The following is a 144,179-nucleotide window of genomic DNA, read 5'->3' as shown; positions in this document are numbered from 1 at the left end:
TTGCTGCAGTACAGTAATAAACATGAGAAAGGTGTGCTACTTTACAGGCATACTAAGGACACCCCCCCCCCCCCCCCAGGCATGATATTTAAAGGAATTTTAAATGTTTATTGTTTCACTTTAAGCATTATTAAAATCACTGCTCCTGAAAAAACATCAGTTTTAAAGAAACAATTCCAATTGATACATGTCCCCTGGGACAGGACCCAGGTCCCCATAAACTTTTTTTATGACAAAGAACTTGTATATAAGCCTTCAGTGAGAACTTTGGATTTTTCTGGTTCATGCCCCATTGACTTCCACTATTCCCACATACATGATTTGACAAGCATTTTTGCCTGCAATAGCAATGCTTTCCATTTGCATTAATGTCCAATTTCTGAGAGTTGATGTCTTAATTGGCCTTAATTGGGCGCTATTTTCTGGGACTGCAGAATCATTTTTCGGTGCTATTGTAAATGACCCCCTTTAACTATCAAACAATAGAATCTACTATGAATACAGATTTCCATAATACCTACTGTAATTCTTTGTTTTCTTTGTCAGTTAACGAATATTAATCATTGCTATCTCAAATTAAAGTAACAGTGAAGCTTCATTTAAATTAAAATAATTACAAACATGTTATACTTACCTGATCTGTGCAGTGGCTTTGCACTAAGCAGCCCTGATTCTGCTCTTTTCAGGTCCCCCATCGGTGCTCCTGGCTCCCCCACTTCAGCCAGTGCCCTCAATAGCAAGCCACTCTATCTGGGGGCACTGGTCGCTCACAAGCCCTGCTCTAGGCTTCCATAAGACACACAGAGCCATGCCCTGCTGTTGTCTCAGCCAATGAGGAATGAGACACGGGAGAAGCTCAGCTCTCCTGCACATTATTGGATTGAGAGGGAGCTCAGGGGAGTATTAGAAGGGACGCTGCACACAGATTTTTTTTTTCTTCATGCATATAATGCATGAAGGTAAAATACCTTACATAGTTACATAGTAGGTGAGGTTGAAAAAAAGAAGTCCATCAAGTCCAACCTGTGTGTGATTAAATGTCAGCACCTTGAGCCTTTAAAACTAATTTAACCTTGATGGGGTTATGTAAATAAATGGAGAATGCAGAAAATAATTGTAAAAACATAAAACACACATGTTTGTAATGTTTTTGGCTTCTCTTTAAAATGAACATTATGGTAAAGTGCACCTGTTGAAAGCTAAAGGATCAAAAGGACAACACACCAATTCACAAAGGAGAGGATAGCATGTTATCTGCCCCAAAAATTGCACATAAGTCTATATCTACAATCTTCATTACTTCAGAGCACTGAAGGTTCTCTGGTACTTTGAAAGGGGAGCTATAATTTCATGGAACTACTACATTTGAAGAAGCCCACAAAGGCATGCTTGCCACCTCTTTTGCCATAGAGCCACCAACAGGATGGATAAAATGTTTCCTTAAATATTACATTCGCAGAGTATTTGAACTTTATTAGGACCCCTGGTGGTGAGTAATGTAGCTTGTGGTAAATGGTGCGTGTGGTCTTTGTGATGGTCTCACTATTGGCAACCAGTAGCTAGACGGTCCAAGGCAGAGTAACAGTCATTAGTAGGGATGGCCGAACAGTTCGCCCGTCGGTAGTTCAGGACAGCCAATTGAGACATTACAGGACATGGACACTTGGACATTCCCCCTAACTTATAAATAGACCCGATCCGGCGGCCATTTTACATTCTTTCATATGTCACTATAGGGAGAGGTTGCTGTGTGGAGCAGGGAGAGACTGCAGTGACCCAAATCGCTAGCTATTAGGTCCACAAAAGTTCTTTTAAGGACTGGTATGGTATAGGTGTAGTTCAGGATATAGGTTTGAGGCACTGCTATTCAAGTCATTGTTGCAGCTGTCTTTTGTCAGTGCTGAGAGAGGGACAGGATGCTGTGTGCAGCAGGGACAGTCAGTTTCATCATTAGTTGTTACTATTAGGTCCACAAAAGTCCTTTTCAGGACTGGTATGGTAAAGTAGTACAGGATATAGTTTTGAGTGCTATTCAAGTTATTGTTGCAGCAGCCTGTGTTTTGTCAGTTTAAATAGGGACAGACAGGAAGCTGCGTGTGGCAGTGAGGGACAGTCAGTTTAATCAGTAGCTGTTACTATTAGGTCCACAAAGGTTCTTTTCAGGACTGGTATGGGAATAGGCTTGAACACGTATAACATTCTTTCTTCCAAATATAGAAAGAATATTATACTTGACTGCTGCCCTTCTGCTGCAGTAGTCCTTTATGAGTATAGGGACTGAGGTACAGTCTGCTAATCACAACCTACTAGTTGCACAAAGGTCCTTCTAAGGACTGGTAAGGTATAGCGTATTCGAGTATATAGGGTTGAGTGAGGTACAGTCTGCTAATCCTTGAGGACTGGTATAGGTCCACAATATATAGGGTTGAGGTGCACTACTGCTGACTGCTGCCCTATTCTTCAGCAGTCCTTTATCAGTGTAGGGACTGAGGTACAGTCTGCTAATCACAACCTACTAGTTCCAGAAAGGTCCTTCTAAGGACTGGTAAGGTATAGCGTAGTAGAGTATATAGGGTTGAGTGAGGTACAGTCTGCTAATCACAACCTACTAGTTCCACAAAGGTCCTTCTAAGGACTGGTAAGGTATAGCGTACTAGAGTATATAGGGTTGACTGAGGTACAGTCTGCTAATCCTTAAGGACTGGTATAGGTCCACAATATATAGGTATGCTATGCTCATTATGAGGGGCTCCCATCATCCCTGTGCTATGCTGACTTCCTCCTGGGTCTGCTTATTATGAGGGGCTCCCACCATCCCTGAGCTATGCTGACTTCCTCCTGGGGATGCTTATTATGAGGGGCTTCCACCATCCCTATGCTATGCTCATTATGAGGTGCGCCCACCATCCCTGTGCTATGCACATTATGAGGGGCTCCCACCATCCCTGTGCTATGCTGACTTCCTCCTGGGGCTGCTTATTATGAGGGGCTCCCACCATCCCTGTGCTGTGCTGACTTCCTCCTGGGGCTGCTTATTATGAGGGGCTCCCACCATCCATGTGCTATGCTGACTTACTCCTGGAGCTGTACCTCTGCTGTGCATATTATGAGGGGCTCTCACCATCCCTGTGCTATGCTCATTATGAGGGGCTCCCACCATCCCTGTGCTATGCTCATTATGAGGGGCTCCCACCATCCCTGTGCTATGCTCATTATGAGGGGCTCCCACCATCCCTGTGCTATGCTGACTTACTCCTGGGGCTGCTTATTATGAGGGGCTCCCACCATCCCTGTGCTATGCACATTATGAGGGGCTCCCACCATCCCTGTGCTATGCTGAATTCCTCCTGGGGCTGCTTACTATGAGGGGCTCCCACCATCCCCGTGCTGTGCTGACTTCCTCCTGGGGCTGCTTATTATGAGGGGCTCCCACCATCCCTGTGCTATGCTGACTTACTCCTGGGGCTGTACCTCTGCTGTGCATATTATGAGGGGCTCCCACCATCCCTGTGCTATGCTCATTATGAGGGGCTCCCACCATCCTTGTGCTATGCTGACTTCCTCCTGGGGCTGCTTATTATGAGGGGCTCCCACCATCCCTGTGCTATGCTGACTTACTCCTGGGGCTGTACCTCTGCTGTGCATATTATGAAGGGCCCCCACCATCCCTGTGCTATGCTCATTATGAGGCGCTCCCACCATCCCTGTGCTATTCTGACTTCCTCCTGGGGCTGCTTATTATGAGGGGCTCCCACCATCCCTGTGCTATGCACATTATGAGGGGCTCCCACCATCCCTGTGCTATGCTGACTTCCTCCTGGGGCTGCTTATTATGAGGGGCTCCCACCATCCCTGTGCTGTGCTGACTTCCTCCTGGGGCTGCTTGTTATGAGGGGCTCCCACCATCCATGTGCTATGCTGACTTACTCCTGGGGCTGTACCTCTGCTGTGCATATTATGAGGGGCTCCCACCATCCCTGTGCTAAGCTCATTATGAGGGGCTCCCACCATCCCTGTGCTATGCTCATTATGAGGGGCTCCCACCATCCCTGTGCTATGCTCATTATGAGGGGCTCCCACCATCCCTGTGCTATGCTCATTATGAGGGGCAACCACAATCCCTGTGCTGTGCTGACTTACTTCTGGGGCTGCTTATTATGAGGGGCTCCCACCATCCCTTTGCTATGCTCATTATGAGGGGCTCCCACCATCCCTGTGCTATGCACATTATGAGGGGCTCCCACCATCCCTGTGCTATGCTGAATTCCTCCTGGGGCTGCTTTTTATGAGGGGCTCCCACCATCCCTGCGTTGTGCTGACTTCCTCCTGGGGCTGCTTATTATGAGGGGCTCCCACCATGCCTGTGCTATGCTGACTTACTCCTGGGGCTGTACCTCTGCTGTGCATATGATGATGGGCTCCCACCATCCCTGTGCTATGCTCATTATGAGGGGCTCCCACCATCCCTGTGCTATGCTGACTTCCTCCTGGGGCTGCTTATTATGAGGGGCTCCCACCATCCCTGTGCTATGCTGACTTACTCCTGGGGCTGTACCTCTGCTGTGCATATTATGAGGTGCTCCCGCCATCCCTGTGCTATGCTCATTATGAGGGGCTCCCACCATCCCTGTGCTATGCTGACTTACTCCTGGGGCTGCTTATTATGAGGGGCTCCCACCATCCCTTTGCTATGCTCATTATGAAGGGCTCCAACCATCCCTGTGCTATGCACATTATGAGGGGCTCCCACCATCCCTGTGCTATGCTGAATTCCTCCTGGGGCTGCTCATTATGAGGGGCTCCCACCATCCCTGTGCTGTGCTGACTTCCTCCTGGGGCTGCTTATTATGAGGGGCTCCCACCATCCATGTGCTATGCTGACTTACTCCTGGGGCTGTACCTCTGCTGTGCATATTATGAGGGGCTCCCACCATCCCTGTGCTATGCTCATTATGAGGGGCTCCCACCATCCCTGTGCTATGCTCATTATGAGGGGCTCCCACCATACCTGTGCTATGCTTACTTACTCCTGGGGCTGCTTATTATGAGGGGGTCCCACCATCCCTTTGCTATGCTCATTATGAGGGGCTCCCACCATCCCTGTGCTATGCTGAATTCCTCCTGGGGCTGCCTATTATGAGGGGCTCCCACCATCCCTGTGCTGTGCTGACTTCCTCCTGGGGCTGCTTATTATGAGGGGCTCCCACCATCCCTGTGCTATGCTGACTTACTCCTGGGGCTGTACCTCTGCTGTGCATATTATGAGGAGCTCCCACCATCCCTGTGCTATGCTCATTATGAGGGGCTCCCACCATCCCTGTGCTATGCTGTCTTCCTCCTGGGGCTGCTTATTATGAGGGGCTCCCACCATCCCTGTGCTATGCTGACTTACTCCTGGGGCTGTACCTCTGCTGTGCATATTATGAGGTGCTCCCACCATCCCTGTGCTATGCTCACTATGAGGGGCTCCCACCATCCCTGTGCTATGCTCATTATGAGGGGCTCCCACAATCCCTATGCTATGCTCATTATGAGGGGCTCCCACCATCCCTGTGCTATGCTGACTTACTCCTGGGGCTGCTTATTATGAGGGGCTCCCACCATCCCTGTGCTATGCTGACTTACTCCTGGGGCTGTACCTCTGCCGTGCATATTATGAGGGGCTCCCACCATCCCTGTGCTATGCTGACTTCCTCCTCGGGCTGTACCTCTGATGTGCATATTATGAGGGGCTTCCACCATCCCTCTGCTATGCTCATTATGAGGGGCTCCCACCATTCCTCTGCTATGCTCATTATGAGGGGCTCCCACCATCCCTGTGCTATGCTCATTATGAGTGGCTCCCACCATCCCTGCGCTATGCTGATTTACTCCTGGGGCTGCTTATTATGAGGGGCTCCCACCATCCCTTTGCTATGCTCATTATGAGGGGCTCCCACCATCCCTGTGCTATGCACATTATGAGGGGCTCCCACCATCCCTGTGCTATGCTGAATTCCTCCTGGGGCTGCTTATTATGAGGGGCTCCCACCATCCCTGTGCTGTGCTGACTTCCTCCTGGGGCTGCTTATTATGAGGGGCTCCCACCATCCCTGTGCTATGCTGACTTACTCCTGGGGCTGTACCTCTGCTGTGCATATTATGAGGGGCTCCCACCATCCCTTTGCTATGCTCATTATGTGGGGCTCCCACCATCCCTGTGCTATGCTCATTATGAGGGGCTCCCACCATCCCTGTGCTATGCTGACTTACTCCTGGGGCTGCTTATTATGAGGGGCTCCCACCATCCCTGTGCTATGCTGACTTACTCCTGGGGCTGTACCTCGGCCGTGCATATTATGAGGGGCTCCCACCATCCCTGTGCTATGCTCATTATGAGGGGCTCCCACCATCCCTGTGCTATGCTCATTATGAGGGGCTCCCACCATCCCTGTGCTATGCTCATTATGAGGGGCTCCCACCATCCCTGTGCTATGCTGACTTACTCCTGGGGCTTCTTATTATTAGGGGCTCCCACCATCCCTTTGCTATGCTCATTATGAGGGGCTCCCACCATCCCTGTGCTATGCATATTATGAGGGGCTCCCACCATCCCTGTGCTATGCTGAATTCCTCCTGGGGCTGCTTATTATGAGGGGCTCCCACCATCCCTGTGCTGTGCTGACTTCCTCCTGGGGCTGCTTATTATGAGGGGCTCCCACCATCCCTGTGCTATGCTGACTTACTCCTGGGGCTGTACCTCTGCTGTGCATATTATGAGGTGCTCCCACCATCCCTGTGCTATGCTCACTATGAGGGGCTCCCACCATCCCTGTGCTATGCTCATTATGAGGGGCTCCCACAATCCCTATGCTATGCTCATTATGAGGGGCTCCCACCATCCCTGTGCTATGCTGACTTACTCCTGGGGCTGCTTATTATGAGGGGCTCCCACCATCCCTGTGCTATGCTGACTTACTCCTGGGGCTGTACCTCTGCCGTGCATATTATGAGGGGCTCCCACCATCCCTGTGCTATGCTGACTTCCTCCTCGGGCTGTACCTCTGATGTGCATATTATGAGGGGCTTCCACCATCCCTCTGCTATGCTCATTATGAGGGGCTCCCACCATTCCTCTGCTATGCTCATTATGAGGGGCTCCCACCATCCCTGTGCTATGCTCATTATGAGTGGCTCCCACCATCCCTGCGCTATGCTGATTTACTCCTGGGGCTGCTTATTATGAGGGGCTCCCACCATCCCTTTGCTATGCTCATTATGAGGGGCTCCCACCATCCCTGTGCTATGCACATTATGAGGGGCTCCCACCATCCCTGTGCTATGCTGAATTCCTCCTGGGGCTGCTTATTATGAGGGGCTCCCACCATCCCTGTGCTGTGCTGACTTCCTCCTGGGGCTGCTTATTATGAGGGGCTCCCACCATCCCTGTGCTATGCTGACTTACTCCTGGGGCTGTACCTCTGCTGTGCATATTATGAGGGGCTCCCACCATCCCTTTGCTATGCTCATTATGTGGGGCTCCCACCATCCCTGTGCTATGCTCATTATGAGGGGCTCCCACCATCCCTGTGCTATGCTGACTTACTCCTGGGGCTGCTTATTATGAGGGGCTCCCACCATCCCTGTGCTATGCTGACTTACTCCTGGGGCTGTACCTCGGCCGTGCATATTATGAGGGGCTCCCACCATCCCTGTGCTATGCTCATTATGAGGGGCTCCCACCATCCCTGTGCTATGCTCATTATGAGGGGCTCCCACCATCCCTGTGCTATGCTCATTATGAGGGGCTCCCACCATCCCTGTGCTATGCTGACTTACTCCTGGGGCTTCTTATTATTAGGGGCTCCCACCATCCCTTTGCTATGCTCATTATGAGGGGCTCCCACCATCCCTGTGCTATGCATATTATGAGGGGCTCCCACCATCCCTGTGCTATGCTGAATTCCTCCTGGGGCTGCTTATTATGAGGGGCTCCCACCATCCCTGTGCTGTGCTGACTTCCTCCTGGGGCTGCTTATTATGAGGGGCTCCCACCATCCCTGTGCTATGCTGACTTACTCCTGGGGCTTTACCTCTGCTGTGCATATTATGAGGGGCTCCCACCATCCCTGTGCTATGCTCATTATGAGGGGCTCCCACCATCCCTGTGCTATGCTGACTTCCTCCTGGGGCTGCTTATTATGAGGGGCTCCCACCATCCCTGTGCTATGCTGACTTACTCCAGGGGCTGTACCTCTGCTGTGCATAGTATGAGGTGCTCCCACCATCCCTGTGCTATGCTCATTATGAGGGGCTCCCACCATCCCTGTGCTATGCTCATTATGAGGGGCTCCCACCATCCCTGTGCTATGCTCATTATGAGGGGCTCCCACCATCCCTGTGCTATGCTGACTTACTCCTGGGGCTGCTTATTATGAGGGGCTCCCACCATCCCTGTGCTATGCTGACTTACTCCTGGGGCTGTACCTCTGCCGTGCATATTATGAGGGGCTCCCACCATCCCTGTGCTATGCTGACTTCCTCCTGGGGCTGTACCTCTGCTGTGCATATTAAGAGGGGCTCCCACCATCCCTGTGCTATGCTCATTATGAGGGGCTCCCACCATCCCTGTGCTATGCTCATTATGAGGGGCTCCCACCATCCCTGTGCTATGCTCATTATGAGGGGCTCCCACCATCCCTGTGCTATGCTGACTTACTCCTGGGGCTGCTTATTATGAGGGGCTCCCACCATCCCTGTGCTATGCTGACTTACTCCTGGGGCTGTACCTCTGCCGTGCATATTATGAGGGGCTCCCACCATCCCTGTGCTATGCTGACTTCCTCCTGGGGCTGTACCTCTGCTGTGCATATTAAGAGGGGCTCCCACCATCCCTGTGCTATGCTCATTATGAGGGGCTCCCACCATCCCTGTGCTATGCTCATTATGAGGGGCTTCCACCATCCCTGTGCTATGCTCATTATGAGGGGCTCCCTCCGTCCCTGTGCTATGCTGACTTACTCCTGGGGCTGTTTATTATGAGGGGCTCCCACCATCCCTTTGCTATGCTCATTATGAGGGGCTCCCACCATCCCTGTGCTATGCTGAATTCGTCCTGGGGCTGCTTATTATGAGGGGCTCCCACCATCCCTGTGCTGTGCTGACTTACTCCTGGGGCTGCTTATTATGAGGGGCTCCCACCATCCCTGTGCTATGCTGACTTACTCCTGGGGCTGTACCTCTGCTGTGCATATTATGAGGGTCTCCCACCATCCCTGTGCTATGCTCATTATGAGGGGCTCCCACCATCCCTGTGCTATGCTCATTATGAGGGGCTCCCACCATCCCTGTGCTATGCTCATTATGAGGGGCTCCCACCATTCCTGTGCTATGCTCATTATGAGGGGCTCCCACCATCCCTGTGCTATGCTGACTTGCTCCTGGGGCTGCTTACGGTGCAGGTGTCAGTGCTGTATATCACGGTGCAGGTGTCAGTGCTGTATATCACAGTGCTGGTGTCAGTGATTTATGTCACGGTGCTGATGTCAGTGCTCTCTATCATGGTGCTGGTGTCAGATCACTCTATCACGGTGCAGGTGTCATTGCTGTATGTCACGCTGCTGATGTCAGTGCTCTCTATCACGGTGCTGGTGTCAGATCACTCTATCACGGTGCAGGTGTCATTGCTGTATGTCACACTGCTGATGTCAGTGCTCTCTATCACGGTGCTGGTGTCAGATCACTCTATCACGGTGCAGGTGTCATTGCTGTATGTCACGCTGCTGATGTCAGTGCTCTCTATCACGGTGCTGGTGTCAGATCACTCTATCACGGTGCAGGTGTCATTGCTGTATGTCACGCTGCTGGTGATAATCTCCTGCACCCTCTTCTTTGCCTACCCTGACCTTCCCAATCCTCCATTGCCTTTATGCGCTCCACAGTCCTGAATTGTCACAATTTTACATATAAAAAAAGAATGCTTGTAGTTGTCGATCCCAGATTCACCTCATACATGTGTTATGTTATTGGCCATAACACATGGGACTATGTTTGCACAGCTAGTAATTATTTTGTGGCTGCAAATATGACCTGTAGGTTTGCAAAGTTCGCTTCCCATTGAAGTCAATGGGGCCTGACGCAAACGTTACGGTTCGCGATACGTTCGCGGTCCGCGTTCACGAAACGTCCCGTCGAAAGTTCGTCCGTCACTAGTCATTAGGCGATTTTGAGATGGAGAACAGCCAATGGGTCATATTCACCTAGCTGTCATGCAGTTGGACAGAACATGAATCTAAAAAAAAAAAAAAAAAAAAAAAAAAAAAAAAAAAAAAAAAAGAACATGAATCTGTAAAAGGGGCCATTCATTTATAATTGGGGACTCTGCATATGACCTTTCAGGAGAGGATCCAGCAGAGAAAAACAATTGGAGTAGTGCCCAGAAAGTGAACCAGAGAGATTCTGAGCAGAAGGAGCTGAGGATGAAGACTGACAGCCTGACTGGAATTGAGACCTTAACAAACAAATTAGATATTTGCCTGGGGTGCTTCATAGATAATTTGTTTTATTATAGTAAATTGTTATATATGTATAGTAAAAATTTTACAAAAGGATAAACAAAAGCAGAATCTGCACTGGACTGCTTTAAAATTTTAACGCTAATCATTAATTTTAATGATAAACTATTATGCAGGTAAACTAGCACTAATAATTATAGCTCAATGTGGCATGTGAATTTTCCTTTACCAAATCTGACATTTTAATGAATCAGGTGTTAATTAGCATGCAATGATAAGTGATAACTATTGCAAAAATGTTGCTCAGCTTACCGGCATTTAATGTACCAAGCACATTGTTTGATGTTATGCATTCAATTTATAAAAAAAAAGAAAAGAAAAAAAAACATAATAACAAGATTAAGTGTATCATACATTTTGTTGTATTTTGAGATCATCATTATCGGAAATCTTTCCAACTGGACGTAACCTATTGTACAGCTGTTAACTAACTGAAAATCTGTACTGTAAAAATGTTCAAGTTGCTATTACTAATCTCTCCCGCTAAACATGCTAGATACTAAATTGTCAAGCTGGTCCAGTGTCTTCTAAATTACTGACCTATGACACATGAGCAAATAAGAAAGTACTTCTCACTGACTTTGTTTGTTGCTTGCTTTCTGCAATATTAAAGCCATAGACAGTGATCTCAAAAAGGTGGTCAGGAGATTTTTCTCCATACGGCTTTCCTTTAAAGCTAGTACAGATCATAGGCATGCGCACAGGATGTGCCAGGTGTGCCTTGGCACACCCTAATCACCCCATGCAGTGCAGATTCCCCCTACTGCCCTGGCTCCCCCCTCAACGTTGCCAGCTTGCCTCCTCTTCTCTCCCATATGCTGCTGCTACACGCACACACAGAGAGATGTTTTAGGATGAGTGACGGAAGCGGCCTGTAAATATGTAATTTACCAGCCCCTTCCCTTTCCGAATGAATACAGTGAGTGATCGGTAGTGTATGTTTGAGCTTTGGAGTGCACACCCTAATGCAATAGACTGAACACACCTATGGTACAGATTATATTTAGTCAAATTTAAAAATGTATATCCAGTTTAACCAATAAACATATAAATAAATAAATAAAATCGTTCATCCACAGGTTCATAAATCCACAGGTGATCGAGAGAAAGGTTACAACCCATTATAAAACCTTGGTTAATTTGCCAAGACAATTGTATATGACCTAAACATATAATAAAGACTAAAAGCAGTGGATATTTATATAATATAAACTATATATCAAAGTTATATTTATAGTTATAGTTATATATATCAAAGAAAATTTACAAATAAAGGTTTTTTATTAAAGGAAATAGGATGCCTGTAAACATTGTAAAAAAATATATACATATTTTGCTGTAATACTCACTTTTAATCTAGAGCTGCCCAACTCACAATGAACAATTTCCAAATTGCCACCACTATATGTCACTAGGGTTCTGTGATGTCATCAAACTCACCTCCTTTGAGCATCATCACACCAGTCTGTACTCACCTTACAACAGCACAGAATGTCAATTGCATGTCATTTTATCCGTGGCATTCTATGCTGCAGTAAGGAATGTGGGGATCTTCCAAATCAAATGTTGACAGTGACAAACATTGAACATATACAAAAGGTTCATTGGGTAGTTTGAAATCATATGAAGGTTGACATTTTTCTCTTTGCTTAATTAGCGAGCAAGAGAGAGAGTGAGCAAGCCAAAAGTGAGAAATAGAGGGAGAAAGCAAGAGGTAGATAGGGCTTGAGCAAGAGAACAAAAAGTAGGCTAGAGAAAGATAGAGAGAATGAGAGACAGAGTGAGCAAGAGGTATCTTATTTCAGATCTGAAATCAGGGCTTGACTAGGAAGCCTTAGGGATGGGGGTGTGGTCAGCCGGTGAGAAAGATGGTCAGGTGATCATACTGGTCTGCCTGCCTAGGACCTGCGGGAGTGATCCCCCTCAACAGCCAGCTGCCAAAATCGAGGTGCACACCGCTACAGCTTTGGGACCCAGATGGCTACCACTAGGAAATGAAGGGACTGTGTATGGCCAGGAAAGCTAAATGATTTCTTCACCTTACAGTCTCAGTAGTATCTCCAACATGGATAAGGCAGAAGTTCTTCTTCCTCACTCTGGCATAAAACATTTCAATTAATCTCAGAAGTTACTGGTGATATTACTCCTACAAACTCTGCCTTAGCCCTACTTAACATAGGCATTGACCAATTTCCATCTCAGTTCTGGGGCCTAATCGCCAATATACTGCTCTCAGCCAAACTAATTCTCATGAGGCACTGGAAGCAAAATTTGGCTCCTAATCCATCAGGGGTTGAGAATGTTACCCAACAACGCTATCTGTACGAAAAAACTCCACACCTAAACTCCTTCTGTGCCTTTAATCACATTTGGGAACCATGGGCCTCCTGGTATCCACTTTAGGACCCAGAATATCCATGGTCCAGGTTTTTTTTTTTTGTTATTCCTTTTTGGTAAAATGTCTCCTCCATCCCTTCCTACCTCCCTGTTTAAGTCGCCATAATACTGCTGATGTAGTTGTTGTTTTACTGGTAAGTCCAGCATCAGAAAAAAATGACCATTTATCCTACACACCTTTACCAAACAAAAATTGTATAATCCACAGAACATAGTGAATGCTTTTAGCATGTACTATAGAGCTCTTTACAATCTAGCAGAGGATTATATAATTCCCAAACCATTCCCCACCATCCTAGCACATATTCTAGAGTCTATAACTCTCCCTAGTCTGAATCAGGAACACTGCACTCTACTAAAATAGTGCCTTGAAAAAGTATTCATACCCCTTGAAATTGTCCACATTTTGTCATGTTACAACCAAAAACATAATTTTTTGTGGTAGACCAACACAAAATGGCGCATAATTGTGAAGTGAAAGGAAAATGAAAATGCTTTTCAAAATGTTTTACAAATACAGTGCCATGAAAAGTATTCATACTTCTTGAAATTTTCCATATTTTTATTTTATTGGGATTTTATGTGATAGACCAGCACAAAGTGGCACATAAATGTGAAGTAGAAGGAAAATGGTAAATGATTTTCAATTTTTTTTTACAAATAAATATGTGAAAAGTGTGGCATTTGAATTCTGCCCCCTTTTCTCTGATACCCCTAACTAAAATCTAGTGGAACTAATTGCCTTCAGAAAATCACCTTATTAGTAAATAGAGTCCACCTGTGTGTAATTTAATCTCAGTATAAATACAACTGTTCTGTGGAGCCCTTAGTGGTTTATTGGAGAACCTTAGTGAACAAACAGCATCACGAAGGCCGAGGAACACACCAGACAGGTCAGGGATAAAGTTGTGGAGAAGTTTAAAGCAGAGTTAGGTTATAACAAAAAAAAAATCCCAAGCTTTGAATCTATCATGGAGCGCTGTTCAATGAATCTGAACACCTGAACACACCATTCCCACTGTGAAAAATGGTGGTGGCAGCAGCATCATATTGTGGGGATTATTTTCTTCAGCAGGGGCAGGGAAGCTGGTCAGAGTTGATGGGAAGATGGATGGAGCCAAATACAGGGCAATCTTAGAAGAAAACCTGTTAGTGTCTGCAAAAGACTTGAGACGGGTGGAGATTCGCCTTCCAGCAGGACAACCACCCTAAATATACAGCCAAAGCTACAATAGAATGGTTTAGATCCAAGCATAATTATGTGATTGAATGGCTCTCTCAAAGTCTAGACCTAAATCCAATTGAGAATTTGTGGCAATACTTTAAATTTTATGCAATGGGGAGCTGCGCTAAATGAAATAAAAAAAAAAGTTTTTCTATGACCTCAAAACTTAAAAACCAAAACAAATACACTGAATATTAAATAGTATTATCCACATGCGTTCATATAAGAGAATATGTGAAACAATATCAAGTGACTGGTAATATTAATTAAATAAATTGCATAAATAAATTAATTGGTTATGTGAGTAAATAAATCAATTACTGTAAACTAAAAATAAAATAAAAAACACAATTCAGACTATAAGAAATGAGAAATTTGAGAAAAAGCTGAACCACTTATGACAAATGCTGCAAACTAACGCCACGAAGTGTGCCACCTCAAAAATCAATAAATTAATAAATGTGAATAATTGTAATGAGTAATAAATACCTAAAAATAAATATAAACACATAAGTGAGAAGTGAGTTAAGTGAGATCAAAAAATGTATATAAAGATGGTCTAGGTGAACCGTCCTGGGAAACCACACCAGACCTCTCTCTCCAAGCATTCCAAACGGTTAAACGCTAATGCCCCAATCCATGTGAAAAGACAAGGGGACACACGCATAGCATAAAACCCTTTTAATTAATTCATACAAAGTAAAAAGCGAATAAACTCACATGTTCAGTGAACGTAAAAGCAATTTACAAAATCGAGCCAGCCTGCTCTCAGCTACCGCCCGCACTTCCAGGTATTGCGTAGAAATTGGTGACGTCAGCACGCCGTTCCTCCCTACGTGTTTCATCACTAGACGGACGTGATCATGGGACACGGGATTTCTTTTGTACAATTTGTAATACTTTGAATGTGCTGTTCACAGATGCTCTTCATCCAATCTGACAGAGCTTGAGCTATTTTGCAAAGATAGATGGGCAGAAATGTCACCCTCTACATGTGCAAATCTGGTAGAGACTAGGGATGAGCTTGATGTTCAGGTCAAACATAAGTTAGACTCGAACATGGAATGTTCTCCCGTTCAACGAAGAGCAAACGTTAAGGGGCGTTCGCAGCAAATTTGAGTGCTGCGGAACGCCCCATAATACACTGCGAGATCGCAGTGCATTGCTGTATGATGGTTGGCCAAAGCATGCACCCGACCTTCGTGCTTTGGCCAATCACAGTGTCCTCTGCTAAGAGAGCCATAATTGGCCAAATGCAAGGTGCCTTTGGCCAATCATGGCTCAGGGAGACTAAGTTCACCCCCCACACTATATAAGGCTGCTTAAATGGCAGCCGTGTGTAGTGTTGTTGGTGTGGACAGAGAGATTGCTTCATTTAGATTAATCAGGCAGGTTATTCAGTTAGTGGCAGTTTATTTGATATATATGTATATGTATACAGTCAGTCTAGGGTATATATATAGATATATATATATATATATATATATATATATATATATATATATATAATTATTATTATTATTATAATACACGACTTAAATTGCACCAACAGTTTACACAGTACTTTACAATGTATAGGGAGGACAACACAATTACAGTACAGTTCAATACAAAAGGTACAGGAGGGCCCTGCTCGTAAAGCTTACATTCTAAAGGGAGGGGGTGGTACAAAAGGTAATATCTGCAGAGAATGATTTGATGGGTGGATTGGGTACAGTTAGGTGGGTGTGGGATAGGCTTCCCTGAATAAATGAGTTTTCAGGGATCTACTAAAGGTGGACGTGGTAGGGGTTGATAGGATATACTGGGGCAGGGCGTTCGAGAGGATGGGAGAGGCTCTGGAGAAGTCTTGAAGGCAAGCATTGGATGAGGTAACAAGGGAGCTAGAGAGCATGAGATCCTGGGAGGAGCTGAGGGGACAATTTGGGCGACACTTGCAGATGAGGTTGGTGATGTAGATGGGGGCGATGTTGTGAATGGTCTTGTATGTTATGGTTAGCATTTTGAATTTTATACGGTGGGGTAGGGGGAGCCAGTGAAGGGATTGGCAGAGAGTAGCAGCAGTCATGGATCAGCTAGTTAGGTGTATTAGTCTAGCAGCAGAATTCATAATAGACTGAAGGGGGATAGCCTGCTTAAGGGTAGGCCATTAAAGAGGGAGTTGCAGTAGTCAAGGCAGGAAATAATCAAGGAGTGAATAAGTTGCTTTGTGGTGTCATTAGTCAGGAAGGGTCGAATTCTGGAGATGTTGAAGAGGTTCAGGCATCAGGATTATGCCAGTGATTGGATATGGGGGCTGAAGGAGAGGCCAGAGTCAAGGATTACACCCAGGACCCTGGCATATGTGGAGGGACCAATGGTTGTGTTGTTGATATTAATGGTGAATTCACGTGGAGGAGGAAATATAACAAGCTCAGTTTTAGAAAGATTGAGTTTGAGGAAGTGGTGTGCCATCCATATTGATATGTCATTCAGTAAGTTTGAGATCTGTGAGGAGATTGAGGGGGTGAGTTGAGGAATGGAGAGATAGATCTGGGTGTCGTCGGCATAGGGGTGGTATTGGAAGCCATGGGAGGTTATCAGCTGGCCCAGGGAAGAGGTATAAAGTAAGAATAGGAGAGGCCCAAGGACGGAGCCTTGGGGTACCCCAACAGAAAGAGGAAGGGGAGTGGAGGAGATGGATTTGTAAGTGACGCTGGGATAGGTAGGAGGAGAACCAGGATAAAGCAGAATCACGGAGGCCAAGGGAGTGTAATTTGCTGAGGAGGAGCAGGTGGTCAACTGTGTCAAAGGCAGCAGAGAGGTCTAAAAGTATGAGTATGAGGTAGTGCCCATTGGTTTTGGCACTAAGTAGGTCATTGGTGAGTTTTAGTAGGGCAGTTTCAGTAGAATGTTGTGGGCGGAATCCAGACTGTAGGGTGTCAAGAAAGTTGTTGTCCGTGAGGTAGCAACTCATTCGGTCATGGACAAGGCGTTCGATGAGCTTGGAGGCAAACGGGAGCAGGGAGATCGGCCTTAAGTTATTCAAACAAGTGAGGTCTAGTGAGGGTTTTTTGAGTATGGGGATAACCAGTGCATGTTTGAGCAGGGAAGGAAAGGTGCCGGAGGAGAGGGATAGGTTGAAGATGTGGGTTAGGGAGTTTAGGATAGAGTGGAAAGGTGGTCGCAGTAATTGAGAGTAATATATATATATACTCTGCATTTAGCATAGGCTATATATTCAGTGTTTACTCTACATTCAGTCAGTGCAGGTGGTGTGTTAATATATATACTTATATATATACAGTATCTCACAAAAGTGAGTGCACCCCTCACATTTCATTTTTGTAAATATTTTATTATATCTTTTCATGTGACAGCACTGCAGAACACATTGCTACATTGTAAAGCATTGAGTGTACAGCTTGTATAACAGTGTACATGTGCTGTCCCCTCAAAATAACTTAACACACAGCCATTAATGTCTAAACTGCTGGCAACAAAAATGAGCACACCCCTAAGTGAAAATGTCCAAGTTGGGACCAATTAGCCATTTTCCCTCCTCTGTGTCATGTGACGCGGGACAAGGTATCAGGTGTGAATGGGGAGCAGGTGTGTTAAATTTGGTGTTATTGCTCTCACTCTCTCATACTTGTCACTTGAAGTTCAACAAGGCACCTTGTGACAAAGAACTCTCTGAGGATCTGAGAAAAAAAAATTCTTGCTCTACATAAAGATGGCCTAGGCCATAAGAAGTTTGGCAAGACCCTGAAACTGAGCTGCAGCACAGTGGCCAAGACCATACAGCAGTTTAACAGGACAGGTTCCACTCAGAACAGGCCTTGCCATGCTCAACCAAAGAACTTGAGTGCACATGTTCAGCATCAAATCCAGAGGTTGTCTTTGGGAAATAGACAAATGAGCGCTGCCAGCATTGCTACAGAGGTTGAAGGGGTGGGGTGTCAGCCTGTCAGTGTTCAGACCATACGCACGCTGCATCAAATTGGTCTGCATGACTGTCATCCCAAAAGGAAGCCTCTTCTAAAGATGATGCACAAGAAATCCTGCAAACAGTTTGCTGAAGACAAGCAAACTAAGGACATGGATTACTGGAGACATGTCCCGTGGTCTGATGAGACCCAGATTAACTTAGTTGGTTCAGATGGTGTCAAGCGTGTGTGGCAGCAACCAAGTTAAGAGTACAAAGACAAGTGTGTCTTGCCTACAGTCAAGCATGGTGGTGGGATTGTCATAGTCTAGAGCTGCATGAGTGCTGCCGGCATTAGGGAGCTACAGTTCACCGAGGGAACCATGAATGCCAACATGTACTGTGACATACTGAAGCAGAGCATGATCCCCTCCCTTCGGAGACTGGGCTGCAGGGCAGTTTTCCAACATGATAAAGACCCCAAACACACCTCCAAGCCTTGCAAAAGAAGCTGAGGGTAAAAGTGATGGACTAGCCAAGCATGTCTCCAGACCTAAACCCTATTGAGCATCTGTAGAGCATCCTCAAACGGAAGATGGAGGATCGCAAGGTCTCTAGCTTCCACCAGCTCCGTGATGTTGTCATGGAGTAGTGGGAGAGGACTCCCGCAGCAACTAGTGAAGCTCTAGTGAACCCCATGCCCAAGAGGGTTAAGGCAGTGCTGGGAAATAATGGTGGCCACACAAAATATTGACACGTTGGGCCCAATTTGGACATTTTCACTTAACTTTCGTTGCCAGCGGTTTAGACTTTAATGGCTATACTGTATGTGGCATTATTTTTCGGGGGGCAGCAAATTTACACTGTTATACAAGCTGTACACTCACTACTTTACATTGTAGCAAAGTGTAATTTCCTCAGTGTTGTCACATGAAAAGATATAATAAAATATTTACAAAAATATGAGTGGTGTACTCACTTTTGTGAGATACTGTATATATATATATATATATATATATATATATATATATATATATATATATATATATATATATATATATATATATATATATATATATATTTATACTCTCTGCATCCAGCCTATATCTACAGTGCATTCCGTGGTGTGCTGTTTCTAATACACTTCAGGCGGTGTATATAGTATCTAATACAGTGTGTACAGTTTCTACTACAATTCTGGTGGTGTACACGTTATCTAATCTAGTGTAGTGTGGTGCAAAACAAAATATAAATCATGACCAGAAGACCACCAAGAAGAAGCAAATGCTCACAGGCCACTAAAAGAGGGTAAGCAGCCTCTGTGTCTACAGTCAACAATGCTGGTCATGGACATGGTGCATCCTCTGCAGGTGGCCGTGGGGCATGTTTGTCCTTTTTTTCTGCTGCTGGCCGTGTTATTGAGCCAGAACATGCAGAAGAGTGGGTGGAGTGGATTACAAAACCATCCTCATCCTTCTCAACCTCTGTCACCCAGGGTAGTTTGCCTTTCAACACAGCTGCCAAAGCAGCTTATGCCACCAGATCCTTGTCCACAGTCACTCTTTCTGTAGCCCCAACATCATGCATGGAGGAGTCCCCAGAATTATTCAACCGCAGTGTCGGGTATGAAATAGATATTTTATAGATAGGCAACTCCTATCCTCATATTGATTAGTGGTTTCAAATTAATAATAACTACTGCAGTAGGGAACAGACACAAAAGATACGCTCAGCATCTTTCCAAGTATCTGTTCTCCTTTATTATGATACATTTGAAGGTTTTTATACACATGATTATGAATGTATCACATTAATATTACAATTGTACATTTATGATAACAAGGGGCGTTACATAGGCAGGCTAATTCTAATCAGGATGAATACAGGAAATATAAAGAATACAAAACATGTACTGAAAACATTATTAGTGCCGTGTGCACAGAGAGGGCATTGTGCAATACATATAAAATAGAATACAATTATATACAAAATTTACAAATTTACATTACAGGTATATGCTGCTGGAGGATGTGCAGCTCTGATGTTGGTTCCCAGGTTGAGGAAGGGAGTAACAGGAACCTAGAAAAAGGGGGTGCCCAAGAAGGACAAGAAACTGGCAGTCATGTTCCCCCAGCTGAAGCATACTGCCAAGTTTGCTCCAGTGACGAGGAGGGATGGGGATAATAAGGACACTGACTGTACATGGGTCCCTGAGAGAAGAGAGGAGGAAGAGGAGGCACAACTCCAATGAGGCAAGAAGTCCTCTAGGGGCAGCTTAAGGCAGCCATCCTATTGCATCACACCACAGAGCTCTGCAGATGCAGGGCACTGCTGACTCCCCGCTGACTTTTAAAAATTCCCTTGTTGTGGCCCTTTTTTGACACGTGTGCAGCAGATCACACAGTTGCTGTTTGCAACCTATTTCTGAAGCAGATCAAGTGTTGCCAGAACAGCAGCCGCTTAGACACCACATGCTTGACTGGACATATGACGACCTGCCATGCAGTCCATTGGCAACAGCACTTGAAAGACCCACATCAAAGAAAAAGGCGGACTTCTCCTTGCTCCTCATCTGGGATCCCCAACCCTTCTATACCTCCAGTTCTCTCAAAAACCTGCATTGAGGGTAATGAAGGTATAGCAATAGGTGTCACAAGTATTTGCAGGCAATCTTCTAGCAGTACATCACCATCTGATTTTAGCAGGCAAATTTCCCTACCCCAGTTGCTGAACTGTAAAAAGAAATTCAGTCCCAGTTATTCACATGCTCAGAGTCTAAATGCTAGCACGGCCAAATTGCTAGCACTGCAATTGCTGCCTTTTCAGCTGGTAGGCTGAGGCTCTGCCCCCTTTTGTGAATTTGTAGAATGTGCTGTACCTCACTGGCAGGTTCCAAAATGCCATTTATTTTCACAGAAGGCCATTCTGGCTCTCTACCGGCATGCGGAAGGCAATGTTTTGGCCTCATTGGACAGGACGGTCAGCAGTAAGGTGCATATTACCACTGACTCATGGTTTAGCAGGCATGGGCAGGGACATTACCTTTCCTTCATGGTGCACTGGGTAACTCTGTTGGCAGCTGGGAAAGATGCAGGACAGGGTAAAGTGTTGTTGGAGCTTGTTCTGCCACCATGCCTCCAAAATGCTAGTGGTGATTCTGCCACAGCTCTCTCCTCCACCCTTCCTTTTCCTCTTCCTCTATGGCTTCTTTTTGCAGATTTGTCCTCGGAACCAGCGGTGCTCCGTAAGTGTTCAAGGGGCTACACAAGCAGTAAGGCTAAAAGTTGCCATGCGGTGCTTGAGTTGGTCTGCCTAGGGAACAAAAGCCACTCTGGGGCAGAGATTCTGTCAGCTCTGCAGGGGCAGGCTCAGAGGTGGTTGATGCCACACTAGCTTCAGCCAGGAGTAGTTGTATGTGACAATGGAACCAACCTTCTCTCTGCCCTCTGACAGGGACACTTGACCCATGTTCCATGTCTGGCACATGTCCTGAATTTGGTGGTGCAGTGGTTCTTGAGCAGGTACCCAGGCTTACAGGATCTCCTGAGGCAGGCCAGAAAAGTCTGTGGTCATTTCCGACAGTCATACAATGCCAGTGCTCCTGCCCACCAACCGCCTCATTTGTGACATGCCCACCAGGTGAAACTCAACGTCAGCAATGCTGCCCACACAGCAGAGAGCCAACAATGAGTACTGGTGTGAGTATGGCACCAGGACAGGGTCTTAGGAGCTTGGCTTCTTTTCACCAAACCAGTGGCTACTGATCAAGGATACATGCACTGTGCTGTCACCATTTTGAGGCCACACGGATGTGAGCAGCAACAATACATGCATCAGTCACACTGTCCCTCTAGTCTTTTGTGGAATCATAAACAGGGCACTTGAGGCAGGAACAGCAGGAGAAAGAGGAGGATTTCCTTATCTCTCAGGAAGAACAGGAGGAGGAGCAGGATTGTGTCAGCATGGATGTAGAGGATAACACTCAGCAGCAGTCTTCATGGGATGATTTTCGGTCCCCAGAATCCCAAGGAGTTGTACGTGGCTGGGAGGAGGTAGTTACAGATCATGTGATCCTTAGTGACCCAGAGGACTCAGAATCAAATGCCTCTGCAAACTTACGCTGCATGGCCTCCCTGATTCTGCAAAGCCTGTGAAAGGACCCTAGGATTCGTGGTATCAAGGAGAGTGATCAGTTATTGGATGACAACCCTTCTTGATCCACGTTACCCTTCTGCCTCCGGAAAGATTCCAATGACCGTTGACTCTTTTAGAACAATTATGTGAGGAGACGGGTCGCCCCCTCAATGAGTATATTCCCCCTTCATACAGAAGTGGGAAATGACATTGGACAGGACTTTTTACCCAGCACAACATAGACAGATTATATGCTCTACTTTAAAATCATCTATCTATACTTGTGCCCAGGAAACTAATTTTAAACTTTTGATGAGATGGTATCATACACCTTCAATACTTCATAAATATTCCCCCTCGATCCCCGACGAATGCTGGAGATGTTGGACTTTACTTCATATTTTTTGGTCCTGTCCGAAGTTGGAGCACTTCAGGAAGAGGTACATTGTATATCTCAGAAATGTATTGATTGCATCCTCCCTGAAGACCCTGCTCTATTTCTATTACACGTCTTGAACATACCTGAAAAAAACATATAATAAATACATTTTGCATCATTTTTTTAATGCTGCCAGATCATGCATTGCCCTGCATTGGAGAGACTTAAGGCCCCCTTCTATCTTGCTTTGGCTCTCAAGAGTTGAAGAGGTAAACAAGATGGAATATCTGTTATGCCTTGTACACACGGTCGGACATTCCGACCACAAAATCCATCAGATGTTTTCTGACGGATTTTGTCCGAATCCATCGTTCGGAACGAGGTGATGTATGTTGTGTATGACGGGACTACGTAGAGGCTAGTAGCCAATAGCTTTGGTCTTGTAATTTAATCTGAGCATGCGTGGCACTCCATCTGTCGGAATTCTCTACAAACGACCCGAAAAGTCTGATCGGATTTTGTTGTCGGAAAATTTTAGATCCATCTCTCAAAGTTTTTTCGTCGTAATTTCCGATGGAAAAAGTCCGATAGAGCCCACACACGATTCAATTTTCTGACAACATAATCCAGACCTTTTCCATCGGAATTTCAGACTGTGTATACAGGGCATTACTCCCGATTCAAAATTTGCATGAGACTTACTCTAAAACTTGGGTCCATTGGAATATATTCAAATTCTCGGAGGAAGGAAAGGCCCTTTTCATATCCTGAGGTTATCAAACATAGTATTAGAACATTGTCAAGGTCTTCCAACCCCCTGCCGGTGGCTACACCCCACTCCTCTTTCTCCTCCCCCCTCCCTCATTGTACCCTCTTTCTTTCCTACACTTTCTAGTTTTTACCTTTTCACTTTACTGGTGTTAAAGAAAACTACTTCATCCCTGCATTCATGACGACAATGATTAATTGAACCTAGAGTGTTAATTTCTAGCTTAACAGTTTAAGCCTTGTAGATTTCCATGATTATTGTGCATTCTGATATGGCCACCCATACATATATACTAACTATAACAGATTTTTGTACAGGCTTTGCTTTATGTTCACCCTATTCATGTATCTGATTAAATGGGTGTGCCATTTTGTGTATGCTGGATAATTTAAATAAATAATTTGAAAAATAAAGTCTATGGGACACGAAACATGAATATTCAAAAGTGCTCATTTTAAAGGCTTATATAAGTTTGGATGGTTTGGATTTTTTTTCACCTTTAATAATAAACACCTTCATTTACAAATTGCATTTTGTGTTTACTTGTGTTGTCCTTGACTATTGTTTAAATTGGTTTGATGTTCCGAAACACTTAAATGTGACAAACATGCAAAGGAACAGGAAATGAGGAAGGGGGCAAACACTTTTTCACACCACTGTAGGGTTGAGTGAACTGCTGTGCTGGTGATTGCAGCAGCCTGTCTTTTGTCAGTGCAGGGAGGGACAGTCAGTTTAATCACTAGCTAATACTATTAGGTCCACAAAGGTCCTTTTAAGGACTGGTATAGGTGTACAGTATATAGGGTTGTACACGTATAGTACACTTTCTTCCAAATATAGAAAGAATATTATATTGACTGCTGCCTTATTCTGCAGCAGTCCTTTAACAGTGTAGGGACTGAGGTACAGTCTGCAAATCACTAGCTACATGGTCCACAAAGGTCCTTGTAAGGACTGGTATAGGTGTACTATTTGGAGGGTTGTGGTGCACTGCTGCAGATTACTGTCCTATTCTGCAGCAGTCCTTTATCAGTGTAGGGACTGAGGTACAGTCTGCAAATCACTAGCTACTTGGTCCACAAAGGTCCTTGTAAGGACTGGTATAAATGTACTATTTGGAGGTTTGTGGTGCACTGCTGTAGATTGCTGCCCTATTCTGCAGCAGTCCTTTATCAGTGTAGGGACTGAGGTACAGTCTGCAAATCACTAGCTACTTGGTCCACAAAGGTCCTTGTAAGGACTGGTCTAGGTGTACTATTTGGAGGGTTGTGGTGCACTGCTGCAGATTACTGTCCTATTCTGCAGCAGTCCTTTATCAGTGTAGGGACTGAGGTACAGTCTGCAAATCACTAGCTACTTGGTCCACAAAGGTCCTTGTAAGGACTGGTATAGGTGTACAATATATAGGGTTGTGGTGCACTGCTGCAGATTACTGCCCTATTCTGCAGCAGTCCTTTATCAGTGTAAAGACTAAGGTACAGTCTGCAAATCACTAGCTACTTGGTCCACAAAGGTCCTTGTAAGGACTGGTATAAGTGTACAATATATAGGGTTGTGGTACACTGCTGCAGATTGCTGCCCTATTCTGCAGCCGTCCTTTATCAGTGTAGGGACTGAGGTACAGTCTTCAAATCACTAGCTACTTGTTCCACAAAGTTCCTTGTAAGGACTGGTATAGGTGTACAATATATAGGGTTGTGGTGCACTGCTGCAGATTGCTGCCCTATTCTGCAGCAGTCGTTTATGAGTGTAGGGACTAAGGTCTGATGTCAGTGCTCTATATCACAGTGCTGGTGTCAGTGCTCTATATCACGGTGCTGGTGTCAGTGCTCTCTATCACGGTGCTGGTGTGGTGTCAGTGCACTCTATCACGGTGCTGGTGTCAATGCTCTATATCACAGTACTGTTGTCAGTGCTCTATATCACGGTGCTGGTGTCAGTGCACTCTATCACGGTGTTGGTGTCAGTGCTCTATATCACGTTGCTGGTGTCAGTGCACTCTATCATGGTGCTGGTGTCAGTGCTCTATATCACGGTGCTGGTGATCATCTCCTGCACCCTCGTCATAGCCTACCCTGACCTTTCCTCTCCTCCACTGCCTTCATGCACCCCTGAGTCCTGAATTGTCAAAATGTCACATATAAAAAAAGAATGCTTGTAGTTGTTGATCCCAGATTCACTTCATACATGTGTTATGTCAGTGGCCATGTGGTGGGACTATGTGTGCACAGCTAGTAATTATTTTGTGGCTGGAAATATGACCTGTAGGTTTTTAAAGTTTGCCTGCCATTGAAGTCAATGGGGCCCACCGCAAACTTTGCGGTTCGTGATCTTTCGGCTGTGTTCGCGGTTCGTGTTCGCGAAACGTCTCGTCGGAAGTTCGTCCATCTCTAGTGATTGACAAGAGAGCCATGTGGTCCTTTCTAATGCATTTCGTAATCACGTCTTCATCAGAGGGCATGGCCACGTGGGACAGCGCATCCATTAAATACCCAAACAGGGTGGGCAGATCACCCAGCCCCCAAATATGGCACGCCATGAGCATTACCGCTACCATTGAGGAACAAAACAGATCAGAGAGCATTTGTAAATATACATGCTGAGTGGCCTTTATACCTAACCAGCAATAATGACCTAGAAGGCACCGCGTATGCCACAGGTATCTTAGACATGACATGACTATGCATTGAATATGAAAAATTCAAAATAAAAAACAAATACAATAATGTGAATGTTTAAAATAAAACACCTAATCGGCGCAACCAAAGGAAACAGACATTGACATTGCATACAAATATTAAATTCCTATAAACTCATGATTAAAAATACATATGCAAATCCAAATATGAAAATACAGAAGTACCTGAAAGAATTCTAAAATATGATTATAATGAGCGGCAGTTCCTTGCAGTTTTGTTGTGCCACATGCGATAATTGAAAACTAACCAAAGAGAACCCCTAGTGGTGGACTTTAAAGGCACGTACAAAAAATGAAAATTAAACAAGAACCAAATTAATATATTAATTGAACTATCATAAAAACTATCATAAAAAAACATTACATAGAAAAACCACTTGAACAACATGGTTATCGATGGTGTACAGTGCAATACACTATAAAATGTGTCACCCTATGCGTTTCGGAGCACCAAAAGTCTCCTTCCTCTGGGGTGTATATATAGCAAAAGCATATTTCTATTCAAAAGACATAAAAGCAAGATATTAGAAAAAAAATATTTTTGTATATATTAGTAATCATTAAACAAATCTCTGTAAAATATACTTACACATAAAAAATAAATGTTACATATATATTTCATGCTGTTATAATTAAAAACAACAAGTCAGATCAAGCATTGCAGGTGATCTCCTAATCTCCAAGGTTCCCAATTAAATATATGATAGCAAGAAAAACTCGTAGATGTAATTTACTGCAAATCGGCGGCTAAGCGCTTAGTATCCCAAACCTGCTGAGTAGGCTGGGAGAAACACTGGGGCAGGGTAGTACTCTGCCCTGTAAAAGACAGGAGTATAGGTGATCCTATAGGTCCTATAGATCCTATAGACAACAGACCAATGTCTAAACCCCCATATAATGACCTGATATAATTCATAATTACTAATAAAACAGTTTAGGTCTAGATCAATATGCATGCCCCTCGGACTAAGTGTGTAGGTCAAGAAGATCCATTGAGTTTTCCATTTGGAAAGCTCACAGACCAAATTGGCCCCTCTCCATACAGGATGTAACTTGTCTATGCCCCAGAACTTTAGACCAGCTGGATGCATGTTTTTGCCTGAAATGGAGGCAGACACTATGATCTTTGTACAGTACCCTATCAAAATGTTGCATATGTGTTCCGAGACACACTTGCCCAGTGCATGTTTGGTCCTACCAATGTACATTAGGCTGCAAGGGCACTCCAAGGCATAGACAACATGAGAAGAAGCACAGGAAATAAATTCCTTGAAAAATTCTATGCTGTTAGATGTGGATGTGAATTTACTCAAACCCCTAAGATGGGTATTGACTTGTTGACAGGCCTTTTACTTCCTACAGACAAACAACCCAGACCTGTCCCAAAACATCTGGGGTCTAGTTGGGGGATTCAACACTTTTTTAACTACCCTATCACCAAATGAGACAGTCCTTCTATAACTGAAGGGAGGGACTTCTGGCAGAACTTTGCCCAAAATCTTAGCCATTCTGAGGATGTCCCATTGTCTTTTAATGATTATTATTATCGATTTATATAGCGCCAACAGTTTACGCAGTGCTTTACAATGTATAGGGGGGACAACACAATTTCATAGTTTCATAGTTTCATAGTTTGTAAGGTTGAATAAAGACACCAGTCCATCCAGTACAACCTGAGTGAGTGTCTACAATTGTCCCTATCCCTGTACATTGCACACTCACATTGGTCCCTACCCTCAAGGAGCCCACAATCCAAGGTCCACATTCATATACTTGGGTCAATTTTGGACAGAAGCCAATTAACCTACCTGCATGTCTTTGGATTGTAGGAGGAAACCGGAGCACCGGGAGGAAACCCACGCAGGCACAGGGAGAACATGCAAACTCCAGGCAGGTATTGTCCTGGTTAGGATTTGAACCAGTGACCCTTCTTACTGCTAGGTGAGAGTGCTACCAACTACACCACTGTGCCGCCCATAATTACAGTACAATTACAGTACAATTACAGTACAATACAAAAGGTACAGGAGGGCCCTGTTCGTAAAGGGAACTCTTAATGATGGCTTCAATATCCTTATATTGGCCATGAAAATTGCCATGAAAATTGCTTATAAAGCCCCATTCATGTTTATCAAACTTCATCATACAGCACTTCATAACCATGACATCTAGATAGTTGATGTGCTGTCCATTCCAGTTAAATTCCAACCTAATGTTATTAGTGTTTGTATTTAACCACTGAGAAAACTCAATCAATGAGGACTCTGGTACCTGCTAGATAAAAAACAAGTCAACTATGTACCAGTGGTTAAAGATGAGTTCCCTACGCCTATTGCCAAAAATCCACTTTTCTTCCCACTCACTCATGAATAGGTTGGCGAGACTGGGTGCAAATAACTCTCTTTTGACTATAAAATTTACCGTCATACCAAAAATAATTGTCCATCAGACAAAAGTTTACCACCATCCTAAGAAACTTTTTTTGGATAAATGCCAAATCATCTCTTTTACAGAAGGCCCAATTAAGGGCTAATAGTGCGTCATCGTGTTGAACGATAGTATATAGCGATGAAACATCAGCCGTTGCCAAAAATACCTTGGTGTTAGAAGGGATAGCCACCTCTCTTAATAACTTTAAAAAATGCGTGGTGTCTTTAAGGTCTTTTGTATTTACTACACTCATCTGTAGGAAGTGATCAAGGTATTGACCAATTCTGGCTGTAACTGAATCAATCCCATTTACTATGGGTCTTGCTGGTGGGTTCACTGGATCCTTGTGGATTTTTGGCAGAGTGTATATCGTAGGGATCCAACTGAAGCTAGGATAGAGGTAGATCTTTTCTTTTTTAGTTAGGACTCTCATATAAAACCCATGATCAACTAAATTAAAAAGTTCCATCCTTTACTGTAGTTGTTGGTAGAATCTTTATCCAAAAGTGAATATGTGTTCACATCAGTGAGCATGGATACTAGTTGGGAGTGAAAAATTTTGTATCTAATATTAACACCCCCCCCCCCCCCCTTTATCAGCCAGCAGGGTTGATGGTAATTAGGGATGACCCGAACACCCCCTGGTGTGGTTCACAACAGAACTTTCGAACGGACCGAAAATTCATATGAACTTTAGAACCCCATTAAAGTCTATGGGACTCGAACGTTCGAAAATTAAAAGTGCTAATTTTAAAGACTAATATGCAAGATATGGTCCTAAAAAGGGTTTGGGGACATGGATTAATGCGGTTTTTCGGGAGCACTAATTTTAATGAAGATTATAGTGAAAAAAAAGGAAATATTCCTTTAAATATAATGCCTGGGGGTGTCTATAGTATGTTTGTGAAGTGGCACATGTTTCCAGTGTTTAGAACAGTCCCTGCACAAAATTACATTTAACGGAAAAAAAGTCATTTAAAACTGCTTGCGGTTTTATTGTAATGTCTGGTTCCGGCAATACGGATGAAAATCATGGGTAGCCCCCCTGCCCATTACCAGCCCCTTTGGGACTTGTACGGATATTAAGGGGAACCCCGTACCCAAATTTAAAAAAGTAAAGGCGTGGGGCCCCCAGGCCCTGTATACTCAGAACAGCAGTATACAGGCGGTGCAAACAAGACAGGGACTGTGTAGGTTTGTTGTGTTAAGTAGAATCTGTTTCTAATTTTGAAGTGGTACATTTTTAAAGTGTAGCTCCAGTCAAAAAAATTATTTTTAAGCTTTTTGGAAAACATAGGGAAGGGTTATCACCCCTGTATAATTTTTTTGTCCGTCTGTCTTTTTTCATCTCATTTCCTGTTGTCTCCTTTCGTTTGCAAATAGGAGACGTTTGTAAGTTGGATGTTTGAAAGTAGGGGCCTGCCCTATATGCTCTGCAGAAATGTGGCCCTAAGGTGTTGGTGTTGCCACAAGTTAACACTGTAAGCCCTCAAAGTGACTCTTGGTGGGTGCTAGAGCGCCCTGCTGTGAACTATTATATCAAGAATTGTAACTACATGGCATTGTTGAACAGTGGTAGAAAAATTGGTCCTTTGGTAGTTGTGGTGGTGGCGGTAGTGCCACAACACTGTAAGTCCTCACAGTTACTCTCGGTAGGCACAGGAACGGGCCCTGCTGTGAAATATTATATCAAGAATTGTAAATACATGCACCTGTTATTGGGCCTTAGGCACTGGTGCTGGTGCCACGACACTGCAACCTCTCCCAGATACTCTAGTTGGAGTGCAGGAATGAGCCCTGCTGCAAAACATTGCATCAAAAATTGTAATTACATGCCCCTGTTAAACAGGTGCTGAAAAATTGGGCCTTAGGCACTGGTGCTGGTGCCCCGACACTGCAACCTCTCCCATATATTCTATTTGAAGCGCAGGAAGGAGCCCTGCTGCAAAGCATTGAATCAACAATTGTAATTGCATGTCTCTATTTAACAGGGGCTGAAAAATGGGCCTTAGCCACTGGTGGTGTCACCCAGAACCAAAAATGTTCTTCCAAGCTATCAGCAGGATCATTGAGGAGGAAGAGGATAGCCAGGCAACATAACAGGACCATCACTCAGCATCAGCATACGCAGTCTTGAAGGGATGTGACATTTCAAAAACAATTATTTGGTTACATCACCTTCAGGTGCTTGGTAGCTGGTGGTGATCCAAGACTGATTCATCTTTATGAAGGTCAGTCGATCAACTGAGTCGGTGGACAGGTGCACCCTGTGATTGGTTACAAAGCCACCAGCAGCACTGAAGGTGCGTTCCGAAAGAACGCTGGATGCAGGACAGGCCAGTAGCTCAATTGCATACTGTGCAAGCTCTGGCCAGTGATCCACCCTCAAGACCCAGTAAGCCAGAGGATTTTCAGTGGGAAAGCTGTCCAAGTCTGACCTTGCCCCTAGGGATTCCTGCACCATGTAAATCAGACACTGGCAATGGTTGCTGGAACCAATCATACCTTGAGGCTGCGGACTAATAAATAAAAAACACATCGGTTAGATGACCACCTTCTCCACCTCTCCTTCTGTGACTGACCGAAGCCTCAGCAACACGTTGTCCAGGACCAGGAGCTTCTAACCTCCCAGTCTCTGGGAACGCATTGCACAGACCTTTCTGCAAGGCCTCCCGTAGAGGTCTCATCCTCTGCTCCCTCTGCGACGGAAAGATAAGGTCTGCAACCTTACGCTTGTACTGTGGATCAAGGAGAGTGGCCAGCCAGTAATGGTCCCTCTCCTTGATGCAAAGAATACGAGGATCCTTCCACAGGTTTTTGCAGTATCAGGGAGGCCAAACAGTGTAGGTTAGCTGAGGAATTCGTTCCGGAGTCCTCTGGGTCACTAAGAACAACATGATCCGCAGCCACCTCCTCCCAGCCATGTATAAGTCCACGGGTTTCTTGGAACTAGAAATCATCCCTAAAAGACTGCTGCTGCTGATGCTGATGCTGAGTGCCAGGCTCCACCTTCATACTGACACAATCCTCCTCCTCCTCATCATCCTCCTCCTCTTCCTGTGTGATGGGTGGGACAGCAGGAACAATGTCTGGATAAAGGGGGCTTTGAGAGGCAAGTCCTCCTCTTCCTGCCTCTGTTCTGCCTCAAGTGTCCTGTCCATTATTTCAGGCAGCGTATGCTCCAACAGGTGGACAAGAGGTACAGTGTCACTGATACATGCACTGTCACTGCTCACCATCCTTGTGGCCTCCTCAAATGGTGGCAGGACAGTGTATGCATCTCAGATTATGCCCCACTGGTGTGGTGAAAAAAAAACAAGCTCCCCTGACCCTGTCCTGGTGCCGTAGTCGCACAGGTACTCATTTATGGCCCTCTGCTGTGTGTGCAGCCGCTGCAGCATGGCCAACGTTGAGTTCCATCTGGTGGGCATGTCACATATAAGGCGGATCTTGGGCAGGATCAACTCCTTTTGGAGCTCAGCCAGCCGAGCACTGCCATTAAATGATCGGCGGGAAATGCACACAGACTTTCCTGACCTGCCTCAGGACATTCTGAAAGCCTGGGTACCTGCCAAAAAACCGCTGCACCACCAGGTTAAGGACTTGAGCCACAAAGGACACATGGGTCAGTTGTCCCTGTCAGAGGGAGGGGGGGAAGTTGGCACCATTATCACAAACCACCATTCCTGGCTTAAGCTGGCGTGGCATCAACCACCTCTCGGCCTGCTCCTGCAGAGCTGACAAAATATCTGCCCCAGAGTGGCTCCTGTCCCCAAAACAAACCAGCGCAAGCACGGCATGGCATATTTTTGTCTGCGTACTTGCGTAGCCCCTTGTACGCCTACAGAGTACCGCTGGTTCCAAGGACAAACCACTGGAAGAGGCCATGGAGGAAGAAGAAGAGGAGGGGGTGGAGGAGAGAGGTGTGCCACAACCAGTAGTAACATTTTGGAGGCATGGTGGCGGAACAACCTCCAACACTACTGCACCTTGTCCTGCATCCTTCCCAGCTGCCAGAAGAGTGACCCAATGGGCCGTGAACGATAGGTAACGTCCCTGTCCATGCCTGCTGGACCATGAGTCAGCGGTAATATAAACCTTACCTCTGACCGCCCTGTCCAGCGAGGCATGAACATTGCCTTCCACATGCCGGTAGAGAGCCGAAATCGCCTTCCGTGAGAAAAAGTGACGTTTCGGGACTCGCAGTCCGGCGGACAATACGGCCGTGTGTGTGCTAGTCCGACGGAATTTTGAAATTAATGGACTTTTCCGGTCCAGAGAAAACAGCGTAGGGGTCCCCCTCTAAGTCCATATCAGACCCTTATCCGAGCACGCTACCCGGCCGGTCAGGAAAGGGGGTGGGGATGAGCGAGCGCCCTCCCTCCTGAACCATACCAGTCAGCGTGCCCTCAACATGGGGGGATGCTTTGGGGAAGGGGGGCCACACGGCCCCCCACCCCAAAGCACCTTGTTCCCATGTTGATGAGGACAAGGGCCTCTTCCCGACAACCCTGGCCATTGGTTGTCGGGGTCTGCGGGCAGGGGTCTTATCGGAATCTGAGAGCCCCCTTTAATAAGGAGGCCCCCGGATCCCGCCCCCCACCCTATGTGAATGAGTATGGGGTACAATGTACCACTACCCATTCACCTGTGAAAAAAAATGTCAAAAAAACACAACACACAAGGTTTAAAAATAATTTATTGCACAGCTCCGGGGTTCTTCCATCTTGGGAGGTCTTCTCGCTGGACTCCTCCGCTATCTTCTGCTAGCTCTTTTACTAGCGGAGGAGCCCAGCTTTCTTCTTCGTCGCTGCCCGGTGGTCTTCTTCCGACTTCGGGGGTCTTGGTCCCCTCTTCGGGGGTCTTGTCCCCCTCTTCGGTTCTTCTTGTCGGGCCTCCGCGCCTTCTTCTAGCTCTTTTACAAGCAGTGGCCCGGTCTTCTCTTGCCGCTGCCGCTATTTCTGTCGCCGTCTTCTCTTCTTCTCTTCTTCTCTTCTTGAGCTGTTGCCTCGTCGCTGCATCCTCTGGGACTGTGACATCATAATGGGCGGGGACATCATCCGGCGATGTCCCTATATAAGTCACTGCACACCGCGTGCCTGCCATTGTGGCTAGTGACAGTGGCGAGGCAACAGTTCAAGAAGAGAAGAAGAGAAGACGGTGACAGCAACAGCAGCAGCGGCGACAGAAGACCGGGCCACCACTTGTAAAAGAGCTAGAAGAAAGCGCGGAGGCCCGGCAAGAAGAACTGAAGAGGGGGACAAGACCCCTGAAGTCAGAAGAAGACCCCCGGGTGGCGACAAAGAAGAAAGTCGGAAAAAAGCCGGTCTCCTCTGCTAGTAAAAGAGCTAGCAGAAGATAGCGGAGGAGTCCGGCGAGAAGACCCCCCAAGACGAAAGACCCACGGAGCTGTGCAATAAATTATTTTTAAACCTTGTGTGTTGTGTTTTTTTGACATTTTTTTCACAGGTGAATGGGTAGCGGTACATTGTACCCCATACTCATTCACATAGGGTGGGGGGCCGGGATCCGGGGGCCCCCTTATTAAAGGGGGCTCCCGGATTCCGATAAGCCCCCCGCCCACAGACCCCGACAACCAGCGGCTAGGGTTGTCGGGAAGAGGCCCTTGTCCTCATCAACATGGGGACAAGGTGCTTTGGGGTGGGTGGGCCGCGTGGCGCTCGCTCGTCCCCACGCCCTTTCCTGACCGGCCGGGTAGTGTGCTCGGATAAGGGTCTGATATGGACCTAGAGGGGGACCCCCACACCGTAGGGCTTCCCCTTTAACTCCAAACCAGGTGATGGGGCCAGCGACGCTTCCTTCGCTAGTCCCAGCTACATGGAGCTGCGTTCAAAATGAACAGACTTTCCTCCATGTGTGTGGGCGAATCCGTTCATTTCAAAAGTACGGCAGAAAGTACCGTGTGTGGGCAGGTAGCTTGTTCAGAAAGTCCGGCGCACAGTCCGGCGGTTTTTCTGCCAGACTAAGTCCGCCGGATAGTCTGATACGTGTGTACGCGGCATTACAGAAACAGAACAACACAAGCAATAAGGGGTAGCTTCAGGTGTATACTGTGCAGGAGCACACTACACCCACTGTAACTGCTCCAGATGCCTGTATTACAGAAAAAGAACAACGCCAGCAATAAGGGGTAGCTTTAGGTGTATACTGTGCAAGAGGCACACAACAACCACGGTAATGCTGCAGATGCATGTATTACAGAAACAGAACAACACCAGCAATAAGGGGTAGCTTCAGGTGTATACTGTGCAGGAGGCACACAACACCCACTTTAACTGCTGCAGATGCCTGTATTACAGAAACAGAACAACAGCAGCAATAAGGGGTATTTTCAGGTGTATACTGTGCAGGAGGAAAACAAAACTCACTGTAAATGCTGCAGATGCCTGTGTTACAGAAACAGAACAATGCCAGCAATAAGGGGTATCTTCAGGTGTATACTGTGCTGGAGGCACACAACACACACTTTAACTGCTGCAGATGCATGTATTACAGAAACAGAACAACACCAGCAATACGGGGTAGGTTCAGGTGTATACTGTGCAGGAGGTACCCAACACCCACTTTAACTGCTGCAGATGCCTGTATTACAGAAACAGAACACCAGCAATAAGGGGTATCTTCAGGTGTATACTGTGCAGGAGGCACACAATACCCACTCTAACTTCTGCAGATGCCCGTATTACAGAAACATAATGCCAGTAATAATTGACCATCCTGCCTGTGGCCAGTTATGGCTCTCCTCACTGCTGGCGCTGTGATTGGCCAATCATCCGGGGTCATGCTTGGCCAATCATGAGCCAGCAATGCACTGTGATGGCGCAGTGCATTGTGGGCTGTGAGCACCACATGAATATGGCGTCAACGGCCCACAAAGTTCTGGATCCGCTGAACAGGCGAACAGCCAATGTTCAAGTCGAACATGCATTCGACTCGAACACAGAGCTCATCCCTAATGATAATATTCTTTCTATTTTCCAATGCTTTGATACCCTCTTGGATAAGCTTAGGATCTAAACTTTTTTTAGGGGCCAAGCCATCAAGCTCTTTCAGCATCAACTGCTTGAAGACCTCGACTTGATGATTGGAGGGTTGAGATGGATTGAATAGAGATGTATTCTTTAAACCGCTATCAACACCCACTGTATCTACTCCTTTCTTATTTCTAAGGTTAGAATTATTTGACAAAAAAAAATTCTTTATGTTCAGCTTCCTGACATATTTGTGTATGTAAATGTAGACATTAAACTTGTTAATAGTTTTTTGGAAGTACATTTCAATCCACATTTAAAATATTGTCTCTTTCAGGGTAATTTTGACCCAACCTCCTCCTGAATCATACACTGACACATCAACTCAACATAGATGGCTGCCTTTGGGGCATGTTAGGCTCAGCACAATACCAACCACATATAGCCAAGTATTATTTTCCACAATTTTTTTATTGTGCCGTCCAAAAAAGAAAACAAATAAAATTAGACATGCTATCTGCCAATAAAACTTAACTAAAAAGTGCATTCTATGCATCCAAAAATATAGAAAATATATCAAATCAAATCATTATTCAACCAAAAAATAAAATAAAAGCCTCATGCATGTGTCCTGTTTCTTAATATAGGGGTCAACAATGCCAAGATTTGGTGAAAGCAGGGGTTCATCATTTGGAGATAATTTTTAAAATCATCTGGATTATTCTCCTGGAGCTCCTGCAGTAATGACATAATTGGTCACGATTAGTAAAGAAAACCAATTTTTGGTCCAAGAAATCCTCCTCCTCCTCCTGTTCCTCGACTGAACTTGGGTCATAGCAATGACTCCAAGGCCAATAATAACTAACACATTATCTCCTCAGATTCTGCAACATGTCTGGCTGATGAATGGCTGTTCAGAAACAAACTGAAAAGCATGAAATGAAAAGTTCTTAAATGAAAAGCGCAAAATGAAAAGAGCAAAATGAAAAGCACAAATCAACACTCACCGAACTTCTACTAAAATAAAATTAGCAGAAGGAGCTCAAAGGGTGGCACTAAAGAGCTTAAAAACCACATAGTACATCAGTATGTTTGTGTCTGTTGACCAACAATTTGTTGCCGTTTGTATCCAAGACAAAATCCAGGAACACGCCTTCGGACAAAAATCAGAGGTTTTGTCTGCAGAAAAATCCGATCATGTGTATGAGGCTTAAGGGTTTGGGCACTATTTGTTTTCAGGGAACTGTAGTAAAATCAATTTTGGGAGTATTTTTTTACCAGGGCTATAGTGAATACCGCTTTAGCACTAATTAGCGCGATTAGTGCTAATTAGCTCTGCAGCGCTATAGTAAATGACCCCCCATAGTGGGATTTTCTCAATGGGACTGAAAACTTTATACTCTGCCATTTCCCTTCTTTAATTTCCAACATTCCTAACTCTGTTTCTGTTCATCTGGAGGTGTTGTTTGTTGGCACCTACCTTTGTTTTACTAACCCATGTTGTATTCAACATAATATAAAATATGTAAAATATCTAAAGAGAGATTAATGCAGTAGATATAATAAATTATTATGCAGTTTATCTCTCCAGCATCTACTTGCTTTGACCAGACTAACTATTTAACAATATATTGTTATGAGGATAATAGAAGACAAGTGACCATACTGTAGATCCCCAAAATTATATACTTTAGCTACACTAATTACTATGAGTAAGCGCTAGTCTTAGCGTGAAAGGAGTCAATATTTTGTTTTATATTTTTCCCTTTGCTGCTGTTATTTGTGTGATGTGATGTTTTTCATTTTGAAGAAATAAAGGCACTTTTTTTTTCTAATTTGATCCGGAGTGCGGCTGTCCAGAGTTTGTTCATCCTTCATTTATATTAATTATTATGCTTTTGTTTCCAGCAATGACAATTTACATTTGTCATTAGTACAGATAAAAACACTATAGGGAGAGCTGTGGTGCTATATTATTGTTGTTTATTTATTTAACAAGTGCATTAAAACTTTTTTTTATGCGGTTATGTAAAAAGACATTGCTTTCATTTAATAATTATTGTTACAGTATCTGATTACTATAATATATTAGTCTTCCAGTCTGTTTGTCCTAGATATACATTGTAGTTTGGATAAAGCATGTACTCAGCTGTCTGACGGAAACACTAACTTTTTTTACTTTCTCTATCATATGTGATGTACATGCCTTATTTGAAAGAGATTACTTGTCGCTGAAAATGATTTGTGTCATCATCCTGGCTGTCACACTTTCTTATGATATCCAGATACTGGGAGAACATCAGGCTATCAAATAGATTCTTTGGATGAAAGGTGTCTCTCATACAAAGTGTAATATGGCCTGTCAGTATTTTGTAAAAACTTTCCTCAAAAGTTCAAGAAAATAAACTAAAAACCATACAGACTCCTTTATTATACTGCAAATATTATTTTACATTGTTTAACTTGGTAGTAAAGAATTATACCTAACTGAATAATTGTTTTCCATAATTTCCATAATTGATTAGATTTTAATCAACCTTACTTTTAGGGCTATTCAATACAAATCAGAAAAGCACAGGTCAGATTGTGTGAAGGTTCAGGTTTGTTAGCCCGCGTACACACGGGCGGACTGTCTGCCCAACTTAGTCCGCTGAACAGTGTTTCAGCGGACAATCCGCTCGTGTGTGGGCTTCAGCGGACTTTTTCAGCGGACAGTCTGACGAACAAAGTCTTACGGAATTTCCGTAAGACAGTCCGTTCAAACTTGGTTTTGTCCGTCCAAACTTGGTTTCAGCGGACAGTCCGCTCGTGTGTAGGCAAGTTGGACGGACTAAGTATGGCGCATGCTCAGAAAGGGTTTACACGGCCGAAGGTTGCATTGCAGTGTATAGGACGTCGTTTTTCTAGTCCCGTCGTACGTGCTGTACACGTCATCACGCACGCTTTCAGCGGACTGTCTGCTCATCGTGTGTGGTCAAGTCCGTTCATGCTAATTTTGAACGGACTGTCTGTCGGATTGTCTGCCGAACTTAGTTGGGCAGACAATTCGCCCGTGTGTACGCGGCCTTACTCTTGATAATTGAAATTGTGATGAAGCTATTTTGCAACCACATGTGTAGCATTTGCTTTTGTTGAGATAATGGTGGCACTGTCTAAAATCCCAAGGAATTCTCTAAAAAGCTAAAAAGTTTTTCTGCCAGCAGCAGTGCAGCAGTACATTTGCACTCCTTATAATACCTAATATACAAGCATTGGTTGCCTTTTGTAGACTGATGAGAAGGTTTAAAAAACATATTGCAAGGTAGAATGACTACTTATAAGGCCTCATGCACACTGGATGTTTAGCCTTGATTCATAATGCTCTGGCATTTAGGTAGGGGGTGAAAAGTAAAGATGCTCAATCCAGCCCCACTGCTGGCAGTCTGTAAAATCTATGAAAGTTTGACATCATTAGCAGCTGCTTGGGACTGAATGATGCACTGTTCAGTATTAACGTTGTTGCTGTATGCTCCCAGGGATAAATGAGTGAAACTCAAGCAACCTGTATTCCAGCCCCTTCCAGCCATAGAAGCAGTCAGGCTCTCATATACTTTTACAGGCTACTGGCAGTGAGGCTGGATGGTAAGCCCATATCTTCTTTGTGCACCTAAACCCTGGAGCCTCAAGCACCCACTGTCAATGTGTGAATTGGAAAATTAGTAGGCAAAATTAGCAATTGATAATTGGTAGAGAAGCTAAAAAGTTATTGCGTATTTGAGGAAAAGATTAATACCCCACTATGGTCTTCTAAAATTATTTCTGACTATTTTAGTTTCACTTTTACTCTTCTTAACATGTTTGTTACCCATCTTAATCAGAATCATTTCAACCTTAAATTTACAGTCGCCAGTGACTTGCAAAGAATCACATTTTAGGATTTAACCATTTTTAAGGATCATGATAACTGTCTTGCTTCCACACTTTTCAGGAAAGAAACAGCAGGGAACACTTTATTACATGCTGATAGTGCCCATCCAATGGCGCTTATCCGCAGTATTCCTTATGCACAGTATCTAAGGATACAACGTAATTGTACTCATCTGGAGGAATTTAAAATAAAAGCGAATCTATTACGTGATCATCTTAGAGCAAGGGGCTATAGCAAATCGTTATTGCGCAGTGCTTACAACACTGCCCTGAATCAATCACAAAATTCATTACTATATAAAACCAAAACAGTTAACAATAGATCTACTATATTACTACATATTCTTCCCATCATCAAGAATTGTGCAGTATTCTGGCAGCACACTGGCCACTTCTACATGCTGATCCTGTTTTCACTAAGTATGTCAGTCCCCAACCTACTATCACCTTCAGAAGGTCGAGATCCCTGAGAGACAAACTCATATCCAGCTAACATCTGGGCACTCCACTCTCCGGATGTCCCCAGAATGGCATTACCAGGTGTAGCAAATGTGCATTCTGCCCCTGGATTACTACAAGCACGAGATTTATGCTCCCCAAAATTGAGATATTTACCCCCACTTTCCATGCAAACTGTGAAACACAGGGCATTGTATATCTGATGTCTTGCAGGTGTAACGCCTTTTATGTTGGCAAAACTGCCCGACAATTTTGTTGTAGGATTAAAGATCACATTTACTATTCTAAGAATGGCAGAATGGTCACTGCAGTTAGTAGATATCTTGATTTATATCACAAATTTGATGTGTCCCTGGTTTCCTTTATCGCCTTAGCTGTAGTTCCTCAAAACCCATGAGGCGGACATTGGGACAAACAAATTCTCCGCAAGGAAACAATCAGGATGGAGCGCTTAAATGCAATCTATGCCCCTAGGATTAATGAGGATCAGACTTATAAACCCTTTCTATGATATAGGATATTGTTATCAATGGGATGCACTGATTAGCTCACCCACCCCATAGGATTGTCATGCGTTTTAGGTCTGGTTATGTACATTCATCCTTCCTTTAGGGCCTCCCCTCCTTTCCCTTTTTTTCCCCTTCCCCTTCCCCCCTTTCCCCCTTCCCCTCCCTTCTCCCATTTTTTCTTTCCTCTACCCTCCCTGTTTTTTCCAAATATTTGTTTGATGTTACGATTGGATGGATGATTTTTCTATAATGTTGAATACCAACACTATTCATGTTAATTTTGTTTATTTATGTTTTTTTTTTGTGACTGTTAGCTATTCATAGTGACTGTTATGGGCTGTGTTTCTGGGTCTGACCTCTGTCTTTTCATCCTATTGAGGCGACTTTTCCAGTGCTATGGGGCCACCCAGCATCACGCCCTCACAATCCTTGTGTGGCTTGACGCAGCAAGGATCAGCTGGAGCATCCCCTCCTCACAGTTTTTGTTTAGTCCTGCATCAGCGTCCACCACCCCCTCGCCAAGCGCCGGTTTCCACTCTATTGCACAGGTGCGGCCCAGGTGTGTTGCACATGCGCAGTGATTTTAGTGGCCGGCTTGGATGACGTCATGTCGGCACTCTTAGCCACTTGATACAAGCGGGACATGCAAATATAAGCACTACATCTAGTGCTTCTCTCAACTAACTGTCATTCTGGTACTAGCTCCACGGAGGCTGCACACTGTATGGTTTCTTATCTATGGTAGGTAGGTAGATTCTACAAAACTATATTGGGGGTATGCAGTTACTAGCATTGCTGTACTATCTCTTTTTTTCTATTTTGAATTTTGGTACTCTTTTAAGCAATCTTATATGTATTGGATTGTAGATCCTACCTCTCTATGCCAGTACCATTATCTGGCATAGATCTTTGGGCAAATCATTGGTTTCCTTTTGGGTGCGGCACTGGACGGTTGAGTTTACCATTTGATCTGGCAATCTCTATATTATTCAGTGATACCTGCCATCAGCATTTAGCTGTGCCACTTTTGACCAATTTGGTGAGCATTATTATTATTACTGGTGATACTTATTCAGTATTATTTATCTGTCAAAGTTTATGGGACTCGCTATACTTATACTTATATGACATTCTACTACAGATACTTATGGATTTGCTTTATTTCATTTATTTATATATATGTTTTTTATGTAATATCTGTTTGTGGTCAGGACCCACCAGCTTTGCTAGTTTTCTACCGTCTGGCATTTTGCACCCCCGTGGTTGCCATACCATGCTGTTTTTTACATACTATCCTTTTTATTATTCCACATCATTAAGTACGTTTTCGTTTGATTCTTTTGTCACTATTTTGCCTTGTTAAATTGGTTTCGTTACAGGACCTCACAGGATAAGCTTTGCACTATTTCATATTAGCTTATTGGCTGCCTTGTGGTTTTTGTTTTTTTATATATACATAGTTTGTCTGTTACATTTATTATTTTATTATGCATGCCCCCATAGCATTTTGGTTTGCTGCATCTCTCTCCGAATTAGAGTTGTTTGGTTGGTGGCCGCCCTGGATACAAGTATTACAGCTCATGTTTATGATATGTGTTTGATGTTTTAATGCATTTGTACTGTTATACTTACATATATTCTTCTTTTTTCCATCTACTTTATAGTTACTAAGCGGCGGCGTGATGTGGGACAGACGTGCCTGAACACAGCTCCGTCTGACCCGGTTTGCCAAGCTGGATTTCCCAGGGCTATACCACTCAATTTTGCCTCAAATTACTCCAGCACCCCTGCAGAATACCCTAGCATATGCTGACCTGGAGATGGAGAGGAAAAATCCACTCTAAACAAGCCCGGACGAATGGCCGTCTCAGCATGGAGAATACCCAGGCTAAAAAGTCCCAAGATGGCGCCGGCTCTTCAGAAGCCTCCCCGCCTTCACATGCCACAGCCTTAAACAACAGTGAGTACACTTCACCACTCTCTAAAGCGGACTTGGATGAGAGTGTTACTGCCATCTATGAGAAACTGGCTAATAAAATACAGCTAGAACTTCATAAATCCACTAATGCATTGTCTCAGGAGATTGCAAGCATAGGCATTCGCACTGACATTCTGGAAAAACAAAACACAATGAACTTTCTCTTGCCCACAATGATCTCAGGAAAGATTATGAGTCTCTTGCTGACAGCTTTGCTTTCATGCAAGCTCAACTGGAAGATTTGGACAACAGAAATTGCCGCACCAATATAAGAGTGTGTGGCATTCCAGAATCGATTACTGAGCTTACACCCGCCATCTCCAAACTTTTCCACAGTCTACTACCAGACAAACCTCTATCTGCATTTGCCTGTGACAGGATGCACTGGGATCTACATCCCAAACCAACACCGGACAGACCTCCACGTGATGTTATTATGTGTATGAAGGATTTCCTCAGTAAAGAGGACATCATGCGGGCCTCCAGAAACACCCCAAATATTGCATTTGAAGGGCTCAGGATACAAATTTACCCATATATCGCTCCAGCTACACTGGATAGAATGAAAGAGGTTGCTACCATCCTACAAACAGCAGGAATTAGATATTGCTGGGGCTTTCCTTTTAAACTGTCAGTGATGCACAATGGTTCTACCATCATTGAGGGTAAGGAGCTTCTTGTGAAACTGGGTTTGCTGGGTCCTGTCCATCCTCCCACAACTCCAAAATCCTCACCTATCAGGTCAACTCCCTTTAACAACGTAACCAAAGAGACTAAAGGAGATGGCGCCAATCGTCCCATGAATGAATTTCTTTATATGGAAGGGATCTTCCAAAGATATTTTCTCCCTCGCTGGACCACAGATTACCACATGACTAAACTAAAGTTTTCTCCCGATTGTTTCAGTTCACAAGGCATGAAGAGGAGGAAGAGTAGAGAGGGGGGAAGATTTTTTTCCTTTTGACATCCTTTTTTTCTTCTTCTCTGTTTTGGAGCTAATATTGATAATTATCACTGGACGCTACCTAGTTTTCATAACAAGTTTTATGATTTATAACAGATAAACATCTAAGTTTGAACCCCCTCATATACCAAATTTACACCTCTGTTCTGAACTACCTCTGACACTCCCCGTTGGGCGTGAAACATTGTCCGCACATATTTTTGACACCTTGCCCTCCCTCCCCCCCTTTTTTTTCTTTCTCCTCCTCGGACGTTAATTGGACTCTTATATTGCTGAGATGGGAAGACCTTATATTCACAACTATTAACATTTTTTAGGTCATTTTCCTATGCATATGAAAAATGTTATGTTTCTACAGGCTCTGCATATCTGCCGTCATTGGTTTGACCCCACAACCTACAGCGGTGGCTGACTGCTGCACCCTCCCTTTGGAGATGCGACGTCGGTCCCCGCTGGTGGGTTCAGGACAGGTATGTCCTCTAAGTTCTTTTGCATGGTCATACGACATTTTGCCCTATGACCTCCCTTTTTTTAATGTTTTGATCTTCTTATATTTTTCCTAGCCCTTATGGCACTGATTATTTGCTACTCAGTCTATGGAAGCTTCACTGTACTACTTTATCCTCCCTACTGTTCAAATTAATATGGTATATTTAAGTAGATTACACTATACCATCACTCTACAGGCATGTACGTGTTATTATGGCACAGGAACAAAACTACTCAGGTATCAGAGGTGTTCTATATGTGTTTTATTTTATAAATCTTCAATATACTTTCCAGTCCTAGAGAATATATTTTTCTGAATTACTAATGGGTCTCAAAATCCTCTCACATAATGTTCAGGGTTTCAACTCCCCACACAAATGCAAAAAAGCCTTCCAAAATTATAAAAGACTAGGAGCCGACATAATACTGCTACAAGAAACCCATTTCTCAAATACAAACGACCCTGAATTCTTTCATAAATCCTACAATCAATCATACTTCACCACATTTCATTACAAAACCCGAGGTGTAGCTATTTTTGTCCGTAACTCCATCATATTTGACATACAAAACGTTTACAAAGATGAGGACAGCAGATTTATTATTATCAAAGGCTCAATTAACAACCGATCATTGTCAATTGCATCAGTATATGCCCCCAATGAATCTCAACACTCCTTTTTAAAAAATGTTGATACCCTTGACCGTTATAGCTCCCCACACATGATACTAGGAGGTGACTTTAATATGGCGGCCCACCCTGCTCTTGATAGAAGCAAAATAGTCCCCTCCTCCAAAACGTTTTCTAAAAACATGAACTGCACCCTCAATAGACTCCAACTAATAGATTCCTGGAGAGCCCACAACATTGGCATTAAATCATACACCCATTTCTCTCACCCTCACAACTGCTACGCTAGGTTAAATTATGTCTTCTGCATACCTATACTACTTGCTAACTCGTCTTAAGCATATATCCATCCATGCCCATGGTCTGACCATGATATAGTCTCTTTTGTCACATCTCATATAGGAGTGTCCCCAACACCATTCAACTGGCGCTTGAATGACTCTCTGCTATCTGACCCTTCAAACATTCAACACATTTCTACCCACATAGAGAACTATTTTAAAGAAAACTCTACTGAAGAGACTCCTCCTACCTCACTTTGGTCAGCCCACAAAGCTGGGCTAAGAGGTCATTTGATTAGTATAGCAGCAGCCAAAAACAGAGAGAGACTCACAGAAATCAAGTGCCTGACTAGAGATCTTGACCAGATATATAAAAAGTTTTATAGTTACAGTGGTGTGAAAAGGTGTTTGCCCCCTTCCTCATTTCCTGTTCCTTTGCATGTTTGTCACACTTAAGTGTTTCGGAACATCAAACCAATTTAAACAATAGTCAAGGACAACACAAGTAAACACAAAATGCAATTTGTAAATGAAGGTGTTTATTATTAAAGGTGAAAAAAAATCCAAACCATCATGGCCCTGTGTGAAAAAGTGATTGCCCCCTAAACCTAATAACTGGTTGGGCCACCCTTAGCAGCAACAACTGCAACCAAGCGTTTGCGATAACGTGCAATGAGGCTTTTACAGCGTCCTGGAGGAATTTTGGCCCACTCATCTTTGCAGAATTGTCCTAATTCAGTTACATTAGAGGGTTTTCGAGCATGAACGGCCTTTTTAAGGTCATACCACAACATCTCAATAGGATTCAGGTCAGGACTTTGGCTAGGCCACTCCAAAGTCTTCATTTTGTTTTTCTTCAGCCATTTGGTGGTGGACTTGCTGGTGTGTTTAGGATCATTGTCCTGCTGCAGAACCCAAGTTCGTTTCAGCTTGAGTACACGAACAGATGGTCGGACATTCTCCTTCAGGATCTCTTGGTAGACAGCAGAATTCATAGTTCCTTTTATCACGGCAAGTCTTCCAGGTCCTGAAGCAGCAAAACAGCCCCAGACCATCACACTACCACCACCATATTTTACTGTTGGTATAATGTTCTTTTTCTGAAATGCAGTGTTCCTTCTACGCCAGATATACTTGGACACACACCTTCCAAAGAGTTCCACTTTTGTCTCATCGGTCCACAGAATGTTGTCCCAAAAGTCTTGGGGATCATCAAGATGTGTTGTGGAGAAATTGAGACGAGCTTTGATGTTCTTTTTGGTCAGCAGTGGTTTTCTCCTTGGAACTCTGCCATGCAGGCCATTTTTGCCCAGTCTTTTCCTGATGGTGGAGGCATGAACGTTGACCTTAACTGAGGCAAGTGAGGCCTGCAGTTCCTTGGACATTGTTGTGGGGTCTTTTGTGACCTCTTGGATGAGTCGTCGCTGCGCTCTTGGGGTAATTTTGGGCGGCCGGACACTCCTGGGAAGGTTCACCACTGTTCCATGTCTTCGCCATTTGTGGATAATGGCTCTCACTGTGGTTCGCTGGATTCCCAAAGCTTTGGAAATGGCTTTATAACCCTTTCCAGACTGATAGATCTCAATTACTTTCTTTCTCAATTGTTCCTGAATTTCTTTGGGTCTCGGCATGATGTGTAGCTTTTAAGGATCTTCTGGTGGACCTTACTGTGTCAAGCAGCTCCTATTTAAGTGATGCCTTGATTGTGAACAGGTGTGGCAATAATCAGGCCTGGGTGTGGCTAGAGAAATTGAACTCAGGTGTGGACAACCACAGTTATAGTATGTTTTAACAAGGGGGGCAATCACTTTTTCACACAGGGCCATGATGGTTTGGATTTTTTTTCACCTTTAATAATAAACACCTTCATTTATAAATTGCATTTTGTGTTTACTTGTGTTGTCCTAGACTATTGTTTAAATTGGTTTGATGTTCCGAAACACTTAAGTGTGACAAACATGCAAAGGAACAGGAAATGAGGAAGGGGGCAAACACTTTTTTACACCACTGTATATAGTTATAGTTATATAGTTATATAGTTAGTAAGGTTGAATAAAGACATCATTCCATCCAGTTCAACATGAGTGAGTGTCTACAATTGTCCGTATCCCTGTACATTGTACACTCACATCGGTCCCTACCCTCAAGGAGCCCACAATCCAAGGTCCCCATTCATATACTAGGGCCAATTTTGGACAGAAGCCAATTAACCTACCTGCATGTCTTTGAAGTTAAGCTATTCACCCTCCAATGAACTGAATCAACAGATACAAACCAAACATCAAGCCTTAGACACAATCCTATCGGCCAACGCAGAAAAGGCTCTTAAATTTTCTAAAGCCAAATTTATGCTATATGGAAATTCCCCTTCCACCATGTTTGCAAGAAAACTCAATCAGGACCATAAACCTCCTCATGTTTATAAACTACCAGACCTGAAAGGTAATATGGTGACCCACCCCCAAGAGGCCCTCAAAATATTTACCTCATTTTACAAAGACCTTCTATCTGACCCTCATCCTCAAAACCAAAGCCCCTCTACCATTTAGCTTGACAACCTCCATCTACCAAAATTTACTAATGAACAAACTAACTCTCTGAATGACCCATGCTCTGACCTAGAGATACTAAATGTAATCAAATCCTTTAAAACTTCCACTGCTCCAGGGCCCGATGGTTTTACCACATCTTACTATAAAAAATGTGCTCCTCTTTTAGCTTCCAAGCTCACTAAATTATCTAACCATACACTACAAGGCAACCAATTCCCCGAAGAAATGCTGTTAGCTAATCATTCATTAATCCCAAAACCACTCAAAGATCATTCCTTACCACAAAATTTCCACCCCATCTTGCCCCATCAATGATCTTAAAATCTTTGGAAGAGTATTGGCGGATAGACTTGTAATGGTTATTACTAACCTCATCCATATAGATCAATCCGGCTTTATTCCTGGCCATCTAATTGTTGACAACATTAGACTTGTCACAAATATCATTCAAGATGCAAATCTCCACTCGCGACCATTCTGCCTATTTAGTCTCAACATCCACAAGGTATTTGATAGTGTTACTTGGCCCTACCTCTTCTCCCTAAATATGGAATATCAGATAACTTCCTACATGGCTGTAACGCCCTGTATCACTGCCCACAAACTAGAATTAAAATCCCAGGTAACAATTCAGAATTCTTCCCCCTGAGTAGAGGAACAAGACAGGGCTGTCCCCTATCCCCTCTATTGTTTGCTCTAGCAATAGAGCCCCTGGCTGTAGCATTGAGGGAAAATAATAACATAAAAGGATACAAGATAGGCCACAATGCATATAAACTAAGTCTATATGCTGACGATGCCCTTATATTTCTATCTAATCCACTAATATCCCTACCCAATCTTCTCATAGAACTTAAAGCCTTTCACATCCTGTCAGGTTTAGGTATCAACATAAATAAATGTTCGGCCCTTCCCATCAACCTTCCTCCAAATACACAATCCCTTTTTCAACAAAATTTTCCCTTCACATGGTGTTCCCAATCCTTTAGATATCTAGGTATCCAAGTCACTCCTTCATTTAAATCCTTGTACAAAGATAATTATCCCTCACTTTTCTCCCATATTAGCTCACTACTTAAGAGATGGTCCACCTATCATATTTCCTTCCTGGGAAGAATCTGTGCAATTAAAATGTTAATCATCCCAAAACTTCTCTATTACTTTAGAGCCCTCCCTAACAATGTCCCCAAAACCAGCATAGAATCTCTCCAAAGAGAAATTAATACATTTATCTGGGCAAACAAGAAACCCAGATGCAGTTATGCCCTTATGCATAGACCACAAACTAATGGGGGCTTGGGCCTCCCAAACTTATGACACTATTTCCTTGCCGCTAGACTCACAATTATCACAATGGTTCACCTCTACCAACAATGTCCCCTGGAAAACATTGGAATATTTTTCAATTTCCCCACTATATCTTCAAGACATTCTATGGACCACTATGTACCATCACCGTACAGTAACTAAACACAACATGATCGTTGCCCAATTTCTCCAATTGTGGTTTGAAATCAAGGATATATACTCTTTAGGTTCAAAAGTTCCACCCCTAGCCTCCTACTTAGGAGACATTAGATTCACACGGAAATTACAATGAATATAATACATTCTCATTATGGATTAAAAACAATCTTACTACATTAGATTCCCTTACCATCAAAACAGGATTCCTCCCCTTTTCCACTCTTCAAGAGAAGTATAACTTTTCCCATGCTTAACTTATCCACTATACCCAAATTAAAGAATTTTACTCAAAATACTATGCACCAGAAAACCATACTCCATACACCATTTTTGAGCAAATTTGCTTAACCACTTCAAGAGTCAAAGGATACGTTGGGAAGCTTATCTAGATTGCTCTTTTACCACCAAGGAATTGGACGTGATGATTGACAACCTTCGTAAAAGTAATAGAGCAATCTCATTTAGAGAGTCCCCTACCAAACTTTTCTCCAGATGGTATCTTACTCCAACCAAACTACATTTTTTCTACCCTGAAACTTCCCCTAACTGTTTTAGGGGATGTTCAGAACCCGGCACATACTTACATATTTTTCGAGCTGTGAATACCTCAAACCAATCTGGAATGCAGCTATAGTTTGATTTGATGAATCATCCAGGCATAAAATCCTACAAACATGCCTATTATATGCCAACGTACCAAATGTACCTACTCCTTGTAACAGACTCTTTCACTCATTAACCGCCGGTTCGATCCAGTGGATGGTGGCATTCAACTGGAGAACAAATAACCTACCGCAGGTCCTCTCTACGATGGAGATGCTTAGACTGTCTGAAATAATTTATCACACCCTACATGATAGCATGCATCTTTTCAGTGAGAAATGGAACTTCTGGATATTACCATAACACACAAAACTTAATCTGATCAGCCTTCAATTGGTGTAAAGGCTGGCCTGAGAGGGCTATCTAATCCTCCTCCTCTGTCGGGGCCAGTGTTATTGGCGTTTCTGGGTTATGCTGAAACTGCTGGGTCCTTGCTGAGCAACAATGACGTGTCACTGTGGGGTGGGGAGTGTGAGGCACTACCAGGGATACCGTCCACCCGCCACCCACCCCCTCATCACTCTGATCCCCGCCTGCTTCTCCTGGGGTTCCCGCCGGGGGGGTTGGGGATCGGCGTGCCCGCCAACAATTTTCTCCTGGGCTGATCTAGCTCCACGTGGGGCCGCCCTCCTGATTTCTCCCGGTGTTTCCGCCGGGGGGGGGGGTGAATCGGCCGCCCACCAGCTCCTTTCTTCTGGGCTGATCTGGCTCCCTGGATTCGGCCGCTGCCGGCTCCTCTCGCCAGTACAGATCTGGAGGCCGCCCACCTGCTTCTCCCGGTGTTTCCACCAGGGGGAGGGGGTGATCGGCCGTCCTTCTGTCCTCCACCTACACTCTCCCCTCAGCTCTCCAGCATGCAGCCCATCCACTTCTCCTGGTATTCCCGCCGGGGGAGAGGGGTGATCAGTCGTCCTCAAACTTACACTCTCCCCTCATCTCCAGCTGGCCAGCATACAGCCGTCCGCTTTTCCCTGCACTCATGTGGGGGCATCCATTCATCCATCTCCTCTCACCTACTTCCCCAGGGCTCAGTCTGGCCAGGGTGCCGCCCGTTTCACCACGATGTTCACGTGGGGGTAGGGGTGTTGTCTGTCCACCCACCATCTTCGCTGGGCTCAATGCCATTGGGGGGCCGCCACCCACTTCTCCCTTTCATCCCTGTGATTCCTGCCTGTGCTGGGGGGGCACCCGCTTCTCCCGGCACTCATGCAGGAGGGGGGCGTCCATTCGTCCATCCTACACCCACCACTTGCCACTCACCCGCCAGTTCACCTCCCTGGAACCCACGCCATGCACCATGGAGGGGATGCCCATGCGCTTCCCATTTCTCATGGGGGGGGGGGCAATCACCGTCATAGCGTTCGGTCCAGCATTTCTGTCATAGCGTTCTGTCCAGCATTTTCCATCATTGCGTTCTGTCCAGCCCAGGGTGCGGCACAAGTATGTTTCCTCTCTCGTCCAGAGCGGTGAAGCTTGTTTACATTACTGCATGCTAAACTCTACTAAATGTGAGTACAACTTTTTATGCAATAAAGTTGGAAGTTCAAAACATACTACACTATGGATACTCCTCTTTTTTACATGAAATAACTGGTGACATTAGTTGCTGAAGTAAGAAGGTCCCAGGAAAAGCACCAAATAGCGACACAGGGGCTTACACTCTGAAGGCGCAACTACCCTTAAAGGGGCAGGACATCTGGTGAGTGCAAAACTATCACCTGCACGGAAAAGCGCACTGGCACCTTCCTTCAACATAGCAAGAACTGACTACGGCACTAGTCACCTTCACTGAAATAATAGCAATTTGTGCACAAGTCACTTTTGCACGTTTTAATATTTTTTTAAATTCCTTGGAATTTATACATTTATGCTTCAATTTCAAGTCACCTGTATAGAGAAAATGTATTTATTTATTTTTTCCTCCAGAGGGTCTAACACGTTTAATAGATTCATAGAATTTATGAAAAATCTTTTATGGCACTTTACACTTTAGGATGGATTGCACCATTTGCTAATTTACTAAAATTGGTTACAAGAAGGTTAATTTGTAGGTATATATAATTTTTACTAATTTTACCACTTGATCACCACTATCACCGAAATAGATGCTATTTATTAAGGGGTCCTTTTAACCCTTATTCACTATAATTTGCTTGGATAATTCAAAAATAGTGTTTTGCACAGCAACTTTTTTACTTCATTTCATCTAATTTATTTATCTCTAGTACAGAGGGTCTAACACACATGGTATTCTGTACATATGAGAAACATATATTTAAATAAGTAGTAGATAATTCTTTGAAGTCCACTTATATTGCAAAAGGGGTGGTGGACAGCCCAGTCCACTTGCACCCGCCAGAGGGTCTAACAGAGCACCTTGGTGTAAGATAAATCAATTGGTTAGATTTATTTATACATTATTTAAATAAGTAGTAGATAATTCTTCGAAGTCCACTTGTATTGCAAAAGGGGTTGTGGATGGCCCAGTACACTTGCACCTGCCAGAGGGTCTAACACAGCACCTTGGTGTAAGATAAATCAATTATATTTATTTATACATTATTTATTTATTTTACCATTTTTTATATTTCATATTTCATCTCACTACTAACATAAAGCATCTCGATAAGATAATCTGTCCTAACAAACCAGAGGCCAGCGCCATCCCTACTTCTTTTTCTTATCTTTTACAGTCTTACTCTACCTTAGGGTGGAAGTAATTTGTAGGGGCAGCTGCCATTTCTCTTTTTAAGATTTTTTTTTTATATATATCCATTTTTTCCTTTTTTTCTATCACACAGGAGACTCTGCTACGCTTGGATTGATCATTTGTAGTGGAGCTTTTTTTAGACACAATACAGCTTTCTCTGGTGTGATTCGGAATGATGTGAGCATACAATTTGGGGTTTTATATTAATCTTAACCAATTCCCACCCAGCTGTCAATTGACAATTTGTCATTATGGATGGATGTCATATGACGTCCTCCGAAAATGCACCTTGCACACGGCCGTAGGGCCATGCAGCGGCATGATCTGCCACTGCCTGTGTCCATCTGACATAGCCAATTACTGATCAATGTACCGGGTCACTGCCAGTACCATGTTATCACTGTAACCTATCACAGCAGATCACATGACAAGTGTAAACAATGGATGACTTTCTTTGCCAACCATTGTGTACAATTGTGTTGCTAGCTGTGATTGGTCACAGTGATCACATGGTACAGACAGAGCCAGGGATCTGCATACTGTGAGTTAGCTGTGGTCAATCACAGCTAATCACAATACACACTAAATTAATCAATTTAATTCCGTAAAAAATGTTGCTTATACCAATTAAATCGTCTGGTATAAGCAATCATAATGTGTAACAAAAAAAAATCCTGATCACTTTCCCAGAGTAGTACAGTATCACTACGGTAACACTGTATTGCACTGGTCACAGTGTGTTCAAAAAAAGTAATAAAATGAAAAATAAATAAAAAAATTAAAAACAAATTGTAACTTATTTTACATACTGTGACAAGTCAGTGTCCCTGAACACCGCCACACCAGTTATATGATGATGCTGTACTGCACTGGTACAGTCTTCAACAACTCACTATGCCTCTTATTAAATATTGTACATTGGACTGTCTACTTTCCAAAAAGGCACCATTTGAAGGATGTTTGTACTGTTCTGGCATTTTCAGGCCTCAAGAAATTAGATAGGCCATCAGTACATCAGGATTGATCAATTTTCAGATATATAGACCATTGTTTGTGGACTTAATAATAAACACTGATTTGGGTTTTCACCAAAGAAATGTAGAAGCAGAATACATTTTGGCCAAAATTTATGAAGAAAATTTAAAAACAGAAATGAAGAAAAAAAATTTTTGGTTTATTTAGCAAAAAATAAAAATAAAAAAGTGGTGATTAAACACCACCAAAAGAAAAAAAGAAAAAGAAAAAAAATATATAACAAATTCCATAAGGATACAGTGCTGCATGACCGCACAATTGTGATTCAAAGTGTGAAAGCTGAAAATTTGCCTGGGCAGGAAAGGAGTGAAAGTGCCCTGTATTGAAGTGGTTAAAAGTTGTATCGTGTTAGGTTACACTTCCCTCTCTTGTGTTTTTTAATTCTTCTCCCTCTAGCTGCTTGTAATGTGAAGTAATTTAATTCGCTAAAGTTGAGTTTCAAACGGTTTATAGAAATAGGTATGGGAAATGCTTGTGGAGAAAATTGAAGATTAAAGTGATTGTAAACCTTCCTGTTTTATTGTTTTAAAATAAAGAACATGTCTTACTTACCTCCGCTGTGCAGCTCGTTTTGCACAGAGTGGCCTGATTATCCTCTTCTGGGGTCCCTTGGCAGCTCTTGCAGCTCCTCCTCGCTTCAGATAACCCCCTAGGAGAAGCGTTCTCCCGAGGTGTTGGGAGAACGCCATTGACAAATGCCATGCCATTGACAAAAAGAGGCAGGACTCGGCCCCGCCCCCCCCCCCGGTGCCTGCGTCATTGGATTTGATTGACAGCAGCGGGAGCCAATGGCTGCACTGCTATCAATCTATCCAATCAAGAGTCGGGACCCAGAGAATTACGGGGCTCAGGTGGGGGGGGGCTGGGGTCACCTCCAGAAGTTTTTCACCTTAATGCATAGGATGCATTAAAGTGAAAAAAACACAAGGGTTTACAACTCCTTTAATTTCTCCACAATGCCACCTGCAAAATTAATATACCAGAGGCGTGGCCCGGACGGAGACCAAGATGGCAGCCTAATTCGCAAGCTCCTGCGACCCAGGGACCGAGATTAGCTGAGTGGGGAACCCACATTGCCAAACCTACCTCAAAAACCATGAGAAGGTCCATTTAAAGCTCCTCCACCTTCCGAGCTGCCCCGGACTTTGGTACGCAACTCAGCAGGAATATACCGGAGCTTTTCTGGACACAGAGCATGTCTGCACACACAGCCATGCAAGCCCAGACACCGAACTCGCCTAGCACTGACTCAGGCGCTTTGAGGGTGGGGCGAGCTATACCCTGCGTGGATTGTGCTCTCCCTCCTAGTCTACTCGATCTGGAGAAGGTAGCCTTAGATATAAAGGACACATTTACTGCAGCCATCAGATCTGATATACAAGCGGCAGTACATCGCATTGGAGATGTGGAGCAGATAACCCAAATCCATGCTGCAGCCATTCGCCAGGTACAACACTCTCATGACTCCCAGCTACCCCACCTTCTTGACCTTCACAGACATATCAAGGATCTCGAAAATCGAGGTAGAAGGCACAACATTAGAGTGCAGGGAGTCCCTGAGAATGGTGACCCTGGAAATCTTCAGCAAACTCTTTGTAGACTCTCCTATGGAGATGGAAAGGGTTCATCGTGCTTTACGCCGTCCACCCTGGGATAATGAACCACCCAGAGATGTGATTTTCTGCATTGTTAATTTTCATCTGAAAGAGGAAATTCTCTGCAAAGCAAGAGAAAGAGGATGCATCCTCCACAATGGAGTGGAGATCAAACTTGAGTGGAGATCAAACTCTTTCAGGATCTATAGCAGATCACACTGCAAAACAGAAGAGCTCTACGCCACCTGTTGGAAACATTGCACTCTCGAAACATACAGTATCGCTAGAAATTCCCCTTCACCTTGTCAGCATCTGCCAGAGGACCCATATGCAATCCTCAGCACACCAGAGGACCTTCATATGTTCTGTGAACAACTTGATCTCCCACAAGTAGAACTTCTGATGCTGTGATGAGAGATTTCACCACCTTCGAATCCCTATGTCATAAGAGCGAACCAGTGGCGAAAACCACGTCCGTTTTGTACGCATTCTTACACAGTCTCGGGGATCAGGACACACCCAAATTTAAGGCTCAGTGGGAATCGGCCCTCCAAACCAGGTTTACGGACATGCAATGGCAGAATGCTTGTACACTAGCACATAAGTGCTCCATTAGCACTAGATTGCAGGAGAATTCATATAAACTCCTCTCACATTGGTATGCCACTCCGGACAAAGTGGAGAGATGGTACCCGCTGTCCTCAGACCTGTGTTGGAGATGTGGCGAGGCTAAGGGCGATATGCTACATATATGGTGGGATTGCCCCAAGATAGGTAGCTTCTGGGACCAAGTTCTGGGACTGATTAGGAAGATTACAGACACTAAGATGACTCTCTCACCAGCCTGTTGCCTACTTCACATTTCTGACTTCCCGCTGGGGAGATATAAGAGATCCCTAACCAAACACCTTTTGATGGCAGCGAAATCGTTGATCCCCAAATACTGGAAATCTCAACTGACACCGTCGGTGAAAGAATGGTTGAGTGTGGTTAATTTTATTTACTCGATGGAGGAGACGCTCGCTATTGCAGATGAAACAGCTGACAGATTTCACACCACATGGGCCCCATGGGTACTTTTTAAGTATTCGGACGCCTTTTCTAGATCCACTGGGGGCTGATTGTGATACTTTTTCACTGGACGGATTGTGGTTCTCTGGTTCTCACCCCCCCCCCTCCGGGCTCGGAGGGGTGGCGCTGACAGATACCCTCTGTGGCCAGGGGGGCTGCTCCCCGGGGCCGCTTGGCCCTCTCTCACTTTTCTCTAACATGGCTCACACCTGCACTCTCTCCTTTTTTCTCCTTTTTCTTTTTCTTATCGCTCCCTTCTTCTCTCCTTTTCTACTCCCTTCTTTGTATTTTATGGTCAAGACCTCAGATACCCGGTTACTGATCTCTAAGCATAAGTTTGATTAATAGACATGTTCTCAACCTGCTTATGTATAAACTATGCATTGCAATTGTTTCCCTCCGAAGATGTTATCCTGGTGCAAGTTCACATTTTCTTTTCTCTGGAGGATATGTTCAGATTCACTGTTTATCTGTTGATATATAACTGTACATGGCGAGATGATGTAATCTTTGTTTGTGATTGTGTCTGCTTCTTGACTCAATAAACTCTTTTAAATTGTAAAAAAAAAAAAAAAAAAAAAAAAAAAAAGAACTTCTGGAGTGGTACGCTTTCTATTTTCCTCCGGAACCATGGCTCCCAGTCTCACTCAACCTATCACCGAAAGCTCAGTCCCAGAAATCCCGCAAACAAAGGGCAGACCAACACTCACAGAATGCCCGCTCATCTCAACTCCAAAGACATGCAGGTAGGTTAATTGGCTTCTGTCCCAAATTGGCCCTAGTATATAAATGGGGACCTTGGATTGTGGGCTCCTTGAGGGCAGGGACCAATGTGAGTGTGCAATGTACACTCATGTGAGTGTGCAATGTACACTCATGTAGACACTCACTCAGGTTGAACTGGATGGACTGGTGTCTTTATTCAACCTTACTAACTATGTAACTATGTAACTATGTAACTATCTCACTGAGATATTTACCAGCGCAGCCCGGGATCACCTTCATCGCCATCCAAGAGGAGAGACTGCCTTGCTGCTTAAGGACCAGGCCTCTTTTTCAAATTTGGTGTTTACAATTTCAAAACAGTTTTTTTTTGCTAGAAAATTACTTAGAACCCCCAAACATTTTATATTGTTTTTTTTCTAACACCCTAGAACATAAAATGGCAGTCATTGAAATACTTTTTTTCACACCGTATTTGCGCAGTTTACAAGCGCACTTTTTTTGGAAAAAAATCACTTTTTTGAATAAAAAAAAAAGACAACAGTAAAATTAGCACAATTTTTTTATATTGTGAAAGATAATGGTACGCCGAGTAAATTGATACCCAACATGTCACGCTTCAAAATTGCGCCCGCGGGGGCGCATGCGCGAGGCTCGGCATGGCAGACGTGCTTCCATAGAGCTCCGCACTCCCCACCGCATTACCGGATCATATCTGCGGATATAAAACGTAATCTTGCTGCAAACAGACCGGGATCGCCTCCTGATACTCCGCTGCATCTAGCGGTATGGTTCTCACGGGACCTAAGGGCAAGAACAAGCCAAAACCCATTAAAGAAGCTCTGGCCCGGGCCTCCTCTAAAATGGCGGCGAAAGCTCTAGCTAAACAACACGCGGAATCTCCGGCGGCCTCAGATAGTGGAGAAGAGGAGGACACAGACTCTAATCTTGGCGGTTCCCCACCCCTACCCTCCACAGGTATGTCGCAAACCGCATTCCTGAAACACATGGAATCCATGCTCCAGAAAGCTCTCAAGAACACTTCAGAGCAAATAACAGACAGGCTCTCACGGGAAATTCGTGAGATAGGCCAACGCACCGCTGACTTAGAGACGAGGGTGGACGACATGGAGCTTACCCTCCAAGAACATTCCCAGGACTTCTCTGTGCTCAGGGAGGAGAATGCCACATTGTTATCCCGCTTAGAGGATGCCGAAAACCGATCCCGTAGGTCCAACTTGCGCCTACGTGGCATTCCTGAATCAATTGACGATATACAATCCTTTACGACCACTCTGTTTCAGGAGCTTTCACCCTCCATTCCCATCGAACGCCTCGAATTTGACAGAATTCACCGAGCCCTCACTCGCCGCCAACCCGACGGTCCTCCTCGAGACATCATTATTAAGTTGCACTTCTTTCGTACGAAAGAACAACTGCTTAACGCCGCTCGCCAGAAAGAGGAACTGACTTTCCAAACCCACAAATTCCAGCTTTTCTCCGATCTGGCTCCTTTGACTATCTCAAAACGCTGTGCTATGAAACCCCAGTTGCAAGTTTTACTACAACACCAAATCAAATATACCTGGAGGTTTCCCTTTGCTCTGCAATTCACCCACCTGGGCCAGCAGCACGCCTGCTCTTCCCCTGAAGCCCTTCAACACCTTCTGGAATCGCTTCGTTTGACCCCATCGGCTCAACCTTCGGAGACAGCCTTGCCCCGGACCCCCGCCCGGTCCACGGCTCATCCATATACGGCTACGCCTAAACACGCATCACTGGACCCGGTGTCGGTCCGCAAAGGGACTCCATCACGTCGGCATGACGACCCGTTTCTCAGTCCGAAGTCTCGGATCCCACGTTGATCTGGTTCCGTGAACACTTGTCTTTCTTTTCTCCCACCTTCCTCATCCGTTCGAGAAGCTCGGTGTGTCTCCCCTGAGTCCGAAGGTTCCAGTAATGTATATCCGTCTTGTAACCGTTGGCTATGACACTGGACCCTATCTGCCTTGATCTCTCATTTTTCTGTTTTTTTCTTTTTTTTACTTTACTTACTTACTTTTAATTTTCTTAATTGCCCTTTTTGCTATTGTTTTTGTCTGTTTTCAGCAGAAAACTCAGGGGCCCACACCGATGTCTGGTCATAGTACCCGGATTGAGGCGACCCGAACGATTGGCACGCCCCTTGGGGGCCTTCGTTTTAGGTCCAGTCCTTCTTGGTTTGTTTGTATTTTGTTTATTAATCCTCCTAAACAAGTTCGTTACATGCATAACAGTTTTAAACTTCGTTCCTGCAATAGATAAGCACACTCAGCGAGTAACGTTCGCTTTACTTTGTGGCTTCGTCCAGATGCCTCGGACGGTCTGTCCGTTCGTTCATAATCCAATGTGTTTAGATACTTGCTGTTTTTTCAATGGGGGCCCTATGCATCACAGTTTTAGCTTACGTGTTCATGGCAACCCATTTTAGTTCACCTGTTTTAGTTTTAATGTGACGACTTATGTGTTTGATCCGTCTGCGGTGGGGAGCTGTCACTGCTCCCCCACCTTACAGCGTTCTTCCTCTGTGGCCGTTTTTTGTTGGCTACAGGGTTGGCACGCTATTTAGTCGGGCTATATAGTAGTCCAACTATATTTCTTCATTGTAATGTTATGCCCTACGCCTATTCTTCTCTACTTATTCTCCTCTCTTTCTGTCCCCTCTTCTTCTTCTCTTCTTCTTACTGCCTTCTTCCTTTCTTCCCCTGGTCGGGTTGTCCACCACTATCTCCCACTATATTTCGATAAGTTCCTCATGCCGCTCCAATGGCCCCCTTAAACATCCTCTCCCTTAATGTTAAGGGACTAAATTCTCAGTCAAGGCCTTCCGCACCTTTGTCTCACTGAAAGCCGATATTGTGGCTCTACAGGAGACTCACTTCTCCATCAATAATACCCCTAAATTTTTCAGTTCCCGTTACCCCCAAGTGTACACTGCCTCTGCTGATTCTAAGCACAGAGGGGTCTTGCTGGCCTTTCACTCTTCCATGCCCTTTAAAGTGACCACCGAGAGGGGGCGTGGCCGGAAGCCGAGGTGGACGGACGCACTGGAAGAGAGCTCCGTGCATTCCCGTTTTCATCCATCTCCATCCGCGCCCAGGATCGACTGCAGAGGCTCCAAAACGGCTCATCCTGAGTGGGGAAGCCGCCCGGATCGTTTTGCGGGCGGAATTTCCACCCTTCGGCGCTCTCGCCGTTCGCGGCCTAGTGCGCGGCCGGCGCCACGGTGGGAGTCCCGCCGCCGCCATCTTGCGATCTACCTCCTCCGTCGGGCCCTGCAGGCTACGGGCTCCACCGCACAGGCAGACACATCTGCCCACCGCTAGACCGTCGCACACACCGGAGGGTGAACCTGGACGGCGAAAGTATCCACAGCAGTATCCCCGGAGGTATCGAGGAGGAGCAGCAGTTCTACAGCCTCCTGAGGAGCTCCGGCGGCCATCTTGCTACACCCAGGGCCTAAGGTGAGGAGAAGCCCTGGGAGTTTATTAGAGTGGTTACCCTTGCTGGCTTGACTCTGCACTCTGTGCCCGCAGGCAGGGCAATAGTCTTCTGCCTCCCCCCACCACTACTCTCAGCTAAACACAGAGGCTCTGGCCTTCTCTGGCGGCCATATTGGGACTCCCGGGACATTTTCAGTGGGCACTGCTCCTCAGTTCTTTCCCCGGATCCCTCCACCTCACCAGCACAATTTACCCCCCTGGAATCCTCTTTCTCATCTAGGGGCTCCACGTTGCCCTTTCTACCTGTGTGGTCCTTATACCTCATGTGCTTCATTCTCTGCTGTGGGGGCCACACATATGGTCCCATAAGATGAGCACCATGTAACTATTAAATGACGCCCTAAGCCGCCTTCCTACTCCCCCTACGACGCATAACTAGCAACTTTACAAAGGGGGACAGCACGACTGTCTGACTTCTAGTCCAAACGCCTCATGCTGAAATACGGGCCAAAACATCCCACTCAGTCTCAATCTCCAGACCTGCGACCCTCGCATACACTTGATCGTTTTCTGAGCAGACCTACATCCCCTCCCCCGACCTCGACGGCCACCCTGTCCACGCAAACGCCTTCTCAAGGGGTGACGCGGAACGCTTCTCAGCTTCCCTCAGCCGCCTCACCAGAATCAATGGCCGCCCCTGTCACGGTCGAAGTCCTTGATGACAAACTCAAGGCCCTGCTGCAAGACCTGACCAGCAACGTCTCTAAAGAAATGGGGAAGCTTGCACACGAACTACAGGGAGAGATAGCTCAAATTGGTGAACGCACCGATGTCTTGGAAACGAAGTTTGATGATATGATCCAATATGTCCACGTATTGGAAGAAGACAACGCCGGCCTGAAACAATCAATCTCCCAGCTTCAATCCCAGCAAGAGGACTTAGAGAATAGGGAACGCCGTCAAAATTTACGTATCAGGGGCGTACCGGAGACCGTTAGCGAGGGAGAGATTAGACCATATCTTCTCAGCTTGTTCAATGTGGTGGCCCCTCGGATTCCGGACATTGACTGGAGACTGGATAGGGCGCACAGATCCCTGGCCCCCAAACCCCCAGCGGGCGCCAACCCCAGAGACATCATAGTACGTTTTCATCACTATGACAGTAAGGAGGCTTTAACAGTGGCTACCCGCAACAAATCCCGCCTAGAGTTTAAGGGGGCGAAGATACAGATTTTCAGCGACTTATCTCCGATCACACTTGCCAAACGCAGAAGCTTTCGACCGGTGACTACGTACCTACAGAATCTTCAAATCCCATACCGATGGGGTTTCCCCTTTCGCCTGTCTGCCTCAAAAGACGGAATTCAATACTCCATGAGAGACTTACAGGAAAGTGAAGCATTTCTCCGCAGCCTTGGTCTACCACCGATTCCAGATGAAGATCCCACTCCTCTTCCCGTGACACCCAAACCCACGTCCATTCCAGGACGACTCTGGACCCCCGCTCGGCAGAGGTCGCAGAAGAACTTTTCTACCCCTCAACGCTCACCATTTGCCAGACATCCTCCTTGAGATGGACCCATTTCCCAACCCTGGTTGGGATTGTCTTCGGCCCCTTAGTCACCATGTTTCCCCTGTTGTGGGGTTGGCCATGCCCATAATTATGGGTCTTTCATTGCTCCTTTGGACTAGAGTCAAGTTAAGTTAAATTGTTTTGTTTATTTTTTTTCTTTTTTTGGCTATTTTTGGGCGCTGTCGGAAGGTGGCGAGGGGAGCCACTCCCGATGAGATGGAACCCCTTGTGTGCCTCCGTTTGTTCCGCGGCCTTGGCCGTGGACTCCTGGGTGGTTTTTACCCCCCAGGCTCTTTTTCTCCGTTTTTTTCCTTTCTTTTTTTTTGTTATGGGCTTTTTTTTTGGCCTATTGGATGTTTTTGACCTACACTGCTCAAGGTATTGTGTAGCTTTTTTCCTTATAGTCAATGTTGTATGCACACGTCTGCTTTTATCCCACAGGATACACCATGGTTTATACTGCCTAGTTAATTTTTACGGGTATTTTTGGTTAATACATGTTTGTTCTGATTACATTGCATTAATGCTAATCCATGAAGATGGCTTTAAGGGTTCTTACTTATAATGTTAAAGGCTTGAACTCTATTCATAAACGCTGGCTGGCTCTGAAAGAGTTCAAATCTTCGGCTGCGGACATAGTCCTGGTCCAGGAGACCCATTTCCGCCCCGGGGGTTCTCTTAAATTTGCTGCTAAACACTTTCCAAATTCCTTTCTGGCTTCTGATCCCTCTGGCAAAGCAGGGGTTGCAATCCTGATTAGGAAATCTTGCCCGATCAGGGTGAAATCTGCATTTATAGACCCCCATGGTAGATATATCCTCCTGGACTGCGAATATCTCTCACGCTCTCTCACTGTGATTAATGTGTATGCTCCTAACTCGGGCCAAATCCAATTTCTTTCTGACTTACTGGACAGCTTAGGTAAATACGCTCAACCCTTCATGATCATGGGGGGGGACTTCAACATGGTCATGTCTCCTAGGAGAGACAGACAGACGCTTTTTCCTTCCATTCCCTCATCTAGAGTGGAACGTCAGTCCACCACATTTCGTAAACTAATCAGAACCCATAACCTGTTGGACATATGGAGAATCAAGCACCCCACTAGCAGACAATTTTCATTTTTCTCCCCCCCACATAAGATGTACTCCAGACTTGACCACCTTTTTATATCAGCACCCCTACTGACATCGGCGGTGGCATCAGAACTGAACCCCATAACATGGTCAGATCATGCCTCGGTTCAGCTTGACCTGGTTCTTGCCTACTCCATGCCGAGAACCTGTCATTGGAGACTCAATGACTTTCTCCTTCGCAATCCCACTGTCGAGGCTCAACTATCCTAAAATTTATCGGAATTTTTTCAACTGAATGACGGCTCAGTGGCAGGGGTGTCTACCCTATGGGAAGCCCACAAGGCATTTTTTAGAGGTGCATGTATCTCTGCCGGCGCCCGCTTAAAGCGGGACTCGGCAGCCCTGAGGCAAGACACCCTCTTACAGCTCCGTAAGGCTGAAGATCTGCTCCTGGCTTCCCCTACGGTGACTCGTCTGCGCACGGTCAAAACCCTCCGTGAGCATTTGAAATCGCTAGATATGCAAAAATGTTCTAAGGCCCTAATTTGGGCAAAGCAGAAATTTTATGAGTTCGCTAACAAACCCCACAGGATGCTAGTAAACAAGCTTAAACCGCGTCCCTTTCAATCTTATCCTGACCTCCTCCTTCAGGCTGACGGCTCCCCGACCCATTGTCCTTTGACGATGTCCAAAGTTTTTGGCTCGTTTTACGACAAATTGTACAACTGTTTAGCTTCTGACCCTAAATACTCCTTCACTCAAGAGGCTTTTGATTCTTTTTGCTCCCCTTTAAAGTTGCCTAAAATATCACGGTCACAGCTAGCCGCCCTTAACGCAGATATCTCGATAGAAGAGTTAGCAGCAGTAGTAAAAGAATTGCCCTTGCATAAGTCCCCTGGGCCTGACGGTCTTCCGTATCAATATTATAAAACTTTCCTTCCCATCCTCGGCCCTCACTTATTAAAGCTTTACTCCTCCTTACAAAAAGGGGTCACTCCACACTCGCAATTCCTACACGCTTATATCACAGTCCTTCCGAAACCGGGCAAATCCCCATCCCTGCCAGATAATTACAGGCCCATTGCCCTACTGAACTCAGATTATAAAATCTTTACAAAAATTTTAACCAATAGACTTTCTTCCATAACCCCTGCCCTTGTTCACAATGACCAAGTGGGTTTTGTTTTAGGTAGACGAGCGGGCGATAACACCAGACGCACCATTGATCTAATTGACATGCTTGATAAAACCGCTCGCTCTGCTCTTATTCTCAGCCTAGACGCCCAAAAGGCTTTTGATAGGCTTGGATGGCCTTACATGTTTGCCACACTTGCACGTTACGGTTTTTCAGGCTCCTTTGTATCGGCTCTTCAAACCCTCTATTCACATCCCACCTCACAAGTTCAATTGGCATCCTTCAAATCCCCAACGTTTACACATAGCAATGGTACTAGACAGGGCTGCCCCCTTTCCCCCTTGTTATTTATATTATGCCTTGAACCTCTGGCAGCACGCATTCGGGAGGACTCAGACATCAGGGGAGTCTCTTTACGACGGAAAGAATACAAGCTGTCCTTGTTTGCTGACGACATATTGCTTACTTTAACTACACCTCACACCTCACTCCCCAGCCTCCATGCCCTCCTAGAAACGTTCGGTAATATATCAGGATATAAAGTTAATACAGCTAAAACTGAAGCGCTTCCCATTCATATCCCTCCCCCACTTCTCGCCGCCTTACGCAACACCTTTCCCTACCAGTGGCGTTCTGACTCGCTCAAGTATTTAGGCATTCATTTAACAGCATCCTATCGCACACTATACCAGGCTAACTTTCTCTCTTTGATTTCAGAAACACACGGTCTACTCCGTAAATGGATGGAATGTCCCCTATCCCTTTTAGGTAGGATAAATGTCCTTAAAATGGCAATACTCCCTAAATTTCTGTATCTTTTCGAAACTCTACCTGTGGCCCTTCCCATGCCCCAACTCCGCAGTATCCAGAGGGCCTTTACTAAATTCATATGGGGTGACAAAGCACATAGAATTGCCCATACGGTTGTCTTTGCACCGCGCTCACACGGGGGTCTGGGAGCACCAGATATTATACGATATTACTACGCGACCCACTTATCTACGACGATCTCCTGGTCCTCCTATTTTGCGACGAGTCGTTGGGCGGAGATAGAAATGAGTATCACTGACCCGGTCCATCCCTGTTCTATGCTCTGGTCTGACCTATCCTCCTCTATATCACAACTTAGACGTATTTGCCTTGCTCCTATGCTATTTACTTTGGATATTTGGAAAAAATGCCACAAGAAGTTCTCTCTTTCCTCCCCCTGTCCACCCCTTTTAAATGTTACCCACAACCCAGACATACCTGACAGTCTGTCCACAATGGCTATGACCCCGTGGACTCAAGCAGGCATTTTCCAACTTCGCCACTTAGTTCACCCAGTGTCCCGCAAACTTTTATCTTTTCCAGACTTACAAGACAAATTTGACATTCCACAGCGGTCCTTTTTCACTTACCTTCAATTTAAGCACTACTTTTGCTCTGTATCTCCTGCCATGAGCCTGGAAAAACCTAACGCCTTTGAACTGTTATGCACCCAGGGTTCACATCAGAAGGGCCTCATCTCTGCTATTTACAGGATTCTTCATGACTCACTACCCCCCACTTTAGACTCACACCTTTATATGCGGAAGTGGGCCAAAATCCTACCCGCTACTATTTCTCTCTCTCAATGGCAGGAGATCTGGACTTCCATCTCCAAAGTTTCGAGATGTGTTGAGCAGAAGGAAACTGCTTATAAAGTATTAATGTTTTGGTATAGGACCCCCGAAGTTTTACATAAGTATGATCCCTCACTGTCTCGTTTATGCTGGAGGTGCCTACAGGATATTGGCACACACCTTTATATCTTTTGGGATTGTCCACGTATCACGTCTTTTTGGTCTGTGGTCCAATCCATTCTCCAATCAATATTGAAAAGAGATATCCCACTGAATCCGATACATTACCTGTTAGGCCTTCCGATCCTAGATCTCCCTAAATATGCTAAGAAACTAATGGCTTTTATACTCCTAGCTGCCAAGAGAGTGATACCGGCTCATTGGCTATCTCCCATACCTCCCACACAAGCCCATGTAGTCTCGTCCATTGCTCACATACATAGGATGGAACATTTCCCTTTCAATGGTCCCCTTCATCAATCCCTTATTTGGGCATCAAACTAACTAGTGATCCCACCCAGCTGTTTCAATCCAACTATCTGCCTATGTTAAGGCACTTGTCCTCTTTGCTTAATAACTGGTTACCCCTCCACGTCTCCTGGTTGGGACAAATTGCTGCTGTGAAGATGTCCCTGTTATCCAAGCTCCTGTATCTTTACAGAGTCCTTCCTGTTACAGTACCTTCCTGTTTCCACAGGGCGATCCAGAGTCGGGTGTATAAATATATATGGGGCACCAAGACCCCCCGTATCTCTAGAACCACTTTACTTCGCAGTACACTTAATGGGGGATTGGGAGTTCCCAACTTTCTCCAATACTATCACTCTGCCCAACTGGCACAACTAACCTTGTATCATGCGAATACGGAAATCCCACTCTGGGTCGCCTTGGAGGCTATAGATTTGCACCCTATCTCCATTGCCAATGTCCTGTGGCTCCCTGCTTCGGCTAGGGGCATGGTCACTAACCCCCTAACCCAACATTCTTTACGCATCTGGGATAAGTTATGTAAGTCCTTTAAGCTACTCACGCCTTACCTGCCCTTACTCTCGTTGATAGGTCAACCGTTATTTTATCCGGCCTTCTCTCACCCAGTTTCCTTTCAGGCCTGGACTCAGGCCGGCCTGATTCGAATACGTGATTTTATTTCTAATAGCGCCATCACACCTTTCCCAGTTCTACAGACGCAGACCCACATCCCTTCACGGGAGTGTTTTAGATACCTCCAAATATCCCATTTTATTCAAACAATTCTGGGCTGTCATAGGGTAGTGAGCAACCTTTCCATATTCGAGAATATCTGTGACTCGGATCCTCATGCGCCGGGTATCATCTCTACCCTCTATATGCACCTTATTTCTTCCCCCTCCCCGATACCATCCTATGCCGCTGCTTGGTCTAGAGATTTATCTAAGGATTGGGACTCGGGGGACTGGACAGAGATATGGTCAACTACTAAAATGTCATCGCAGAATGTGGTGGCATTGGAAGCCAGTTACAAGGTCCTTATGAGGTGGTACCTGGTTCCCGTAAGGATTGCTAAATACACTCCAACCTCGTCTCAGCTCTATTTCTTTCCCAACTCTGCTCGTTCTCTCTTTTTGTTTCTCTTCTCCCTTTTTCTCTCCCTTTAGTCTTTATTCCTCTTTTTCTTTTTAGTCCTCTCTTCACTCTTTCCCCTGTCCTTTCCCCCAACCTACTTTGCCTTCCTCTTTCACTAACTGTTCTGCTTATGATGGCATGTAATACACATTATGTACCCATTACTGTTGCCCGGATTGCTTGGGCAGAGTATCCCTGCTTTGTGTATTGGTTATGGCTTTCAAATTCACAATCATTTCCCTCCCCCATGGATGCTATAGGTTGATTTTTGTCTCATTCTAAGGGGGAGCCAAAGGTACAAATTATACTTCAATACATGACCGTGTCTTTTTTATTACTCTAATGCTCTGCTGGGATGTACTTTTATGTCTATAACATCTGTAACTGTGCCTGTTACTTATTCTTGATTATTGTCAATAAAATATTTGAAAAGAAAATTGCGCCCGCTCGTGGAATGGCGTCAAACATTTAGCCTCAAAAATCTCCATAGGCAACATTTAAAAAATTCTACAGGTTGCATTTTTTGTGTTACAGAGGAGGTCTAGGGCTAGAATTATTGCACTCGCTCTACCAATCGCGGCGATACCTCACATGTGTGGTTTGACCACCGTTTTCATATGTGGGCGCTACTCACGTATGCGCTCGCTTCTGTGCGCAAGCTCGTCGTGACGGGGTGTTTTTAAAAACCTTTTTTTTTCCTATTTATTTTAATTGATTTTATTTATTTTTACACTGTTTAAAAAAAAAAAAAAAAATGGATCACTTTTATTCCTATTACAAGGAATATAAACATCCCTTGTAATAGAAAAAAGCATGACAGGTCCTCTTAAATATGAGATCTGGGGTCAAAAAGTCCTCAGATCTCATATTTGGACTAAAATGCAAAAAAATAAAAAAAAATTAAAAATGACATTTAAAAAAAAATACCTTTAAGAGGTATGGGCGGAAGTGACGTTTTGACGTCGCTTCCGCCCTCCTATGGTATAGAGACGAATGGGGGCCATCTTAGCCTCACTCGTCTCCATACCCAGCTAGGAAAAGGACCCGATCGCCACCGCCGCTACCGACAGCTCCGGTAAGCGGTGGAAGGTGCTGGAGAGCGGCGGGAGGGGCGGTGGCACCTCTCCCACCGCTGATAGCGGTGATCTCACGGTGAGTCCACCGTGGAGACCACCGTTATCGTACAGACGACCGGCGCCTGAAGAGATGGATATCTCGGTTGTGGCAGCAGCTGCTGCCGTTACCGAGATATCCGTCTTCAAGAATAGGACGTACATCGGCGTGCGCTGGTCGTCAAGTGGTTAAAGAGAACTCTAGTAATTCAGCCATGGACTAGCACACGCATGTAAGTGCCTCTGTGACCTGTTAACATTTTCTCCACCCCCCCCCCCCCCCCCTGGTTTTATCACCTTTGTTTTGTGTGCTTCTTTTTTGGTTCAGTATGTTCTGCTGCCCAGGATGATCTACTCTCACTGACACACCCTCAGGCCACCTACACCTACTACCTACGATGGACCTAGAAGTGAGGTGTCTACAAATCAAGCATGATGGGAACTCTCATCTTAATCTCATATATCTGGGCTACTAACCGGCACCCAAACAAGCCCTGAAACTCCCTGTGATGCTCCCCCATAACAGATTTAGCTAACCTAACTTTTGTGTCTTACATCCTCCCTATGATACCCGCTCATCATTTGCTTAACTAATACGAAACAAACTCCAATCACAGAAGTTGTTAACCCCATCCAGCCGTATTCACAGAACATGATCGATCAGCTCTCTTAATTGACCCATATGACGACGCACTACATGTAAAAGATGTAACTGTTTTTTGTGAAACCATACCACAAAAAGTCTGTGTGACCAACTACTTAGACTGTAATTCACGCACTTATGGGGCTTTTATCAGGTAATGGGGTTATGGAGTGTCTCGTGGGCCCGGGGGGAGGGTCAAGGGGAGTTGGACCAAACACCACTTGAAAGACCCCAAACAATTAACAAACAATCTATATCACAAATCTGATCTCACAAAACTCAGCACTTGTAACAAGCCGCTGCAATCCTGGGCATTTACACTCTCCCTTGCGAGAACATTAGCACAATTATGTCTCACCTGTCTCCTGAGACATTATCCCCAATGGGTTTTTAAAAAAAATCTTTTTGGTTTCTTTCCCTTTCTTCTTTGTTTGTATTTATGTTACTTTAATGTTGAGAACAAATATCATATGTCAGGGGCCTCTGGTATCCCTCTGTTAAGTACAGGACCCACTTGGATAACAGGGAAACCATGAGAATATTAATGCAGTAGCGCTCTATACCGTCCTGGGCTCTCCCGGACCCTTCCCATCCCCATTCTCTTCCATACCCTCTAACCAATACCCTCCTTCCCTTCCTCACCTCTGTCCTTCCCCCCTCCTCTTTCCTTTCCCCTCCCCCTCTTTCCTTCCCCGTTCCCCATTGTTTCTCCCTCTTTCTCCCCCTCCTTCAATCCCCCTCCCCCCTTCACTTCTTAATCCGTTCACCTTTATGATATACATTTGTACATTTTTGTTAGGTTGATGGGTACTAAGCTTCCTACCTTGTTGATAGAATTACAATTTGTTGGAATATCCTGATAAGGCAATATGATCCGATGGCTGAATCACTGTTGATGTTTAGATTTTTATGTTTTATACTCTGGATAATAATTGGGTAAGGACTATCCTGTTCAGATGGCTCCCCACTACATTCCCTATTCACACTTGCAAAAGCTCTCTATCTCATGTCCCCCGGCTCGCAGAGACACCGTGGTCCTCGTCCCTCCTTTCATCCCCCCACAGCAGTCCTAGTGGACTCTTGCTGACACCCCCAGCACTTTCCTCTATAGGTGGAGCAGCTTGCCTGCTATCTTCTCTGGTGTTTTTCTACTTTCACCTTTCAGTATCTCCTTCGATCTCCCCCACTCCTCTCATTACTTTTATACCCCCACTGTTATATAAACTGATTCCACCTATTTCTTTCCCCCTCCTTTTCCATATACGGTTTTACCCCGTTCCTCTCTTTTTGGTCGATCGCCCCGGAATTGACGGAGATCTTAACAATATCTCCCACCCCTTTCCTGCCTATATTCATTCTGTTGTCACTAAGTACGCTATCTCAGGTTACAATATGCTCGCAATCCTGACCCGGAAGGAACGCATAAGCTACCTCCTATGTTTTGGCCCCTGTAGTGGGGGGGGGGGGGGTGAAAATGAAAGAGAGATCTCCACCTAACGATGCTAAATTCTATGCACGAGTTTGATTCCTGGTAGATTCATCACAGGCTGTTCTACTAAACTGTATCCTAAGACTGTAAACCCAATCTGTTGTGAATATTGTGACTTTTTTTTTTTTTTTATGTACACCCTTTTCTTACGGATTAAAATAAAAAAACTTTAATGGAAAAAAATATATACCAGGCTATTTTGTTACTAATGCCGCGTACACACGAGCGGACTTTTCAACATCCAAAGTCCGACGGACTGATTCCGTCAGACTATTCGATCGTGTGTGGGCTGCAACGGACTTTTGATTTACCAAAGTCTGACGGACTTTAGAATATGGAACATGCTTCAAATTTTCCCGACGGAACTCCGCTGGACCCGGTCCCTTCGAAAAATTTGCTCGTGTGTATGCTATTCCGACGGACTAAAACCGACGCTAGGGCAGCTATTGGCTACTGGCTATGAACTTCCTTATTCGAGTCCAGTCATACGTCATCACGTTCGAATCCGTCGGAGTTTAGTGTGATTGTGTGTGGCCAAGTCCGCTCAGTCGAAAAGTCCGTCAGAACTCTGTCGGAACTCCGGCAGAACTCCGGCAGAACTCCTTCGGAAGTCTGTCGGACATAAGTCCTCTCGTGTGTACGGGGCTTAAGCCTATCAGTAATCTATATTACCAGATTCTTCAACCAAAATACAATGAGAGGAAGAAGTCAACTCTGTTAACACAAAAAGGCATATTATCCTGTCTTTCTTCACTTTCCCAAACCCCTTTAGTTGCTGGAAATATTTTGTACCTTTCTTCTGGGTTCTTATGTTCTTATGTTACCTTTTTTATACATTATATAGCAAATTATATAGCAAATATATATTTTTTTAAAGCTAGACTGCTGAATAAACTTTGCACCAGCCAGCTGACATAAAGGCATAAACACTCCTATTCTGTATGTGTACTCAATAATGTGTAATGGAAACACCTCTCAATGCAATACAATAGACTATTGGCTGAATAATCCAGTCAGGCTGATAATAGCAATGACACCACCAGCCATGAAAGTAAGTCAACTTAAATCTTACTTTCATAGCTGATGGCAGATTCATCTGTTGTTTTTCTATTGGCTAACATACCTGCATGACTATACCATATCATGTAAATTACTTTGAGATTCAGTAATGGCTTGAGTCATTACTGAAGGTCAGTCCTTGAAAATCTTTGATTTACTAGATTTCTTTATCGTACATCATGGGACATAGAGCACCATAGTAATAACTATATGGGTTATAGGCCACGTTTAGGTGAATGGACACTGGTATAACCAAAAAGGAAACAGGAAGTTCCCCTCCCTATATAACCCCTCCCATAATGGGAGTATCTCAGTTTTTTCGCCAGTGTCTAAGGTGTTGGTCACGGTTGATGAATGGCTAAGAGAGCTCCGCTAAGTAATCCCTGACGGGATCATGGGGCTGTGTAAACGGATCCATCTAAAGTGTTTGAAATCCAAATGGATGGTACTGAGGCCTCGTACAAGAAGAAATTAAGTTTTCTCTTGTGAGAGCTGGACCCTGGGATCCAGCACCTTGGTCATGTTAATAAAGCCAAAGAGTTTTGTGGCAGTGGTGCTGTACAGGTCCAAGGGAGTGGACCTGTGGAAGGGGACCCAGTCGAAGGTCGGGTATGGCCCGCCGTGATGGGTGAAGGCTGGATCTGTCTGTGATAATTTCTAGCAATCCTCCGATGGGGATCAGGTAAGTCAGAAAGATAGGGAATGTGTATACATATATTTGATTCACTTGATCTTTCTGGTGTGAGTATGTGATGCCTTGCCTGTGTTTTGCCACTAGAGGGTATAAAAGCTACATGCCTGGCTTCCAGCATTTCATGCTTCTCCTGTGATATGCTCAAGTGTCAGAAAAGGCTTCCTGTGGCAGCTTTGCTATTTCTCCTGCTCTGTCAGCCATTTTATGGGTTTGGGGTTGTTGTGGAAATTTGATTTTATAACATTTATGTGAACATTTTATTCTAGGATGTGTGTTTTATAGATTGTCATCTGTCTCCCTGTGTCTGGTTTAATCAAGGAGCACTCTAGCAGAGCGCACTTGGGTTAAATCAAGACCAGTAGTAAAAACGGTCAGTATGAAAACCTTCTCATGGGATTTGAGATGTGTTCTCTGTGTCTGTGGATGTTTGTTGGTTTGTAGGTACCAAGAGCAATGCGCTGGGCTTCTTGCCTTCAAATGACTATGCGCATTAGAGAAGCAAAGTCCACATAACGAGATAAACATATTATTTTATCTCTATGTGGCTACGTTATCCCTCTTGGATACATATCTGCTTTAATAAGAGGACATTGGTATCTGCCTTGTTAATGTACTCGTTTCGTATATTGACAACACCAGTAGCAATGTCCCAGCAGATTGTCTCAAGCCTGTAAGAACCAGTAGAATGAGCTTACTAGATACTGTTTACTTTGAAACAGTATTGGCTGGGCTGCATGCTGACTGAAAGGGGGCGTGTGCACTTCTTCTTGTGAGTGCCCTCCCCTTTAATGTATGTCATTTCCTGTGATGTCATTTCCCATGCAAGAAGTGATTGGCTAGAATCTGCAATTCCTGTTTGTGAAAGCTTTTGTGATAATAAAAGGCCATGCTGGCTGGTGTGAAGGCAGTCAGGCTGATGGAACTGAGAACATAAAAAGGATGGTCATGTCTGTTCATTGGGATGAATGGGTTGAAAGATAAGCTAAAGTATTATATCATTAAGACTGAAATGTTATTATTATGGGAAACAGGAGATTTGGTTGTGTGCTCTGCGTACGGCCAAAATTTCCAGAACAGGGGGGACCATCCACCATCAGAGAGGTCAGGTTCCCCCTGCTGAAGACCCCCCCAACCCCCTCAATCCGCCCTCACTGCAGGGACAGATATTTCTGCACGGAGCACAGGAAAGGATCCTTTTAAAAAAAAAAAGTGGAGCCTAAGTATGTGGGGGCGTGACTTAAAAGCTGCCGACATGCATGTGGAGCACAAGGCTCACTGTTTACACACTGGGAGTGTCTGGTTGGCTGACAGAGGGGCACAGAGCACACAAGGGCATGTAAGCTGTATGGGTGTGTGTATACAGGTTTTTCCAAAGGGCACTTTTACTCAGCATTGAGACTGAGCATTTATAGCAGCATATTATGTAAATTGCTAGACTAAAGCTTGGCAGTAGATGCATTTTGTTTAGTACCTCTGATTTTGTTGTGCTTATGACTATGTCTGCCCGTAGGAGGGGTAATTTATCAGGGGGAGCGCAAAGTCACTGCAGTCAGAGCCTGAGGCTCCTAGTCGCACGCCCGCAGTTCCATCCTCCCCTGAAGGACCTGGAGCATCTGGCGAATGTGAGCCATCTTGTCTCAAAGGCAGATTTAGATGATTTAGCTTTGGCTCTGGCTGGTTTGGAGGGAAAAATAGCAGATTTGTTCGCGTCATCCACCCAGGATGTGAGAAAAAGTGTCAGGTCCCTTTTTCCTTCCCTTGACGTTCCCATTTTGGAACAACATTGGGCAGTTGATAGTGGGGTACCTTTGAGGGAAAGAGGTTCAGGTGACTCCTCTTCTGAGGATTCAGCATCTGAAGAACCTTTCTTAGCTTCACAATCTCAGAAATTGCTAATTCAATCCCTTACGGACTTAGTTCACTCTGGATATAAGTTGCCTTCTGCAGAGGTGGATGAGATTTCCTTCTCCTCTTTGGGTTCGCTAAAACCCCCACAGGGTTCTCCTGCTTTCCCTATGCACCCGTTACTGGAGCAACTGATTTATGCTGATTGGGATCACCCAGTTCAGCAGTTTTCTCCCTCTAAGAAATTTTAATTTCTATACCCTATGGATAAAAAGTTCTCAAAGAGATGGGATTTGCCAGCAGTGCGACTGCTATCTCCTCTGTGAACAGGAGTTTAACTTGTCCAGTGGACAATGTACAAGTATTTAGAGATCTAGCTGATAAAAAGTTGGAATCTCTACTAAAAGCCTCATTTGCTGTAGCCGGTGCGGTGGTACAGCCTGCAGTAGCAGCAATAGGCATCTGTCAATCCCTTTGGGATGAACTCAAGCAGGTTATTAAAAAAGTTCCTGCTCAAGCTGATGAGGCCCAAAGTTTAGCTGATCTACCTAGGGCCCTATACTTTGCAATGGACACTATCAAGGATTCCATCCATCAGGCGTCTTGCCTTGTGCTTATGTTGATACATCTGTGGCTTAAAAATTGGTCAGCCAAATTACCATGCAAGGAGCTCTTGGCTGGGTTTCCCTTCATGGAGAAAGGTTGTTTGGGGAAGATTTGGATATGCATATACAGAAGATTTTTGGTGGTAAGAGTACCTGTCTGCTGGTTAAGAAAAGAATGGCCTTCTTTCAAGAATTCCCCTCCTATGCCTGGGGCAACAGCCTCCAGGCAGTATCGACGGTCTCCACCATCAGGGGCAAAGGGTAAGCCTCATAACTAGACACAGGGCCACAAAAATCCCTGGGGTAATTAGTCCACATAACAGAATACCAAGGCTTTCTTGTGAAGGGGCGCCCTCCGCTCGATCGAGTGGGGGAAGACTGCTATGGTTTTCAGAAACTTGGCAAGAGGAAATCCAAGACAAGTGGGTCCTCTCTGTAGTAGCCCTAGACTACAAACTAGTTCCAAGAGATTCCACCATAGCATTTTCAAAAATAAAACATTCCCAAGGACCCAGTAAAGAAAAAGTCATTATTTCCGGCCCTGGACCAATTACTGTGTCAGGGAGTGATAATAGAGGTTCCCGCAGAAGAGAGGGAAATTGGGTTTTATTCAAATATCTTTATGGTACCAAAACCAAATGGAGATGTCAGACCCATTCTAGATCTCAGGAATCCGAATCACTTCCTAAACATCCAATCCTTTTGAATGGAGTCAATTCGGTCAGTTGTATCCACTCTACGGGGAGGAGAGGTTCTAGCATCCATAGATACCAAGGATGTGTATCTACATGTGCCAATATTTCCCGCTCTCACCAGAAGTTTTTGCAGTTTGTGGTAGAGCAGCGCCACTTTCAGTTTGTGGCCTTGCCTTTCAGGTTAGCCACCGCTCCTCGACTGTTTACAAAAGTGTTAGCCCCAGTAGGAGCAATACTTAGGGGTCAGGGTACAGCAGTAATAGCATACCTACATGACCTGCTACCAGTAGATCAGTCAATAGCTATAACCAGGAATTTACAGAAGGGGAAATCCTTCATTCCAGTTTCCTGGAAAGTAGTAACAATGAATGCCAGCCTATGGAGCTGTTGAGCAGTTCTAGAAGAGACCACTGTTCATGGGAAGTGGTCAGAGTTCAAGAAGACCTTGCCTATCAATATCCTAGAGATTCGGGCAGTATGTCTGGCTCTAATAGCCTGGATGTCCAGATTGTGGAATGCTTCTGTCAAGATACAATCTGACAATCCCACAGCAGTGGCCTATATCAATCACCAAGGGGGCACCAGAAGCCACGCTGCCCAAAGTAAGAGCGAACATATTCTGTCTTGGGAAGAGAAACATATTCCTTGCTTATCTGCAGTTTACATTCCAGGAGTGGAAAATTGGCAAGCAGATTTTCTGAGCTATCAACAGTTGTTACTGGGAGAATAGTCTCTACATCCCAATGTCTTTTTAGCCCTATGCCAAAGATGGGATACACCGGATTTAGATCTATTGGCTTCCAGGTTCAACAAGAAGTTGGACAACTTTGTGGCGAGAACAAGGGATCTCCGCTCAGAGTAGATGCGTTAGTGATCCAGTGGAATCAGTTTTCACTGATTTATGCATTCCCTCCAGTTCAGCTTCTACCACGGCTGCTTCACAGGATCAGGGAAGAAGGGAAGCCGGTAATCCTAGTGGCCCTGGCAGGGCCAAGAAGACCCTGGTATGCAGGGATCGTGAGAATGGCAGTAGGGGAATCTTTGACTCTTCAGACTCTTTGGGACCTGCTGTCGCAGGGACCGGTATTCCATCCTGCCTTACAAATGCCTTACAAATGCTAAATTTAATGGTATGGCTATTGAAGCCCACATTCTAAAAAATCGGGGGCTTTCAGATTCGAGTAGAAATGAAGCTGGCCTTGAGTACAATCAAGGGTCAGATTACGGCCTTGGCAGTGTTTTTGCAAAGGTCGCTTGCTTCGCACTCTTTAGTCTGGGCATTAATACAAGGGGTAATTCAGATAACTCCCGCCAATTAGAATACCCTTGTGCTCACGGGATTTGAATCTGGTTTTGGTTTTTGGTTATATCAGTGTTGTGCTCATGGGATTTGAATCTGGTTTAGGTTTTTGGTTATACCAGTGTCCATTCACCTAAAGGTGGCCTATAACCCATATAGTTATTACTATGGTGCTTTGTGTCCCGTGATGTACCCCAAGAAAAGGATTTTACAGGTAAGCTATTATAAAAATCCTATTTTTATTGAACTGAAAATAAATGACATAATTTACTGTGGCTGTGCATTTTAATAGCATTCTTAGATAATTATGTAAAATACCCCAAGCTTATCAGAACATGTGTTTTAAAAAAAAATAAGAATGGTAAAGTGAACACAACTTTTTGGAGACAGAGATGAAAACCTGTACAGTAATCTCATAGGCGTAAACTAACACATTTCAGGTTGACATCTACTTTTGCCTAAAATATCTGCTACACAAAGCAATAAACTGCACAAAAAGTGACACAAGTGTTAAAATATAACTCCAGTCAAAAGATCTTTTAGTTTTGGATAATGAGGAGGGTTTTTAACCTCTGCCATATCATTGGGAAAAGGGAAGGTTTACTTGTAAGACTGAATTAAAGTTATCAAATCAATTAATTAAATCAGTTAAATCCCAGCTAATCCCTGTAATCACAAATAAGATAATACAATATAAATACAGAAATAAGTAATTCAACCTAATTGCTTTACCTCATATTAAAAGACCTTTGAAGAAATTAAAGTATTAGTAAAAGAACACAAATAGACATGATTTGCCAGTTTCCTGAATGAGCTGCTGTCTGCTGATCCGACCAGGGCAAGATTTTGTAAGTCAAATAGATAAATTGCTACTCATGTCAATTTAAGTATCTACCCTGCCTTCCCAATGTTATTTATTTATAGGCCCCCAAAGTTCAGACCATTACCCCCCCCCCCCCTCCCCCTTGACTTCATAAGCATTGTTAATTGAATGAAACATTTGAGGATTTATCCTTCAGAAAACATTAGAAAATGCTGGTGCTGTGGACAATGAATAAATATTTACAGCTGAATTTGAACTGTAGAAACAATATTCCCATCAGAGGTAATCCAGCTACTAACAGGAAATTAAATAAAGAGGTTCCTACGCAGCACATATCTATATTCTTTATTATATAAGTGTTTGAGATAATGCACTAGGCATTTGCACCCTTTGTTTTTTTTTGCTTGTGCAGTTACAAGATTCCCCAGTCCTGGATCATGCAGTCCATGGTACACCATTATCAGACGTACTATGTTCAGCTGCTTTGGGAAATCTTAGTACTATGGTGTCAACTTTCTCCTTTCCTAAGTCAAGCCTACACAGCACAAACTCAAAGTGACACATTTTCCTCTTTGTGGGCACCTTTACATATCCTTGTTAATGGGGGCTTCAAAAGTCCGATAAGCCCCGTGCCAGCAGACCCCCACAACCCTTGCCCAGTGAGGCCCTTCTCCCCATCAACATGGGGACAAGGTGCTTTGGGGGGCTACCACAAAGCACCCTCCCAATGTTTAGAGCATGTGGCCTGGTACAGTTCAGAAGGGAGGGGCGTGCTCTCATCCCCCCATCTTTTCCTGCAGCCTTCCAGGTTGCCTACTTGGATAAGGGTCTGGTATGGATTTTGGGGGGGGACCCCCATGCCATTTTTTTAAAAGAATTTGTTGCGGAGATCCCTTTAATATCCATACCAGACCTGAAGGGCCCGGTATGGATTTGTTTTTTAAATCTGGTTCGGGGTTCCCCTGTGGGGGAATCCCATGCCATTTTTATCAATGAACTTGTATGTGTATTGCCAGGACTGACAATTCATTATAGCCGCAAATAGTTTTAAATTACTTTTTTATCTTTAGAAATGTAATTTTGTTGTTAGACTGTTCTAAACATGGGAAACATGCGCCACTTTACAGGCATACTATAGACATTCCCCAGGTATGAAATTTAAAGGAATATTACAGTTTTATTGTTTCACTTTAAGCATTATTAAAATCTCTGCTCCAGAAAAAACTGATTGTTTGCTATTTGGCAAACAGGAGAACAGCCAATGTTTCAAGTTGAACTCATGTTCGACCTGAACATAAAGCCCATCCCTAATCCCTAATATTATGGTGTATTTCTATTTACAGGTCAAACATTTTTTCCACTCCATGTATGCGTCCCTTACTTTAGATAGACCTACTAAATTTGAATGTGTGTGTGTGCAAGGCCCTTATTAGTTGCAGTACATTTGGTATCTTTAATATATATAGCATACTTCATGACAAAACCACTCTTACAGAGAGATCTCACTCCTATATGCATAAATGGGCACACCTACTTCAGCTATCTATAGCCATGCATCTTTGGGATAAGATTGGGGCATTCACTTTCAAATCATTTAGATGTGCGGTGCAGAGAAAGACTGCTCTTAAAATACCTATGTTCTGGTACAGGACTCCAGAGATTGTGCACCACCAAGATCCCTCACTCTTAGCAATGCATTGGGTCTTTGGCCTTGAAGTGGGTTTTCATTACCATATTTTTGGCAATGTTCTTGAATACAGCTTTTCTGTACTGTTGTAATGCTATTACTTCAAAATTGTATGTCTTTTGCATTAGATCCTGTCCATTATTTATTGGGCCTTCCCTTCTCCTCTATTGCAAAACCTGTTAAATATCCAATTTACTATATTTTCCTGGCTGCTAGGATAGCCATTCTATTGTGATAGTTGTCTGCTGACCCACCACCCGCTTTCAGTTTCTACATCTTATAGCTGAAATCTGGAGAATGGAATATCTAACTGGTACTGCCAATGCCACGCTTCCGCAATTCAACAGAATTTGTGAACTCTGGCACCAGAGTATGGTGACTTGCTACCTTGACTTTCCACCCTTTTTTTGCCATTTTATACCTTTTTGATCATTCCATAGTACCCCTCGTGTGTATAGTTTCCTTATAGGCCCCTTGCACCTTATGTATGTCAAAACTCTTTGGAACACTGGTTATACTTCTTGACTGCCAGTTTTTAAAATTGTAATTTTTGACTTATGTTGTATGTTTTCTAACGTCCAATTTTGTAGTATCCTTTGAATATTTTTTTCCTTCATACTACATGTCACAATTGCAGTTGATTCTTTTATTTGTGTTCTTAATCTGCCTTAAAAACTAAAGTGACTTTTCTTATTGAGAAAGCTCTGTATTATATTTATTTATGCAAAATGACATAGCACTGATTAGTCTGGGATGTTGCATATGCTCTAGGGTGCTTGGGGGGGGGGGGGGGGGTGGTTCCAGGAAGTGGGAAGATGAGGCCAATGAGGAGAATTGGGCACTTCTTCAAACAGTCAAACAGGACCATTGCTAAGATTGTGTATGGCCTCAGGCACACAAGGCAGGCCAAATTTGCAGAGTGTGTTCTGGCAAGTGGGCATGGCCTAATCATGTCTTACAGTGGGATTGGAAAAAAGGGGAACAGTTAAACTTAACAATAGCCTTATAGATATGCAGGGTATGCAAAGTCAGTACAGAATGTAAAGCCTAGTGTATGTAACATACAGAAGGCAGGGGTCTAGTGTAATATACAAAGTGCAAGAATCAAGTGTAACACTCTGAGTGTAAGGGGTCAGGTATAATGTAAGCAGTGCAGGGGAAAGGTGTAATGTACAGAATACAAGGGACAGTTGTAACTTACAGGTTTCAGTGGCTAGGAGTAAAAGCAATGTACAGTAGTGTACAGAGTGCAAGGATCAAGTTTATGTAATATACAATGTACACGGGTCAGGTGTAAAGTACAGTGTACATGGATCAGGTGTATTGTACAGAGTGCATGGGTCATCTGTAAATTAGAGTGCAGGGGTCAGGTGTAAGTTAAAGTTTAGTGGTCACATGTAACATACTGTGTGCAGGGGTGTGATGTAAGGTTCATAATGCTGAGTTGTATGTAATTTACTGAGTGCAGGATCAGGTGTAATGTAGAGTGTAGGGGTCAGGTGTAATATTCAAGGTGCAGGAGTCAGGTGTAATATACAAGGTGCAGGGGTTTAGGAACACTTTAAAGTGGTTGTAAACCCTTACAAACCACTTTGACCTACAGGTAAGCCTAGATTAAGGCTTACCTGTAGGTCCAAGAAATATCTCCTAAACCTATATGGTTTATATGGTGGATATTTGCCCAAAAACAGGCACTGCTGTCTACCAAGAAGATGGATGCGGCGGACTACAGGGGACAGCGGCGACTTCGCTGGCTCCTGTGTCAGGTAAGTGACACATAATGGACTACTATGCGATGCATAGTAGTCCATTATGCTTTGCCTTTGCAGGGAATGAAAGAGGAAGTAAACTCATCAGGGTTTACTTCCTCTTTAAGCGCATGTTTATTTTTCAATGACAATTACTGAAAAAAAGAATAACATATTTAATTTGCTATGTTGTGATTCCTTCTTTATTTATGAATTATGATCTTAAAAATTTATAGGGACATGCTGAAAACAGCATGTACTGAAGATTGTGTCTGCATAAACACTTTTAATTCTGAACAACTTTATTAAGCCAAATCAATACATGTATTCAATACTGCTCGATTATCAAATTAGCTTTAAATATAAACAAGGTCAAAAATAAATAATTATTTTAACCTAGTAACTAATTGGTAATGGTCTAAAAAAATGTAAATAGTAGTTCCATTAATTAAAATTTTCCTTACCCTCAGGATTTGTACTTCCTACCTCCAACGAATATCATCTTTTCTTTTCTTTCTCTTTTTTTTATTATTTTCTTTTTCTTTTATTATGTAGTTACTGTACTCAGATCCATGTTGCCCCCCCCACCTTATTCTTTTTTTACCTTTCTTGTTAGCTATATGTGCCTTAATAACTTAAAATTCTCACAAGGCTGACTCCTGTGTCGAGTCAGCAATGACAACATTGTCTGTTTGTACCGGATGCGTACTTTTCATGTATTGCAAAAAAAATTCAATAAAAATACATTTAAAAAAAATAAATACATTTTTCCTTACCTATTAACAGATTAACCTAAAATAATACTGACAGAGGTTTTAACCATTCTTCCTTTATACAGAACTAAAAAAGTTAAGGTTACAGATATGTTTTAATCCCCCAAATATATAAAATGATCACCTACTCCTACATATATTATGTCTTCTCACAAATTCAGAAATGGTATTCTCTAAGATCCCACATTTTGAAGCTGAACACTTTTCACACATAAAATCAGATAAAATAACACATAAAATAAAAAAGTTCCTATGGACCTCCCAATATAATAAGGGTCTAATTATAAGTTAGTGTAATTGGCATATAATAGACTAAATGGACTGCTGGGTCTGGTATTGATGACTAGTCAACAGGACAATTCATCCTGCATTTTATGTGATGGCATTAGGGCCCACCAACATTTCAGGGCTAAAGTGGCAGCAAGAGTGCTGCTGTAACTGTTGAACCAAGAACTAAGAACCCCTAATTTACACCTCCTAAATTACATTAGCATTACATCATTATATATGGAAGGGGCACCTAAAGGACACATTTACTGCCAATGCAATTTTTGCTTTTTTTGCACACATGTTTGAATAATCATTTCAATCCTGAAGATCAGCCCCCTAAAAAATTGTTAGTGGGCAAAAATTTTGTTTTATTAGTATTTGTGAAAAGGATAGCAAGCAAAACTGAATTTTAAAATGTACCTGTTTTTTTTTTTTCTTTATTTACCTATATTGTATTTATTCACTCTAATTGTTTGGGGGAGTTTGCTGCAGTGACAAAAACACAATGTCAGCAGTAGCCCAACCACCACATATGTATACAGTTACAGTATATGTGTGTGTGTATTTGCATTTCCGTAAGTACAAAATAAAAAAATACATTTACAACATCATATACACAAACTCAAAAGTCAAAATATCTAGGGGCGTGGCCAGAAGTCGCTGAGGATGGCCACATTCTAACTGAGCTCTGACCCTCAGCAGCTAACCAGGGCTGACGGCACACTCAGTGACCCCAACCAAGCGGCAAATTTCTCCCCCACAGGCTTTGGAGACCCACACCATGTCCAAACGGAGGGAAGAATGATCCGCGCTGTGGAAATAGAGTTTTTCCCCACTCCAGCCCAGCCGCATTTCCAAGATGCCGCACATACACTGCAGATAGATACAGTGCCTCACAGGCAGCGGGGCGGGTAGGCAGACCTGAGCGAGCACACACAGAGGGGAATAAGATCATAGCAACCTTTCCCTCTGCCAGCAAGCAGCTCCCCAGCCTCTGCTCCTTCCCCCAGCCCAGCAAAATCGAAGCCCGGACCGTCAAACACTGAAGAACTGGATGCAGAGGTGAGCCACACACCCATAATTACAAGCAATAACATTGACTCCCTGAACCCAATAGCTACCTTACCCACAGCAGACCAGCCAGTAATGGACACGACACTAAAAAACATGCTACTGTCTTTACAAAAATCCATCCACTCAGATATAGTCTCTATGGTGCATCATTTCAAAACAGAAATGACAGATATGGGCAATAGAGTCACAAATATTGATTCTAAAATGGGTGAGATAACCACATTCTTCAATGACCTTGTAGATGCACATGGGGAAAAAGAGGATATAGGACATAGAACGGATGAAGGCAAAAATTGCAGACCTCCAGAAGGAACAAAAAAGTGTTCCTCCAGAAGGAACAACTTAAAAATACGAGTAATCCCAGAGTCTATCCTCCCACAGGCTTTGAAAGATATTTTCATTCAATTAATGGCGGCATTCCTACCAGAAACACCGCCCGTAGAGCTGGTTATTGATAGCATACATAGGCTGCCCAAACCACCTCATTTTCCAGAAACCACTCGCAGAGATACAATTGTTAGGATCCATTTTTACCACTTAAAATAAAAGCTCCTGCAAGCAACCAGAAACACCTTCTACTATCAGCATCAGTTTGCAAATCTGGCATTCTATGCATATGTATCTCAGTACACCATGCTAAAAAGGAAAAATCTATCTACAATCACGCAACCATCAGATCAACTACAAATAGGGTCATCCTGTAAAACTAGTGATAATAAAAGATTTTGTATCAGCACTGTTGCAGCATTAGTGATAACTTTTTTTGACTTTTACAGTTAAGTGTTTAAACTGCAGTAACTCCTCCTAACACCCACTTCAATTTTCTACCAAGCTACAGTCCGGGTCGCCACAACTTCCCATCTTCAAAGAAGACTTACTGCAACCAGAACATCAGCTAAAAGTGAGTTGTCTTTCTTTCCTACACCATCTACATCCCTCTAGCCACAGATACCCATCTGTAAACTGGGAACAACCATCTACTCCACGCTTGAGTGACCACACACAAAAAAAAAAACACTAGCCATTTCCCACTATGCCATTCACAATCACATCTCTGAACATTAAAGGATTAAACTATCCAGGAAAGAGCTACTCCCTGTGGGCTTAAGCACATAAGCTCAAAACCGATGTCCTATGTTTACAGGAGACACACTTCTGTCAGACCAAAGCCCCATCCTTCTCATATAAAAAACTTTCCTCACATTATTTTTGCAAACGCACCAACCTAAAGACACTCTACAACCTTAAAAATGATCCATCAGTACCCAAACCCACACACTCTGAGATAGCAGGCTTCCTTGACTCTCTAAGCTTACCTAAATTATCCCAAGATCACTTAACCCGCAGTAATGCCCCATTCACCATTCCTGAAATAGAGAACATTATCGCTGTTCTCCCGAATAGCAAAGCCCATGACCAGGTGGCTTCTCGGCCGAATATTACAAACTGTTCACCAAAATCCTATCTCCACAGATGTGTCAGACTTTCAACGCTGCTGTGTCCTCTGGCAGGTTTCCAAATGAAATGCTATCTGCTAACATTATAACGCTTTTCAAACCAGGGAAGGAGCCAATATCCCATTTCTTTATTAAACACTGATCTCAAGCTTTACTCCAAGTTAATAGCACACAGATTAGCTTCTATAATGCCGCACCTAATACATCCCGACCAAGTCGGCTTTACACTGGGTAGACAGGCTCCAGACGCAACCCATAAAATTATTAATCTACTGTACCATGCTGAAACCACAAAGCTCCCTGCCCTGTTCCTGACTCTCGATGCTGAGAAAATATTCTACAGGATCCAATGAGGATACCTATTACAGACCCTGAAAAATGTGGCTTCCAAGACAACATATTGGCAGCCATTATGGCCCTGTACACCATGCCATCAACTAGAGTCTTTGCAGATGAGCCATTCCCCATCAAAAATGGGAAAAGACAGGGGTGCCTCCTCTCATCCCAATTCTCACCCTAATGATGGAGCCTCTCGCCCAAAAAATACGCTCACACACATCCATCTTAGGCATTCAAGTAGCAGGACAGGAATAAAAAAAAACACTTTTCGCTGATGATATAATACTAAGTTTGACAGATCTGGCTCCTTCCCTGTCAGCGGTCACTGAGGTTCTTAATATATTTAATACATGTTCATATTACAAGGTGAAGGATGGAAAATCCAATATATTGAATGTGGGAATACCTGAATCTAGCAAGAATAGCCTACAAACTGCATACTCCTTTCAATGGATACCATCCTCCATGGCATACCTAGGAATATCCTTAACATCACCATATACAAACTTATACACTGCTAACTATGCCCCCTTCCTGAACACTTGCAAACTAGAACTCCAAAACTATAGTGCACATTACCTCTCATTGGCGGGAAGATCAGCAGCTTTTAAAATGTTAACCCTTCCTAAACTTCTGTAGTTGTACAAAAAGCCTAGATGCCGATATAACATTGTGACACGGCATAAATGGGCAGGAGGTATGGGGTTCCCTGACACCCAAGATTACCACACAGCAGTAATCCTTGACCAAATCAGACACTGGTTCCAACCTAGTTCTGACAAACAATGGAGAAACATAGAACAATCTTTCACCACAAAATGTCTTTCCTTAAGCACTTTCCTATTGGCAAATTCAATGTCAAACCCCCAATTTGATTCTGATCATCCAACTATCGCGGCTGCAGCTTCAGAGTGGAAAACACTCATTAGATTCTGTACTGATAAACAAACCTTGATACGTATACATATCCCTTTTGAAATCTTTAACTTTCTCATACCCAATATATCCTTTAAGTACTGGTCAACACTTATGCCTTGTACACACAGTCGGACATTCCGACAACAAAATCCAGTCTTGCATACACACGGTCGGACAAAGATGTCGGAAAATCCTGATAGTTTGGAACAAGGTGACATTCACTGCGTACGACGGGACTATGTAGAGGCTAGTAACCAATAGCTTTGGTCTCGTAATTTAATCTGAGCATGCATGGCACTTTGTCTGCCGGAATTCTCTACAAACGATGAGAAAACATCTGATCAGATTTTGTTGTCGGAAAATTTTAGATCCAGCTCTCAAACTTTTTCCGTCGGGATTTCAGACGTGAAAAGTCCGATAGAGCCCGCACATGATCGGATTTTCCGACAACATAATCCGATCAGACCTTTTCTGATGGAAAATCTGACCGTGTGTACAGGGCATTAATGCACTCAGATTGGAACAATCCTACAGGACAATAAACTGCCGCACTTCTCTGATCTACAAACTAACTTTCATATCCCTTCTTAAAGCATGTTCTTTTACAGACAAATTACCTCCTACCTAACCAAACACCCAACCCCAGCAGTACACCTACCTGAAAAAGCCTGGTCATTTTGGTCCTCGGACTCTCCCAAGGTTAAAGGTATTATGCTCTTTTACAACATGCTGAATGCTAAAGACCATTTTTTGAAGTCTCCAGCCATCGATTGATGGGAACAAGCTCTGAAAATATCATTTTTGGATGCTCAATTAGCTACAGGCTATCCACTATTACTTTTACATTTTACATGACATCGGACCATTGGCTCAATGTGCACAAACCTCAGTGAATGTATATTGTGTGACATACGAATAAACGCGCCAGTACTGAAAAATATTCACCATTTATGGGAGCCCCTAGCGGCTCATCTGACCTCTGTCTGCTTTGCTATACATTGATTTGACTAACACGACTTGTTCTGAATTGTGACCTTTATCACAAATCCAATGCGTCTTATTATAAATGCCTTTGATACTCAACTTATACTCTTCATACTATTTGTTAATGTTAAAAAAAAAATCATATTTGAAAAAAAATAAAGGATTTTAAGTGTCCCACTCTCACAGGCATGTTGGCATCATCCATGCTTCACAGAAACATCAGAAGCTGGGCAAACTCTTTTTTTCTTGATTATTCTTTTTTAGGCTTTTGGTGTTTAACGGGGTTGGGTCTGTCCATGTGTCAGTAACGCAAACCATCAATTTTCATGTGTTGCTTTGCCTTCCTGCAGATTTTAACTTCATGAAACAATAGTTTACTAATAAGATAAGATGTCAGATACCCTGTTATGAACAATGCAACGTCATTGGGTTCACTTTCAAAATAATAAACCCTGACGGTCTTTCCGACTGAGTTCCGATGGAGTTCCGACCGAACGGACTTGCCTACACATGATCACACCAAAGTCTGTTCATTTCAAACATGATGATGTACGTTGGGGCTAGAAAAGAAAGTTCAATAGCCAGTAGCCAATAGCTGCCCTTACGTCATATTTGGTCCGTCGGAATAGCATACAGATGAACGGTTTTCCGATAGGAATTGATTCTGTCAGAAAGATTTAAAACATGTTCTATTTCTAGCTCCGTCAAAATTTTTGAAGAAAAAAGTCAGGTGAAGCCCACACATGATTGGAATATCCGATGAAATGATTCCATCTGACCTTTTCTGCCGGAAAGTCCGCTTGTGTGCACGCAGCATTAAACGTTAAAAAGTTGGCAGCTGCATTCTAAACTAAAAACAAAACTGAATTTGAATGCCAATTCAAATTTTCCAAATTTTGTCTAATTGAATTCAATTTGGTAGAATTAGGAAAATTCCAATCAAATTAGAAAATAAATAAACAAAACGAAATTAAACAAACTCTGAAAACAAATGTAACTAAACAAAATTAGTTAATTAATGAATTTAAATGAAACACATTTTTTTCATTCTGTACATCTCTATGTCAGAGTTCAGCCAATCATTTTCGAGTTGGCTAAGCTTATTTTCGAATTCACTTTTTTTTTAATGGGGCAGTGCTTGCTTTACTGAAATGCTAATGAAGTTTCCATGCCAGTTAAAGCTTAAGTGGGCCATAAATGGACCGAAATGTGGCCGATTCAGCAGAACATGTATGAATTTGATCCATCTATAGGCAGGATCATTATACTGAAGTTGATCTATCTTTTCTCTTTTTTTATTTTTTTCTTCTTTTGATTGTTTTTACCTCCCTTTTGGACAAAAAAAATGTATCCTGAAAATGAGGCTGATGTATGCGATACAGAATACTTGGTGTATTTACTGCTAGGTGTCTTTGGTATTGTGGTTTTGTAATTTAAAAAAAAATGTTTTTTGATTGTAGATCAAAGTGGATCTTCAGTCATTTTTTCAACTTCCCATCTATTACCGTATTATTGGCGTATAACATGTGCCAGCATATAACACGCACACCAAGTTTAGGAGGGAAGTTTAAGGAAAAAAAATTAGGAGGGAAGTTTAAGGAAAAAAACTTACATTTAAAATGCCCATCAATGCAGCCTTGCACAGCGTCTATCTGCAGCCTTCCCCAGTGTCCATCTGCAGCCTTGCTCAAAATTGCAGCATGTTTGGTTTTTAAATTTAGCGCCACCAGCGCCGAGATATTCGGATCCTCTCAGCTCATCCCCGCTGTCTCTGAGGGCAAGAGGAGCGTCGCCGACATAGAACGAGCCAAGCTGAGTGTACTGTATACTCGTGTACTCGGCTACTCGGCTCCACTCGCAGTCACATCTCCATCCCCTTGGCTCAGCTTCTATGATGAACACAACTACAGTCCAATGGCAGGACGTAAAGGCTAGGAGGCAGGACTGGGCATGACTGAGAGCAGAGCCAAACCTAGCAGAGTACACAGTACACTCGGCTCGGCTCGGTCAATGTTGGCAGTGCTCCTCTTGCCTCACAGACAGCGAGGATCAGCGTATAACATGCACCCACAATTTTCCCCTGATTTTCAGGTGACAGAGGAGGTCTAATGTTAGAATTATTGCTCTCACTCAGACATTCATGGCAATACCTCACGTGTGTAGTGAAAGCACCATTTACATAGGTGGGCGTGACCTACATATATGTTCACTATTGCGTGCAAGCACACGGGGATGGGGGCACGTTAAAATATTTTTTTAAATATATTTTCTTATTTTTTTTATATTTTCACTGTCCCTTTAAAAAAATGTGATCACTTTTTTTTTTCGAAAATAAACATCCCTTGTGTTAACAATACAGTATGACAGGTCCTCTTTATGGAGAGATCTGGGGTCTAAAAGACCCCAAATCTCTCCTCTACCCTTCAAAGCAAAGCTCAAAAAAAATCTTTTATCTTTTTCTTTAAGAAAAAAAACATGCCAGAAAACCAGAAGTGACGTCATGACATTGCTCCAGTCCTCCAAGGGCATAGAGATGAACATTGGCCATCTTGCCATTTTGCTTATCTCTATGGCAGGACACTGCCACTGCAGATGAGTTTCTGAGCTCAGCGATCTGTAACATAAGCCCAGAAACCACTGTTAAGCAGCGAGGAGAGGGGGGACACCTCCCCCACCTCTTCTAAAAGTGAATCACCACAGCGATCACTTTTATCTGAAAGACCGGGACCCCACATTTTCCCTGTTCGGCAGTTGGCAAAAGTGTTAAACATTACTGTTTGAACTCCCTTAATCTCCACCCCAAAAACAAATTACACAAACCATCAAAAAACATTGCCCTTGTAAATTCAAACACGCAACTGATATCTGCCTTAGCACCTATAAATGGGTCAAAAGAAGTAATTTAACAATATTCATGTATTGTGCTCCCACGTCTTAAAAAAAAATAAAAATCTATGACAATCACAGTAGGTCGATTCCACCCTTGTGTTTTGGGAGAGTAAGGTAGCAGAACTTAATTCTGGGGTGTTTGCCTTTCCAGAGGAAAGCAGTACCCTCATGGCTGAATAATGCAAATAAGGTTGCAGGCAGTTGTAATGGGACTGTTTGTAGAACATCGAGTGGTTTGGGCAATACAGACATTTTAATTAAGGCTGCTCTACCAAACCAAGATATGTTGAGCTCTTTCCATCACTTACACAATTTATATCATGTGGATTCCAAACTGTTAGATGATTCCTCTGATACAGTTCAGACAGCTTCACCAGTAATTTTATATCAAGATAGGTAATGGCTGCTGGGGTCCAAACAAAGAGAAAGTTTGCCTTACATAGAGCCACATCATTAGCAGGTAGCAATATGTTAGGTGCCTGGACTTTAGAATAATTAATTTTCAAGTTAAATATCCCTTGAAAGTAATTGAGATTTTGAAGAAGGTTGGGTAAAGGGATGTGGAATTCTGTAAGGAATAGCAGCATGTCATCTGAAAAGGCAGCACGTTTATAGACTATAATGCCTATGAAGTTAGGGTTAGAGTGTAATCTAGTCAAAAAAGGTTCCAGGGTGAATCCAAAGAAAAAGGAGGACAGTGGGCACCTCTGTCTGGTCCCATTGCGCAATTGGAAGGCACTCAATAGATGGCCATTTACTCACACTCAAACCGTAGGATTTGAGTATAGTTCTAGGATACTAGTGCACATGCTGGGCAGCAGACCAATCATGCAACTGCACTTTAAAAGTGCACAGTCTATTTGCTCTTAGTAAATATACTCCATTATGTACCTCCAACCACACCGTGTTGTCATCTTTGGCCTTTAGCCAATGATTCTGGTCAGTCATAGGCTGTTTAAATTGGATATAGGCTAGGCTAGCTTTCTTGCTGGCTTTCATATCTTTTCGTTAAGTAGAGATTTACTCCCTAACTCCATCCCTCATAACAGCTTTTGCTGTCACAATTTTTGATCCTCTATAGGATTAATTACTGCATTGAAATCATCTCCTACTATATTTTAAACTTTTAAAGAATGACAATGAATTTTATTTACTAAAGATTTAAAGTGGAGTTCCGCCGTTTTTTTTTAAAAGTGAGCAGATCCAAATAATGCAGCTGCTGACTAGACACTTACCTGTCCAGTGTGCCCGTGATGTCGGCACCTGAAGCCGATCTGTCCCTCAGCTGACGGGTGCTGCCGCCATCATCTTCGGTAAGGGAATCAGAAAATTAAGCCTTGCGGCTTCACTTTCTGGTTCCCTACTGCACATGTGTGACTTGCGCTGTGCATTCCCACTGGTCCCTGCTGTCTGCTCGGACCCGCGTGTCTCCCAGAATACATCGAGGGAGGACAGGAAGTGGCATAGATACCCGCGGGTGGCACAGGTATCTATGCCTGTAAGTGGGAGCAAAATACCTGTATTAGACAGGTATCTGCTCCCCCCTCCACCCTGAAAGGTGCCAAATGTGACACCAGAGGGGGGGAGGATTCCAAAAAGCGAAAATTCCATTTTTGTGTTCAACTCCGCTTTAAAAAAATGGTGTCATCCATATTTGAGCAATACAAACTATAAACAATAATATAATTAAATGTTATTTGAATGGTAACAGTTCTCTTGTCCCCTCCATATTATCACATTCCTTCACCCAGATTTCACCCAGATTTCACCCAGAACCAGATGTGTTTATGAAGCCCCCACACCATGCCCATCCAAGTTTTCTGAAGAAAACACAACTCATCTTGACCTAGTTAAGTCTCTTGCAATGAGGCAATATCCACACACGTAGTTTCTTAAGATGGTATAAAATCATGGAACACTTATTTAGAGACTGAAGATATAATATTCAGGGAGGGTCAAACAGAGCAAGGTGCAGATATACAGTATACTGCTATCAATCCTGTCAATGCCTAATATTGTAGATGATTAATACTTTATAACTTTTTATACTTTATAAAGCTCAAGGTCAAACATTTTCCAGGATCACAAAAGCCCCAACTTGTCATATCACCTGTGTGTATAAACACACATATACAGTTTTACCTATACTCCTAGGCTTTATGCTAATTTATTTTTAATAGATTCTCAGCATCCTAAACTACTGTCTATGTCTACAAATTATATATATATATATATATATATATATATATATATATATATATATATATATATAGTGGTGTTCATCTCGTTTAGCATTTCACAAATACAGTGAATATTTTTTTTAAGCAAATATAAGTTGGGGCCAACAGGGCAGGCTAGAATACTGAAACTCCTTTTGTATTGGCGTGTATTTCTCTTTTGTATTGCTTTTAGAGCTCCAACTAAACACTAGGATATCACTCCCACACAGAGCTCTCAGTAGCAGGAAAGAAAAAGCAAGCACAAATGCACTTGGAAATAACAGGATATAGACACTTAATAGTAATTACTGGACAAGTATAGGTCTCTTGAATGGAAAATGAAACCCACTTAAATTGCATTCAGAACTCCATGGAGTAAATTTTGGGATTGTAAGGGTGATAAACACATTATTTAGCTATCCGACCTACCTTTTAAAATCAATCTAGTCAAAAAATATGTACAATATACCCCACAATTTTAGTACATAGTTTGAACAATACATTTTTTTTTACAGATTAAGCTATAAAATATATATTTCTCACAACTCAACACTAAAAATAGACAAATAGAGGCAAGTTCATCAAAACTGAAAAAAAAGAAAAGAAAATCAGAATGGTTAATAAAAACCATTCTCTTTCTACATTTAATTTTATAGAAAAATTATGAAGAATTTACTCATTTTTTTGTGAAAAAAGCCTCATAGAATCTTTCATTCTTGAAATGTCAGAATTATCTTCAAATAATTACAAAAGGCTAAATATGACACCATATTCAGCCTTTTGCTAAATACTTTTGTAACATAGCCCAGTTTAGTGTATACTTGCACATAATATCATAATAAACACACAATTCTTCTGTAGAACAGTTGAACATTTTTTTCCTTAAGGTCAGTCTATGAAGCAATAGATACATGTTCTGCAGTGTAACAGGGTGTATGACCTTGTTTTCTGTCACTGTATTAAATCTGCCATATAGGTGAAGAGCAGTTATAAAGAAAGCAGCAGTTAAGCAATTAATTTTTGTCAATCAGTTACTCCTGCTGACCAAATTATTTATTCTTTGTTATCTGCTTTGTCATCACAATCTGGACATATTTGTGTGCAGATAAGATATTTCAGTACTGTGCATAAAGAACAGTAAGTGATGACCTTGCTATGGGCAGGTCAGTGTTGACAAAGTATTTCATGTTGTTAACAGAGATGGTTGGCAGGATTTGTCGATAAAGACTAACTTTCAAGAAATGACATAAAAGTGATGAAAATTGAGGGCCTCCAGAAATCATTTCTATTTTATAATGTGCAAACTGCTTTTTAAGCAACTTCACCAATATCATTGATGGAAATTGTAATTTTATCATTAATGTAATTAGTAGATAACCAGAGATAACTATAGTGTCCTCCTTATGAGCAGCCCATGTATAAACCTAAACATGGTGTTTTTGTTATTTGACAAACAAAGAAAAAAAAAACAGCTTGTGAGCATTATGTTGTGAGCATTTTATATATCTGAAGAAATGAATATAGGTATACTGGCTGTAAAAGCTTTAAAAGGTTAATTCTAATCATAAAAGACTGAAAAAATGTCTATGAATATTCTGGTTTGCCCAGGTCATGGTACAGCTAGCAGTAGTTAGTTATGATTAACTGGATTTATGACTCCAAAAGGTTGAAATCTATTGTTCCCTGGTCTTGAACTGGTATTCCCCTCATTTTAAAGCACTACTCCAGAAAATTATTTGTTAATTGTTTTCCATGCCTGTTTTTATTTCTCTCTTTTTTTTTTTTTTGTTTAAGATGCTTTGGTTGCAATTCTCTTCTTCTCTTTGGGGTTGTATTTTGCAATAATGTTTTTTGCCCCAAGATTCCCTCAGTCTTCTGAGCTGAATAACCCCAGGGTAATTTAGCCTGGTGAGCTGAAAACATGCTAAAGGCATGGTCCCCAATGCTTACAGTGCAATGGTACAGAGATGAAGAAGAAGGTGCTGAACTTAAATCCCACTAAAATGAATGGGAGTCAAGCCTAGCAAATGAAAAATGTCCATCTTGGCTAACATGCAAAAAAGAAAAAATGGTGGTGGTCACTGTCCTAGGGAACATGTACCAAGTAAAAAAAAAATGCATTCGCCCAGGAGTAGTGATTTTGTAAATTCTTAAAATGAAATATTAAAAATAGCAAATTCCTTCAAATAACATGTCTGAGCATGCCCTAACCCTGCCTGTGAATGGGGCTCATCTCTCTGATGTACAGAAAGTGCTGTAGCAGCACTGACATTTACAAAGGAATAAAGAGTTTAAAAGTGTCGGCAAATTACATTTCATTGGGGTCTTGGGTCTGTGAGCTGGCAAAAAAGTGAGGTACCCTAGGAAATCCGTACTGGACCAATCATGGAGCTTAGCAGGCCAGGAATAAGAAGACAGGTGTGTCCCCCTCCCTCCTGAATCCTACCAGTCACATGCCATCAAAATTGGTGGACCTCTTGCAAGGGGGCCACCTAGAGAATCTTCTTGTTCTTGGCTTGTGGTTATAGAGGTCTGTGAGCAGGGGAAGCCAGCTTTAATATTAAGGGGATCCTCAGATGACCCCCCCCTGTAAATGAGTATGGGTTGCATAGTCCCCCTACTAATTTAGAAAAAAAAAAAGATAACCTAGAAATAACAACATCCAAATATTATTTTAAAAAATCCACAAAAAAAATCACTCATAAATCCATTTTCAATCATGATGCCTGCCACCAACTGACTTGCAAAAAAAAACAAAAAACTATGACACAACACGCACAATGATACCACTAGCCGAATGACAGCTGCAGCTATACAAGGGAAGGGGCAGGGATAATGGTGACATCAATACCCAATTATGGCCAGTGACCAGATGTCACTGTTGTCACTGTTATCGCTGTCCCTTTTGCTTACATGGCAATGATTCCCTGTGATGTTAGTGGTTCCTGGGGTTGTGGTGGGTGCAAGCACCCACTGCTTCCTAAATAACCAATTATAGGAGGAAGCTGTCATATATTGAAGCTATTAGAAATATTGCTTCTATATATACAGCTCAGATCCTTCTGGGCAAGTTACTGATCGGTAATCTTCAGTTCATCCCTAGATGTCAGCACTGTTCTACACATTATCAAAGACCACCCACTGCTGGGACAGGATCTGAAGAGTACCCAATATGTCATGTGAAGTCTTTGGCAAAATATATACGTATAACAAGAGATAATCAAATAATTGAAATCCCTAAGGATTTTGTTGCTGATTGTTTTCATTATGTTTAATTTCACCATATTCACCATTTACTTTAATGCAAAACCTTTCTAGAAACTGAAAAAAACAGTAACCTATCATGGAATTGTTAGCTATTCTGCACAGTCCACATGGGCTTTGCTGCCTAACTTCAGATGGTAAATAGGAAAAGACATAGAGTTTTACCATAGAAGTTGGAAGTAGGGATGGCCGAACGGTTCACCCGGCGGTCGTTTCGCGGCGAATTTCGGCTGTTCGTGGTCCGCCCGATCGGCAGACTATTGCCGCCGTTCGCCCGGCGGACTTCCGTGTTTACTGTGTAAAAGAACTTTGACCTATGATGACACATCCATCATGGGGTACAGGACAACCAATTGAGACATTACAGCACATGGACACTTGGACATTCCCCCTAACTTATAAATAGATACGATCCGGCGGCCATTTTACATTCTTTCTACTGTCACTATAGGAAGAGGTTGCTGTGTGGAGCAGGGAGAGACTGCAGTGACCCAAATCGCTAGCTATTTGGTCCACAAAAATTCTTTTCAGGACTGGTATAGGTGTTAGGTGTAGTTCAGGATATAGGTTTGAGGCACTGCTGTGCTACTGATTTTTGCAGCAGCCTGTCTTTTGTCAGTGTAGAGAGAGGGACAGGATGCTGTGTGCTGCAGGGACAGTCAGTTTAATCATAAGCTGTTACTATTAGGTCCACAAAAGTGCTATTCAAGTTATTGTTCCAGCAGCCTCTGTTTTGTCAGTTTAAGTAGGGAAGGCAGGAAGCTGTGTGTGAGGAAGTGAGGGACAGTCAGTTTAATCAGTAGCTGTTACTATTAGGTCCACAAAGGTTCTTTTCAGGACTGGTATGGTAATAGGCTTGTACACGTATAATATTCTTTCTTCCAAATATAGAAAGAATATTATATTTGAATGCTGCCCTTCTGCTGCAGTAGTCCTTTATCAGTATAGGGACTGAGGTACAATCTGCTAATCATTCACAACCTACTTGTTCCACAAAGGTCCTTATAAGGACTGGTAAGGTCTAGGGTACTACAGTACATAGGGTTGGGTGAGGTACAGTCTGCTATTCCTTAAGGACTGGTATAGGTCCACAATTTATATAGGGTTGAGGTGCACTACTGCTGACTGCTGCCCTTCTGCTGCAGTAGTCCTTTATCAGTATAAGGACTGAGGTACAGTCTGCTAATCATTCACAACCTACTAGTTCCACAAAGGTCCTTATAAGGACTGGTAAGGTCTAGGGCACTACAGTACATAGTGTTGAGTGAGGTACAGTCTGCTATTCCTTAAGGACTGGTATAGGTCCACAATACATAGGGTTGAGGTGCACTACTGCTGATTGCTGCCCTACTGCTGCAGTAGTCCTTTATGAGTATAGGGACTGAGATACAGTCTGCTAATCATTCACAACCTACTTGTTCCACAAAGGTCCTTTTAAGTACATAGGGTTGAGTGAGGTACAGTCTGCTATTCCTTAAGGACTGGTATAGGTCCACAATACATAGGGTTGAGGTGCACTACTGCTGACTGCTGCCCTTCTGCTGCAGTAGTCCTTTATCAGTATAGGGACTGAGGTACAGTCTGCTAATCATTCACAACCTACTAGTTCCACAAAGGTCCTTATAAGGACTGGTAAGGTCTAGGGTACTACAGTACATAGGGTTGAGTGAGGTACAGTCTGCTATTCCTTAAGGACTGGTATAGGTCCACAATACATAGGGTTGAGGTGCACTACTGCTGACTGCTGCCCTACTGCTGCAGTAGTCCTTTATCAGTATAGGGACTGAGGTACAGTCTGCTAATCATTCACAACCTACTTGTTCCACAAAGGTCCTTATAAGGACTGGTAAGGTCTAGGGTACTACAGTACATAGGGTTGAGTGAGGTACAGTCTGCTGTTCCTTAAGGACTGGTATAGGTCCACAATACATAGGGTTGAGGTGCACTACTGCTGACTGCTGCCCTTCTGCTGCAGTAGTCCTTTATCAGTATAAGGACTGAGGTACAGTCTGCTAATCATTCACAACCTACTAGTTCCACAAAGGTCCTTATAAGGACGGGTAAGGTCTAGGGTACTACAGTACATAGGGTTGAGTGAGGTACAGTCTGCTATTCCTTAAGGACTGGTATAGGTCCACAATACATAGGGTTGAGGTGCACTACTGCTGACTGCTGCCCTACTGCTGCAGTAGTCCTTTATCAATATAGGGACTGAGGTACAGTCTGCTAATCATTCACAACCTACTAGTTCCTCAAAGGTCCTTATAAGGACTGGTAAGGTCTAGGGTACTACAGTATATAGGGTTGAGTGAGGTACAGTCTGCTATTCCGTAAGGACTGGTATAGGTCCACAATACATAGGGTTGAGGTGCACTACTGCTGACTGCTGCCATTCTGCTACAGTAGTCCTTTATCAGTATAAGGACTGAGATACAGTCTGCTAATCATTCACAACCTACTAGTTCCACAAAGGTCCTTATAATGACTGGTAAGGTCTAGGGTACTGCAGTGCATAGGGTTGAGTGAGGTACAGTCTGCTATTCCTTAAGGACTGGTATAGGTCCACAATACATAGGGTTGAGGTGCACTACTGCTGACTGCTGCCCTTCTGCTGCAGTAGTCCTTTATCAGTATATGGACTGAGGTACAGTCTGCTAATCATTCACAACCTACTAGTTCCACAAAGGTCCTTATAAGGACTGGTAAGGTCTAGGGTACTACAGTATATAGGGCTGAGTGAGGTACAGTCTGCTAATCCTTAAGGACTGGTATATCACGGTGCTGGTGTCAGTGCTTTATGTCACGCTGCTGATGTCAGTGCTCTCTATCACGGTGCTGGTGTCAGATCACTCTATCGCGGTGCAGGTGTCAGTGCTCTATATCATGGTGCTGGTGCTGATGATCATCTCCTGAACCCTCTTCTTTGCCTACCCTGACCTTCCCTGGCCTCTATTGTCTCAAGAGTCCTGAATTGTCAGAATTTCACATATAATAAAAGAATGCTTGTAGTTGTCGATTCCAGATTCACCTCATACATGTGTTATGTCATTGGCCATGTGGTGGGACTATGTTTGCACAGCTAGTAATTATTTTGTGGCTGCAAATATGATCTGTAGGTTTGTAAAGTTCACCATCCCTGTGCTGTGCTGACTTCCTTCTGGGGCTGCTTATTATGAGGGGCTCCCACCATCCCTGTGCTGTGCTGACTTCCTCCTGGGGCTACTTATTATGAGGGGCTCCCACCATCCCTGTGCTGTGCTGACTTCCTCCTGGGGTTGTACCTCTGCTGTGCATATTATGAGGGGCTCCTACCATCCTTGTGCTATGCTCATTATGAGGCGCTCCCACCATCCATGTGCTGTGCTGACTTCCTCCTGGGGCTGTACCTCTGCTGTGCATATTATGAGGGGCTCCCACCATCCCTGTGCTATGCTAATTATGAGGCACTCCCACCATCTATGTGCTGTGCTGACTTCCTCCTGGGGCTGTACCTCTGCTGTGCATATTATGAGGGGCTCCCACCATCCCTGCGCTATGCTGACTTCCTCCTGGGGCTGCTTACGGTGCAGATGTCAGTGCTGTATATCACGGTGCTGGTGTCAGTGCTGTATATCACGGTGCTGGTGTCAGTGCTTTATGTCACGCTGCTGATGTCAGTGCTCTTTATCACGGTGCTGGTGTCAGATCACTCTATCATGGTGCAGGTGTCATTGCTGTATGTCACGCTGCTGATGTCAGTGCTGTATATCACGATGCTGGTGTCAGTGCTGTATATCACGGTGCTGGTGTCAGTGCTTTATGTCACGCTGCTGATGTCAGTGCTCTCTATCATGGTGCTGGTGTCAGATCCCTCTATCACGGTGCAGGTTTCATTGCTGTATGTCACGCTGCTGATGTCAGTGCTCTCTATCAAGGTGCTGCTGTCAGTGCTGTATATCATGGTGCTGGTGTCAGTGCTTTATGTCACGCTGCTGATTTCAGTGCTCTCTATCACGGTGCTGATGTCAGATCACTCTATCACGGTGCAGGTGTCAATGCTGTATGTCACGCTGCTGATGTCAGTGCTCTCTATCACGGTGCTGGTGTCAGTGCTGTATATCACCGTGCTGGTGTCAGTGCTGTATATCACGGTGCTGGTGTCAGTGCTTTATGTCACGCTGCTGATGTCAGTGCTCTCTATCACGGTGCTGGTGTCAGATCACTCTATCATGGTGCAGGTGTCATTGCTGTATGTCACGCTGCTGATGTCAGTGCTCTCTATCACGCAGATGGTGTCAGAGCACTCTATCACGGTGCAGGTGTCATTGCTGTATGTCACGCTGCTGATGTCAGTGCTGTATATCACGGTGCTGGTGTCAGTGCTGTATATCACGGTGCTGGTGTCATTGCTGTATGTCACGCTGCTGGTGATCATCTCCTGCGCCCTCTTCTTTGCCTACCCTGACCTTCCCTCTCCTCCATTGCCTTCATGCGCTCCACAGTCCTGAATTGTCACAATTTCACATATAAAAAAAGAATGCTAGGCGTGGCTTGGCCAGCAGCGAGGATGGCGGCACACTAGCTGAGCTCCGGGGAGAGAGTCGGCAAAAAGCACAGTCTATCCCACACCAGCAGCTCGAGATGGGCAAGAAAACACAGCTCACTCCTCACTCGAGTGCCCGGCGGAACCCGAGTGGCAGAGCAGCCAGGAATATCACCGAAATCTTTAAATCTCAATCCATGCTGAGGACCAGTGGCCCGGACAAGATGGCGCGGGCGCATGGCGAGGAGGAAGATTTCAGAGAGGACTCCCAATCCGCTCCGGAGGACACAGGTAGGAGTCGTTCTCACTCCTCCAAACCCCTCACGTATGACCACATGTCAGGCTTTGCTGCAGATATTAAGTCCACATTTTCAGCGGCTATAACGGACTTAAAAACCAACCTGCTGGTTCTCACAGAAAAAATCACAGCAGCAGAGGCGGCAGGGAAAAGGAGAGACAAAGACATCCGTGCACTGGAATCAGTGGCGGTGGCTCACTCCTCACATTTCATAGAAATGAACCGTCATTTAGAGGACCTGGACAATAGGGGGAGGAGGAATAACATTAGGGTACGGGGGATCCCTGAGTCTGTGGAACCGGATCAAATAGTCCCTGCTCTACAAAGACTTTTTAATAGCCTTTTGGATAGACAGGAAGACACCGCCATAGATTTTGTACGGGCCCACAGAGCACTCAGAGCGAAGGGACCGGACTCTGCCCCCCCAGGGACATAATCTGCTGTCTTCAGAGCTTCCCCCTTAAGGAAGATATAATGAGAAGAGCCAGGAGGAATGACCGCATTGTCTTTAACGGAGCAGCCATCATGCTTTTCCAAGACTTATCACAAATTACACTGCACAATAGGAGAGCCCTGCGCCCTCTATTAGATGTCCTCAGGATGAGGGAGATTCGATATACCTGGCGCTTCCCATTCGCGTTGGTAGTCACATATGGAGGTAAGCAGCTCTCCTTGCGTACTCCGCAAGACCTTCCGGAATTCTGCGAGGCCCTACACATAGAACCACTGTCACTACCGGACTGGTACCAGGAGTTCATGCCACCGGTAGGGCCCCAGGAGCCCCCTGGTTCAGCTTGTTCAACGCCTGAAAAACATCTCCCGAAGCGCATGAGGAACAACAAAGGGAATCATTCCGCCATGGGAACCCCTGACTCCAGACGCGCTCCCTCTAGAGCTAGAGAGGGGGACCAGGATTAGACTGATTTGTTCTATCCTATTGTGTGCTATCCGTGGGAACTCTCTGGGTCACCCCTGCAAAACTTATGGCTTCAAGGGGTATGTCTTGGGTAGGCTGGAGATTGTGGTTACAAAACATACACATTAGCCCACCCCTGGTAATGATCACCTCGTCATTCATACTGTGGCCTACCAACTCTCTTGTTTTGTGGTTGGGGCGCAACTAGTGGGTAGGTAATGACTCGATAAGCTGATATAAGAAATGACCACTACCCAAGCAGCGTTACTGTGTCCATGCACCTAGAGCGCAACCTTGCAGAGACAGTTACTCGAGGGAATTAGCTTGGCACAGGAGTCTGGGGGAGGATTGCTGCACTTTCTGTCCTAGGCGGGTATCACTTGAACATGCTTCACACTCACCAGCTCCCTCGAGGATTGCACAAGCTTTGTTTCCCGGCTGACCCTGTGACATTGGCTTTTGAGTGTACCTTTCCTTCACTGTTTGCCTCCAGCATACCCGCAGACTGGTCTAACCTCAAGCTCAGTGAACAATTACTTTGTACAGCCTCTATCAGGGTAGTGAAGGTCCAACAAGAGGTGGCCGTGACCCTACCCGGTTTTGTGATGTAAGTTCATACCCCAGAGGAGGCAATGCCAGACGGAGGATGACCCACGGACTCTTGCCTAGACGGCCTTACTGTGTGTTCTTTTTATAGGTCAAGAAGAACGAAGATGACAGACTTTTTTTTTTTTGCTTTTTCTTTTACAAATAATTGGTTTATTATTGCTGACTCTCTATCCCATTTCAGCTTGCTTCTTAATTGATTGCTCTTAGACACTGTGTTCTTTATTTTCTTTTGTTTTGATATTTCTGGGGTTTTTTGAAATTTTACTTCTTTATATTTTTGTGTCACCTCGTCCGTTCTTTTGTACTTGAGGAGTGGTGTTACCCCTTGGGTTACACTTTCTCTCTGATCGAGGTGTTCTACAGTGTCCTGGTTAGTCGCTTATTCAGGTCAGCTTTCCAGACAAAGCGATACGCTTTCTGGACTGACCCACGACCCTACCAAGCCCTCCAGGATCGGGCGCTTTGCCGGATCCAGCGAGAGGCTAATTTGTAATCCTGTGGGCTGAGTACAGCTCACAGAGGTTAAATATCTGTTTACTTACACTCGGGGACAGCTATCTTCTGTCCGCTGTTCCCTACCTCTTTTTCACTCTTTTCAGCTCTTTCTTCCTCTCTCTCCTTCTTTCTCCACTGTTTTTTCCTATCTGCTACTAGATTCTAATACCTCCTACACGTTGACTTGCTTTGTTAGAGGGTACAACAGTTTTTCGTACTTTGTCAATAACCCGAGGTTCTTTTCTTTTTCTTTTAGCTCTACTATTTAGCACCTACAATTTTGCAAACAACTAGTGAAGGAATTACAGGGTTTCGCATCTGGTTGCATCATTTTGGGTGGGGATTTTAATGTCCCCTTAGACCCGCTAGCAGATACTTCGACGGGGAAGTCATGTGTCCAGTTTCAGGTACTGAGAAAGATCAAGAAGCTTCTGCAATCCCTACAACTCGTAGATTCATGGCGCCTATTGAATCCAGAGGGTAGAGATTATACACACTTCTCTACACCTCATAAAAAATATTCCTGGGAAGCACATAAATGCACTATTAGGGGGGTACTAATCAGATTAGGTTCGAGACGCAAGCGTGCTCAGGAAGGGGAGATGAGGGGCCTAGTGGAAAAAATAAATAGACTTGAAATATTGCACAAACGCACACTGTGCGAACGAACGGCCACAGACTTGTTGGAGACCAGGAAACACCTACATGACTTGCTACTCAATAAATCCAAACGTATGTTATTTTAAAAAAAAAAGATTTATTATGAAGGGGGCAACAAATCTGGCCGACTGCTTGCCACAGCCCTTCGGGAACACCACTCAGCACAGGCCATCAATGGGATTCGGAATGCGGAGGGTTCCTTAGTAGTCAACAACGAAACTATCGCTGCACACTTTCACGATTACTATATGTGGTTATATAACCTACCCACACAACATAGACCACCTGACTTGGACGGCAATAGATCCCAAATGATCACAGACTTCTTACTAAAAAGCGGACTCCCATCTCTTGAGGACCAAGACCTAGCTTTCCTTGACGAACAGATTTCTGATGAAGAGATTAAAAGGGCTGTTAACGAACTGAAGACTGGGAAGAGCCCCGGGCCAGATGGCTATACGGCCATTTATTATAAAACATTTCTGAATATTCTTTCGGTCCCCCTTAAAAAAGCCTTGAATTCCCTGTCCACACCCAGACAGGTCACCCCCGACTTTCTATCAGCCCATATAGCGGTGCTGCCCAAACCCAATAAAGACCCTTCTCTATGCTCGAGTTACAGGCTGATATCGCTACTAAATTTAGATCTAAAAATACTGACAAAAATCCTAGCTTGCAGATTGTGCCCCCTGCTATCGGTTTGGCCCGGAGCAGGTAGGCTTTATGCAGGGGAGGGAGGCAAAAGACAACATTATTAAAACGCTTCTGCTGACTCAGGCCGCTCGTGCGGGGCAGATCGGAGGCCTTCTCCTGTCCACGGATGCGGAGAAGGCCTTCGATCGAGTTGCATGGGATTACATGATGGCCTCATGCAGGTGGGTGGGAATGGGAGAGTGGATGATGTCGTGGCTTTTGGCGATCTACCAAAATCCCTCTGCTAGAGTCAGGGTTAATGCTTCCTTGTCAGATCCGGTGACTATTGCAAATGGGACCAGACAGGGATGCCCCCTGTCCCCACTTTTATTCATACTCTCCCTTGAGCCGTTTATTAGAACGATCAAGGGGGAGGATTCGATCAGAGGGTTCAGGGTTCGAGATAAGGAGTTTAAAGTAGCGGCTTACGCTGATGACCTGATGTTTTACCTAGTTGACCCACACACGACGATCCCTAATTTACTTAAGGCCTTTACGAACTTTGGATACATATCAAATTTAAAAATCAATTACTCCAAATCTGAAGCTTTAAATCTAAACTTAAACCCTGAGGACCTAAATAGGCTCAAAGGGAATTGCCCGTTCCGCTGGGAGAAGGTAGCGCTTAAATACCTAGGGGTGTGGGTGGCGCCGGACATTGGTAAAGTTTTTGATCTTAACTTTCCCCCGTTGCTAAAAACAATTGAAGAAGACTTGCGATCATGGGGTGCGAAGTGGTTCTCCTGGTTTGGACGGGCGGCTATTCTGAAGATGTCAATATTACCTAGACTGATTTACCTATTCAGGGCGCTACCGGTCCGGATTCCGAGAAGCTTCTCCAATAAATTAAATTCACTGGAGCTGAATTTCTTGTGGAACAAAAAGAGGGCGAGGATTAGATTTGCCCTTCTGACGAAACCCAAGGTCAAGGGAGGGTTGGGGCTCCCGGACTTCAAGAAATACCAGTTAGCAGCCCACCTGACCAGGATAGTTGATTGGTATTGCCATAAGAGCGATGAGGACTGGGTGGGATTGGAAGACATGCTGTCCGAGAATAGATTAAGATTCTCTCCATGGATTCCCCTGAACAGACTTAAAGAAGGGATTTGCTTGAACCCCCTGACGGAGACCACACTGGCACTGCTACATGTGACGGCAAAATATTTCGCAGTGACGATCCCATATGGCCCCCTGACTCCACTACGAGACAACCCTGACTTTATTCCGGGGATGGGAAATGCTTTCTTCTATAACGCGACTTCCGATGCCCCGAGGCTGGTGATGGACTGTTTCACCCGTGGCAGACTGAAAGACCTGAATACACTCAGGAGAGACTGGGAAGCCCCCAAAATCCCCCTTTGGACGTACTTCCAACTTAGGAGCTTTGTTAATTCCCCGAGACATAAGGAAGCATTTCATAGACCCTTGACGGATTTTGAGTCGGTCTGTGTGTCTGGCGAGCGACAGATTAAGGCTACCTCTGTAGCGTATTCCTGGCTGCAGAATCTAACTAAACACTCTGAGGACAACTTTAAGAGTAAGTGGTCTCTGGAACTCCAAAGAACTATTACAGACTCGCAGTGGGGGGACGCTTGTGCAATGGCCCATAAATGTTCAATTATCACTACCACCCAAGAGTTATGCTACAAACTACTGACAAAATGGTACCACACTCCAGACAAACTTCACAGATGGTTCCCACAGGTGTCGGAGATGTGCTGGAGGTGCCAAAGCGATGTGGGGACACTTACACATATCTGGTGGAGCTGCCCCAAGTTGACTCCCTACTGGGATGAGGTGAGATCATTAATCACTCAAATGACACGTACCTCTATTACATTGGATGCGGCTTGTTGTCTCCTGCACATTACCGACATTCCTTGGAAGAGGTATAAAAATTCGTTGCTCAAGCATCTGCTGAATGCTGCTAAAGCACTGGTGCCGCTGCACTGGCGTTCACCCAGAGTCCCTACGGTGAAAGAATGGTTGAATAAGGTAGCTGATACCTATGCAATGGAAGAAACGGTGGCTCAGGCCCATGAGGCGGTGGACCAGTTTCATGACACCTGGACACCTTGGGTAGTGTTCAGATATTCCAAAAGATATGCCGATATCCTTCAGACCACCTGAGGCGTTGTATACTTGCATAGACTACTCACCTCTGTTCTCTGTTTTTTTTTTCTTTTCTTTTTTTTCTTTCTTCTCTGCTCTCTTCAACCCTGTATGATTTCCCTTTTCCGTTATTAATCACAGATTTTATCTGGATGATTAGTTTGTTTTGCTGTATGGTACAGGCGGTTTAGGCACCTGTGAGCTTACTCACATTCTCATCTCGCTGGCTAAGAATACTAGACGAAGAAAATTGAGTAGCTTATATTGTACAAGCCATAGCCTCTGACGAATAGTTGTACCAAGAGGGCAAGATTTCGCTGAATCTTACAGTATTTTTTATGTACCACCAAATGCAATTGTACTGTTGTAACTTCTGTTACTGTTTCTACTTTCTTTTCAATAAATGCTATTGATGTGAAAAAAAATAAAAAAAGAATGCTTGTAGTTGTCGATCCCAGATTCACCTCATACATGTGTTATGTCATTGGCCATGTGGTGGGACTATGTTTGCACAGCTAGTAATTATTTTGTGGCTGCAAATTTGACCTGTAGGTTTGCAAAGTTCACCTCCCATTGAAGTCAATGGGGCCCGCCGCAAACGTTACGGTTCACAAACTATCGGCCGCGTTCGCGAAACGTCCCGTCTGAAGTTCGTCCATCACTAGTTGGAAGTCTTTGTATCTCATGCCATGCATCTGACTCTGGTTTAAGGATATATGTTTGGCTGGGATGCCTTTAAATCCTTCTGTTGGATTTCCTGATTGAAGCCTTTTGTGGCCTGGTTTCATCTTTTATAGCATTTGGATTGTCTACCTTAATTTATATCTCTGTGACACTTTGTTGCTTATCTTCATGTGACACTGATGTGGAATTTCCCTCAGTTTGAAATGCTTGTGTTAGATCACAAAATTTTGAACACACTGAAGTTTCATTGACAATTTCAATTCTACTGATGGTTACCTTGTTTGTGTCTTGGTATAGAATTCTGTATCCATTTTGAGATTCACTGTACACCACAAGTACACCTTTTGTACGTTTTTCTTTTGGGATGTGCACATAGGCTTTGCTTCCAAACATTTATAGATGGTTTAAATTCAGGACCTTTCTATCTAACAGCTCATATGGAGTTTTCTCAGTCGATTTTGGAGATGGAATGCGGGCATAATTGCCTTCCCCCAGTATATGGTTGGCATATCTGCATCAAACAGCATGGTTCTTTCACTCTCACATAGATTATGGTTCATTCTTTCTGCAACCCCATTTTGTTTTTGGTTGTAGGGTATAGTAGATTGAAATATTATGCCATGCTTTTGAGAACTGCCTATGTGTTATCACCTGTATATTCAGTTCCATTGTCTGTGTGCAATAAACTCACCAATCTGCCAAATGTATTGCTTACTTGAGCCAATATTGTTCAAGTTTCTCTGGTACTTCACTTTTGTTGTGTAACAGATGAAGTGTAGTATACCTGTAATCATCTATAAATGTGAGAAAATACCTATTCTTTCCATTGAACTGCAAAGATCTGAATGAGTGATTGTAAACTCAAATGGCCCAGATAACTTTAAAAGCCTTCAATTCAATTAACAATGCAGTGTTTTTTTTTTGTTTTTTTTTTAATCGTGAATACTTATTTTTATCTATGTTAGAAGCTGTCATGTGTCCTACCTCCTCTCCACATTTCAAGCTAAGGGAGCTAGGTAGGAGGGGCCCTGATCCCCTTCTGAAGTGTCTATGATATGTCAGAAGGGGAATCTGGGCTCTCTCACCCTGTGTCCATGCAGCTGGTCACATGACTAGTAAAAAAAAAAAAAGTCAGACAAATTAAATAAAAGTGCAAAAGCAAAAAAGCAAAAACAGCTCTCATGTTTGAAATGTTGCACTAATTATATATTTATATGCTTTTTAAAATATGTGTTTGATTGCTCATGGTGTACTTTAATTTACTTGTGAAAGCATGCAACACTGATTCGATAGCTGCTCTCTCCCTTGATATTACACTGGATGAGAAATTGCAGTTTTTACTATGAGGCGGGGGAGGAGTAGTTGCAGGAGGAGAGGGAGGGGTGGGGCGGGCAGTGGAGGAGCTTGTGTTCTTAATGCTGCCTATGGAATTGACAGGGAGAGGGAGGATGGGGGAGATGGAGAGACACACAGAGGAGAGCTGCAATGACGGAGTCACATATTCTGACCACCCTTTCAGGGTTCAGCAGCCATGATAAATGTGGTCAGCTCTCAGGGGGAAGTCAGGACCAGGCAGGATCAACCAGGTACTGTAGAGGATAGAAAGGGGCAATTGAAAAAGCAAAAGCACTATGCTACAGTTTGTACCTTAAAGGGAGCATCTTTTTTTTGGGGGGGTAACAATAATTTTAAGTCCAGAGGTTTCTTATCTCTGCTGTTACTCTGCTTTAGAAAGACTCTTCTTGTCATTTATCCTTTTATACAGCTGGTGCATTTCATTGTTTGATCACATAGATTCATTTTTACTCCATTTGCGCAGTCATGCGTGGGTGTCCCATACCCTGTTCTGCATATAGCCCTACAGAACTGACAGACAATGCACAGTCCACATGGGCTCTGCTGCTTACCTGAAGACAGGAAACAGGAAACTTTGTTTCAGAAAAAAAATAGAGTTTTATCATAGATGCAGCTAAAACCTTATAAACACTTATAGATTGAAGAATATTTATATATCTCTACTAAATACTGATGTACAGTAGTTGTTGCACAAAAATAGAATTCTGTATTACAACAGGAATGCACCAAAGTAAAAAAGGTTTCCTTGTGACCAATTTTGCTAATATATACAGTTCCTAGAAAAAGTATTAATACCCCTTGACATTTTCCACATTTTTTCATGTTAAAACCAAAAACATGTGATAGACCAACATACAGTGGCACATAATTGTGAAGTGGTAGGAAAAGGATAAATGTTTGGGTACATTTGTATTCAGCCAACACTTTGTAGAACCACCTTCCGCTGTAATTACAGCTGCAAGTCTTTTTGGGGATGTCTCTACCAGCTTTGCACATCTAGAGAGTGAAATGTTGGCCCATTCTTTGCAAAATAGTTCTAGCTCTATCAGATTAGATGGAGAGCGTCTTTGAGCAGCAATTTTCAAGTCTTGCCACAGATTCTCACTTAGATTTAGGTCTGGATTTTGCCTTGGCTATTCTAACACATGAATTTGCTTTGATATAAACCATTCCATTGTAGCTCTGGCTGTATGTTTAGGGCCGTTATCCTGCTGTAAGGTGAACCTCACCCCAGTATCAAGTCTTTTGTAGGCTCCAACAGGTTTTTTTGGTAAGATTGCCCTGCATTTGGCTGCATCCTCCCATCAACTCTGACCAGCTTCCCTGTCCCTGCTGAAGAAAAACATTCCTGCAACATGATGCTGCCACCACCATGTTTCATGGTAGGGATGATGTGTTCAGGTTGATGTGCAGTATTAGTTTTCCAGTACACATAGCGTTTAGCTTGTAGGCCAAAAAAGTTTGATTTTGGTCTCATATGACCAGAGCACCTTCTTTGTCATGATTGCTGATTGATGTGGCCTGGTACAGTTCAGGAGGGGGGCTCTCTTGTCCCCCCTCTTTTCCTGCACCCTGTCAGGTTGCGTGCTCAGATAAGGGTGTGGTATGGATTTTGAGGGGGACCCCCACGCCATTTTTTTTTTAATATTGGTGCAGGTTTTCCCTTAATATCCATCATTCACTGCCTGCATTATATGATTTACCTTGCGTGTTTTTCATATACTTCTAGTAAGCAGCTTGATTGCACTAGGGTGTGGTGTGCTTTCTTTATGCACATTGAAGTGGTGGAGGTTCTACATCATCACTTTTACCTGGACTGTCACAGTTTTTATGAATCACTGAAGTGCTGCATTTTGGACTTATACCCTTAATATCCATACCAGACCTGAAGGGCTGGCATGGAATTTGTGGGGACACCCACGCATTTTTCCTGTAGGGGAATCCTATGCCATTTTTTTCAATTATTTTTATGTGTATTGCCGGGACCGACAATTCTTTATAGCCTCAAGCACTTTTAAATGACTTTCCTTTAAACATTTATTTTGCTCTCGGACTGTTCTAAACATGCGAAACATGCGCCACTTTACAGGCATACTATAGACACCCCCCAGGTACAAAATTTAAAAGAATATTTCACTTTTATTGTTTCACTTTAAGAATTATTAAAATCACTGCTCCCAAAAAAAACATCAGTTTGACTCGAACTCTAAGCTCATCCCTACAAACTCCTTGCAATGGCTGTAAAACACGCATCTCAGTATAAACTCCATGCAATTGCTGCAAATACACATCTCAGCATAACTCCTTGCAATCACTGCAAGCACACTCAGTGGCACTCACACAGCCACACTTCACTTTTAGTGGCACTTAATCGGCCACCCATCTCCAGTGGCATTCATAAGCAGTGGTGTATTTAAGGTATGGAAGCTATGGCCAGTGTCATGGGCGCCATGGGGTGCTGCAAAAAATCCACCCCCTGCACAAAAAAAAAAGCTCCCAACCCCCAGACTAATAAAGCCCCCGGCACCAAGGCCGACCTGCTGAAGCATGGTTCGGGGGTGTTCTGTCAGACAGCCGCTACCAGGCCGGATCTGTTGGGATTGGCTTAGGCTGAGGGAGGCTCTGTCAGCAGGGAGGGGTGGGTTCGGGAGCTCCACTGATGCTCTGACTCAGTCAATGTGCACAGAGCAGAGTGGGAGCACTGAGATCGCCTCTCCTGGACTTCTGAGAGCCCTGCCCTGGACCGCAAAAATTCCCACCCCTACCACTGAAAGCCCCACCCCAACACTGAAAGCTCCACCCTCGGACCTCTGAGAGAGTGAGGTGAGCCTGGTTAGCCAGCCATTACACACTGTCTGTAGACAGTATACTCACTGTTAAGCTAAACCCTCCCTGACAGTGTTGTTTACCCCCTGTATAGCTGTACATTGCTGAAAGTTAGAATTTTAAAAATGGCTACTTGATCATCTCCTGTAGTTGCATCCGCAGTCTCTGGTCATCTTCTGTAGTCGAATTCACAATATCTGGTTATTTCCTGTAGTCACATCCGTAGTCTGGTCATCTCCTCTAGTCGCATCCACAGTCTCTCTTCTGCATTCACATCTAGTTGCATCCGCAGTCTCTGGTTATTTCCTGCAGTCGCATCTGCAGTCTCTGGTCATCTCCTGTAGTCGCATCTGAAGACTCTGGTCATCTCATGTAGTCGCATCTGCAGACTCTGGTTATTTCCTGTAGTTGCATCCTCAGTCTCTGGTCATCTCCTGTGGTTACATCCACAGACTCTGGTCATCTCCTGTAGTCGCATCCACAGTCTCTGATTATTTACTGTAGTCGCATCTGAAGACTCTGGTCATCTCATGTAGTCGGATCTGCAGACTCTGGTTATTTCCTGTAGTTGCATCCACAGTCTTTGGTCATCTCCTATAGTCGCATCCACAGTCTCTGGTCATCTTCTGTAGTTGCATATGCTGTATCGGGTTATTTCCTGTAGTCACATCTGCAGTCTGGTCATCTCCTGTAGTCGCATCCACAGTCTCTGGTTATTTCCTGTAGTCAAAAACAAAAAGCAGCGCCTTCTAAGCATAGCAATTCAGTATTTTTAATAAATTGGTATGTTGTAATAAGGGCATAAGGGGAAGGGCATGTAACATAAAGATCACCTGCACTTGTCCTGGAGGAGCAGACTGTAGCCCTGTGTAAGCCGCTGAGTTGTCCCTTGTAGTGATTACGGTGGTGGAACCCGTCCCTTTCGATATCCAGGGAAGGGGATCTGCACACACCGGAACACAGTACTGTGATATTGTCACTTCTGTATGCAAGGTCAGCGGGAGTGTGGGCGCGTTCGGAGCATACGTGCTTCTTCCTCAGGCTCTAGTAGGGGCCATCTTTGAGAGGGTATGTAATATACTAAGCTCAGTGCCACCTGATTGGCTAGATGGGTAACGCTGGACACCGCTGGAGACTGAAACCAAATCTATCATAATGGAGAGCTAACAATAACAGACTAATAAAAGATTTATTAAAGTCATACAAATTATTAAACATTGTTATTTTTTATGTGACAAATAACGAATATAGAGATGTCAAGGGAGAGTATAAACGTAAGATAGAAAAGCGTTAGCTGACAGAATAGAGAGAAGGAAGAAAGGAATGGAAGAGGTTAGTATTCCCATGAACACATCGATCGGTTACAATGGATGTGTGGAGAGAGAGAATTACCTAATTTATTTGTGTGGGAATGGCCAGGCAATAATATAAAATAAGCCGGCGTGGTCAAGTAAAATAGTATAGTCAGTTAATATATATATATATATATATATATATATATATATATATATATACATATATATAAGTGCATGCACACATGATAGGGGATACAAACAATATATACAATTGTATACATGCACACATACACATGCATATGCGATTAAAAATGACGTTGAAAATATTTTAATATATTTGTTTATACCTTTATAAATGATATTGGGTCTGGGATTAAAAGTACCGTTTCACTGTTTGTAGATGACACCAAGCTATGGAGTGGAATAACTTCGTTACAGGATATCTCCAACTTACACGCCAAACTCAATGCATTGTTTATTTGTGCAACTGTGTGACAAGTGAAGTTTACTGGTGATAAATGTAAATGTATGCACTAGGGGACTAAGAATATGTATGAATTATATACAGGTGGAGTACAACTGGGGGAATCCATAGTGGAGAAGGATCTGGGGGTTTTGGCAGATCATAAGCTCAATAATAGCATGCCATGTAAAGCTGTGGTTTCAATAGCGAGCAAAGTTCTTTCTTGTATTAAGAGAGATATGGACTCCAGAGAGAGAGATATCATTATGCCCCTGTACAACTCATTAGTAAGACCTCATCTGGAATATGCAGTTCAGTTTTGGGCACCAGTTCTTAAAAAGGATATCAGGGAACTGGAGAAAGTGCAGAATATATTGTATGTGTTCTTATGTTAGTTCTGGGAGTGCACTGCACAGTGCACTCCCAGAACAGAGGCAGGGCTCTCACTGACTCTCCAACTAATGATCAGGAACCAATAGCCTAAATTCTGATCACTTAATCCCTGTGAAATCCTTTAATTGGCTATCACAGTGATCAGTCACTATGCAGCCTCCCTATGTTTTTTTTTTTTTTTCTCTGAATGCAGAGAGTATCTTTCTTCGCATTGCCAGGGGAGAAAAATGTAAACTAACAAAATGTGTGTAGAAAAAATAAATAAATAAACAAGTACCAAGGATCAAAAGTTAAGGCCAGGGTTAAATGTCAGGGTCAATATATTTTGAGTAGCATTTTTTTTTTAAAACACAATTTTTTAGTGTCAGTGTCAGTGTGTTTTAGCTAGGATAAAAAACTATACAGCTACATAATTTATATTTTTTTATCTTTGTTCAACACTTCCTGCTATAGCGTAACAATAGCAAGAACAAAAATCGATTTCCCTATTTCCTGAAAAATACCATGCAGCCATCACTGGAGTGCACATTGATAGGAAGTGGTTTTAAAGAGGTTGCAAAAGATCTGCAGTACTGGACTGCAACAAATAAGTAATAAAGTTGAAGACATATATTTTAATAAATACTTTACATCTGTTCATTCTCAAAAAAAATAGTTTTTTAAAATGAATAGAAGGGATTTTTCCAATCGTGAATAATTTGTATGTATGTTTTTAAAGTCTATAAGTGCCGATGAGGACAATAAGTGAAATAGATAACGAAATAAAATAAATAAATAAAGTAGAAATAAAAAAAGACTGTGCACTTTGAAGATGTTCCAGAGCTTAGTAAATGAGAGGAAGCTCTGCTGACTTCCATCTTGCATGTGATTGGGTATTCTTTCTAAAGTGTAGCTTTGCCTCATGTACTAAGCAATGGAGCAACTGCGCTTGCAAAGTTTTTTCCTTTAGTAAGTCAACCCCACTTGCTTGTATGCGGAAATTGAAAGTAATATGTTTGAAAGTAAATATGTTTGCAAAACTTCTCAGTCACAGTAGTTGGAAATTGTGTCATTGTGACCCTGTTTTATCAAAGTTGTTATTGTTGGTAAAGGTAGTCATGTTACCAGGAGCAGCATTCAAGTTTTTCTTCCAAAGAATAGCGAAAAAAAATAAAACATTTTCAATTTCTGCAATTTTTTACTTCAAAAAGTTTTTTATTAACACAGGAAACATACAGCGCATAGGAAACTGCATTTTGTCTTGTACACAATGAAAGAAATAATAACAAAATGTACTCAAGACCACGTCAGGTTACAATAAGGTTGACAAAATAACAACGTGATTTGGATCAGCCTGAAACCTAATTAATATTCGGCCTAGACACTAGAACATATAGCAGATACGTGTAACTTACGTATAGGCTAGGACACTATCATATAGAAAAGTGCAGAATATCTAGTTCTGTGTGTACTAAAAGCTGCAGAACATTCAAACCACAACTAGTGTTACCCAAGGTCACCACTAGGGTGAGCGTCTATTGCAATTGGGTACATTAAGAGGGCGGAAGTTAAAGTACAAGGCAAAAAGAGTAGGAGGAAAAGAAAGGGAAAAAAAGGGGGGAAAAAGAGGAGAGAAAATGAAAAGAGAGAGAGAGAGAGAGAGAAAGGGAAGGGATTAGAGGAGGAATGGAGGAAGGAGAGGGCGGAGAGGCAGGAACAGTGGCCGGCCGGCTCCCACTAAACATTTGAAGGCCAGCAGTAGGCTGCTGACCGAGGGAGGTTTGTTGCTATGGTTCAAGTAGATGGTGATCAAAGTGTGGGGGTAGATAATGGTCAACCCATGGTTGCCAGATTTTAGAATGTCGGGGGATAGCGTCTTGAACAGTTGCTTCGATTTTGCTGTGTATCATTGCCTGCGTAACCCTATTCTTGACTTCAGTCAGGCGCAGGGTGGAAGTTTTCCAGGCTTTAGCTATTGTTTGTTTGGCTGCTGTGGTGACCTGCAGAGCAAGACGCATCTGAGCCTTGGTGAAAAAATCTGGGTAAAAATTGAGGAGAGCCAAAGCCGGGTCAGGGTCTAATGTCTTGGTGATCAGAATGGATAAAATCAGAAAGATTTCAGTCCGGAAGCGTTGAACCACTGGACAGGTCCACCAAATATGCAAGTGCGTACCCCTCTCGTCACAGCCACGGAAACAGTTTGAGGAGTAAGAGGGTAAAAATTTTGCAATTCTATCTGGCACTAAGTACCAACGCATGAGAACTTTGTAGCTCGCTTCCAGGGCCACAATATTTTGCGAGGAGAGTATAGTATGTAGCCAAACATCAGACCAGTCGTGTTCATCCAAATTTAAATTCAGGTCCCTGGACCAACATTGCGCATATGTCGGAAGTGTCGAAGGCTGGGAGGTAAGGTGTGCATACAGCTGTGATATGCCACCCGGGGCGTGTGGATCAGAGTTGCATATTTTTTCAAATATCGTATACGTGTTCATTCCCCTGGTCAAGCCTACAGTCTGTTGCACGAAATGTGATATTTGGAGATAGCGGAAATATTCATTATTTGGTAATTGTGTTTGGGCTTGCAGGGAAGAGAACGGTTTGACTGTACCACCAGCCACCAGGTCACATATTCGGGTTAAGTCTGCATGTTCCCATGCTCGGAATGAAGAAGGAGAAGTATAGGCAGGATAGAACTTAGGGTGACCAATATAGGATAGTAAGGGGGAGTGTGGGGAGATCAAATGAAATGATTTACAAAGCTTATCCCAAAGTTTGACAGAGTTAGAGGTCAAGGGGTTGGGAATAGGGCCTCGGGCTGCAGGGGGGAGCCAGAGAAGATTAGTTAGGGGTATAGGATGGAGATCCACCGCTTCCAGACTCACCCAAATGGGAACTTCAACTTTGGCATGATAGAGTGTTATTTGGGCAAGCTGGGCCGCGTGGTAGTAATGTTGGAAATTGGGTACACCTAGACCAGCGGCCCTGTGGTGACGAAGTAAGGTGGATCTAGAGATTCTGGGTTTCACGAGACCCCCATATATAATTAAAGACCCGACCTTGTATTATACGGTGGAAATAAGGGGGCACTGGGATGGGAAGGACTCTGTATAGGTAAAGAAGCTTAGGGAGCAGGGACATCTTGATGGCGGCAATGCGCCCCATCCAAGAGATGCAGAGGGGATGCCAATCTTGGAGTAAGGATGAGAGATGTTTCAGCATTGGGAGATAGTTCGCTCGGAACAAGTCTGCAGGATCACTGGTAAGTTTTATGCCTAAATACGGGATAGAAGAACTAGACCATTGGAATGGGAAATTAGTCCTAAGAAGTGCTATGGTGTCATCTGGCAGTGATACATTAAGGGCTTTGGATTTTGCCTGATTAACTTCTAGGCCAGAAATTTTAGAGAATTTGTCAAGGAGATTGATTAGATTAGGGATGGTAATGTGTGGGGAGGTAATGAACAGTAGAGCGTCATCGGCAAATAGGCATAGCTTATGAGTAGTAGAGGCAACCTCCAGTCCCCTGATATCCGGGTGTGCTCTAATCAGCGCGGCCAGGGGTTCTATTGCAAAAGCGAAGAGTTGCGGCGACAGGGGACACCCCTGTCGCGTCCCTCTTCGTATTGGAAAACTTTGAGAACCGAACCCAGAGTATTTCACTGACGCCTGGGGGTCGGCATACAGTGACATAATCCACTGAAGGAAGTGAGGGCCAAAACCCCAACGTTTCAAGATGAAATGGAGATAAGACCATGAGACTGTATCGAATGCTTTTCTGATGTCTAAGGATAGGAGGTGCATGGGGATTGAACGCGCTTTCACAAGGTGTTGCAACAAGACGACTCGGCAAATGTTGTCGCTAGCCTGCCTACGGGGAATAAACCCTACCTGATCTTTGTGGATCAATTTTCCTATAATCGGATTGAGACGTAGTGCAAGGATTTTGGATAAAATTTGTATATCTACATTAAGTAGGGATATGGGGCGAAAATTAGACCACAGGGTATTATCAGAATTGGGTTTGGGAATCATAGCTATCGTGGCCATTAGAGAATCTCTACCAAGGGCTTGCTGCCTTAACAGCGCGTTAAACGAATTCGCTAATAAGGGAGCTAGGATATCCGAAAATTTCTTATAATAGTTACTGGGTAAACCGTCAGGACCAGGGCGTTTATGAGGTTTGAGGGATTTTATAGCTAAAAGTACTTCCTCCGCAGTAATCAGGGTATCGATGGAATCTCTAGCTGTGCGGGATAATTCAGGTATAGACAGATTCTGAAATAGGGATTCTGCATGCTGATGAGAGAACTGGGTTTTGTCTGAGTATAAGTCAGCCAACTTCTCACGAAATTCAGCTAGTACTTTGATGGGGTTGCTAGTGTGGGAGTTCTTAGCAATTTTAAGCCTAATTGGTTTACGGATCTTGTCAGGCTGTCGGAGACGCAGGGCCATAAAGGTATCAGGTTTGTTGGCTTTGGTATATATCGTGTGACTAGATTTACGAAGAACCTTATCTGCTGACTCAGCTAATAGAAGATCCAGTTCCAGTTTAGTTTTTTCAAAGATAAGCCTATGGGGTTCTGTAGGTGAGTTTTGGAACTGGAGAAAATGTGAGTGGTAATCTTCCTCTAGCTTTTGCTGTCTGGCCTGTCGGTCTTTCTTAATATGTGTGGCTAGAGAGATGCAGCTGCCCCGAATTACCGGCTTATGAGCTTCCCAGAGAAGGACCGGGGAAATGTCTGCGGTGGTATTATGGCGTAAGTAGTCTGTAAGAGCAAAACGAATGTCAAAGCAGTAGGTTTGATTGGTAAGATGTGCTTCGTTCATGCACCAAGACCTTTCTTTAGCTCTGGGGATCAATGAGGTGATAGTGGTGATAACGGCGCAGTGGTCAGACCAGGGAACCGGACATATGTTGGACTGGAGCACGACTGGGAAGGAGGCCACTGGTGTCAGAATATGATCAATCCTAGAAAACGATTTGTGAGGGTATGAATAGAACGTGTAGTTCTTTTTCAAGGGATTACATTCCCTCCAGGTGTCTAGGAGGGATGCCGAGTGGAACTGTTTCCAAAGCTGCGCCGAAAGGGAATGACTTTCAGGCGTGTATGGTGATTTATCTAAGTGAGGATTTAAAGTTAGATTGGAGTCCCCACAAACAAAAAGCGTACCCTTGCAGTGAGTTTTGATAACCTGCAGGAGGTGTGAAAAAAAAGGGTTAGGGTTACCGTTCGGGGCATAATAAGAAACTAGAGTGGTTTCAGTATCCTGGAGTAGGCCCACCAGAACAATATAGCGACCTGCCGGGTCTTTGATTTCTGCAGTGGGTGTGAAAGGTAGGGAATGATGGAACGCTCTCAATACACCCCTATGTTTAGTGGCTGCAGAAGCCGTAAAGACCTGAGGGTAACGGGAACTAAAAAATTTGGGGGTTTGGGATACCGCAAAATGTGTTTCCTGCAAGGCCACTATCCCAGCTTTCAGGGAGTGGAAATTTCGGAAGGCCTTAACCCTCTTGTTGGGGGAGTTAAGACCCTTAACATTAAGAGATAGTATATTCAGGGGGGCCATCTATAGGCAGGGGGGGAGATATTATAGAGTAATGCATGGAGTGTAGGAACCGACCGACCTAAAAAAGACAAGGGAAATGAGAGAGAGGGAGCAAAGAAGGGATAGAGAAAGAAGAAGAAGAAGAAGAGAGAAAGTTCGTCTGCAGGGCAAACCATGAGATGGCAGAAACAGTCAGACACCGGGATGGTTTGCTCGGCCAAGAAATGCTCAGTCCCCGGGGTCCAAAACAGGCGACCCAGGAGAGAGTGCATTAAGAGGGGGGGAGCAGTGGCTGCTCTCCGCCGCCGCCAGGACAACAATTGTACATAAACAATGCATTTTGCTAAACCAATAAGAAACCAAAACGAAAAAAGAAAGAAAACAGAAAGAGAACATAAGAACCTGGTCCAATTAACAGGACCACAAGAAGTATTGGACATGTAATTAGACTGGTATACAATACCCCACTATAACAGTATTACAGGGGCCTTCGAATAATCAGGAGGACGGGGATGGGGGAGAAAGGAAAGAGGGAGAGGGCACGTCAGGGTAGAGAAAAGTAGGGTGGGGAGGGGGAGACAAAAGAGGGGGAAAGAGGGAAAAGAGTGGGAGGGGGGGTATCAGAAATGGTGGGAAGGGGTGGGAGCCAGGGAAAGAAAAGGAAGGGGAGAGAGGGGTAATGGGGGACAAGTTGGTATATATTAGGCCATTAAAAAAACTATCATCATTTGTAATCACTACGATGGAATCGTGAAGACACGATAATTATAGATATAACCAGACATCACTGAACATTTGTAACGCAAGTATGAGGTGCCAGCGGCACATCGCAAAAAAATAAATCAAAATGTGAAGATTAGGTATGGGAGTCAGGCTATAGAGAAGCTTAGAGCCCAAGGTCAAAAAATAAAAGGTTTCAAGTTAAGAGCCATCAGTGCTGAAAAACCTGGGAAAATAAAAATAAAAAAGAGGAAAAAAAAGAATAAAGTACATACGGAACAGCAGGTAGAGAGGATTCGGTGGAAGATGTCCTCCGGAATAGAGGACATTATTCGTCTTCCGCACGGATGTCCGAATCCTAGAAATCTCACAAGGAAATATAAAAGTTTAGAGAAAAAAATAAAAAAGGATGAAAACACCCGAACAGTCAGTTCAGCGCGGCGGGCGAGACTTAGGAGTAGATACAATGCCATCCGACAGTCTGGCGGGGGTTCCCTTGCGGACAGACACAGGGCCCGGCTGGTTACGATGCGGTGTAGCCGAATAGGGATGGGCTGCCGAACGAGCTGGTGTGCGAGGCAAGCTGGTCTCTGAGTGTGAATCAGGATGGGCAAGATGGAGGCCTTCCAGCAGGCGCTGTAATGATTCCAGAGACGAACAGGTGTGCTGCTGTCCTTGGTAGGAAAACTGTATAGCAAACGGGAATCTCCAGGTGTACTTCAGTTGGTGATGGAGTAAGATTTGCAGCTGTGGCTTCATGGCCCGGCGCTTGGTGATGGTAAGGGGAGCCAAATCTGAAAAAAGCTGGTATACGTGTCCCTGGAATTGCAGGGATTCCTTATTGCGGGCTGCACTGAGAAGTTGTTCTTTCGTGCAGAAAAAGTGCAGTCTAATGATAATGTCCCTGGGAGGGCCGTCTGCTTGTCTGGGAGTCAGGGCTCTGTGGACTCTATCGAATTCTAATGCCCCGTACACACGAGAGGACTTATGTCCGACAGACTTCCAAAGGAGTTCTGCCGGAGTTCCGACGGAGTTCTGACAGACTTTTCGGCCGAACGGACTTGGCCACACACGATCACACTAAACTCCGACGGATTCGAACGTGATGACGTACGACTGGATTCGACGTAGGAAGTTCATAGCCAGTAGCCAATAGCTGCCCTAGCGTCGGTTTTAGTCCGTCGGAGTAGCACACACACGAGCGAATTTTTCGAAGGGGACCGGGTCCGGCGGAGTTCCGTCGGGAAAATTTGAAGCATGCTTCATTTCTAAAGTCCGTCAGACTTTAGCAAAGCTAAAGTCCGTTGCAGCCCACACACGATCGGATAGTCTGACGGACTCAGTCCGTCGGAGTTTGGATGTCGAAAAGTCCGCTCGTGTGTACGGGGCATTAGCGTTCAATAGGTATGCCCGGGGCCAGTTCCTGAAACATGGCCGTTACAAAAGACTGAACATCGTCTACTGACTCGGGAATGCCTCTTATTCTCAAATTGGCTCTACGGGAGCGGTTCTCAGCATCTTCCCATCGTGAGAGAAGGGTAACATTCTCCTCTCAGAGGGCAGTTTGTTCCTGGGCTTGCTCCTGTAAGGCGATTTCGATGTCGTCCACTCTGGACTCCAAGGCAGCAGTGTGCTGGCCAATGTCGCGTATCTCCCTCGAGAGTATGTCAGTGATCTGCTCCGAGGTGACTTTCAGGGCTTTCTGTAGCATGGTTTCCATGTGTTTGAGGAAGTCACTGGGGATCATCCCCGACGGTAATGAGGATGTATCTGTGGGGTCGTGTATGCTATCCTCACGATCATCATCGCTGTCCGAGGTTTCCCGGCTGGGGGCGGAGGACGCTCGCTGGATAGCAAGGGCCTTCGCCGCCATTTTAGACGAGGCGCGGGTGAGGGCTTCCTTGATGGGTGTCAGGAAGGGCATGCCAGCACCCAAGATGGCTGCCGAAGAAGACGACCTGTTACCTCTTCATGTCAGGAAGGGCATTCCAGCACCCAAGATGGCTGCAGAAGAAGATGACCTATTACCCCTGCCCCTGTCAGGATGCCATTGGTGTGCATGCACCATGTGACAGCTTGGTCCGCCCAAACAGGCTATTTAAACTCAGCCAGTTTCCAGGCTCAGTGCTGTCTGCTCTACAGCGTTCCCTGTGTAACCTGCAATTAGCTACCTGACTTCTGTTCCTGTTGTGACCCGGCTTGCTTCCTGACGTTCCTGTTTCCTGCCTGCATCTGACCCCGGCTCGTCCCCCACTCCGCACCTGCCTGCTCCTTCTGCCACTCCGCTGCCAGCCTGTTGACGACCCGGCTTGTAATCTGATTCTGCTTCCGCTTCAGCCCCTGTTCCTGACGTGCCCGTTGTGTATGACCCGGCCTGCCTGTACTTGCCTTCTCTTCAGCCTTGAGGGTGCCACCATCCCTTCTGCTGCATCTGCACTCCTGCCTGGAGGGATCAGTTGTCTGCTTGTTCCAGCTACCTGCCTACCACTTCTCTGGGATTTCTACAGACACCTCTACAGCCCGGCCGAGTGCTCCGATCCAGCTCCAGGTTCAGCGATCCTACCAGGCACTCGTGCGACTCTGCATCTCGGTGCTTCCTGTCGGCTCTATCAGGGACTCCCAGTCAGAGCTGTAAGAGAGGCCGTCCTCTGCATATCAGGCTCCATCACCAGGTACGTGACAGTAGCAGACAGCCATGTCCGAGCCTGTGCGAGGACCCTCTCCTATGGAGGAACTCTGCCAACACCTCGCTGGATTAACCCAAGCCGTAAAAGACTTACAACATGGTTATACCCAGCTGGAAGGCCAAATACAGACCTTGTCTGCCTCTGCTCCTGCTCAAGCACCTTCCACTTCTGAGATGCCAGCAACCCCCGCAGTTGTTATGCTACCACCTGAACCCAGAGTTCCAACTCCTGAAAAGTTCCAAGGAGAACGCAACAAGTTCAGAGCTTTTCGCAACGCATGCGAACTCTATTTTTCGCTACAACCACGCACCTTCTCCCTGGAAGCCACCAAGGTCGGGTTTGTCATTTCCTTGCTTCAGGGGGAACCGCAGGCCTGGGCCCACCGACTTCTTGAACAAAAGGCTACATCTCTGATGGACTTGGCCTCTTTCTTTGGAGCCATGGCTCAGTTATATGAAGACCCCCAGCAAGCCGCTACTGCGGAAGCTGCTCTTCACACGCTTCGGCAGGGTCGCAGGGCCGTGGAGGACTATGTTTCTGAATTTAGGCGATGGAGTTCCGATACCAGCTGGAACGATGCTGCCCTGCGTTACCGGTTTCGCATGGGCCTTTCTGATCAGCTCAAGGACGAGCTAGCACGAACAGGTGTTCCTTCCACCTTGGAGACACTTATAAATTTGTCAATCCAGATTGACCGTCGCCTAAGGGAACGTAGGTCGGAACGAGCTACTGACCAGTCACGCCCAGTATGGATGCTTCCAAGAGTGCCTGGTTCTTTCAGTCCCGCTTCACCTGCTCCTGCCGCATCCGCTTCAGATGCATCTGAACCCATGCAACTTGGTCTCCTCCGCCCTTCTTTGACTACGGAAGAACACCAGCGCAGACGCCAGCTAAATCTTTGCCTGTACTGTGGAGGATCAGGACATTATGTGAGGTCTTGCCCAGTCAAAATCCGTAAGTGCCTCTCAGTTACAACCGCTTCTCCTCCATCTCTACCCAATAACTCTGCTCATCTTGCTCTTTCCATTTTGTTGCAGCTCCCAGGAGGAGTTATCCAGACTCCCGCTATAATTGACTCTGGAGCTTGCAGCTGTTTCATAGATTTAGCTTTTGCTGCCAAACATCACATTCCTCTACTACCCAAGGCTCAGAGACTTTCTGTACATCTGGCAGACGGATCCACCATTAAATCTGGATTGGTTACTCATGAAACCATCCCGTTATCCACCACCATTGCCAAGAACCATCAAGAGCTTTTACGCCTAGATGCCATTGCCTCCCCTCTGTTCCCAATCATTTTGGGTATGCCTTGGTTAAAAGCTCATAACCCTCACATTAATTGGGTTACGGAAGAAATCAAGTTTCTTTCCCCCTATTGCCTTCAGCATTGCTGGCAAGAGAATCATCAGAACCAATCTCCCCTGCTGTGCATCGATGTGGAGTCCGAAGCTCGCCAAGTTGTTCCAGTGGCATACCATGACTTTTTGGACGTTTTCAGCCAAAAGGGGGCAGAAACGCTTCCTCCCCACAGGGCCTATGACTGTCCAATTGAGCTCCTCCCTGGGGTTGAAGTTCCTTTTGGCAGGATCTTTCCTCTATCTGAATCTGAACTTGCTGCTTTGAAAGACTACATTGATGAGAACCTTAAAAAGGGGTTCATTCGCCCTTCCACGTCTCCTGCTGGTGCGGGGATCTTCTTTGTAGAAAAAAAGGACCACTCATTACGCCCCTGTGTGGACTACCGTGAACTTAATAAGATCACTGTGAAAAACCGTTACCCTCTTCCACTTGTGCCTGAACTATTCCAGCGACTCGGTACGGCCACTATTTTCACAAAATTGGATCTTCGGGGTGCTTATAACCTGGTTCGCATACGAGAGGGGGATGAATGGAAGACGGCGTTCCGCACTCGGTTTGGGCATTTCGAATACCTCGTAATGCCCTTTGGACTTTGCAATGCTCCCGCTACTTTTCAGCACTTCATCAACGATGTCTTTCGAGATTTCCTGGATCTTTTTGTTGTCGTTTATCTTGATGATATACTAATCTTCTCTCCCTCTCTAGATCACCACCGTAGTCACGTCAAAAATGTATTGAGTCGCCTTAGACAACACGGACTTTATGCAAAACCAGAGAAATGCGTATTTGAACGCCAAAGCATCCAGTTCCTGGGTTTAATCATTTCCACTGAAGGCATCCAGATGGATCCCCAGAAGGTTACAGCCATCCTGGATTGGCCTGCTCCCAGTGATAGGAAGGGTGTCCAACGTTTCGTGGGGTTTGCAAATTTTTATCGAAAATTTATCAGAAATTTTTCTGCAATCATATCCCCCATTACAAGTTTAACCAAGCAAGGTACAAGATTCTCTTGGTCTCCGGAAGCTCAGAAAGCTTTTGACACCCTAAAAAGACTTTTCACATCTGCATCTGTCCTGAAACACCCTGATCCAGCCCTACCCTATGTCTTGGAAGTGGATGCCTCAGAAACAGCGGTCGGAGCAATATTATCTCAGAGGCAGGGAGCTAAGGCTCTACTGCATCCAGTTGCTTTTTTTTCCCGCAAGCTGTCTAATGCTGAAAGGAACTATGACGTCGGGGACCGTGAACTTTTGGCCATCAAAGCCGCTCTGGAGGAATGGAGGTACCTGCTAGAAGGGGCTGCACACCCAATCTTGATCTATACAGATCATAAGAACCTCAAGTATTTAAGAACAGCAAAAAGATTGAAACCCCGACAAGCCAGGTGGGCACTATTCTTTTCTAGATTCACTTTCCACTTAACATTCAGGCCCGGATCGAAGAATACAAAACCCGATGCGCTATCACGCATGTTCAGCAAACCTGAAGAAATCTCATCTCCTGATACCATTCTATCCCCTGGGAACTTCATGTTGCTTCAAGGAGAGTTAATAAAACAAATTAAACAAACTCTAGTAAGGAACCCTTCACCAGCTGGGGTCTCTCTACTGGCAAAGGATGGGCTACTTTGGCACGAAGACAAGGTCTTTGTGCCAGAAGACCTCCGAATGGCCATCCTGGGGCGATGCCATGATCATGTGCTGGCAGGTCACTTTGGCATTGGCAAGACAACTGAATTAGTACAACGGACATTTTGGTGGCCGGGGGTGGAGAAGGATTGTAGGAAATATGTATAATCTTGTACCACTTGCATCCGTAATAAAACCAGCAGATCCAGAGCCTGGGGTCTTCTAAAACCCTTACCAGTTCCCAGTAGACCTTGGAAGATGATCTCAATAGATTTTATTGTAGAACTCCCCCCATCTGAGGGCCACAACACCATTTTTGTAGTTGTCGATAGGCTGTCTAAGATGGCACACTTCCTGCCCATGAAGGGCACACCATCTGCACGAGAAACAGCTCAAATTTTTGTCAAGGAGATCGTAAGGCTTCACGGGATTCCGGCCAATATTGTGTCCGACCGTGGGGTGCAGTTTACATCCAGATTCTGGAGAGCCTTATGTGATTCGCTCGGGATTGAACTTTCATTTTCTTCTGCATATCACCCACAAACAAATGGGCAAACAGAGAGGACTAATCAGACCCTCGAACAGTACCTACGATGTTTCTCCTCATTTTCTCAAGACGATTGGGCTTCCCTGCTTCCCCTGGCCGAGTTTTCTTACAACAATTCAGTACACTCTGCTACAAAGCAATCTCCATTTTTTGCAAACTACGGTTTCCACCCTTCTTTTTTGTCTAAGACAATTCCAGATTCCCCTGTACCAGCTGTTTCCGAAACTATAAATTTCTTCAACGCCAATAACAGACTACTACAGGAAACAATGGCCAAGACACAGGCATACAATAAAGAAGTTTTTGACAGGAAAAGAAGAGGAGAATTGATCTTGAACCCTGGTGACCAAGTGTGGCTAGCAACTACTAATTTGAAACTGGCCTGTCCCTCGAAGAAACTGGGCCCTAAATTTATAGGACCCTTTCCGGTGAAGAGACGGATCAATGAGGTTGCGTATGAATTAGAGTTGCCTGAGTCATTTAAAATCCACCCTGTGTTCCACATAACCTTGTTGAAACCTGCCATTCCTGACCCCTTTCCAGGACGAAGTTCTGGCCCGCCTGAACCTGTAATTATTGACGGGGAGGAAGAGTTTGAGGTAGAAACAATCTTAGACTGCAGGAAGAGAAGAAATCAGATCCAGTTCCTGATAAAATGGAAAGGATATGGGCCAGAGGACAACTCCTGGGAACCCGAAGGTAATATCCATGCCCAAGATTTGGTTCAGGCTTTTAAGAACTCCCATCCTGACAAGTGGGCCAAGTTGGGCATCCGGAGGCTGCCCTTTGGGGAGGGGCAGTGTCAGGAAGGGCATGCCAGCACCCAAGATGGCTGCCGAAGAAGACGACCTGTTACCTCTTCATGTCAGGAAGGGCATTCCAGCACCCAAGATGGCTGCAGAAGAAGATGACCTATTACCCCTGCCCCTGTCAGGATGCCATTGGTGTGCATGCACCATGTGACAGCTTGGTCCGCCCAAACAGGCTATTTAAACTCAGCCAGTTTCCAGGCTCAGTGCTGTCTGCTCTACAGCGTTCCCTGTGTAACCTGCAATTAGCTACCTGACTTCTGTTCCTGTTGTGACCCGGCTTGCTTCCTGACGTTCCTGTTTCCTGCCTGCATCTGACCCCGGCTCGTCCCCCACTCCGCACCTGCCTGCTCCTTCTGCCACTCCGCTGCCAGCCTGTTGACGACCTGGCTTGTAATCTGATTCTGCTTCCGCTTCAGCCCCTGTTCCTGACGTGCCCGTTGTGTATGACCCGGCCTGCCTGTACTTGCCTTCTCTTCAGCCTTGAGGGTGCCACCATCCCTTCTGCTGCATCTGCACTCCTGCCTGGAGGGATCAGTTGTCTGCTTGTTCCAGCTACCTGCCTACCACTTCTCTGGGATTTCTACAGACACCTCTACAGCCCGGCCGAGTGCTCCGATCCAGCTCCAGGTTCAGCGATCCTACCAGGCACTCGTGCGACTCTGCATCTCGGTGCTTCCTGTCGGCTCTATCAGGGACTCCCAGTCAGAGCTGTAAGAGAGGCCGTCCTCTGCATATCAGGCTCCATCACCAGGTACGTGACAATGGGTTTAGGTTTGTTCTTACCTCTGTGACCCGTTAGCACCATTCCGTTAGATGCCAGGGCTTGTGAGGTTGAGATACAGTCCAATACGGGGGCTGTGTCGGGTTTGGTTCAGCAGTTAAGTCCCGAAGCGGCGGCGGAGAGTGTGGAGCCTTAGCAGGATGTGTCCGCCATGCTAGACCTCGCGCATGCGCCCTCCAATTTCTGCAATTTTTATGCATCAGTGTTAATTTTGTGTTCAGTTAGCAAAATAAATTATTTACTTTACATTGTTTTGTAGATTTGAATACTTGCATAATTGATATGATGTAAATGGTGCTGTGCTGCTGAAAACGCAGTAAAAAACTACAAAAACTATGTGAAATCTAACTATGTGAAGTAAATATGAACACCATCTGGCAAACAAACACATATCAGCTAACATATCATTTCTGAAATGCAACAGTGTATTACTCAAAATGAACACAAGATGGCAGTGAAGATCCAATGGCCACTGTATAAAACTTCTTAAAGTGCAATAGTGAAATAAAACGTCCAGTGCAAATACACAAAGGTGTCCATTTATAAGACAGTGAACAGTGTTGATCCTAAGGATCGGCATTGATCACAGCCCATAAACGGTTTATGAAACAGAGATAATCGGGGGAGAACAAGTTTGAACATATTCTCCCGCCAATTATCTCTGCACACTGAGCATCCTCATTGACTGACAAAGAAACGGCAAGTTTATGAAGCTGCGATCTCAGCACTTCACTGGGATCTGTGTCAGAATTCACCCTTCCCGATTCACAAGCTCAGGGGTGGAGAATTTGGGAGTGAAGAGAGAATCCCGGGGGATCTGAGGAGGAAAGAGAAAGATTATTAACTTTCTTATACCTCGATTAGACCCCCCAAGACAGTAACCATGCCACCCTGTCATATTTATGTGTATACCTATATATACATATATATTGTGTGTGTGTGTGTATATATATGGATATATAATGTGTGTGTGTGTGTGTCATTAACCATGTCATCTGTCCGTGTACTGAGAAGTGATAATTTATCACTGCTTAACCACTTTCTTCCCCGGACATAGTCAAATGACGCCCACGGGAGGAATCCTCCATCCTGGGCTCACATCATATGACGTCCTCGGCTTCCCGGCCATCTAGGGGGAACGCACGTGCCTGCCGTGTCACTTGGGAGCCGATGTGCGTGCCCGGCGGCCGGGATGTTCACCGGGCACCCGCAATTGCGGGTAACAGAGTAGGGACGTGGATCTGTGTGTGTAAACACAAACAGATCCACGTCCTGTCAGGGGAGAGGAGACTGATCATGTGTTCCCAGTACAGAGGAACACTGATCATTCTCCTCTCCTTGTGAGTCCCTCCCCCTACAGTTAGAATCATTCCCTAGTTAACACAGTTAACCCTTGATTGCCCCCCCCCCCCCCTAGTGTTAACCCCTTCCCTACCAGTGACATTTATACAGTAAACAGTGCATTTTTCTAGCACTGATCGCTGTATAAATGTGAATGGGCCCAAAATAGTGTCAACAGAGTTCGATATGTCTGCCGCAATGTCACAGTCATGATAAAAATTGCAAATCGGCGCCATTACTAGTAAAAAAATAATAATAAAAATGCCATAAATCTATCCCCTATTTTATAGACGCTATAACTTTTGCGCAAACCAATCAATATACATTTATTGTGATTCTTTTTTACCAAAAAATAAAAAATGCAGAGGTGATCAAATACCACCAAAAGAAAGCTCTATTATAAATTTGGGTATAGTGTTGTATGACCTTGCAATTGTCATTCAAAGTGCGACAGTGCTGAAAACTGAAAATTGGCCCGGGTAGGGAGGGGGTGAAAATGCCCAGCTTTGAAGTGATTAATAAACTGACATCTCGGTGTTTCAGTGAATTTCTGGTACTGTAATTTCGTAAAATGTCTGACGAGATTCCAGTATCAGGAGCCGTTCTCCACTGTTGGAAGCGTTTGTAGATCACTTCACTCCTCCAAAGGAGAAGCGATCTACAAAGCTTCATAAACTGACATCCAGAGGAGAATGATTTCCTCTGAGAATGCCAGAGAATGAAGCAGTGACATTTTTTCACTGCTTCATAAACAGACACCTCTGTATGAAGTGACTAAATCCCCACAGTCCATTAAATCACAAAGTGCTTGACAGATATGTAAAGTGCAATAATTGTGTTTTCTGGATTCAATAAAAAAAAAAATTTGATTGTCTCAATCTATACCATGTGAATAAAGCAGGTGTGGTGGGTATCTCTTCTTTCCATGCAGTGACACCTTTAATGGGGGTGGCCTTATGACTGTCAGGTAACAACATGAAAATGTAGCAATGGTCTGATTCCCTCTGTGGGTCTTTCATAAAAACACAATAAAGGTAACACATTTGTTTGTAGTAAAGTAAGTAAAAACTCCCCGAGCGCCAAGCTCGTCACCAGCATCACTTCCAGTTGCTCCTGTCAGCCAATCCCGACATGTATCGTCACAGATCACGGGACTTCATCGGGGGATAAAGACCAACTTTTGTTGTGGACCGCATGGCAAACAGAGTGGTGGCCATTTTCTAGTAGTCTTCCTATTTACTCAAAATTAACGCCACCTTTGTTTGTCATGATTTTGGGTTTTGAATTCACCTATCGGTGTTTGCAGAAGTTGCACTATTTATCTATTTTAATTTCCTCTAGAGTGATAGCATAATTGATAACTGAAAATTAGGGTGTGAATAGGATGGCAAAGTCACTTGTAAAAGATATGTGTACTTCCAAAAAAAGGGTTGCTGTGGACAAGGATATACTGTAATATTTTACTATAATGGAAAAAAAAAACTATCCTGTTTAGGTCTAACCAAGGAGTCAAGTGGTGTCATATGGAGAAAATCATATTTTCTCAATTGCAAGTCCAAAGAGGGTTCTTGATATTGCTATCTGCTCTTGGAGATTCGATTGCTAACTTTTCTGACATGCTGAGATTAATTTTCACATCATCAGAAGCTTCTCTAGGGAATTCACTATAATTTCATTTTGTCATTTTATATCCTCTGGCATTTTCATGGTGCCTGTTCACCTTTTCAACATGAAAATATTTGTGAAAAAATAGTAAAATATAGTATTAGATTTTTATATGCTTTACATCTTCAGAAATTATGTTATATTTAATGTGTGAAAATACAGTATATACATGCATACCACACAGGCACTCACACATCAACAATATTGTGCAAAAAAGGAAGGCGTATATAAGGGCATACAGTATTGGGGTTGATTTACTAAAGGCAAATAGACTATGCATTTTGCAAGTTCAGTTGCTGCAGAGATAAGTAAATAAAGTGAAGCTTCACTTTACAAAGAATACCTAATCACATGCTAAGAAAAAATTTTTTTTTGCTTGCACATGATTAAATGATGGAAGTCAGCAGAGCTTCCTCTAATTTGCTAAGCTCTGAAAGAAGTGCACTCGCAGCATGAACATTCTATTTGTGTTTAGTAAATCAACCCCACTGTTTTTTTAATGCAAAAATCTGAAATAGTCCTTTCCTGATAGAGAAGCCCAGATCAACGGCATTGGATTTATATGGATGTCTAAGGTTGACCCCAAATGTGTAAATGTTGACTGATAAAGATTAAAACTTAAATCACCACTTAAAAGGAAAAGTAGAGAGCAGCCACCCAATTTCATCACATTGTGGAACTCTTATCTCTTGTCCACTTCCCACAGCTCAGTTGTCTGGCCCTTTTTTAGCACATGTGCAGCCGACTGCACTGTTGTAATTTGCAAATTTTGTCTCAAGCATTTCAAGCGTGGCAAAATCACCAATCATTTGGGTACCACATGCTTGACATGGCATTTAACCTCCCACCACTCAGGCCATTGACAAGATTACCTAAAAGCCACACAAAAAGGGCACAAATCTGTCCCTCCTCCTTACTCACCTCAGTCTGTCCATGCTATACCTCATGACCTCTCAGCAGCCTCCACTTACAGGGAGGATGGTATAGCACTGGGTGTCCCAGGTCCTTGCGGCACATCTGCCAGCCACATGCCCAGCATCTAAATGCAAGCTGGCAATGCTGCTGGTTCTACAACTTCCGCCTTTCCATCTGGTAGATTATGCCCCTTCTTTGAATTTGCAGAATGTTTTTGTAAGGGCTGGCTTAGCCCTTCCTCCTCTGGGCTGGCCGCTCAGCTGTCAGCTAATTGCCAGCTCTCTTCTCTTTCCACAGTTACCAGCTGTTGCCGATGATGCTCATCTGGCCTGCCTATTTAAAGCCTTCCTGCTCACTTTTTCATTTGCCTTCACGTTGGTCACATCACAGAGAACCATCTCCTGCTGTTTGTTTCAAGACTGGCTTGCTGACATTCCACCTGGCTTCTTATCCTGCTTGTGGTTGCTCTCCTTGGATCCCTGACTTCTGGCCTGGCTGATTACCCGATCTGGTTAATGAACTTTGGACTGGCTGACTACCCGATCTGGCTACAGGACTCTGGCTATGCTTGACTACGCTTTTTTCTATTTACTTTTTTATTTTTATTAATAAACAAGTGTGATTTGATTGTACTTCTGTCTCAGTCTGTTTCATGGTTTCTGACAGTGCTGTACTACAATGGCAGATTCCCAGCCATTATTTATTTTTTGCGTAAAGCCATACCAGCTCTCTACCATCACATGGAAGGCAATGTTGTGACATTGTTGGGCAAGGTAGTCAGCCGCAAATTTCACATTACTGCTAACACGGGGTCCAGCAAGCATGGGCAGGGTTGATATATTTTGTTCACAGCACACTGGGTAACTCAGCTTGGTTGCAGGACAAGGTTCAGCTCTGGAGGTTGTTTTGCCACCACATCGCCATACAGCAGGTGGTGATGATGCTAGATTTGTTAGCTCCACCCCCTCATCTGGCATCCTCTGATGAATTATCCTATGGACCACCAGTACCCCTTAAGTGTTCAAGGGGCAATTTAATGAGTTAGGCTAAAAGAAGTCATGCAGTGCTTTAGCTGGTCTGTCTAGGGGAAAGTAGTCACATTGGAGCAGAAATTCTTTCAGCTCTGCAGGGGCAGGCTCAGATGTGGTTCATGCCATGCTAGCTGGAGCCGGGAATGGTGGCGTGCAATAATGGCACTAGCCTCCTTTTCATCCTTAGACAGGGAGAGTTGACACATGTGCCATGCCTGGCACATGTCCTCAATTTGGTAGTGCAGCAATTCTTAAGCAGGTACCCTGAGTTGGAAGATATGCTAAAGCAGGCCAGAAGAGTCTGTAGCCATTTCAGGTGGTCATGCACAGTCAGTGCTCGGTTGGCTGAAATTCTGTGAGAATTTCACCCGACCATAAACCGTCTGATTTGTGACATGCCTACCAGGTGTAACTAAACTTTGGTAAACTTTGGTAATGCTGCAGTGGCTGAACATGCAGCAGAGAGATGTAAATTTTTTGCCCACGCCAATGGCTGCTAATAAAGGATACATGCACTGTACTGTCACCATTTGAGGAGGCAACAAGGCTTGTGAGCTGTGACATGCATGCATCAGTGACACAATCTCTGTTGTGTCCCTGCTGGAGCACACTCTGCATGACATTATGGACAGGGCACTCAAAGCAGAGCAGCGGGAGGAAGAGCAGGACTTCCGTTCCTCTCAAGGCCCGCTTTATGCAAACACTATTCTTGCAACACCACAGAGCACACAAGAGGAGGAGAAGGATTATGGCAGTTTTTGAGACATTGAAGCAGAGGAAGACATACCTCAAACCTGATTTTCCATCCCCGTTGGATTGGTACATGGCTGGGCAGAGGCAGTTCCAGATACTGTAATCCTCAGTATCTGGACACAAAAATTTGTGGCATGAAGGAGAATAATTACTATTGGTTGGCAACCCTCTTTGACCACCGTTATCAGGGGAATTTCTCAGGACTCATTCCATCCTCGCAGAAGGAGTAGAGGATGAAAAACCTTGAGGACACCTTAAAGAGGAGTTTAAGTTATGCCTTTTCCAATTCTGATAACTCTGAGGTTACAGTCTCAAGGCTAGTTTTGAGGCTTCTGTTGGTCAAGAGAGGAGTGGTGGAGAAGGAGGCTGACTCAGTGATGTATTTCAAAATTTTTTAGTCCTCAGCCCCCAGGACTGTCAGTTTTCACATCCGTTCTGCAGCATCTGTATCATATGGTGGGATATTATCTGGGGTAAAAATAGAGTTGGAGAGCTTTCCAGCTGATGATCCATTGGGTTACTGGGTCATGAGAATAGACCACGGGCCAAAACTTGCCCAGTATGCAAATGAGCTGATGGACTGCCCTACATCCAACGTGCTTTCTGAATGGAATTCAGTGCTGCTGAAGGTTTTGGGACCAATAAAAAAATGTGTCTGTCCACAGACTCCGTTGACCAGCTGACACTTATCAAAATTAATCATTCCTGGATTAGCAGCAGCTATCAAGTCCTTGATGCCAATGTTGCAGAATAAGTGTTTTTGGAATATGGTATCTGTGCAAGACTGTCTAGGCTGCCTAGCTTTGTGACCTCATCATACAGACTGGCTGTTTATAGAATAAAGAAAGCTTACAGGGAAAATGTCATTGTCTGACCTTTATAAATGTCATATTTGCTGCAGCAGGTCCTATAGACAGTACAGATGCACCACAAGCAGGCAGACTAAGGGGACCCCCAGGTACTATATTTAAGGGAATTTTTCTTATTATTTCACTTTAAGCATCAGTAAATCATTAAAAAAATATGTTTTTTACAAACTATGTTTTCACTGATACATGTCCCCCAGGGCAGTATCCGGACCCCTATACCCTTTGTACACCCAATTACTTGCATCTGATCTCTCAAAATGGGCACTTTGGAATTTTTCAGTTGAGGTCCCACAGACTTCAATGGGGTTCATTATTCTGCTCCGAATTTTTGCAATGTCCGAGCGTTCTTGCACAACACCAATAAAAGGGTTGTTTTCTACTCAGGGGATCCCCACTGTTCGAGAATGTTACATAGTTACATAGTTAGTCAGGTTGAAAAAAGACACAAGTCCATCCAGTTAACCTTAAAAACAAATAAATAAAATAAAAAAATAACCGTACAATCCAAATACCCAATTTTATGCCCACAATTGATCCAGAGGAAGGCGAAAAAAAAACCACAGCAGAGTATGCTCCAATTTGCTACAGCAAGGGAAAAAAAAATCCTTCCTAATCCCCCAAGAGGCGATCAGATTTTCCCTGGATCAATGTATGATAGGTTCCCTTGCAGATCTCTTTATCCTTTTGCTCCGTGAGTATCAAATTCATTAGTGCAACATACTATGGAAACCCATTTCCACCAAATATTTTCACCCAAATCCTCTCACAAGGCATTTAGACACATTTTTACCGCCAAGAAAAGAGGTAAGAAAAGAGGTGTCTTGATAGCCATAAAGTCTCATTTACTCTCCATGAGCAAATCTCATACCTAGAAGGATAATACCTTATCCTCATTTGTGAGTTAAACTCTATCAAATATACATTTGTAAATGTCTATGTATCTAACACACACCAGCTAAATTGTTTGCATAGACTCCTGCCCAACATAAGGAAACTCCAACAAGGCTCTCTATTGATATAATGGGACTTTAACCTAATCTGTGATCCTCATTTGGATTCTTCTGCCTTCCCGAGGCACTCCCTTCAAACCTTTCATCATGCCCAGGATCTGTTTGATGTTTGGCTTGCCGTGAACGGGACTACACTTTTTTTTCTGCAACTCATCGTACTTACTCCAGGATAGACATTTTCCTGACAGTTAAGTGGCTTCTCTAAAAGGTCTTGATGATCTCTATAAATACCATTATGTGGTCTGACCACTCTTCCACCTCTATACAGATCTAAGTTGCTTGAACTTTACTGTCTATGCACGTATGGCGTGTTAACTCATACCCTCTTAAAACTGATCATTCCGGTAACAATAGAAAAACAATTGAGAGAATATTTTGCCATTAATATCTCATCTGTTGATATGACCTTTCATCAGATTGAATGCCCATAAGATATGCATCTTTCATTAAATTGGGAGCGAGGGAAAAAAGGAGAAAACAGCAGCATGTAAATACTCCAATTTCCAAAATTAGAGCCCTGGATGCACAGAAAAAAAAAATCATCCCTCAGCCTTCCCTGTCTTCCCAACTCAATCTGACATGATCTTAGACTAGTGTAACTGCATAAATTAAAAGGAACTGCTAGGAGATTGAGAATGACTTACGGTACTATGCATGTGGAAAAAGGGCAGGCAAACTCTTAGCTAAGCAATTGCAAGGTCATCAATATAAACTCAAGATCCTGTATGTTCACCATCTATTTAATCAGGCTAAATTGTATAATTCAAAATATATTGTGGATGCTTTCAGTCTTTATTACGGCGCACTGTAAAATTTTAAGCGATGACGACTCAATTTCCCACCTATCTGAAACAGATTTCGATAGCTTCTCACACGCATTAGCACTTCCAAAGCTGTCTGAGTTCCAAAACCAGGCTTTAAATACACAAAACCGTTAATTCATTGCAAATCAATTGTTGCATAATAAATTGCCTGGCCCAGGCGGCCTCACTGGTGAATATTACAAGCAATTGTGTCACATATTGGCACCCAATCTACAGAAAGTGTATGAGGCTGCTGCTTCTTCCTCTTCTTTTCCTCCAGGAGATGTTATAATTTTTCTTATAATTAAAGTGGTTGAAAAGCCCCTCTGTCCTATCAATCCATCCTACAGTGTGTAAATGTTTGTATAATACAATGCCTGTAAATACCTTATCTAAAATATTTTATGGCCTGTCAAGTGAATTCCGGTTGTTCTCTTCCCCCGATTCTACAGAGGGAGGGCCAAGATCCCCCTCTGATGTCAGCCAGGGAGGTCATGGGACTGCTGTGCTGGGTTCTCAGCCACTAGCACTGTAGCCCTTGAATGGAGAGGAGAGCTGACGGAGGTCACGTGACCGGCCATAAAAGATCTGAAATAAGGTATTTATAGGCATCATTTTATACAAACATTTACACAATGTAGGATGGATTGATAGGACAGAGAGGCTGGCAATAATATTTCTTTACCTTTACTGCCAGGTACTAATAGGGGCAGGGGGTGGACAGAGGTGGCTCACACACACAAGTTGATAGACAAGGAGGGAGGGGGAGGGGAATAATGGGAGAAAGGTGAGCAGCGGGATGATGGAGACACGTAACCGGACCACAGTAATCATGGATCAGCAGCCATGATTACCATGGTCAGCACACTAAGGGGGGCACAGGAACAGGCAGAAACAACTAGTTTTTTTTTTACAGCTTAGAGAGGGACAGATTAGACAGCACAAGCACTGTGCTGTTAAATCTGATATAAGGTAACAGGATATCTCTTTTATTAAGGTTACAGCCTCTTTAAGTTATGGAAGCCAGGGAAGGAACCCGAAAAACTACAAAACTTTCACTTTATATCCCTCCTCAACAATGATTTATAACAATATGCCTTCAGACTGGTGGACATACTGCCAAATTTGAATCATCCAGACCAACCTGGATTTACAAAAGGGAGACAAACCTCCGATGCCACCAGACACATTATCAACATCACCCACCTTGCATTCAGTATCAAAGATGCTACAACAGGCATGCACAGGGGGGTAGCCAGGTATGCCTGGGCACCCACTAATCACTCTGTGGACCACCCCTACTGCCTGAGCTTCCCCCTATGTTGCCCCCTGACTTTTTTTAAATGTTGCATGCAGTAGCAAAGAGGTAGCACCTCTGGGGCTGAAAATGTGAGAAAGTCCAACATTTCTAAATTCTGATTTGTCATCACAATAGCAATAGATTGTAAATATTTCAGTTGGGACACTTGTAGCTAGGAGAGGATTTTTCTCACTTTTGAGAGACTTCCAATCACTTTATATTTTGCCTCCTGGAAAGAAAAGCAATAACAATACTTAAAAAAAAAAAAAAAAAAATATATATATATATATATTTTTTTTTTTATTATTCCAACTTTCTTTTTATTGAATGAAAGGGAAAAAGATAATACAGATACAGCAGTACAAGGTGCGTGTGATACAATTACAGGATTGTATAAACAGAACAATTTGAACAAACCAAGTGCAGGGTAATAGTCTATTCCGAGGTACATATAACCTTGAGGATGGTGTAAAATGTTAGTGGAATATGTATGAGCCTTGTTTTTTAGTGGTCATATATAAGAGGGGGGGATATCTATTTAGTAGCCCAAGAGCGTATGTTGTAAAGATTGTTACCACTAATGAAAATGTTATCTATGGCGTTCGGTTTATGAAAGTGGTGGAAATCGGTTGTGATGTGGGTTGCTATGGTATATTATATTTTCTCATGTAATTGTTTGTGCGTAAGCTTATGTGTGTGACCAGCACACCATAGGCATTTTGGAGGGGGGGAAGAGAATAATAGGATGACAGGGGGTAGAATAGTATGGGGTCGGGTCATGCCAGAAGTCGTGGGAGATGTGTTGCGTTTGTTGATTTTGGCAGTTAAGTCTTGTCTATGTGTGCCTAAGTTTTTATAGGGAGTAATCTCTGTGTTTCTTAACGCGAAGAACAGATTAGTCCAGGGGGTCTTTGGTTGTTTGTCCGGTTAAAGCATGTTCGGTTATTCTGAGTGTAGGTTTATAGCTTGAGGACCCTATGAAATAACGGATTCTTATACTTAGATGTGCATCTTTTGAAGATAATCATCTGTTGATTTGAAATGGGTCCAACAGGCCCAGAGTGTAGACAATTTTTGTGGCGAGCTTCGGGATATTGCTAGTTCTTCCATTTCTGCGATTTTATTTATTCTTGTGAACCATTCTTTTATGGAAGGTACTCTAGGGGTGCCCCATAGAGGGGGTATACAAATTTTTGCAGCGTTAACTAGCATTATTGCCAGTGATCTGAAATATGGTATGTCGTCTGGTTTTTGGAGGTGAAGTAGGAGCTGAGCGGGTGAGTAACCTAGTTTGTATGTGGAAGTTTTTTCGATCAATTTGTGGACTTGTTTCCAGAATGTCTGGATGCTGGGGCAAGTCCACCAAATGTGCAGAAGCGTGCCTAATTCACTTTGGCATCTCCAACACTTCTCAGATTGAGATGTGTTGTATCTATGTAGGATATTGGGGGTGCGATACCAGCATGAAATCACTTTATAGTTTGCATCTTGGGTGGAAACATTTATAGAGCCTCTGTGGGCGTTTCGATATATTACGTCCCAGGAGTCGCTTGTCAGATCTGAGTCTAAGTCCCTAGCCCAAGCTTTGCAGGCTCTTCCCTCGTCTGATTGGGTGTTGTTACATAACATATTCTGCATCTTAGAGATGATATGACGTTGTGGCATGCCACTTAGGCATATTTTTTCAAAATCAGTTAATGCCTCAGAAAGATCTGTTTTGTTTTTTATACTGTCAATGAAATTCTTGAGTTGCCAGTAGTTTAGTGTGCTAATCTTGTGCGTGTAAAATATTTTAAATTAAATATTTTCTTGAAAAAACGAAAATCTGGCAAGTTTTCTTTAAAAATAATCTTCTGTATTTAGTAGTGTACCATAAACTATGCTAGATTCATTTTTTAAGTATTTTTTCCCTTACTTTTTTCAGTAGTTTTATTTGAGAGCCATGCACCTCTTAGCAGCTATGGCAGACAGCCTCCTACACAGGCACATGTTTCATAGCTATAGGTACATGAACTTATGAGTTATAGTTAGACGAAGAAGTGGGGACAGTGCATTATGTGGCCAGTTTTCACTGCTAAGAGACAGTGTAAATTAGCTTTTAGGGCACTTTACACTCATGCCTGTGCCTGCATATATGTGAAATAACATGCATTTCCAGACCTGCATGCAGCCACAAAGAAATTTCAGTGTGGCACAGAAAACATGGCGGTGCCATTAACTCTTATTGGTACCCCCATTTACTAATAAATGTGGTGCGGTTGCCTGCACATGAACAAAATGTTGTCCTTTTTTTCCCACAAATAGAGTTTTCTTTTGGTGGTATTTGATCACCTCTGTATTTTTTTATTTTTGGGCTATAAACAAAAAAAGAGCAACAATTTTGAAAGAAAAACAATATTTTTACTTTTTGCTATAATAAATACCCCCATTTAAAAAAACAAAAACAAATTTCTTCATCAGTTTAGGCCAATATTTATTCTTCTACATGGACAAGAAGGTTTTGGTGCTATTTTTAAGGGTGCCGGCAAACAATAAATTCAAATACTATCGTATATAACAAAGAATTTACTATTGCTTACAACACATAGTTTAATGATTTGTTATGATTTGGGTATAGCAATTTTTTAATCTAGTCACTCAAGGTGACAGTTAGGTGATTATCCCGACATGTTTTGTCGCCCTGGGCTTCTTCAGGGAATATCTTAAATACAAAAGATGTAGCACTGCATAAAACAGAACATAGCTTAGAACACATACAGTAACTGGTTACAAAGCATGTTAAATTACAATACCAGCTGCCATGCTCCATCTTGATATCACTCACCCACATCCAGTCTCTCCTGCCTCCAGCCGGATGCCAAATACAGGGCAGCAATCACTGGAATAACTATTGACTAGAATATAACTAGTGAAAAGGGGACTATATTGTTGAAATGACTGTGCACGAAGCGTTTTTTTTTTATAGATTCCACTCCTTTGTAAGTGATTTCTGAGTGTTTTCTAGTGTACTTATTAATCGAGGATCACGGATTATGGATCTGCAGAGAGTAGTGGCCAAGATTTAGTTAAGATCCCTTGGATTTGCTTGTGCTGTTTACAGTAAGGAGTAATTACTCCATCATGTTTCTTTGTTTTATAGTTGTGTTTTCTTCAGGCAGCTATATTGATATCCCCTGTCACGCAGCCTGGAATAGAGTTCCTGAGCCGCCATGAACAGTTCTAACTAATTTCTTTCTTTAGAATTGCGCAACCATGGTCACTCACTTCTTTGCACCTACCGTCTAATGTCACTCCAGGCACATCTGCACCGGCTTTAACTATCGCTTTAAATACACCTTCGTCTCTGCCTGCCTTACCTTGTACTTCTACTAAGATAGGTGACTGCAACACTATCTTTGCCCTCACTAATTCACCACAACAAGTAGACACTAAACTTGCACCAATTTTTTTTAGTCAAACCACCAGAATTGAGCCCAAGTTCACCAGTGGACAACTTGCCTCTACAGGAAACAGGAGAACAACTAAACTTGAAATAATAATTCTCTCTTTATACCAGTTATCGGCTGAGGAAAACCATGTTCTTCAGCTGGGCCTAACTTTTTCCCCGGACTTCTGATAATTAAAGATATTGATCTATTTGCATGTAGGCTCATGTTCAAGTTTTTATACGATAAACCTGCACAACCCCATGAAATCAACATTTACAAAATTCCTGATGTTGGCATTTGCACTTTATAGGAGCTTTGTGCGATTGATGATCTTATGGAGCTGGGTGAGGAGGGCCATTCTGAGCCTGATATGTCACCCGATACCTTGTTGTCAGATGCTCCTGCTGGCATAGTCTTCCCCCTACCCTCCTCTTTTAGGCCAAAGTCTCATAATTTTCCATTACTCAATAATAACCCAAACATCCGGGCATTCATCCAAAAAAAGAAATTGAAAAAATTGAAAAGTCTTAAAACCAAATCCAATAACTTTTCTAATATCCAAAAACAGGCACTCAGTTCCCTACAAACCAATCCCCAAATAGTGATAAAAGCTGCCGATATGGGTAGTAATCATGGACACTAAACAGTTTACAAATTTGTTTAAATAAAAACTGGTACAGACCTATTACCAAAACTGTGATTAACCATTATAACACTGAATACTATAACATCATCCTGAAGGCTTACCAACAGGGCACTATTGATAAAAAACACATTTAATTTCCTCCACACTAAAGATCCAAAAACTCCAACATTCTATGCCCATCCATAGATTCACAAATCTTTAACCCAACCATCTGGCTTTCCGGCTGTGAACGTTTAACAGAAAATGCTAGTGGAATTGTGGATGACAACCTTAACCCACATGAGGTTGCTCTTACTTCTTATACAAAGGATACTATAGACCTACTTAAAACTCTGGAGGGTGTGACTCTTCCCCCAATACTTGGTTGGTTAACATAGGTATTGAAAGCCTATACAACACTATCCCCCATCAGAAAGGATTGGAAGTAATTGAAAGTCACCTAAGAGAGAGAGGCAAACTAGGCAATAGCTACAACAAATTCATAATTGACCTTTTAAAGTTCATTTTGACATGCAATGTGTGTATTTTTGGATCGTCCCACTACCTCCAGGTGCAGGGGGTTGTCATGGGGACTTGTTGCGCCCCATCGTATGCCAACATGTATCTGGGTGGTGGGAGAAGGAACTCTTTGCCAGAGATGATGTGCCCAACTTGTTTGGGCACGTTGCCTCATGGCATCACTACATTGATGATGTGCTGTTGTTTCAGACTGGAACAAAAGATGAGCTAGAACTGTTCATGGCTACCATCATTAATAATGAATACAGTCTCAAATTTACAATGACATGTGACTTGGGAAGAGTTAGCTTTTTAGACTTGGAAATATTTGTCAATGAGGATGTCTTTTTGGGCTACTCTTTATTTAGAAAGTCATCAGCAGGAAACACTCTTCTGCATGCTATAAGTTCACATCCAGCATAACTGTTAAAAAGCATACCCTATAGTCGGTACCTTCGCATTTGAAGGAACTGTACTAATAAGGACGACTTTGTTAAGGGGGCTCAGGAACTCTATTCCAGGCTGTGTGACAGGGGATATCAATATAGCTGCCTGAAGAAAGCATACAATAAAACAAAGAAATATGAGAGAAGTTCTCTGATCTATTCCACCAACACCAAAAAAGACAACACACAATCTGTTCGAATAATCACTTCTTACTGTAAACAGCCCGAGAAAATCCGAGGGATCTTAACTAAATCTTGGCCACTACTCTCTGCAGATCCCTCGATTAATAAGCACATTAGACAACACCCAGAAATCACTTACAAAATAACAAAATCTATACTGTAAAAGACTGCTTAATGCACAGTAATTTCAACAATATAGTCTCCTTTTCAAGCACCACGAGAACAGGGACCTTTGCATGTGGTGGATGCAACGTATGTCGATTATTTTGCAATGGCAAAAAATGATTCTCCCCAATGGACAAACATACTCTATTCGACAAAGAGTAACTTGTCAAACTTTGGGAGTGGTCTATATTATGCTGTGCCTATGCGGTTTCTTCTACATATTACAGGAATTAAAGACCATGTAGCCCCCATTATCAGTACCAGTGGCATAACTAGAACCTTCAGGGACCCCCTTGACCCCCCGGACAGGACCCTTTCCTCCAAGCCTGGTGGCGGAACGCCAGGGCACAGTTGCAAGTGGGTGGCTGCATATAAAGAAACCAATTTCTCCATTTTCCTCTCCCACTTCTCCTCCTCTTCCTTCCGCAGGCACTCAGCAGCTGCAGGAGGAAAATGGAGAGATTGGTTCCTCTATGCCAGTGTTTCTTAATCTTTTTCCAATCAGAGCGCCCTTGAAGTATATTCCTAGGTGAATGGGCCTGCACTGAAACCACTCCACAACTGTATGCTTCGCACGCAACTGCAGCCTAGCGATGATGCAATTAGGGTCTTTAGGTGCTGTCAAATGCCTCTGACAAGTGGTCTAAGCATAGATTGCTTTTCAGAGGAACAGCATTTTTTTTGATGGTATTATGAACAAACAGGAAAAAAATCAGTTCTGATTGTACACGAATAGGGGATCAGGATTAAAAGTGAATACATAAAATGTGCATACACGCATGTAAACACAAGTGCTTTTTTTAACCACTACTACCCCTTTATACTAACTTTTAAAATTCACAAATGCAGCAATTTAGAAATTGGAGGACAGGTTTAGCACTGGGAAACACACTTTAAAAGATAAAAAGTTGTGCATTTTATATACAACTATATAGATCAGACCAAAATGAGGTACAAATGAGCAGCAAAGAGGGACAGAGGAACCGTGTTCCAAGTCAGGGACAGTCCCTCGAATTTAGGTACAGTTGCTATGCCTACATACACAGCAGTCCTTTACCTTATCTCTTTCTGGCATTTACTGCACTGTAGGGGGAGGCAGAGAGCACAGCACACACTGTGCTTTCAGTTTAGTAATCAGTGTGACCAGCTCCCCGCAGTGCCGATTTACAGTTCGGCTGAGGATAGTGGAGCTCAGTCTCAGCCGACCATGCCACTCCTCCTATCTAGGCATGCAGGGGGCCCGCATGGGCAACTCCTGCAACCCTTGTACATCTGCGCCTGATCAGTACATGTAAACTTTCATATATTTTAGACATAATTGTTCTTAAACGTAATCTGTATAATGCTTATCAATCAAAATGGTCTAAATTTTCTCACCAGATTTGCTTCTTTGAAGATTACATAAACCTTGACAGTTGTCCATTTGAAAACAATACTCTGGCTATATGAGTCAATTAGTTTGAACCAAAATGATTACCCATAAAAAATGTTAAAAAATAAATAAAAGTTTGTTTATTAATATACTTCCTAAGGTAGCAACTTGAAAAATGGTATGCCTTTATGCAATGCATATTTTTTCTAAAGTTCCGGGGCAAGACACCATCAGCTATAAAGCAAAGAAGGCCATGCTTAGATCAACAATCTCAGTTGCAGCCTCCCCTAACCGGAGCTTTACATAAAAAGGATTACACTGAAAAGGGGGGACTTTATACCATACATTATTGGAGACACTTAGTTAGTGTATATATATTAAGGTAAACACAAATATATAGCACAGCGCATGCACTTTTTGTGGATCTAGTTTACACTACTGTATTTTTGATACTCTCAAAAAACATTTTTTTTTGTAATAAGCACATATACTTTGTGTACAAATCACATGGTCCTTTTCACTGCACTTTGAATACCTCCTAATTCTCTCTGAAATAGGCATATAGCTCTATGCAGTTCAATTGGAAAAACTTAGGGTACAACAGTAACATATAAGCCCATATAATAGTTAGCGCCACTGACCCCATTTTCGGTATAATCCTATAAAACAAAATTACTAGTTTTTTTAAGACTGATCTTTTTTACTGGACAAAAATAAAAATAATGCATGTTACAGACGTTTTTTTCAACCTTTACAGGATATTCCCAAACAACATGTATTTATAATTTTTATGTGCTCCCAATAAACTGTAAAATTGTCACAACCTAAGAAGGAATCTTTGTAGTTTTAAAAGCCAACTTGTGACAACACCTGTGTATAATGTTTATGCTTCTTCCATAAAATGGTTCACAGATGGCAAAGAGCACTGCAATCCTGAATGATAAATACAGTTGCGGCACAGAAGAAACATACAGCATTAAACACAAATAGAACCATGAAGCAAATATAAAAATACTGTGTTTGTATACAAAATAAACCAACAGAACTCAAAATAATAAATTTGAATAGTAAATATAATAGCCAATATCATTTGTCCAATCTGTAATTAACTACTATAAGATGCTCAAATATGTTTGATTTATAGTGTCACTTTTGTTAGTTAAAAGCTATTCTCATTTTAGTACAAACTAAATTCCTAAAATTCTATACAATTGGCTCTTTAGTTGTTGTTATTATAACTACCATCACTATTTACTCTTCTTGAACTGTGAGTGAGTCAGCCAAACATAGGTTTATAGGGATAAATACTAAGATACACTTTTTCTATCGGCTTCCATAAGCTTATTTAGTTTAACTTCTAATCTGCAAAGCTAGAGTAATAGTAATAACACCTCTCTATCACAATAAGAAGGGCATAAATCTCACAATATTCACTGTTTCTGATGTCTACTGAGCCCGCTCCCTTCTCTTCCCCAAACCATGGCATGCACCAAGCATGACTAGCAATACCTCTGAATCTTCTCTAGCAAAAAAAAAAAGTATAATCTAAG

This window comes from Lithobates pipiens, unplaced genomic scaffold, assembly GCF_037356315.1.
Source record: "Lithobates pipiens isolate NorthernLeopardFrog02 unplaced genomic scaffold, aLitPip1_a1.2 Scaffold_8, whole genome shotgun sequence".
Classification (NCBI taxonomy): domain Eukaryota; kingdom Metazoa; phylum Chordata; class Amphibia; order Anura; family Ranidae; genus Lithobates; species Lithobates pipiens.
Note: the sequence above shows the minus strand (reverse complement) of the source record.